Below are 119,568 nucleotides of genomic sequence, written 5' to 3' on the forward strand. Positions count from 1 at the left end.
CGCCCAACTCCATTTTTGTATGCCTGAACCATGATTACTCTCTTATAATTGTAATTTGTCATCAAATCAAATATCCAATAATATATGTTACATAATAGAATGGACAAAATGCTGTGACAGACTATGTTGCCAGTCATTCTTCCTAAATGAAAGAAATCTTCATCAAAGAAGTATTTAATACTATTGGCTCCATGCTATGGGCATTCTTGGTTTCATGGTTTAAGCTTTGTCTTTACTTGTATCAATTTTGGTAAACTGTATTTTCCTAAGAAATCACTCATTTAATCTAAGGTTTCAAAAAGAAAATTAATATCAGTAAAAAAGAAATCTTTCAGCTCATGATTCATTGCCTATCAGTGGCTATTAATATCAACACAGCATCTAAAAATACATGCTAAGGTAAGTAAGGAAAAAAAGTAAGATGATGGTCTCCATGGGAAAATGCCTGCCCAGATTTAGCTCCTATTATTTGTTCATAATTGTTGCAATTCTGCCACAGGGTGGAAGATCCATATAGTACACAACAAATCCCCAGATACTTTTACACACCTATGTTAGAAGAGGTTCTCTCTTTCCCTTCTACCAGGAGTATAGCCACATTTACTGTTACTACTACTAGTAGTAGTATTACCATCTTACCACTTACTTCAATAGTAAATGGTATGGATGATGGTGGCTAATTTCAATACTTGAGAGACACTTTGGCAACAGAGAAGTTCACCTTCAGTGTTTACAGAGCTATTCACTTTAAAAGTAATGTTTAAGAAAAAAAGAGTCTGGTCTGCATGTGTTTTCTACAAACTTATCTGATATATTGTGTCAGGCACTTAAATACATCATTTGCCTCAGATAGGTGTCTGGGGTTCTCCAAATCTCCCCTTCCTCATACACCTCAGACCAGAGGCCGTGGGTGGTAAGTGAGACCCTCCAAACATCTACCATTTGGGAGCAGTGGGGATGGGAACGGAAGCTGGGGGCACCTCTCCTGGCTATATTAGAAACATTTTCTAGAAATGCTTTGTGCTGACCACCGAAACTCTCTTGTTCTACGATCATTTCATTAAGGACAGCAGTCATTGGGTTGAATCGTTAAGGCTGTCTTTCAACTTCCTTCTCTTTATCCTTCTAGCATCTGCCACTCCCAGGGTATTTCAGTCAGTGTTCAAATGCCTCTTTCTGAGTGCCACCGCAGGGTTCCCTTGGAATCTTCTGGAACCATCTGAGCTTCTCAACAACTGTCAGTCGTATGTTGGACAGCCTCCTTTAGCATTATTCCAGTTTACGGTTCCAACCCTTCAGGTATTTTGTTCCAGTCTTGGATGGTGGGCTAAGAAGTCCTAGTAAGTACCTTTTCAAGGAATCTTGCCTTATTTTTGAGGAATGCTCTACCTGGAATTAGTTTTAATTTTTCATATTAGCCTGGAATATGATCTGGCAGGTTTAATTTTAAAAGCTCAAAACTGAAGTCAAATTAAAAATTTTTGTAACACAGATGTGTCTTTTTTCTTATTTTTCTCCCCAGCTTTATTGAGATATAGTTGACATAGAGCTTCTTTCTCTAAAAGGAAAAAGTGAAATGGACACATATGAACAGGTCATCTATCATATTCTCTTTATACTTTGGTATGTGATACAGTTCATATTGAGGTAAATGGGCAAAGTTTGGCAGTCAAGGATAATACAGCAGTATGAATCAAGATTTTCATATTTTATGAAAGATAAGAAAGAAAGAATATCTCTTATTATTTCTCTAAATAAAGTAAAACTCAATAGAATAACAAGAGGAAGAATTGTAGATTTTAATAGATTCCTATAAGAAACTGATGAATTAGTAAAGATTTAAAAGAGTTTAACAAATAAAAAGCCTGATATAAGAGAACCCTGCACCCAATGAAAAAGGAATATTTAAAGAAGACATTTTTACTGTCTTCTTTAAATATTCCTTTTTCATTTTAAAACAAATGACAAAAAGTAAATCAACTATATACTTCAATTAAAAAAAGCAAATGAATGACTCATATTTTAAAGAGAGCGTACAAAAACTATACATTCTTCTCAAATTCATATGAAACATAAGAATTCATAACAATTCTCAAATTTCATCACACAAAGTTCTCTAACAATGTAATTAAATTATAAATCAATAAAAGATGGCAAAACCAATATATCAAAAAAATACACACTCCCAAATAACCCAAGAGTTAAGAAGGCAATACTAAGAGAAAATATGAAATCTTTAGAACTGAATGACTATCAGAATACATACACATCAAGAGGTTTGGTAATCAGCTCAAATGGCACTTACGAGTAAGTTTAGAGTTTTAAATGCATATATTAAAAAGACAAGAAGATACTGTGGCACTGCCACCCCCAGAGTTGCTTAAACTTGTGCTTTCTATTTTAGATGTCTAACAAAATGGATAAGAGCATATACCAGTTCACACAGAACCTGTCCATGACAATAGCAAGTTTCTGAACTTTTAGCTATTTATTGAGAGAATTTGATAACATCACTAAGTCAACAAAATACAGTTCTTAATTTTTAAAAACTTCCCTGTCTTTACTTTTATAATAAATTGTAATAGTAAAAGTACAAGCATCATAAATAAATGTTCTAATTTTCCTTGACATAAGAGGTAGTTTAATACTTTCAAGTTTACTAGTTTGTTCACTGTTTTCTCCTCTTCTATATAACTGTGTTTTTATTATTACAATTTCTGAAAGATGCCATTAGAAATCATGGTGATTTAAGGTTCCAAGGTTTACAGAGGTTTTCTTTCCAAGGTTTTCTTCTATTGTTATGCTTTATTTCTTCATATTTCCTGTAATAAAAATAAGAAATCTGTAACATCTAGAAGTGACATATTATTAATTCATAAGGATGTAATTATTTTCATGACAACTTCTTGACAATACTCTTTCCTTATTCTGTCCTTTTGATACCACCTCCCTCTGAGGTCTCTTTACATAAAAGAGACACATAAAACTTTATGTAATAATTTTGAAGAAAATACAAACATGCTGTGTATCATTCTTTAATAAAAGTATTTAATAAAATAATTCAGTTAATGCATTTTGATGCGAAGTATTCTTCCATCACCTCCAACCAGGCTTACCAGATTTAGCAAAAACAACAAAACAAATGGGTCATACACACACACAAAGTCACTGTTTAACTGAAATTCAAAGTTAATTGGACGTCCTGTGTCCTGTCGTTTATCTGGCAACCCTCCCTCCAACACATTGAGACACTTTGCCCTATGCCCAGTGCACTGCAGTAAAAGGAAGATGACTTTTCATGTAGGATTAAGCACTAGCAAATTTAAAACACACTATTCTCTGGCTTATCAACTAACAGAAAATCTTTAAGTATTTTATTTGAGTTTTCAGAAGTTATTAATGTTTTAATTGAAATTCTTTACGTTTATTATAGATTTAGAACATGAAATGATAAAGAACATTTAAATTGAAGACATAGGTAAAATTGTAAAATTTGTAAAACTAAGCCAATTCATCACTAAGATGAATTTTTTATTTTATTAAATTATTTTTGAACTATAAGCTAGATGAATAGAGATAAGCTAAATTATTTTTCTGCTTAATAAACTATAGATAATTTATCTTATAAAAAAAGAAAGTTTTATGAGAAGTGTAAGAAATTATTTAACTGGTTAAGGGACAAATTTTACATAAAGGTATTTTAAAGGACTTAAAGGAGTGACTATTAAGGAAAACACAGCAATGAAAGTGTTGCTATGTTGGTCCTGATTAAAGAAAAGAGGGTGACATTTATCTCTCTGGGGCCACATACGTAAATCTTATTTTACTTAATAAAATTAAAAGTTGAAAAGAATTGACATAAAATATCCAAAATCTCGGTTTAAGGTGGTGGACGGCTAGACTCTACTGAAATGAGAGTAAATGAACAGAAAAGGCAGTAACTCCAAACAATATAAGAATGGAGGGGGGCTTTCAGCCTAGGAGACATTAATGACATGAGACATAGAAATCTGATGGGGGAGTGGGGACTGCCAGAGCAGAGGTGAGGAATCTGTGACCCAGACACACAGGACCAGGGCTACAATGGAGATGGACGATTTGATGGAAGACGGGAGCTGAACGGGGGCGAAACCTGGAGACTGAAGTAAGAGTGTGTGTCAGGAGCACCCACAGTGCACACTTGAGCAGCCAGGACTTATGTCCCAGGCAACGTTGGCAACGTGCACACAGAGTCTTCTTAACAAAAGCTGAATGCACCATCTGGATATAACTAGCATAGGCAGTGTGTGTACTGGTGCCCCAGAACAAAGCTCACTATATTCTGGCATATTGGTGCCCTTCTCTCCAACCACTAGGAAAACACACACACACACACACACACACACACACACACACACACACAAACCTCCAACACAAAACAATCACAATCTAGCCTTTCATATACTGTAAAACATAGTTTGCAAACCAACAAATTCTTCCCATGTACCAAAAACTCCCAGGAAGCATCATCCCTTTCAATTTTACAAAGGAATATGAAGAAAAATGCAGGGCCAGGGTGGGGGTGAGGGAGAGGAAATAAAATTTACCCATATCGCCACCAGACAACCAGGAATCACCAAATATTTGAGAAAGCATGCAGCATAATAGAAAAAGATCAAAATAAGCAGACAGATTGATCTGATCACAGAAAAAAATAGCTCATTTAGAATGCAGAAGAGAAACTTAAAAATGTGTACTGAAAAGATCTAACTAATAAACTCAGAGATTTGAGAAAAATTGTATCCTCAAAACAAGTAGGTGCTAGGAAAAAAGGAACAAAATTTTTTAAAAATTCAATAGAAAAGTTAGTCAAGGAACCTACCTAGTACATAGGAAAACAAGGGACATAAAATAGTAAGTAGAAGCTATGACATATTAAGGATGGGCTCAGTAAGTTTAATGCCTGATTATTAAGACTTTCAGAAAAGAAACTTAGAAAAAAGAGGGGCAAAACAATCAAAGTGATAATATGCCTTGGACTAAATATTTGTGTCACCCTGACTCAAATTTGTATGTTTGAAGTTTAAATCCCCAATGTATTTGGAAGTGGGGCCTTTAGGAGATAATTAGGTCATGAGGGTGGAATGCTCATGAATGGGATTAGCGCCTTTTTAAGGGGATAACGAGACAAGAGCTTTCTCTGCTCTTGGCCATGTGACAATATAACCAGAAGGTGGCTGTCTGCAAACCAGGAAGAGGGCCCTCACCATAATTTTCTATGCTGGCACCCTGATCCTGGACTTCGCAGCTTCCAAAATGGTGAGAAATAAATTGCTGTTGTTTAAGCCACTCAGTCTGTGGTATTTTTGTTATAGCAGCCCCAAAAGACTAAGACGATAAAAATGAATAAGAATCTGAGCTAAATATTCATCTATCCTGCAGGAAAAATAATAATGTGGAGAAATAAAAATTAGCACCATAGGCATATTATTTAGCGGTATAAAGGTAACTACTAGAAGAATTTAAACCAGGAATGATTAAATGTTGCCTCTGGTGAGTCAGATAGGGCTGGGGAAATGCAGGGGGTTGATGCCTTTAATTATGAGTTCTTCTTTTTCTTAACTTTTAACTATATGTGTGTGTGTATTACTTGATAAATATAAACAAAGCTAAGAATCTTATATAACTGAATTTTATTCCATTTTGAAATGCCCTGTTTGGAAAATGGAAGGGATAATCCATTCTGCAACCCTTTTATCAGTTTGGAAACATCTAATTTTAAATATTTAAAGTCTTAGCAAATGGACAGTTCATTATTTCCCTGAAGTTGTTTTTGATAGGGAAATGTGGTTTCATTAAAGGATGCTGAAAGTACTTCAAATTCCTAAGTTGGGAGGGAAAAAGGGGTAGTAGTGGTCTGCTTTTTGTCCTTGTACGAAAGAAGGGAAACATTACGAAAAGAGCTGTGGAAAGAGACACTTGACTGACAGGATAATGGATGAAGGTGCCTGGGCAATTTGATACCTGAGCTACTTTATTTCCACAGAGCAGCTGGGCATCGATCATATTTTGAGCTATAGCATGTTTGGATATCTTTGAACATTACAATCTTGAAAACTCAACACATGCTTTGCCATGTCTCCTCTTTGCTTCAAGCTTTTGCTGATCTCAGTTCCACTAAAAGAACTGAAAAACCCTTCATCATGTTGCAAGTCTAACTGAAGCTCAGAGTGCAGGGTTACCTTCATGGAAATGCACCTTTTCCATGGTGAAGTGGTATGTGTATAAATAAAGCATACTTTTGGTTGTATATTATGTGTCTTTTTTACTGTTAAAATGTGAAAAGGTAATTTTGTATGAACACAGTTCCACCCACAGATATCATTCAGAGGGCAGTATTAGGTGGAAAGTGAATGAGACTGGATTAGAAGGGAAGAAATTCACATTTCAAAACACACAGGAGCCAGCTACTAAGCAGATGGGAGTGGCTCTAAGGATGACCTAAGCTCAATGAGTGGGAACAGGCAAGGGCTTTGGGGTTGACTGCAGAGCCGCAGTTGGAATATCCATGCTTGTGCCAAGCAGCAGACATCAGAAATGACTGTTTCCCGGCAGAAGTAGTGAGTGTGGGTGCAATGTGGAGAAGAAAAGCAATACCCAAGAAGAATGTGGTCTTCCCTATGCCGAAGAAGAGCTACCATACACTGAGCAGTAGAATGCCCCATCCCTTGCCCTCTCCCTTCCTTCTTCTGCAGGAAGGCTACAAAAAACAGATTCAGCAATCACAGACTAAATAGCAGACAGTCTCAAAGACAAGTAAGAAACAAGTTTTCACTTTGGGGAGCTTGAAACACAAGAAGCAAATCAAACTGAGGTGAGTCAAGGAAACAGAAGCCACTTGAGGTAATTTGAATAAAGAAATAGATTTACTGCAGAAAGAATAAAGTAGAGGTGATCTCAACTCTCAGAAAGATCGGGGAGCAAGGGACAGGAAGCCACTTTCAGGAAATCTGGAAGTACAGGGGTCACAAAGAAGCCACGGCAGATGATCTCAGCTGTCTCAGCAGAACGGTAGGCCATTTGGGGAAGAACTCTGGAGGCCAGAGGCCACCAGTGATCTCAGCTGCCTGGCAGCTAGTGTGACCTCAATTCCTGTCCTTCTCAGCCTTCCTCTGTGTCTATGACAGTATCTCACGCTCACAGAATCTAAAGTGTAACTTTTTCGGTAAAGACATTCTATGAGCTGTACTTCCCTGTTTTTCCCCTGAGAAGCAGAGGAGAATGGAGAGGAGGATGGCAATGATGCCGAATTTACAACAGACAGTACGTATAGGAAGCAGTTCAAATAACGAATTACACTTATACTAAGGTACTAATGTTTAAGTGTAATTAATTTTATCACAGAGAGAGGATACTGTATACATGAAAAGAATCAACTAGAAGTCCTGGAAATTAAAATTTTGCTTTCCGAAGTTTAAAAACAAATAGACTGAAAAGTAAAAGTTCAAGAATGAACTAGTAGTCTGCCTAATAAGATGGTGAATGAGATGCAAGTATCTACCTTCACTGTTTCTTGAACTCACACTGAACATAACATTGAGGGCCATTTAAAAACACATGATCTTACAAACAGAATGGGAAAGAAGACAAAGGTGACAAAATGAAGGATGTCTGAGACAGCTGTATCTCAAGCTGCCAGTGAGAAACGCAGAAGCAATCTGCAGGGCAAAAACACCCCAGTATTGCTAGAAATGGAGGTGAAGGTGGGGCAAAGCTATGAGGATGGCTTGCAAGTCTGTCTTAAAGCTCTAGAGACCCTTTCTGGCCCCATGAATCCAGGTGACTATCTTTTCTCCACTCCGGAAGGATAATTCTCTGAAAAGGAAAACAGAGGGTGTCTAGACTCAAACCAGGGTAGGGATAATAATGAAAAACAGGACAAATAAGTGAATATTGACAAAGTGAACATTGAAAGCTCCATCTATCTTTGCCCACTCGGCTCCCAGATTCTCTAGCAATTTAAGCAAGACTTAAAGATACTAACATAGGGGACTCCCCAAGGGAGGAACCTAGCCACTCCTCCCCATACAGTGAAAGGGACAGATCCAGCCATGTGCTGCATCCTCTAATCAGCTTTCTCTCCATTTGAACAGACAACCTACCATCACTACATATATGAGGAAACCCTTTAACGTGAAAAACAGGGACCAATTAAAAAAAAAAAAACTTAGAGGAAAGAGAAACTATGCAGGAAGAAGAAATCTTTTTAAAAACTATTAAAATCATTAGAGGGTAAGTGGAATTATTTCAATCATAAAATAACAACCAAATGTTATAAAAAGAGGCAGTGACATTAGGAGAACAGAAAGGGTTCTTAGAAATTAAAACTAAGCAAAACAAACAAACAAAAAAACAACCAAATCAACCAGACAATGAAAACTGCCCTCCCCTGCAAAAAAAAAAAACAAAGAAGAAGCACTAATACAAAGAATGTAAGACAAAATTTAGAAAAATTCCCAGAAAGTAATGCAAATAGATAGATAATAGGAAGGAGAGAGCAAGAGAGAGAGAACATCAATCCAAGAAATCTAGCATTTGAGAAAGGGTTCCTTAAAAAGAGCATAGAAAAGGGAAAAATTCATCAACAAAGTAATTTTTGAATATTTTCCAGAATTGAAGCATGAGTTTAAAGATTAAAAAGCCCCACCAAATATCAAGCACCATAGATAAAAATAGATCCATACCATCATCATGACACTGTAGAACGCAGTCACAAGAACATTTTTAAAGGTTTAGAGATGGGAAAATTGGTCTTATACAAAGAAACAGGAATTAGAATGGCTTTAACTACTTTTCAACAGCTGCACTCTTGAATACCTTCAAAAATGGGGGGAATCATTTCCAATTCAGAGTTGTTTGCTCAGCCAATTTAACAATTAAGTGTAATAGACTGAAGTCATTTTAAGATGTTTTATTTCTCCAAGGCTTTACATCTCACACCATCTTTCTCAAGAAATTACTGGTGGGTGCACTTCACAAAAGCAAACAAGGAAATGAATGATGTAAATGATGTATTTAGATCAGGATCCAGAAAATAGGGGAATCAACTCAAGAGACAAAGGAAGCCCCAGGAGGTTCCTGAGATATCTGCCAGAACTGGTCAGAAGGCTTCAGGAGACAGATCTGTCAAGATTAGAAAGTGACATAAATGCAGAAAAGCATTTGATAATATTCAATATTTGTTCATGATTTTTTTAATGTTCGAATATATCAAGAAAAGATTTAGGTAATTCACTGAGAATCTGAGGCTGAATTAGTGATAAGTACATTGAAATAAAGCAAACTGAAAACTCGAAAGAAAAGAAGTTGTGTATAAAGGATGAGTAGAAAGATTACACTATGTAGTTTTAGTGTAAATAATATTCATAGTCTCATAATTATAAAATCATTGAATACTGAGCTAACCAATGATATAACTATATTGAGGGAGTAAAGGTTTGAGTGGAGTGAACTCTATCAAAATTAAAATTGTTCCTTGAAATTTTGTTCACTGAAAGACACTGTTAAGAAAATGAAAGGGCAAGGCATAGCTGAGACCTGTGGTCAGACTATATAGAGAATTATTACAATTCAAAAATAAAAAGGCAAACAACCCAATTTTTTAAATGGGCAAATATTTGAATAGACTTTTCATAAAAATATACATATTTCATAAAAAATATATACCCTAAAAATATATTTCATTATACATGTATATATGTATACAAATATATAAAAAACACATAAAGCACGTGAAAAGATGCTCAACATCACTGGTCATTAAAGAAATGTAAATTAAAATCATAATGAGATATCAGAATCTGCCTATTTTAGAATTTTATATAAATAAAATTGTACAGTACGTAGTCTTCTGCACCTGGCTTTTTTCATTTAGCATAGTGTTTTAGCAATTTATCCATATTGTTGCATCTATTGATAAGAAAGAGGCTTCAGGGCTTCCCTGGTGGCACAGTGGTTGAGAATCTGCCTGCCAATGCAGGGGACACGGGTTCGAGCCCTGGTCTGGGAAGATCCCACATGCCGCGGAGCAACTGGGCCCGTGAGCTACAATTACTAAGCCTGCGTGTCTGGAGCCTGTGCTCCGCAACAAGAGAGGCCGCAATAGTGAGAAGCCTGCGCACTGCGATGAAGAGTGGCCCCCGCTTGCCGCAACTAGAGAAAGCCCTCGCACAGAAACGAAGACCCAACACAGCCATAAATAATAAATAAATAAATTTAAAAAAAAAAAAAAAAAAAAAAAAGAATGAGGCTTCAAACTCAGATCTGTTGTCTCCAAATTCATTGTACATCCACAGTACATGATAAAAAGGGAAAAGGAAATTGGTCCTTCTGAAACAGTATTAGCGAATGTATCAGAAAGTTACATGCATAAAATTTTAAAAATACACAAATAAGAATATAAAATAACATAATATTAATAAATATCTGATAATTTTCTATATATTTATATCAATTTTTACACTTACCGCTTTATTATTGAAGTTTAACTTTGTTTAATATGATATAATCTCTTATCCACTCTGAAGAAAGTTGAGAAATAGTCTAATCCTTGATATGCCATTTTTTAAAAATTATTAGTATATTTGTTATGGTGGTCTGTGATCAGTGATCTTTTTTTTTTTTTAATATATTTATTTATTTATTTATTTATTTATTTATGGCTGTGTTGGGTCTTCGTTTCTGTGTGAGGGCTTTCTCTAGTTGCGGCAAGCAGGGGCCACTCTTCATCGCGGTGCGTGGGCCTCTCACTGTCGCGGCCTCTCTTGTTGTGGAGCACAGGCTCCAGACACGCAGGCTCAGTAGTTGTGGCTTACGGGCCTAGTTGCTCCGCAGCATGTGGGATCTTCCCAGACCAGGGCTCGAACCCGTGTCCCCTGCATTGGCAGGCAGATTCTCAACCACTGCGCCACCAGGGAAGCCCTTGATATGCCATTTTTTCCAAAGAATGATTCTGATCATTTTTAAAGAAGGTGTTAAAATCATGAAATTCCTAATAATAGATATCCTGTTAGAAATTTTAAAAATAATTTAATATAATCACATTTGACACATCATTAGATTGCTATTTCTTTCTGTTTTATGTTGTATGAAGAATAAAAAAAAATGCTAAGATTATAACATCAAAGTATGAGTGATTAGATGTACATTCTCCTTAATCTGTCTCAAATTTACAATGATGAGGTTAAAATATCTTATCTGGCAAAAAAATATAATGCAAAAAAAGAATCCCTAGTAGAATGGTATAGACCAATTTCTTTCTGCATCACCTGTGGCTATATTTTATGTATTTTGATGGTATTACTTTTTGCATAAAGATTCATAACAGTTAAGTTTTCATTATTCCAGACACTTCTTTGTCTTGTTCGACAACCACTTTTAATCTTGAATTCCACCTTGCCTGATAGCTAACAGCTAATGTTTACTGAGTTCACACTCTGAGGCACTGTCCCAAAGAGTGAAATACAATAAATACACAGAGATAGAGTAGAAAAGGTGGAAAGAGGGCAGGTGATACACAATGGATGAAATCATGGGAGGATGTTTATGTGCATTTCTCTCATTTCAACTGACAGAGGATTAAAGAGTCATTTGCTTTGTTGTGTGAGGAAACTAAGAAGGATAGAGAGGTCAATATCTTAAGGCTCATTTAACTTAAACTCCTCATTTTATAGATGAAGAAAGCTCTGAAGAGTGTGGTAGGGCTTGCCCAGTATCATGTACATAGGTCACCACAACTAAAAACTAGGTGTTTTGACTCTGAAGTCCTTGCTTTTTCTACCCCACCAAGATGCTAGATCAATTATAAATAACATTGTTTTCAAAAATGATGAAAAACTTAGAAATGATTAAAAACCAAATAATGCTGAATTTTTGTTCATTTGGTAAACAGCGGTCTGAAATAAGAATGTTGATACATTTAAATTCAATAATAGAGGCATTTTATTTTTGAAATATTCTTTTATAATTTTGAATATTAGACTAAAATAGTGAATTTTATTATAATTTTCAAAACTCTTTTTTTAGTCTCATTATTTGAATTGTACAGCTGGGAACAATAAGGCATAGAAGTTTACATAGGCTGGATTTTTCTAACCATGTCAGGTAACTTGGGTCTTGTAAAGATGATTGCTCTTCATAACAAATACTTCTGCATGAGATGAATTGTGTTCAAACAATTTTCTCTCATATTCTCATCACTCCTTTTCTAAATATTTTATAAGTTCATGAAACATTGTACATTACTCAACTACATTTCAAATTACTTACTTTGAAATATTGTTCTCTTCCAGGGAATGATGACTGTATACCCACATGCTGGAAAAGAGAAGGTTTATATCGAATGCGAATATGCTTATTTCGTTCTGTACATTTCTCCTGGAGGAAAAGTAAGAGAAACAACCATCTTATGTAAAAACCCAAATACTCCTTTTTATTGCATTTACTGATGGCAGAACTTTTTATTATATTAGTTTTTGCCTAATTAGTTTTTTTTGGCCTAAGTAGTTCTATATTACTATTTTAAAATTTAAACAAAACATTTAATTCTTAGCTTTTTCTTCATAAGAATTATGGAACAAAAAAGTTAAGATATAAATACATGTATTTTCATGAACTCTGTTAGTTCATTAGGAAATCAGGCTACTGTTGTACCAACTATAATTTTCCTCTCCTTTCTCTTTATTCCAATAACATAAAGTTTTTGGTATTTTCCTGTCTATCCATTTCTCTCAGACTACATTATTCTCTCCCTAATCATTGATTAATTCCTAACCCTCCTCAATTTCTTCTTAAAAAGTGTATGATTAGGGCTTCCCTGGTGGCGCAGTGGTTGAGAATCTGCCTGCTAATGCAGGGGACACGGGTTCGAGCCCTGGTCTGGGAAGATCCCACATGCCACGGAGCAGCTGGGCCCGTGAGCCACAATTGCTGAGCCTGCGCGTCTGGAGCCTGTGCCCCGCGACGGGAGGGGCCGCGATAGAGAAAGGCCCGCGCACCGCGATGAAGAGCGGTCCCCGCACCGCGATGAAGAGTGGCCCCCGCTTGCCGCAACTGGAGAAAGCCCTCGCACGAACCGAAGACCCAACACAGCCAAAAATAAATAAATAAATAAATAAATAAATAAATAAGAAAATCCTTTAAAAAAAAAAAAAAAAAAAAAAAAAAGTGTATGATTAAAACAAAGAGCCAATATTATACTGCATGGAAAAAGGCTTGGATAATCTCCTTAAAAATAAAAATAAGAAAGTGACCTGTGAAATCACTCCTGTTAAAAACAAACATTTGGGGCTTCCCTGGTGGCGCAGTGGTTGAGAATCTGCCTACTAATGCAGGGGACACGGGTTCGAGCCCTGGTCTGGGAAGATCCCACATGCCACGGAGCAACTAGGCCCGTGAGCCACAACTACTGAGCCTGCGCGTCTGGAGCCTGTGCTCCGCAACAAGAGAGGCCGCGATAGTGAGAGGCCCGCGCATCGCGATGAAGAGTGGCCCCCGCTTGCCACAACTGGAGAAAGCCCTCGCACAGAAACGAAGACCCAACACAACCAAAAATAAATAATAAATAAATAATTTAAAAAAAAAAACAAAAAAAACCACAAACATTTGAAATGATTATGATTGCTATCTGAGAATTATTTTAGGTAATGTATACATAGAAAATTCATAAAAATACATCTCAAATTTATGTACACAATAATTTTTAAATAGCAAGTTTATTTAAATTCATTTCTACTCAATATTAATGTAGGAAATATTAAAGAATTGTGTTTATAACTGTAAAGTAATTAAAGAATCTAGAGTTAATGTGAAACTAAATTAAGGTCAGATAAAATTAGTTGAGGAGTTAAAATTTAGCAAATATGGTAATATTTTCAGATCTTTTAATAGAAGTTCCAGTGGGAGGGTATTATCAAATGCTGGCTCCCCCAAAATACCCACCAAATAACCTGTTGACAAGGCAAAGCTGAGTTCATTGCTTATGGTAATAAGGGAGAAACCACCTTGATAGAGTCTGTTCAAGTCTCGTGCCTATTTTTCAATTGGGTTGTTACCCTGCTGTTGAGTTTTGAAAATTTTCTATATATTCTGGACACAAATCCTTGTTGTATATGGAATTTACAAATATCTTTTCTTAGTCTGTGGCGTCTTCTTAACAGTAACTTTTGCAACACAAAAGGTTTTAATTTTGATGAAGTCCAACTTACCAACTTTTAAAACATGGATCAAGTGTTTAGTGTCTAACAGTTCTTCACCTAGTCCTGGGTCCTGAAGATATTTTTCCTATATTTTCTTCTAAATGTTTTATAGTTTTATGTTTTATATTTAGATAGATGATCTATTTTGAAATAATGTTTGTATCAGGTGTGATGTTTAGGTTGAGATTCTTTTTTTAAATAGATTGATAGATAGACAGATATCTAACAGATCCAATACACATTTGTTGAAAAGTCTTTCTCCATTGAATTGGGTATGCTCCTTTGTCAAATATCAGTTGGCCATATTTTTGTGGACCTATTTCTGGACTATTCTGTTCCATGGGTCTATATGTTTATCCCTTTGCCTCTGAAGACTCATCATGATTACTGTAGCTTTATAGTAAGATTTAAAATCAAGTAGTGTGATGATGCCTCCAATTTCATTCTTCTTTCTCAAAATCATTTTAGCTAATCTTTGCCTTTGCTTTTTCTTAAAAAGGTTAAATGTTAAAATCAGCTTGTCTGTATCCACCAAAGAAAATCCTGCTGGGATTTTGATTGGAATTATGTTAAATCCATTGATCAATTGGGGGGGCATTCGCATATTTACTATGTTGGGTCTCCCAATCCATGATCATGATATGTCTATTTCTTTCATCAGCATTTTGAAGTTTTTAACATATAAAGTACATATTTTATTAGAATTATGTACATACAAACATATATATGGAATTTAGAAATATTTTTTCCCTAGTTTGTGGCATCTCACGCTCTTAACAGTAAATTTTGCAGCATGAAAGGTTTTAATTTTGATGAAGCCTAATTTATCAATACATTGTATATCATGATATTCTTTCATTTTAATATTGGTAATTTATGTCTTTGGGTTTTCCTTGTTGTCTTGTTAGAGATTTGTCAGTTTTATCGCTCTTTTGAAAGAACCAGCGTTTGGTTTCATTGATTTTTCTCTACCACTTTCACATTTTCGATTTGTTGCTTTCTGCTCTTATAGTTATTATTTTCTCTCTCTGTTTGATTTGGGTTTATTCTGCTCTTCTTTTTCTAGTTTCTTAAGGTGGAAGCTGAGATTATTAACGTGAGATCTTTCTTCTCTTCTAAGATAAAGATTTCATGTTACAAATTTCTCTTTAAGCGGTGCTTTAGCTGCATCCCACAAATTTTGACACCTTGTATTTTCATTTTCATTCAGTTCAAAGTATTTTCTAATTTCCCTTGAGACTCCCTCTTTCACCATGGTTTATTTAAAAATGTGTTGTTTAAAAAAAATGTGTTGTTTAATTTCCAAGTATTTGTAGATGTTTCAGTTATCTTTCTGATATTAATTTCTATCTTGATTCCACTGTTGTCAGAGAATATAATTTTCACAATTTCAATTTAAATTTGTTAAGCTTTGTTTTATGATACATGTCTATTTTGGTGACTCTTCTAAGTGTATTTTAAAAGAATGTCTTTTCTACTGTTGTTGGATGTACTGTAGTGTTTTTTCAAATATCAGTTAAATCCAGATGGTAGATGGTGTTGTTCAGTTCTTTTATCACCTTGCTGTTTTCTGCCTACTAGTTCTGTGGCTTACTGAGAGAGGAGTGCTGAAGTCTCCAACTATCATTGTAGACTCATCTATTTCTCTTTTCAGTTCTGTCATGTTTTGTTTCATGTATTGTGAGGTTCTGTTGTTACATGCATGTACTTTCAGGACTGTTATATGTTTCTTGGTGATTTGACCCTCTTATCAGTATATAGTATCTTTCTTGATCCCTCGTCAATTTTTTTTTTCTCTTAAGTCTACTATGATATTAATGTAGCTACCACAAGCAATATAATAATCAAGATACCTTTGATTAGTGTCTGCACGGTATATCTTTTTCGATATTTTACTTTTAACCTATCTATAGTATTATATTTGAACTGAGTATAGACAGCAATTAATTGCACAGTGTTTTTCAATCCATTCTGATGAACTGTCTCTTAATTGGTGTATTTTGGCCATTTATATTTGATGTAAATATTGACTTGTTTGGATTTATGTCTATCATTTTTTCTATTTGTTCACTTTTTGTCCCTTTGTTTCCACTTTTCACTGCATTTTTGACCTCTCATTACTTCATTTAGTAGGTGTGTCCGTAAAAATTTAGGATATGGGAAGTTAAAAAATTGATGCACTAAATTTGTAAACAAAATTTATGTAACTACATTAGACAGATAGTATTTTCCTAAAAATACAAAGTAAAGAAATACTCACAAGAGTTTCTCCTGGGTTACACATCTTTAACTGAAAAATGTCCCCCAAGAGCAAGTCTATGGGTTTATCTTTGTAGAACATTAAAAAGAAATGTACGAAGTCAGTTAAGTCCTCAGATTTAAATAGCTTCCCTATGGAGAAAAAGTAAACAAATCCCAATAACCCTTGAGTGTTTATACTATGTATCATAACATAACCCTTATATAGAGTTGTTCATTCCATTAACATGGGAAAAGAGCACAAATTAGTAAAAATTAAATATATCCTATTCCTTACAAATAAAGTATAAAGCATTAATGAAGTTGGAGGATAATGAAGTAAAATAATATATCTGCTTCAGTGTTAAGAACTACCACTTCTGGGGGGAAAAGTATGAAAGAAGCTTAGAATAGTGAATACTCTTAGGAAATTGATAACTCATGAGGATCAACTGTCTAAGTCACGTGTAAGATATATAAATTAAATGGAAAGTATAGGACTTGTACTCTTAATTTCACTTAATTTTTCAGAAACTGTGATTTGTAAACTGACTTATGTAGAACTTTATCAATCTACCACAGTTTTTACTTTTAATACTTAATTTTGATTAAAATACAGTATTATTTCAATATTTGAGCATTATTTTATAAGAATGTTATTTTTCTTTTGTATTTATGACTCTTAAAGATTTACTATATTTTAAAGTATGATTTCATTACATCCAATTATTTCCAATACATTGTCTCTTTAATTTTAAAATAAAGTTGAAGGTATAAGATTCAGGTAAATGTTCACTTTAAACAGTGTAAGACACATTTAGCCATTTAATAAACATGATAGTAGGATGTAGGAATGTTTCAGTTTTTCACTAAGACTTGAGTCTATATGGGTCACCTGATCAAGTATATGGTTGTATTTGAATTTTTTGGCACCTATTTATACAGTAGCCAAAACAGGTGATTTAATGATAGAAACAGTTGATTTAATATTTATGTTTTCCTTATCTGCTGTCAGCATTTTGAAAATTCTATTTAGCCAGCTCATGTTTTTGGAAAATACTAATAATGGAACTGTTATTATGGTAACAAAAAAATAAAGTCTTTGTAGATTTAAGCTTAAATAAGAATTCAGTATCACATATACAGTGCTCCTTGTTCAGTGTGCTCTTGTGATGATCAGAATGTGAATATTCTCTATCCTTCTGGTACCTGACTTTACTGAGAAAGACAAAAAAGAATTTAAAATCTCTAAGTAATAAACCAACAAAATTATTACCTCTCCAAGCTTTTCAGCAGGTATTACTGTTACCTAGAGTTTTTCTTCTTATTGTAACCAAAGCTGAGAAAAAAACCTTCAGGGCCTTAAAATTGGATTCCACACCACTTTACAGAAAGTTTGGGAAAAAAGTGGTCAAGTAAGTGTATGAAGAACAGATGGATTTTACTAGCAATCAGAGAAATGCTTTATACTCCTCCCGTTGGCAAACAAAAATTTTAATGGATAAAATCAAATGTTATCAAGCATACTGGGAAGCAGGAACACAGATGCACTGCTTATGGGAGTATAAACTGTACAGCCAACCTGCAAAGCAATCTGGCAGTACTTAAGAGACCCAGCTATGTTTGCCCTCAGTGATCCCATCCCAGGGGACATATATGTCACTCCATTTCTCTGTGGCAGCAGACAGTTGGAAGCAGCCAAGGTCCACTAATCTGGGAATGGGTAAGTCAAACGGATTATTATGTAGCACTTAGGCAGCAGTAAGAAAAATGAACTGAACATAAAGCAATATATTGACAGTTATAAAATCTAGTTTTGAGGACAAAAATGTAAGGTACAGGAATAGGCTTATCACATCACCATTTATGTAACTTTTAAACAGGTACAAACATGATAAACACCAAATATTTTACATGGTATGTGATATATATATATTCTGAATGAAATATACCGAGTGCAAAACCTATCATGCGCGTGGGAAGAAGTGGAGGTAGGGGTCGGGCATTAAACAAAAGAATAAAATAAGACAGGGATCCTGCTTGAAACAATGACGACATGTGATATGAAATGAATTAGGTAACTTGGCTTGCTGCCATGATGGTCAAATCAAAGAAAAAGGGCTAGAAGAAAGAGAGGAACGAAGGGAAGGAAGCAAAAGGGAAGTCTACAGAAGAACTGTAAAAACAATCACATCATGGCCACAATTTTAGGAACTTTTCTGTGGTGGGTATAATTCGTATGTTTTTATATTTTTTAAGCATGTCAGCTTCGGCATACTAGAAATTGAAAGGACTTCAGAGTACAATAGTTCTGTTAAAATTTCTTTCTCTACAACTTTAATTCTTTGAAGTTCAGTATTTTTCTACGTAAAATAGAGAGAAGTACACCTTAGTTACTGTGCTAACAAGTGTGCCAGACTCACAGTAGCTAGCATTAATTAAGTGGTAGCTGCCTTATGTTTTTATAAAACGTGAATACGTCGATCTGTTTCTTTATACTGTCATCTACAAAAAAATTTGGTTTAAAAATACATTTTCTGAAATTCAGATCCTTGAATCTGATTTTACTATTAAACTCATAGTATCTTTATAGAAATCATGCCATTCCTTTCCATTTAGTAACAGACTCTTTGATAAGTTCTTAAAAACTTTTCAGATTATTGTGTACTAAAAATCTTGATCCCACAAAATAGATCCATTGCTTACCTATAAATCCAAGTACGGAAAACTCAATATAAAACCAATTATTTGAAGTGATGTTATGTATAAAATCTGTGATTTTTGTAAGGTACATCTTGTTAGCTAAGATATCATCTTCTAGCTGAAAAAAAAAAAGGCATTAGTACCTTTGATGCTTCCATGGAACAAATTATATTAGCTTGAAAACTGAAAATACCTATAATAGAATACACTGAAAAAATGTTTTTATGAGGTAGTAGATTGATTTTTAGTTCAGTTCATTGAGGGTATTTCCTGTTAGTCAATTTTCATTTTCTGATTCGGAGACCAGATATTATCGGTTTCTTTCCTAAATACTAAAAGGAACATTCAATCTAAATCCTCTTTGGAAGCATCTACTTATCTGAATCCATTTTCACTCTGACAACTACTTCAGTTTCTAGGTTAAGACTAACTGGCTTTTTGTTTAGGTGATAGGTCTCATGTCCTAGCGCCAGATAATTGTGTTTGGCAAAGAGATAACAAAAGGGAGCTGGCCCTCCCATGCCCAACTAGCTGGTTAGAAGGATGGTGTCAGTAAGCCTAGAAATAGTTCTCCATAAGAGCAGGGAAGGGGTCGAGAGGAAACTAGAATTTTCTTTTTAAGTTTAATACATATTATGTGGCATCTATAGATGAAGAGAACCTCCTAAATGGTTCGGAAGATGTGCAAGTCCTCAGGCACAATACCAGGGCACAAAACAGAATCGTGTTGTTCCAAAATGGGACGAGTACATTGGCTGGATCTCATATTTCTATTATATTACCACTGACTAGGGATCGAAAGGGATTTTGGTTTTTCCAGTAAAAGAGAAGAACTGGCTTCAGGCCTTTTTCTAATTCCCTCTCTCTATTCTCCAATGACATTCTGTAAACTCCTCTCACAACTGAACACTGTCTCATATAGTGAGGTATATACTTACTGTTGGGAAATGTGGTATTATTATTTAACGATATGCAGGAACTTAGGAGGTACAAATTATATATAATTGATTTATTTCACAAACACAGTAAGGCACTGTAGAACTGTGTTACTCATAAAATGTGGCAATGTAGGGTAGCAATGATAAGCATATACACTAACATAAGTGCTCAAAATATGTTTGTTTAATCTAATGTACCTGTGGGCAGAAACACGTAAGCTGTACAATTTCTGTTTTTTTCTAATTTGAGAATTTCTTTTCAGTTTGCTTCAGGTAACTATAATTTCCTCTGTTAATAGTGACCCAGCAAGAAGACTAATATAGAACCAATTTTAAGCTTCCTTTTGGCATTTTAATATAATGGATAATTTTCTACTTTCTAAGTACAGAGTAAAGTGGAGGGATACAGTGAGGAAGGAAGGAATCGAAGGAAAGAAGAAGAATATAATACTTCCACTTTAAATTATATATTTATAACAAGGGCTTACCTGTAAGTAATACATAGCTTTGGGTTGGGCATACAGCATCAAAAAACAAAAATCTAATACTTGTTTGATTCGCCAACTAGAAATAAGTAATAAAATCTGTTAATATTTTTCAATATTGTTTAGTTTTTATTTATAAGCACATTTTAGTAATTAAAAACAAACTTTTTTTTACACTTTACTCACAGAAAGTACTATCTACATTAAGCGAAACTGAATACCTTATAAGTTATACTAAAAGGTTTCCCAATTGTATTCAGTGGACAGTGTCTGCCATTGCTAAACTAGGATAAGCATAACCTATTTATTTTATGTTTTGGCTAGTCAAATTATCATCTATATAATAAAGTTAATATTCTTCCTGATCTTAGGTCTTGTTCAAATAAAAGTATAAAGAACTGTCATTCTAATTTAATACTAAGCTAGATGCTAGGCCAGGTCCTGAAGATTCAGAGAGCAACACACAATGCAGTTCGTGTCCTTCTGGGTCTCATAATCTAGCATGAAAGATAGAAAAACCATAAAATTAGAGCAATTAGACAAGTGCTATATAAAGATATTGACAATGATGACTTATAATAAGATGGGGAGGGCAGAGCAGAAGGAAGTAGGGCATTCAGTGTAGAAGAGCAGTATTGCAAAGGCACAAACGTGGGAAGGAGCGCGTCACCTCAGAGTTAGCGCACCGAGAGCTGATGGAAAGGAAGCTGAGGACGGTAAGGTTGGCAGAAACCAGGTCATGAAGGGTCTTTGATGACTTTCAGGAAACTGTGGACTTGATCTCATATGAAAAAGGATTCTTCTGGCTACAGTATGGAGAATGAACTGGAGGAGAGGCTAGGTTAGGATTAAGGACAGCCAATAGACCTCTAATGGTCTGAACGAAGTCCAAGGCAGAGGACTGGGGATGAGAGAATGATGTAGAGAGAGATTCTAAAAATGAAATGATGATGGAGACATAAAGGGCAGAAGGAAAAATGAGGATCTAGAATGTCTCCCAGCTTTATGACTCTAAAAATTGGGTAAAATGTAGGTCATTAATTAAAAGCAAAACAAAATCCTTCAAAGATTTCTAGATTCTGACATACCATTTATTATTTTTTAAAAACCACCAGTGCCAATAAACTTATTGGGATAAGAACTTTTTCTGAAACTTGACATCTTTTGCCCTACTGAGTTTTGAGGAACCAAATTATTATACTTCTTGTAATACATACCACATTTATAACTGAACAATAGCAATCCTTTATATACGTATAGAGCTTTTAATTTTTCAGAATTCTTTCATAAATACTACCATATTTTATTTTCACAATGACTTTTCCATATATGTAATGTGGATTTTATTATACACACTACAAAGTTGAGGAAGCTAAAAAAAAAAGGCTAAATTACCTGCCTAGGGTGATCAGCAAACAGAAAAGCTGGGAGTAGAATCTAGGTGCCAGCCAACAGGAACTGGCTCCAGGACACCATTGTGCTTGAAATACTAACTACTAGATGCTGATTCCAACATTTCATCAGATGAAGTTAGTTATTTAAGGATACTATTTTCTAATATATCATACCTCTCTAATTTTTCTGAGTCGTCAGTTGATTGCTTGGCATGTGATATGTTTGGATAAAAATAAGCAGGTATTGAAATGACTTCTAAGGACCCAGACATCAGTTGCCTTTTGAATCTATAAATAGAAGTGGAAGCTTATAATTGAATATTTGACTTACCAAAATAACATAAATGCTTAAAAAGAATTTCCTTATGTATGTCCACATATTTTGATTTGAATGACTTCGTGATATACCTGATACCAACATCATAAAGCTAATACTTTTTAGCCAAAATATTTCTTTTGTTAGTGACCCTTATAAAAAATTAAAATGTACAATATAAAATTAATTTCCTCATAAAAATTATAGGTACTTTGACTTTTTCAAGTTTTCAATCAGATATGCACTCTGACAGATTGAAGTTAATGGACTAGTTAGCATAATACCGTAACTGTAAAAGAGCAAGAACATTAGAATATTTAAGTGTGACTCTTGTCCATAACTCTTTGGAGGAGTGTGTGTGTGTGTGTGTGTGTGTGTGTGTGTGTGTGTGTGTATACACCTCAAAGCTTGTGGGATCCTAGTTCCCCAACCAGGGACCGAACCCGGACCCTCTGCAGTGAAAGTACGGAGTCCCAACCACTATTCCCAAGGAGTATGTATATTTTTTAGACTCTTTATTTTAGAGTTAATATTTTAAAAGTTTTAAAAGTTAATATTTATAGACCAACAAGAACATCATTTAAATGCATAAAGTATTGCTCACAAAAGCTGTAATATAAATCTTGTACCATCAAGGTAAAGAATGAGAGACCAGGTACAGCATTTTAAGTGGTTTTCCTTTAGAGATAAATGACTTTAAACGAGATTTAAATTTAGGCTTTATATTATTTATTTATATGGAAACAAGACAGAGTTTATATGCATGATTTCAATTATGTGCATCTGTTATTCAGTTCACTGACAGGCAGCAAAACATGCAATTGTGTTGCCTCCTTGTCTGCCAGTGATAAACAGTCCCACGTGACACTGAACAAAAATAATCAAAAGAGGGAATTGGCCAATAGATGAAAGTGCAGTAGGTGATAATGCTGGAACTGACTCTGGATGTGACTCGAAGACGGCTGACCCTGGGAATGTTGCCACCTCCCTCTCCAGAGACTCTTGACGTGCGGCCACAGGCGCTTAGTGAGGGTGAACTTACCCGACATAAATGAGGAAAATGGCTGTAAGGAAAAGGATGTCCCGTAGGATGTGATGCTGGCAAAGAACTTCCCATTAAAGGAACGCTCAGAGATGTTTCATGACATTGAAAATGCAAATGATAAAATGTAGGAGCCTGATCTAAACTCAGGAAGGAGTACGACAATTTGCCAAAGCATAAAAAAAATGTTCCCTCTGAATTTTAAGTTATATGACAAGAAGAAGGCAAATACTGCTTAAACTACTCTTGATAAATTTTCTAAAAGAAAATACTTTATTCTCAATGATTTCCATGTTTTACTTATTTATTTTTTTTAATTGCAGTTGGTTTACAATATTATACTAGTTACAAGTATACAATGTAGTGATTCAATATTTTTATAGATTATACTCCATTTAAAGTTATTACAAAATAATGGCTATATTTCCCTGTGCTGTACAATATATCCTTGTTGCTTATTTATTTTATACACAGTTGTCTGCGTCTCTATCTCGCCCCTCCCCCTCTTCCCACTGTATCTGTGAGTCTGTTTCTGTTTGTTATCTGCACGTTTGTTTTTTTAGATTCCACATATAAGTGATAACATAGAGCATTTGTCTTTCTCTGACTTACTTCACTGAGCGTAATACTCTCTAATCCAGCGGTCCCCAACCTTTTTGGCACCAGGGACCGGTTTCGTGAAAGACAATTTTTCCATGGACATGGGGTGATGGTTCAGGCGGTGATGGGAGTGATGGGGAGCGATGGGGAGCCGCAGATGAAGCTTCGCTTTCTCACCACTCACCTCCTGCTGTGCGGCCCGGCTCCTAACAGGCTGCGGACCGGCACCGGTCCTCAGCCCCGGGGTTGGGAACCCCTGCTCTAATCCATCCATGTTGTTGCAAATGGCAGAATTTCATTCTTTTTTACAGCTGAGTAATATTCCATTATGTACATATATCTCACATCTTCTTCATCCATTCATCTGTTAATGGGCACTTAGGTTGCTTCCATATCTTGGCGATTGTAAATAATGAACACTGGGGTGCATGTGTCTCTTCGAATTAGTGTTTTCATTTTCTTTAGATATATACCCAGCAGTGGAATTGCTGGATCATACAGTAGTTCTATTTTTAGTTTTTTGAGGAACCTCCATACTGTTTTCCATAGTGGCTGCACCAACTTACATTCCCACCAACAGTGTACAAGGGTTCCCTTTTCTCCACACCCTCACCAACATTTATTATTTGTAGACTTTTTGATGATAGCCATTTTGACAGGTGTGAGGTGATATCTCATTGTGGTTCTGATTTGCATTATCTCTGATGATTAGCAGTTTTTAGCATTTTTTCATGTGGCTCCATGTTTTACATTACAGTGTACTAAATGAATATTAGCTTTACTATATTTTTCATTTTTCTATACATTTATAGTTGACAGAGAGTAGTAAATGTTTTGACGAATGTTTAAAGGTCATGAAACAACTGCTTGCAATTATGTAGTCATATCCACAGGAATTGTTTGTAAACCTCTGCCTTCCTTTTAACTGATTCTGTCAAGAATCCCTTATAAGGATACCAAACTAGCATAGATTGAAGTCACTTCAGGCTAATGTGTCTTCTTCAAACAGTGGGTTATTATTCAGAATAAAGCAACTGAGATGATAGCATGGAATACGAGAACACTTTAAGGATTCAAGCATAAGGCAACTTTGCTCCTGGGGAATCTTCTCTGGGGAGAACTAGACATCCATGGTGTTTTACCTAATCTTGCCCAACTCTGTCTCCTTTATACACATCAGCTATTTCAAGCCTTCAATACTGTTCTCAAGTTCATATACTGCCAATCAATCCCTCATTCTCAACAAATGATCTTTATCTCCTTCACAGAGAAACGAGAGACCTTTAAGGAGGGAATTCTTTCATCTCACCTTCCTTCCCCAAACTACTTTTTTTCTACTCTTTCACACATTCTCATCCCTTTTTTTCTTCAGTCTTAGTCCTGCCTGAATCTCCTTCCATGTGCACCTTGCATCCAGTCCCCCATAGCCCTGGCTTTATCAGCTTCCTCCCTCTTCACCTGAACACACAGAAAAACACTCAAGATGCTCCCATCTCAAAACTCCCCAAACATGTCTCTCTTCCAGCTAGTGTGTTTTAACTTTTCTCCCCATCAGTTAAGCTCATTGAGAATAGTCTAATTCCTTACATTTTTGTTATGAAATTACCCAAAATACATGAAGGTAGAAACACAATGAGTCCCAAATCTCCTGATTTCAACAACCATTAATTTTTTACTTGTTCATCTATGCAGCCCACATTTTTTGCTGAAGTAATATTTTAAAACAAATCCTGGATGTCGTATTTCACCCTTAAATTCTTCAGTGTGAAAATTTAAAAAGGACATTTATTTACATAACGACCTGACAGTATCACATCTCACAAAATTAAGAATAATTACTTAACATCACATAATACTCAGTTGATATTCACACGTCCCTAGTAGTCTAACTACAGGATCTAATGGCGGGGGCTGGGGGTAGGATGTTCAGAATGAGTATCCACTTAAGATCCTCTCGATGTAATAGGTCATCTGATTTTTTTTTTAAGCTTACTATCTAGACCAGTCACTTTAGTTTTTCTTTCTTTTTCCCTACGCAACTGTCTTTTTGAAAGAAGTGGGTCAGTTGTCCTAAAGAATGTCCCACGTCTTGGGGATTCACTCCAGATTGCTTCCTCTATTCACCGTATATACTTTAAACTGGAGTTTAGCTTTAAAGGCTTGGTTCAATTTGGTGAGATAAAATTTATATTTTAAGGCAGGACAAGGACAAATTTAAGCATAAAATTGCCTTTGTCCCAACACTCCCCCGCAGTGTACAACGTGCATTTGCATCACACATTACCCAGACCTCCTCAAAGACGGGAATGCCAGCTAGTCCGTAAAGATCAATTCTTTTCCCCTTTCTTCTGATGTAACTTCTTAAAAGATTAGCATTCTTTCCCAGCTCTTTAAGGGGCTGTAGTGACTTACTGCTCACTTTGTGTGTGCTTACCTGGACTATGTATCTTTGGTGAATTTTATGTAGAATATCAGTACGTCATTTTGATATACGAACCTTTGTCTCAAGAATGTATCTGACTGTGCCTTTGACTTCTACCAGGGGGAACAGTCCTCAGAGCTTCTGAGAGTCTGTCTCCAGGGTTATAATCCTCAATCTGGCTTGACTAAAATTCCTTTTTTTCTTAACTCGATTGTTAATTGAATTTTCGTTGACAGATTCAAGGTCGTTTTGTTTTACTTTTGGAGGGTGGTAGGCAATAACTCCCTACAGGTACTTCTTGGTGTATTTCATGCGCGTCACAACAGGAGTCAAACCCCCTGACTCTCTACGGTGCAGTGATACTGAGACTGGCCAGAGGTTCAGGTGGGGGAACTCAATCCCTTTTTGCTAATTACCCGTCTGCTCTCAGCCCACAGTCTTGCACTTCTGCTGTGCCGTGTATTACAGGACAGGGGTCTGCACGCCCCTTGCTAGCTCCTTCAGGTAGGCCCTCCTGGCAGTAAGTAACAAGAGGTTGGAAAGCAGTAGAAAAGGCGGACATTCTCCCTAAGGTCGGTTTCTGGTGAAGTCTCCCACAGCGGCACGGAGCACGGTGACAGCACTGCAGGAGCGACACGGTCCATGGGGACACCAGCTCTGATGGAGGCTGCCTGGCTAGGACCTTCTGTCCTGGCACTGACCACGGTGCAGCAGACCATGCGCCCAACCTCAGACCTCGGAGTATGATCTCATCTCCCCTTATGCTTCTCCTGTTTCCTTCTCCTTTTTCTTCTCTCAGCGCTTGTAAACTTTTTTGGCCAATTTTTTGTATTAAATTTTCTCTATTCCCTCTCAACTACCAAGAGTTTCCTGCTTGGATGCTGACTGGTACACCTTCCTTGCAAAGCTCCCCATCCACCTGTCACTTCATGATATGCCTGAATCAGTTACTTTTCAAAATGGTGATCTTCTAATTCTATTTATTCTACAGTCACTGGCTGGAATTCTTTTGACTAGAATAACTTTGCTTCATCTGCTAGAGCTATTTGGTGAGGAAAAACAAAACAAAGCAAAACACTGCTGGCTGAGGCAAACAAGCCTGTTAGCCAGATTCAGCTTGAAGGCCGTGTGTTCAACCTTAGCCTGTACTGTAGCACAAATAGCACACATCCTGGGCTTCCCTGGTGGCGCAGTGGTTAAGAATCCGCCTGCCAAAAACACAAAAAGAATCCGCCTGCCAATGCAGGAGACACGAGTTCGAGCCCTGGTCCAGGAGGATCCCACATGCCGCGGAGCAACTAAGCCCATGCGCCACAACTACTGAGCCTGTGCTCTAGAGCCCACGAGCCACAACTACTGAGCCTGTGCGCCACAACTACTGAGCCCGTGTGCCTAGAGCCCATGCTCTGCAACAAGAGAAGCCACTGCAAGGAGAAGCCCACGCACCATAACGAAGAGTAGCCCCCGCTCACCACAACTACAGAAAGCCCATGTGCAGCAACGAAGACCCAATGCAGCCAAAACTAAATAAATAAAATAAATTTATTTAAAAAAAAAAGCACATATCTTTAGCGTCATACGTAAGGCCTTTCATGATCTCATCATGACCTGCCTTATCTCCCACCAATCTTTCCTCAATTCCAAACACCTACTACATTCAGGATATACTTATATTTCCCATAAAGTAGCATGCTCCTTTCTGGCCCTTCTGCCTTCTCAAGCAATTCTATTTGCCAGGCATTCCCTCCTCCTTCTATCTGCCCGAAGCATGTCTACTTACACGTGGACTCAGTTCAGTTATTATCTTCTCAGGAAAGTCCTTGGTATCTGCAGGTAAAGTGAAATACTTCCTCCTCTATATGTTCTCACAATGCCTTCCCCATGCCACTATAACACTAGCTTCCTGGCTGTGATTTGCTTTTTACCAGTTGTATCGCCCACTTAAACATAAGGATTTGGGAGGCTGGGTCCATTCCACAGCATCTTGCTTGATAAATAACTTCATATTGATTCATCGGCATGTGCTTGCATCTCCCGGGCTGCATACAGCAGGAGGTTGTAAGCAGAAGCAGTGAAAGTAACCTCATACAGTAAGAAACGCAAGAATATTTTAAAAATAATCTAGTAGGTTTCTCTCAGAGGCCATGGATTTCATGGGGAATAGCTATTATAACAATAATAACATGACAAATATGGATTTTAATAGGTACAAAATTAGGGGGAAATTATAAGCTACACTTCATCACAGCATTGATAGAACTACAGGTTTTTTTCTGCACAGCTACACTTATTAAAAAGAATATGATCACTAATAAAATCATGTAATTGGACAGAAAAAAACAGGATAGAAAAATGAAAGAACAGTTATTTTTAAATTTATCACAAAGAACTTACTTTTTTGTAATCATGTCAACCACAGATTTTAAATAATCTTCGTTACTCTAAAAATGAGAGAAATATTTTACTGAAACTAAGCATGACCTATAGTTCTACTAATACATGCTAATCTAGTTTATTGTGAAATGTTATTATGTCTTAATAATTTCTAGCATTTTTACTTTCTATGAAAGGATTTAAAATATCCATGCGTCTAAAAGATCTGACTGGAATACTGAAAATACTTTATCTTCTCTTTGTCACAATATGAAATATCACTACACATTATTTACACTTAAAAATTAGTATATAAAACTTATGTATCTAAAACAGTTTTGTCCTAAAAATAGGATGGCTGATTTCAAAGAACTGCTCTTCTTTGAAAGTGTCTTCATTTTATGAGTATTATGTAACAGCAAGCTACTTCACAATTATACCACATTTTTCCAGGCAGTATTTCTTGGCTTGATTCCCCAATCTTCTTCCATCAACAAACTTTGTGTATCTGCTAGATTAGATGACAGACTCATTTGTAAGTAGCTTTCGGTGGCTTAATACTTTCAGGTAATGGTTTTTTTTTACATAATCTATGGCATTTACAAGATGCAGCCTCAGGGCCCACAAGAATTCCCAGTACAAAATTCTGAAAATATTTTGAATACTTATAGTTCTACTGTCAAATCTGAGTAGTCTGAAAGGTTATTTTGAATGTATATAGTTAGACTGCTTGTTTAAAAATATCAGCCATGATGCAGACAATTCTATTATAGTACTTAAGTATCTTAAGATAGCCAAAAATTGAATCACCAGCTATTTCTGAAACATATTTTAGAAGCACTAAACACTAAGCACACTGAAACATATTTTAAACATCGTACTATAATATGCAACACATGGTAATGTCATAAAACATTTTGGAGATTATGTATATGCTTCCAATATTAAGAAAATAAACTTGGAGAGAATGTTTAACCTCTTATTTCTATTTTCCTATTAATTCTTCTATTGCTTGCTTTGTTTAGAGTTTTTCTGCATTCTAAGATATGTTTTTTCTAGAAAATTCAAACAACAGAGAAAAAAATTTTATAGGACAGCAAAGATCCCTTTAACTCCCAATATCAAGAGACAACCATTATTTATATTTTGGAGACCATCATTCTAAGGTTTGCCCACTCTCTTTTTTTCTTTATATATTCTATCATCTGTCTATTTTTTCCTCTTTCTTTCCTTCCTTCCTTTTTTCTATCACATTTTCCATAGATAACATAATGTTAAACATGATACTTCACAACTTTTTTCAGTCAACAGTATGATATGGACATCGTTCTATATCAGTGAATGGGGATATTCATTCTCCTTTCAGTGGTTACAGATTATTGCAACGTAGACATAAGTACTTAGTCTCTTATTGATAGATATTTTGGTTGTTTCTAATATTACGCTATTATAAAACAATAGTGCACTGAACAGCTTTGAACTTATCACTTATTGAACACTTAGTATGTGTCGTGCATCATACTGAACACTTAGTATGTGTCACTGTAAATACTCTAACTATATCAGCTAATTTAATGGCCCAAACAACCCTATACTATAGGCAATATCATCATTATTTTACAAATAAGGAAAGTGAAGCATAGAGAAGTTAAGTAACTTGCTCAAGCTTACAAGCCAGGAAGTGGAAGAGCTGGCCTTTGAACCTTGGCAGTCTAGATCCAGAGTCTGTGTTCTCAACTACTGTACTATACTGTCATATTTTTATTATTTTTAAATTCTGACCTGATTATCTCTTTAGGATAACTCCCAAGAATTGAGATTTCTGATTCAAAGGATATACGCATTTAAAATCTGACACATTTTGCCAAATTCCCCTCTGAAAGGTCTTATGGTGTTAATATTTATACCATACTTTATAATTTTACGTGGCATTAGAGGCAAGACAGAAAACTTTGGGACCATTAGAGAGACACAGATTTGAATCTGCTCTATTAATTACTGGGTAAACTATTTACTTTCTTTAAGCTACAGGTTCTTCATCTGGATACCTACTTTACAGGGATGTAATGCAGGTTATAAATAATGTATATAAAAATTGTCCACAGTCCTTCAGATATACAAAGGAGTCCCTCAATTAATGATGGTTATTGTGACTTAATATAAATTATCTCTTGATTCATATACCAACCTTTTATTGGGCTGGGCGGGTTTTATTACTACAGCATCAATTTTCATGTCCTGTTTGTAAATATAATTTCTGTACCATAGAGTATACAGGGCTCCTGGTAACATATTTAACAATACAACCACATTTCTCCACATAGAACTATTTCATTTTCTTTTCAGATTGACATATTTAATTCCTTCTCGGTGGTATCAAACAAGTATTAAATACACTGTTATTCAAAAAAGACATCTAGGAATTGCTTTTTTAAATTTAAGAAAAAATTCAAAATGATACAGTGATTACCATGGAGGAAGGGTGTTTAGAGACTACAGGTCGGGAGTGAGGGGAGCTACTTATTTTTCATACGTACATCTGCAATAGAGACAATCACGACAGAGTCCTTCTCTTCTGAAAGAGTCATCCTGGAGATGATAGAGGTCAGCGTTTGCTTCAGGTAACTATGATTTCCTCTGTTAACAGTGGAAATACCCAGCGCAAAAGAAACTGCAGACACAGGAGTATGGCATCATCATTTCAAAGCACAGAGAAAAACATATTTTAGCATTAATATCTATGCTTCTTTCTATGTTTGGGTTGTGTGGTCATCAAAAAAGTGTTTGAAACTCTACTGCAAAAATAATCCAAACTGCTGTTAATTTTTATCACATATTTCATTTTCTGTTTGAGGAAATTCCAATTTGCCGTGGATTGTTAGTAAATGCATTAGACTCCAAGATGTTCTCATTTTGGAGAGTTTCAACGTACTGAAAAATAAAACTATCCACTTTCCATTTATTATAGCTTTCATCTAACTGGGTACAAAACATCACACATTGGCTGACTTTCTACTCTTCTTCCTAAGGAGATGCTGGAACCTAAAATAGGAAAAATACTGAGAAATATTTTCACCTGTGAAAAAACTGTGTGAAGTAATTTCCAAATGATTGATGGAATGAATCCACGCCTCTAAGTAACTTTTACTGCGTATTAATGACTGAAGCACTGGGAGAACAGACCCCAAGTTATTCCAGTAGCTATTAAGCTTCTATCAGTGAAGTCTACCCAAACTCAATCTTGGCTGTACCAGTGCTTGGCTGTTTGAGTTTGGTCAGATATACAGCCTCTCCAGTCTTAATTTCCCCATTTTAAGATGGGGATAAGTACTTCCAGAATGGCTAAGTGAGGAACTCAGAGAAATCCTCTCCCTAAAAAAGCAATAATAAAACTGGAAAAAAAACTTGTTGAAACCATTGGAGCCCTGGTATACAAAAAAATGAGAGGCATTTATTTAAGAAAAATTACTGAACTTCAGTGAGAGCAGTAAAAATCAGTATTTCCCTGATTACTATTGTGTTTGAACATACTTTCATATGTATGTTGACCTTTGGATATTCTTTTGTGAAATCCTGTTTAAGATCTCGTCCATTTCTCTATTAAGTTGTCTCTAGTTTTCTCACTGATTTACTGATGCTCTTTATAGCTTCTGAACATGAATCCTTTGTCAGTTTTATATATATATATTACAAATACCATCTCCCACCATGGGTTCGCTTTTCAATGTTTTACCTCTTAAAATTAAGAAGAGACATTCTTAATTTTAATATTGTGCAATTTATCGATCATCTCCTTTATAGTCAGTGCTTTTTGATTCCTGTTGAGAAATCTTTGCTTATCTTCAAGTCATAAGGATGCTTTCCTGATTACCTTCTAGATCATTTATTGTTTGCCTGTTATATTTAGAGCTACACTCCACCTGGAATTGATTTTTACAAATGGAGTTAAGTTTTTAAACTCCATTTTTACAAATGGAGTTAAGTTAAGCAGGAGTTAAGTTGCAAGCTTGGGGATCCACTTTCAAATGTAATTCCTGGAATTGCTTCCCATGACTTAGGATAAGGCATACATTGACAAAAGTTTGCAGGGCCCTTCCCTTAGTGACCCGGTCTGACCTACCTCTTCTGTCTCAACTACCCTCCCTCCAAACCAGTCTTCCTCCGTGTCTTTCAGCTTCTCAAACTGACCAGACAGGCCCCGCCCCTCTGCAGGAGTCTGCGCGTGCCGTTCCTTGGTGCCAAGAACACTCTTCTCCGGCTCCTTGGGCCAGTTCTCCTCACGCTCTGTAAATTAGGCTGCGAGCACCAGCTCTGTATTCTTACCTCATCTCTCATGAGACTTATCGCCCTTTTTGCTGTTACCCATTTGTCTTCCAGGTGGGAATGCAAGCTGAGTGAGGGGAGACTCTGCTTCTCTTGCTCACCATTACTGTGAACCCGGCACTAATATAATGACTGCCACATAATAATGTCCAAAACTCTGGGGTGGATAAACGAATGGCCAAACTCCTTTACTATGTGGCCTCTGCCCCGTGTTTTACCTTCGATAGGCTCCAGCCCCAATTGTGCACACAAGCCCCATCTTTTTTCCAGGCCCTCTTGCCGTTAGACCTTTCACACTTCTTTCCGCTCCCTTTCCACTATCCACCATCTGCCTTTTCCCTGCTTACCCTATTCCGATTCTTTTCGCCCTCCATGTCTCAGTTTAGATGTCACTTCCTCCAGAAAGCATTCCCTACTTCCCTGAGTACAGAGTACTCGCTCCACCCTTGCACTTCCCTTATCGGAGCACTGATTACTTTCTATTGTAATTGTTTGCCCATTTGTCTCTATGAGGATGAGGTCCGCATCTGTTCACCACTAGTTCCCCAGAGCCTAGCAAGCAGCTGGTACTGCGTAGAAGTCTGTTAAATGAGGGGACGTGGAAGACTTCACACGGAAGCTGTCAGTCAAGCTGAAAAGTCACAGTGGATCAGAGACTCATGTGGCAAGTTAGCTGTGGGTTGTGGGAGGTGGTGTGCTCCTTACAGGCAGCGGTCAGCGCACACTGACCGCTTGGCCTATTCTGGGGGGATGTTAAGTGGTTTGGGGTTGCTGGGAAAAAAAGGAAGCGGTGGAAACTGAGATTTGAAATATATAGCTTGTTGTGCATATACCATGTTAAGGAGCTAACTTCACCCTTCATGCACTGAGGATCCACTGAAGGATCTTAAGGAAGAGCTGAGCATGTATTTGAGTATGTGTCTCTGAGGAAAGTGCACAGAGTGAATTGACTTCGACAAAACTAAAGCCATGAGAAAAATTACAAGTCTATTTCAATAGACCAGACAAGAAATGAGGGCTCAATAAAAAATAGTTATAGAGGGGCTATAGAGAGTAGAAATTATCTGAGATGTATCAGAAAGTAGAACATACAAGACTGATGACAGGTTCCCCAGTAGGCCATGCTCCAGGCTTCAATATTTTTGCAAATGTTTTATGTCACCTTTAAAGTAACTAAAATCTCCCTTTAAATTACCTCTGCTGATGAAGGTTTATATGCAAGCCTGTCCTCCCAACACAGCGCTCATAACTGGGTTATTTCAACACCCCAAGCTCCCACACAAGGAATCCCATTGCTCTTCCCGATTACCCATCCCTCTCTCTCTCCTTCCTTTCACTCTGTATCATGGGCTTCTGCTTATCTTTGCTGATGCTTATCCAAGCCTGTGCTTCTCCTTGGCATCTAGCAGCTTAGAGTTTCCATGTACTGACTTTGTTGTTCCTGTGTCTTTCGACTCCACCTCTTCTGTATGCTGTAGCTTTGTCTGGCATGCACTCTCTCATACATTCACACATGTGTGTGTGCATGTATATGTACATATTTACATGACACAATCAAAATACTCCTAAGAAGGAATCTGATGCAGGTAAAAAACTTTACAAGCGTGATCTCAAAGAGTTCCATCACCTCTCCAAGCCTCATTTTCTCAGGTTTAAAATAGAGATAATCACAGGCCTACTGCATTGGGTTGTGAGAATTATTAAATGAGATAATGAAAGAAAACATCTAACTTAGTAAATGAAACACAGTGAGAATTCAGTAGATGGTAAACAGTGTCATCTGGCACCCCCATCTCAACACAACAGGCTTGTCAGAGGCATGTGACATAGACCAACACTACTTATTCCCAAGGAACTGCCTAGAGCAGAGGTCGGCACACTTTTTCGATGAAGGGCCAGATAGTAAATATTTTCAGTGCTTGGGCCATATCATCTCTGTTGCAACGACTCATCTCTCCTGATGTAGCATGAAAGCAGCCACAGAAAACAACGAGTATGGCTATGGTCCAATAAAACTATTTAAAAACAGGCAGATTTGGCCTGCAGACTCTGGTTTGCTGACCTCTGGCCTACAGTGACTCACCCATTGGAATGAACGAGGTTGGTGGCAATGGCAGATGTTTTGAGACTTAGCCTAGTATCCCTGCTTCTAATGCAAATGCTTTTCCTTTTCTCCTATACCTGGTGAACTTGAACTCATTCTTCAAGGCTTAGCTCAAACATTGTCTCTTCTGTAAAGCTTTTGTTGACTTTGGTCCCCAGAAAGATGGGGAAATAGGAAGATAACCAGACAAGAAACAGATTTATCAAAACCAAGGGAGAAAAGAGTTGCCAAGCACTTAGCAGATGCTTAATGATGTTTGGCTTATATTGACTTATTTTCAAAGCATCTGTATTAAAATTGAATTTGAATTCAAGTCTCCAAATATTTGTTGAACAATTTTTTCTGTCAGACAATACACTGATTTCCGGTAATCCAAATGAATGCCAGATAGGCTGGTGGTCTATATATCAATCTGAGTATCATATTAATGGATTGCATTTTAAAACTTAAAAGGATGTCCCCAACGAGCAAAATGTCTGTATTTGATTTTCCAATTCTAAGTTTTCTTACCGCCTGTTTTCTCTTTGCCAATGATTACATCAGGATAAATTCTGTCTACTTTCCTTAGATGGGGGAAAAAGAACCTTAAGACTTCAAATGCATTAGATACTGTTTCATTCTTATTCAATGCATTCACTTTCTTCTTAACTGAAAGAGAGAAAAGATAGGGTTTCTGAGTTCATGACTTACAGGGATTCTTCTCCTTCCAGTACAACTTTTTAAAATGAGCCTTAATAAGTTAATTCACAGATTAATTTAGTATTCAGTATATATGATACATACTATTAAATGTGAATTATCAAATCATAAGGCTATAAAATACAGCTCAAAGATTACTGATTCATGTTTATTTTAAAGGTAGTATTTAATTTAAGTCTAACACTATGAGTGACACAACTAGAGGCTAACAGAACTGACAGTTCCAAATGCAGGAAGCAGAACTAAAACATGCTCTAATTGGCCTGCTCTGCTACTTTGATTAATATCACATCATTAAAGCTTGTATCTTTATAACTTTGTTTTCTAGGCTCTCAGCATTTAATGACTCCATCCGTACCATTCATCTGAATTTGCCCCTATAATTTTGAAAAAGAAGAACAAAGTTGGAGGACTCCCACTACCCAATTTAACTCATAATACATAATATAGTAATCAAGACAGTGGGGTATTACAGAACAAACAGATACAGAAGCCAATGGAACAGAACAGAAATCCAGACATAGATCCATACAAATATGGTCAATTGATTTTTGAAAAAGGTGCAAAGGTCATTCAGTGCAGAAAGGACGACCTTTTTGACAAATGGTGCTAAAACACTTGGGCATCCACATGAAAAAGACTGAAACTTGACCTATACTTCATGCCATTTATAAAAATAAACCCAAAAGTTTCATAGACTTAAATGTAAAACCTAAGACTATAAAATTAAAAGAAAATCTTTATGACCCTGAGCTAGGTAAAGTGTTCTTAAGTACAATGTCGAAAGCATAATACATAAAAAGGAAAACTGGTAAACTGAACCTCATCAAAATTTAAAATGTCTGCTTTTTGAAGGACACCATAAGGAGAATGAGAAGAAAAGCCACAGACTTGGAGAACATATTTCCAAATCACACATCCATCTGATATGTATCCAGGATATATACAGAACTCTCAAAACTTAACAACAAGAAAAAAACCCACCCAATTAAAAAATGTGTAAAATATTTGAACAGGCATCTCACCAAAGAAGATATATGGAGGGCAAATAAGCACATTAAAAAATGTTCAACATCATTAGTCACCAGAGAAATACAACTTAAAACTAGGAGAGACCATGGCATTAGAATGGCTATAATTAAACGGAGTGACTGTAACTCTCATACATTGCTGCAAGAGGTACAGCCACTCTGGAAAACATCTTGGCAGTTTCTTATAATGTTAAACATACACCTACCATATGCTCATCAATCCTAGATATTTATCCTAAAGAAATTAAAATTCCCTTCATGTACAAAAATCTGTACACGAATGCTTATGGCAACAGGTATTTGTAATCACCAAAAAACACACAAACCTGAAAACAATCCAAATGTCTCTCAATTAGTGAAACAAACTCTCCATTGCACATCCATACAATGGAACGCTATTCGGCAACAAACAATCGGTCACATGACAACCTGGATGAATCTATACTAAGTGAGAGAAGCCAGCCTCAAAGGGTTACACACACTGTGTGCTTCCATTTGTATGGCATACTGGAAAATGGAAAGCTATAGGAACAGACAATTGATCAGTGGTTGCCAGGGGTTAAGAGTTCCGAGGAGGTATTTGAATACAGAGGGGGAAGCAGGAGGCAGGACTTTTTACCCTGGAGAAGTGGGGAGCCACTGAAGGTTGATATACAGGACAGTGTAGCCTTCACTTTGGCTAAAGTGAGAATAAATAGGTGGGGCAAGACTGGAGAGAGAGAGAAAAAAAAAGAAGTATGTTAGCAGTCCTTCAGATGAAGCATGAAGGTGGCCTGACTAGGGTAGTAGAGATGGTGATAGAAAAATGTGGACAGATTTGTGAGCTATATAGGGTTATGAATCAACAGGACTGCTTACTAACTGCCATGGAAGAAGTATGCTAGAGGGAGAGAAAGGATTCAGAGAGGATGTTCAGGTTACTGGCTGCTTCTCTCAGGTGGATCACGGATGGTGGTGCAATTCACAGAGACAGAAAACAGAGGAAGACCATTTTCGAGGTAGAGATGAGAGGAAGTCTATCAGTGATGTCTCTTACCTGATTTTTGCATGTCTCACAATAAAAGAATGAATACTGATTTAGTTATATTTATTGGGAAGAAATGCCCTAAAGTCAGAAAGCATAAAATCTAAATTTCTAAACACAAAACATTAAAAAACAAACCACCATACACAAAAACAAAAACCACCCAAACCTGAGTTTAGCGATGCATCTTCTCTCTCTGCAAGTTTATACTTCATTTGATTGAAGGCTTTAATCAGCTCTTGGCGATTTATTTCCGTTTTGTTTTTTAAACGTAGTATAGTTTCCTTAAACTCCGAAATTTGGTTTCTACAATTAGTTAATTGATTACCTACAAAGAAAACATATGTGTATATGTGTATATATATATACATGTAGCAATGGTATCATACAATTTTCTATAATATATAACAAGATATAAAGTATATGCTTCAATATAGCTATATAAAACACTACACTTATATGTATATATGTATATATAGTGCTATATACATATAATATGTATATACATAAAAGACTGAAAAAAAGAACGAAATGTTAAAAATAGTAATATTTGGAAGGTGAGATTATCAATGGTTTTTGCTTTATTATTTTGTGCTTTTCTATGTTTTCCAAATTTTCCATTTTGTGCATGTATTAGATTTGTAATTAGAGGGAAAAACCAGTTGAGCCAAAAAATTCACTTCTAAGAATTTTTCTGAAGAAAATGCCTAGAAATATGTACACAGATTTGGCTCTAAGGCTGTTCAACACAGGCAGCATTATTTATCATTGTAAGGAAGTTGAAAACAACCATAATGCCCAGGGATGGAACTATCCTAAATAAATTACAGTATATCCTTTTAAGAGTTCTGGTGGCTCTCATGTCAAATCACATAGAACTGACTCCCAGTTTTGCCGCTTAATATTTGTGTGACCTTGGGCAAGCTACTTAATTTCTGTTAGCCTCTGTTCCTTTAGGTGTAAATGGATATATAAAAAATCCCTGCTGCAGAGCTGTTGAGAAGTCGTAATGCTATTATGCACGTAAACCATGTAGCAAAGCATACACAAAAAAAATGCTTTGACAAATGTTTAATAAATATTATTTATCAATGGGCTACTTTCTTCATTTATCAATTAAATACTATGTAGCTATGAAAATCACCTTTTAGAAGAATATTTAATGTTGTAAAAACACAAAAACAAAACCATATAATTTCCTTTTTTGCAAAGAAAATACATTAATATAGGAAAAAAGAGTAAGTGTACAAGTTTATATTTTGTTAATATATAATCTTTGGTTTGTTGAATCATTTTTTATTTCCTATTTTCACAAAATTCTTTTGTTCCTAAAATCATGTTGCATTGCTTCTGTAATCAGAAAAAAATTAATAAATAAAAAATTAAACACCTTTTATTTGCCAAGTACTCTGTGTCAATGGAAATACAAAAATAAAAAAGATATGCTCAGTTCTTGCCTTCAGGAAGTTTACTGGCTAACTGGTAGAACTAAATGGATGACTGAAATCAGTGTGATATTTCTGATGTTATAGATTCCCTTCTCCTCGGGTTTTAACTAATTAAGCACACACATTGATAACACCAGCCCCAAATAGGGACTATCGACCTTATTTGGGGCTCTCTGGCAGTGGGCATATTGCAGAGTGTACTGGGATGTCCTACTTCTCTACCCAAGTTAATTTACCCCTACTCCCACCCCATTATTGAAAGAGGAGCTGGACAACAGCAGGGCCACCCACAAAGGAGGTGACTTGCCGCCTGTGCTTACTACTTAGGAGGAAAAAGTAGAGAGGGAGCCCAGCCCTTCTTTCAGAGAGTACACAAGACAGTTATTATACGAGGAAAAGCCAGAGATGGCCTAAGTTGCCTTTTTAAGGAAGCAATTCTGCCGCCTTGTTAATTTGGCCCATAGAAGTCAGGTCTGACCAATCTCACCATTCAGATGAATCCCTCGGTCTTGTGAGAAAGGTAATGAGCTACTGGGAGAAGTTCCAAGTGTTCACTTTGAAATGTCCTTTCTAGGAGGGTGAAATGAAAGATATCCCCTTGAAGGAAATATGGGCACCGCAGAACAAGGTTTCAACCCCTGGCGAGTAGTGGTAACAGTACTCACAGAGGGCAGAATTGAGACGGTTTGGGAGGGGAGGGGAGAGAAAGCTGGAGAAGGATTCTAGAGGATGTGAGGCCTGCACGGACTCTTGAAGGAGCTCGAGTTATTTGTCGAGGGAAACGAGGAAAGGCATTCTCTTGGAATGCAGTGTGGAAAGGCAAAGAGGCATTCAAAAACATGGTCTCTAAAGACCCAGAAGCTGTTCATTATTTCAGGGCAACGTGGGAAAAATTCAGTGTGAGGTTAAAAGAGGCATCTGGTTATGCTGATCTTTTTGATAAGCTACGATAAGGAGCTTGAACTTTTTCGTATAAACTAGTGTTTCTCAAACCTTTCTTATAAAAACCTCTAATGGCAGTGAATCTGAACAAAAGGGACACAGGCAGAGGCATAACTTGAAGTAGCCCACCACATTCATGAAATTTCTGTAAAGTTTCTATAAAATGTGGACAAATTTTGTAGCCTTTTCCACAGTACATATTTGTTTTAGTATAAAGATAATGGAGTCACTCTTATTTTTTGCAGGTGACTTTATACATCTTGGGACACCACTACAGACTATCATGGGAACAACTATCTCAACTGAGAAGCATAGCTGAAGACTATTAGGTAGAACACATGTTCTAGAAAGATCATTCTGGTGACCACATAGAAGATTTTTTCAGGAAGGCAAAACTAAAGCCGGAGAAAACACCAGTTAGGAATCTCCAGTGGTATTAGTTTCAAGTGAGAGATGATAAAGAATAAACCAGGGCAGAAAGGATTAGGAAGTAGGAGATGAATATGAGAAATATTTGAGACCTTTTATTGGGAAGACTTAACTGATTGAGAGAGAGAAAAGAATCCCTCTTAGGTTTCCAACATGACTCTAGATTTCTAACCTGGTATTCATTTCGGATTGGGAAACAGGAAAAGGAGCAGGGCCAGAGGTAGTCATAATGCTTATGAGGCATCCAAATGCGTGGCAAAACACACAGCCCAGAGAAAATGAGGGCGCAAAGCAGCTTCCGACCTTGGTTGCTTTGTTAAAATATGGAAACATCTGATTAGAGAAGCAATACACAAGCTAAAATTTTAGAAAAAGGCACAGGAAAGAACAAAATCCAATGCAATCTCACTGCTTAAAGAGAACCACTATTAATGTTTAGCTTTACATAGTTCTAGACCTGTGCTTACTTTTTTCCCCTCGCTTCAGTATATAAATGTCAAATACAATCATGCGGGGGAAAAATGCATTAAGTTAGATAAAGTGGTTCATTTTACACTGAAAAAGGCATACTCCATCGATGAAAACAAATTAATTCTTTATATGTTATATAGCTAAATATCAAAATATACAGAGAAAACTATTAGCTCCATGAGAATATGGAAAAATATATTTCAATTAGCAAGGAAAGCATAGAGATTTGCTGTCAATTTGGGATGGAATAAAAGATAAATTCACCACTTGGAAGACAATACATTCCAGATGGATTTTTTTTAATTAAGGTAAAATACAAAAATGTAAAAATAATGGTGATCCTTCTGGGTTGAAACATCTAATACCTTTTCACTCCTCTGCCTTCTATGATCACGAGCACACGTATGTGTAGCCTGTGGCAAAGATTGGATAATGCCATTCCCCTGCTCTAACCCTTCAGAGATTCCTCATCCCACTCAGAAAAGGGGCCAAAGCCCTCACCAGGACAGAGCCCTACCTGACCGGGCCTTGGCTCCCTCTCTGGCCTCATTCCCACCCCTCTTCCCTCATTCTGGGGAGCAGCTCCAGACACACTTGCCAACCACTCTCCCACCTTAGCCCTCTGGCTCTTGAAATTTTCTCAGCTCGTCCCCCAGACACTGATGTGGCCAGAGCTCCCTAGTTTCATTTGGTTTTCTGCTACAGCGTTATCTCCTCAGAGAAGCGTACCTTACCATCCTTTATGAAATAGCACACCCCCTCTCTCCCCGATCCCTTTTTTTTTTCAAATCCCTTATCACTACCCAACTTCCTATTACTGTTTATTATTCCTATTACTGTTGTTATTCACTGTTTTTATGTCTCTCTCCAGAGCTGTCTAGAATGTAAGCTTGCGAGTAGCAAGAACTTTGGGTTTTTTAGTATTAAATTCCCTATGCCTGAAACAGTGACTGCCATATAGCTCCTACACAAATATATGCTGAATGAATGAATAAACAAATTAATGGATAAATGGCTTCATCAGCGTAGGAACTGATTTGAGTGATTCTAAAACTGAATCATGCTTTAATCAAAAGAACTGCAACTATCCAGATAAATCTTGAGTATTCATACAGCGGGTACTATTTGAGGATGTTTAAAATTTTCACAGTGGGTGTGGTTTAACCAGTATAACCCTGTTAATGGGGTTTCCAGGGTAATATTCTCTTTGCAAAATGGATAATGTGTTTGGAGTCCATATATCATGGACGATGCAACATTTCTGGACTTCCACAATGTAAGTCAGTCCTTGAGGGATCAATTTGGTAAACATGAAAAGAATTTTCTCTAGAGGAAGTAATATTTTCAGAAACAATCATACAGAAATATTAAAGGACATAATCTCTACTCTTGGATCTGCTTCTTGTATATTTTTACCTGATAATTCAGTTCATCAATGTTCTATTTAAAATATTTATATTACTTGCCTTTTCACTCAGGTATTTTAGAGGATGAAATGTTACAAAATTATTTTGCAAAAGTTTGAATAATTTGATGTTTTGAGTCAACTGAGGTGAAATTGTGAAAACAAACACCAGTCCCTGTGTACAATGTGACTTCCACCCATAAAAAAGGGTCCCGGTAAGAGCCTAAGTAAAACTGACTTTGCTTTCTCACAGCAGAGGTCCAACGCACTGCTCCCCAGTATAAGTAAAATGCAAGTCACATTTGTAATTTAAAATTTTCTAATAGCCATATTAAAAACAAATAAAAAGAAACAAGTAAAAGTAATTGTAAACAGTATAGTGATGTAATCCAATATATCTAAAATACTTTTCAGCATGTAATCAACATGAAAATAATTAATGGAATAGTTTGCATTTTTTTGTGCTAAGTATTCTAAACCTTGTGTATATTTTATACTTTTACAGTACATCTTAACTCAGATGCTAACTTTTGATAAGTTACAGTAAAATGCAGTCTCACCAAAACAACAAAATTTTGCTTAATGGAGAAATATTTTGCACTGTTTCCATTTTTAAATTTAAATTTAAATTACTTAAAATAAAATAAAATATTCAGTTCCTCAGTTGCACTAACTACATTTCAAGTGCTTGACAGCCACCTGGCTGAGGGCTACCATATTGGACAGCATGGGTCTACAGCACCAGCTATGAGCTTATTAGAAACGCAGGATCCCAGGACTCACCCCAGACCTACTGAGTCAGAATCTGTACTTTAATAAGATTCACAGGTGATTGGTATGCATGTTAAAATATGAGAAGCACCATCATAGACCCTTTTAATTGTTTTATCTTTCTCAGCATTGACTTTACTATAGTTCAAGTCTTTATTGCCTCTAGATGCACTGTTATAATTGTCTCTTAAATAGTCCCTCACCTCCAATCTATGTTTAATCGTCTGGAAACACTGCTCAAAGACTTTAAATGATTCCCGGGATGCTCACTGAATAAAGTCTAAACACTTGCCTTAATATAGGAGATCCGATACAATATGGCCGCGACCTGACTTTTCCACCTTATTTCATTCACTAAACACCTCTGGTAATGAGAAGCAAGCTGAGATAGTCATACTTTCTTACATTTAATACTTACCATGTGTCACTCACTGTGCTGTGTGATAGGTAAACAAACACAGATAAAGCCAGATCCCTGCTCTAAATAACTGACAATCAGGATGCAAGGTATAGGGGAAAGGAGCATATATTTAAACAACTAGGGGCTTCCCTGGTGGCGCAGTGGTTAAGAATCCGCCTGCCAATGCAGGGGACATGGGTTCCAGCCCTGGTCTGGGAAGATCCCACATGCTGCGGAGCAACTAAGCCCGTGCACCACAACTATTGAGCCTGTGCTCTAGAGCCCGTGAGTCACAACTACTGAAGCCCGCATGCCACAACTACTGAGCCCACACGCCTAGAGCCCGTGCTCCACAACAGGAGAAGCCACCGCAATGGGAAGTCCGCACACCACAACAAAGAGTAGCCCCCGCTCGCCGCAACTAGAGAAAGTCCGCGTGCAGCAACGAAGACCCAACGCAGCCAAAAATAAATAAATAAAATAAATAAATTTATGTAAAAAAATCAGTTAAAAAAACAACTAATTATAAAATAATTGTTAAACTGGAATTATCCTTAAGTGCCACAGGCAAAGGGAGGCAGGAATGATTCTTTTTTTTTGAATTATTAATTCTTACAGAAGATTGAAGTGTGGGAGAGGGAAGTAGGAAAGGTTTCAGAGAAGAGGGAATATTTGAAAACTTGAAGAAGGTATAGAATTTTGCATACAGCAGAGGGCAGGGAAGGGTATTCCAGACTAAGAAAACTACAGCATAAATGCATAAGTATAAACTGGTATGGTGAAGTGAGGGGAAAGCAAGTGATTCACTCAGGGGGTAGAAAGAAGGGGAAAAAGCATTGCGTTTAAGTACTGGCCCACTTTAAACTTATTATTCACTTATTTGTATACCCAGTGTGGTTCCAAAGAAAGAATATTTGAAGCAGTTGGTAGGAGATGAAGCTAAAAAGGTAAGTACATTTCAGATTACACCCCTCCATGTATGCTTTGCAATAATCAAATTACACTACGTACCATGCACTTTAAACTCCCTATGAGAGGTTCCTCTACTCCTTAGTTTTATGGTGAAATATTTCAACATTACAAAGAGTATTGATGACCTAAAACAAATAGACTGTCAGTTATTTCTCCACAAAAAAAAAAAAAAAAAGAGTTTATTTGGTATCAGCAGAGAACTGCAATTCGGAGTCCATAACCATGGCAAGTCACTACACAGCAAAGGAAGGAGCTCTCTTTTGCAGAGGGGAATAGGAAGTTGGGAGGGCTACAGTAAACAAAGAGTCCATGGCTTTTCATTGGCTGAGTCCTTGACATTAAAGGAGTCTTTCTTTTTCCTGTTGGGCTCTGCCAGCATCTCAGGGCATAAGAGCTCCCCCTTCTGGTCACTTCTGTTTGATTGAGGTTTCTGTTTACTAATTTTTTCTTTAAGTATGTAAAAGTTTGAAAGACAATAATAAAAATGAACATCCATGAACCCGCTACTACCTTAGGCTTAGATATGCTGTTTCCTTCCAAGATCAAATTCCCCTTCCTCCCGTTTTCAATTTTGTATTAATTGTTGCTTTTCTTTAAGGTTTTACCACTTTTGCAAGTTGATGCACATTTGGTTTTTAGACATTAATAAATAAATATGTATTTTCCTGTACTTGCTTCTTTTGCTCAATTTATGTTTTGAAATTCATCCATATCAGTAAGTCAAGCTCTAGGTTCATTCATTATTATTATTGTAAAATGTCCCACTCTTTTGAATATACAACAACATTTTTACCTCTTCTACTGTTGAAAAAAATTTTTAAATGCTATCAAGAATATATTCTGGTACATGTTTCCTAGTAAACATGTTCAAAAGTTTCCCTAGGATATAGATGGTGGTAGGGATGTTATTTTACATATTTAACAAGCTCTAAGGCATGGGTATTCATCAGTGAGAAGAGAAGCTGGCCATAAGCCGTTGATAAGGCTGCACACCAGTTTCAGCCCTGACTAGTAGGAGAGTTGCTAGGATGTAGGAAAGGCATAGGTTTCATCATGAAAGTGACTGAATGTATACTTCATGTCCCCCCAAAGGGAAGTGTGTGTTAATTCCTACAGCTCCACATCCTCACCAAATGTCTGATTTCCTAATTTAAAATATCTGAATGGTATGAAACCGTATCTTGTGTTTTTAATTTGCATTTCCTTGAAGTTCTTCTATGCTTGTTCAACACTTATGCTGTACTTGGCCTTAGAGTCTACTTGGTTGATATTTATATAGCTACACCAACTTTCTTTTGGTTTGGGCTGCTGGTATATATTTTTCCATCCTTTTCCTTCCAACGTTTCTATGTCTTTAAAAAATTTTAAGTGTGTCTCTTGTAAACATCATCAATCAGGGTTTTGTTTTTATATCCAGTCAGGAAATATTTTAGTTTCTTTTTTGGAGCATTTACTATAATTAGTGATATCATTATGCATTATTTGACTATTATTTTAGTACTTAGACTAGAGATTTCAACATGAATCCTTGACTTATTACAGCTTAATACAAATTCTTACATCCTCACTTCTCAATAGTGCTACAAGTTGAGTACCACTTAACTCCATCTACCCCCTCTCCTACCTTATCTTGTAACTGGTGTCATGCATTTTGTTCTACATACTTTAAATTCCACACGACATTTCGATTATTGTCTTGAACAGCCCACACTTGGATGCTGGACTCGGCATATATGCACACATACACTCTCTCACTTGGTTGGGGATAAGGGTGCTTTCCTTCCAACAAGATTAGAAAGAGAGACCCCAAGAAGTTCACTCACAAAATGTGGGTGCTCCACAATGATCCCTCTCTCCACTAAGTCAATGGCTGGGGAGCATCTCTACCTGAAAATTGCTGAAGTGCTGGACCAACAAAAAGTCTGTAAAAGATTACACATCTTTTTTGGAAATAAATTACACATCTTTTTGTAAATAGCTTGCCAATTTTAAATTTCATATTTGGAAAGGGAATAGTTAAGTTGAAGTTAATGGAAGTATCAAAAGTACCAAATAATGTTGGCTCAGTCATTTTTTATATCATAGGTTATTATTTTGTAAGATGATACATTTAATGTAGACTTTTATGAACTTACAATTAAAATAACTTATGCAGCTAAAAAAAAATATCCTGCCAGATGAAAAGGGGCAGGAGAGAGAGAGAGAAATTGCTAAGCGAAGAGGGAACATCTGTGAAGCAGCCTGAAGGCACACAGCTAGAAGTGGCAAAGACACCTGAGCCTGCTGTGGCTGGAGTGAATACTGAAGGTCACCTGAAGAGGGTCCCCTGCAAGGCAAGAGACTCCTAGCAACTAGAGGCTGTGTCGAGGGCAGAGGCGGGGTGGGGGAGAGGCTCAGGTAGCAGGGAATGGGAAGTAGGGAGATCCCAATAGACCCTCAGAAGCAGCCATGAAAGACCCAGCCTTGGATGTCTGCCACACAGAAGCATCTTCCAGAGAAACTGAAACCATCATGCTGCCATCACACAAGGGAACCTCTGCCGCTCCAACTCCTTCTCATCCCAGTACCACAGGGGTATAGACCAAGGACCGAGGAGGGGTGCAGCAGATTTTCCAAAGATGACTTCAACAGCATCTCCCATAGCAAATGCTCTTCTACAACACGACCCTGCCAGTCACTCGTCAAGCGGGAAAGTCAATTTCTCCACTCCCTGGGTGAGCCCTGCCTCCCACTGTGACCAGTAGGCTACAGCAGAAGTAATGCAGTACCAGTTTGGGCTGGAGTCTTAAGTGGCCTGGCAGCTTCCACTTTCTGCCTTTTGAAAGGTAGTTGCCTTGTAAAAAAGCACACCTTTGCTAAGTTCAAGATGCTGTGAGAAGCCCAAACCACCTGGGGAGGCCTCAGAGGATGAGCCACCACGTGGGAGATGAGAGAGATGCCAGGGTAAGGAGGGCCTCTCGGGAGCTCCTCCAGCCCCGAGCACCCCCGCTGACACCACGCAGATCACAAACTGCCCGGCAGAGCCCTTTCTGAATTTGATTACTAAACTGAGAGTTAAACAAAGTGATTTTTTAAGCCACTAAGGTTGAGGAAGTTTTACACCAAAGAAGGGGAAAAATGTCTGAAAACAGACCATTTTCTTCTCCTGCCTTTGCATTTCCTAGAACCACAAGTCTAGTCTGTCCCTGTCCAGTAGGGAAATGATGAGAAAGCTTTTAATTAACTATGAGATTAAATTTTTTTAGAAGAACATAATAGGTATTTAAAAACAGGAATAAGACTTGTTGAATAACCAAAAGTGACCAAAAGATACTTAGAGTAAGTCTTCAATATTACTATGAACCTCTACGGTTACCAGAAAAGGGTTCCGATAGAACACGTATGGGCAATAATTGGAAAAATAAAAAGTTGTTCATATTTACATCCCAGCAAGTTGAACTGCTTCAGTAAATCAGTTACACGTGTGTATAAAAAAGTATTCGTCTTTAAAACTTTTTTGAAAAAGGAATTGATCGTTTCTATATTCTCAACTGAATTGAGTACTGTATGCTTCCTACCATTTCAGTTTTCTTACTTTTGTATTCCCACTGTACAAATTCTTTCAATTTTTAAAAATGTTATACATACAAAAGAAAACATGTAGTACATCAGTAAGCTCCGCAGCATAATGTGAAATGCATACAATGGAGAAATGGAGTTGCCACGTCCTGGAATGGTGAAGAGGAGAGGAGCAGATTAGGGAGTGGGGAATCAATGTTTCTGTTAAGAGTAATATTGACATCCCAGTGAAAGTGTTGAATAGGCGGTTGAATATATCATTCTGGGTCAGGACTAGATATATAAATTTGAGAGCTGTCAGAATTTAGTATTTAAAGTCATGTGATTGGATGGGATCATGTTGGGAGTGGGTGTAGACAGTGAAAAGTTCCAAGGAGTGAGCCCTGGGGAATTCCAATATTTCAAACTCAAGGAGAAACTAGGAAACCGAGAGAGCTAAGCTAAGAACATATTTCAAGAAGGAGAGTGTGACAGTGACAAAAAAGGCATATAGATACAGCTCTTCAGCGTAGTAATAAAAAGCCATCACACCCATAATCCTTGAAGTCATCACACAGTATTGGTGAAAGCAGCAGCCGCTTGATCTCCAGGGCTTTGATTCCAGTAGGTACTTCATCCCAGTCAACAACAGGTGATAACTGAGAGAACTTCTGCCAATGCCTATCAGCTGGAGACTTCCAGTATCCGCCCCCCCCCCACCCCGAGAAGGTATCCCACCAGCAGTGTGGTAGGTTATCACTGTGTTTAACCGCAAGTAGGGCAAATAAGCAATTCCAGATTCTCTTCCCCGAGAATGTTTCCTGGGTGATGCAGCCACCCCAGGGGCTCCTAGCCATCTGCTAGCTGCCTCCCACACCTGCCACCACTGACAATACCGGACCTGCTGCTGCTGCCTGAACACCTGACACTCCAGTGAGGGCTAGTAGTTTGGTGGAAGAACCACCGAAAGCAGAATAACTACTACCTTTTTGCACCCTCTCATCTGGCACAATTGCCTCCCACTGGCAAAACGTAATGAGAGCACAGCCGGCCAGGGCATCTGGGACAAGTAACAGACTTCTGGTTTTGATCACGACAAAGAAAATTTAGAAGGGCATATAAAGACTGTCAGCAGCGTTTTAGAAAGTCCAGGAACAAGGCAAACTAAGCAGCGTATTATAAGGGACATATATAAATTGATAAAAACTGTATTCTAATAAGCACATAATTCAGGAGAGCAGTAACATCAATGAGATGGGGTAGGAAAGGAATCCACTGTTGGAAGCAAAGGCATTGAGTAACATTCTAGTTTTTCTTTTCTTCAGATAAGTACCCAGAAGTGGAATTACTGCATCACATGGTAGTTCTATTTTCTATTTTTTGAAGACCTTCCATACTGTTTTCCATAGCGGCTGCACCAACTTACATTCCCACCAGTAGTGCACAAGGGTTGCCTTTTCTCCACACCCTCACCAACACTTGTTTAGATGGCTTCCTATCTTACAGAATAAAAGTCATAACTCTTACTATGGTGTCCATGATCTCATCCTCCTACAACTCCCTTCCTGTTCGTGTTGTCCTCCTGGTTTTTTCTCAAACATATCAAGATGATCCCACCATAGGGCCTTTGCACTTGCTTTTCTTGTTGCCTGAAAAACTCTTCCCCCAGCTATCCACATAAAATGCTTCCTCACTTCATTCAGGAATCTACTCGAATATGCCTTTCTCAGAGAATCCTTCTCTGACAACCCTATCTAAAATAGCACTTTCTCTCTCCTGCCCCTGCCAATACCTGACATCATACAGCAATTACATCACTCATGTTTGTTGTTTATTTCCCCTAACCAGAATGTAAGCCCCATGAAAGCAAAGGTTTAAAAAAATTTTATTTGCATAGTTCCTACAACATGAATAGGTACTTTTTAAATTCATTCACTCAACAAATATTTAGCATATGTATTATATGTCAGACACTTTTCAAAATTCTGAGGACACAGTAGTGAATCAAACAGGAAAAAACAGGAAAAAAATTCCTCACCTCATGAAGCTTACATATTTGTTGAACAAATTATTAATACTATTGAGCTTACAAAAAGAAATTAAAAGATTAAAAATTATTTATCTACATGTAAAAATTAATTTTAAAGTAGGAAAAGAATAAAGCACTAGGTGGTGGCTATCTTTCTAATAAACATTCCCAAATTTTCATTGATAAGAATTGTAACTAGAGATCAAATTTTTAAAACATTGGGATTATTTTGGTGTTTTATAAAAATCACTGCTTCATAAGTCAGAAAGAGAAAAACAAATATCGTAGGCTAATACATATATATGGAATCTAAAAAAAAAAAAAAGGTTCTGAAGAACATAGGGGCAGGACAGGAATAAAGACACAGACGTAGAGAATGGACTTGAGGACACGGGAAGGGGGAGGGGTAAACTGGGATGAAGTGAGAGTGGCATGGACATATATACACTACCAAATGTAAAATAGATAGCTAATGGGAAGCAGCCACATAGCACAGGGAGATCAGCTCGGTGCTTTGTGACCACCTAGAGGGGTCGGATAGGGAGGGTGGGGTGGAAATGCAAGAGGGAGGAGATATGTATACATATAGCTGATTCACTTTGTTATACAGCAGAAACTAACACACCACTGTAAAGCAATTATACTCCAATAAAGATGTTAAAGAATAAAAAAAAATCACTACTTCAGAAACTAAATGAAATCTGTGTTTTGTTGATGTAAGAACATCTCATTACAGTACTAAAATTGATTTCCTAATTATTTTAGAACTAGTTTCCACAGAAACACATACATAGAAAATGAAAAACCTGTTTTATCTGCTCTTTTAAGAGTAGTGTATTCTAAGGAACAATATCTCATTTTCTGAACTTGAACATACAAATAATGGGAATATAAACACTGGGAAGAACCAAACTTCTTTATCCTGGTCATAACTGAAAAACACATCAAAATGACCGTATGTATTGCAAAGTCTACCCTTTCATTATAAGAATACAAACTGTTAAAATGCCTTCTGAGGTTACCAATCTAAATTGCCTTCCAAAATTACTGTAAGAAGAAGTTTCCATTTTTGCTTTCTAAATACGAGTAACGGTTTATTTTTTGTTATAAGAGTGCACGTTGTTAATTGTTCTAAAATAAATAAAAACACATTTGGATAATATTCTTTATAGAAAATGAAGAAGAATAAAAGTGTATAAATGATTGAAGATTAGTAGTATAAATCAGATAAATTAATATGCATTTCTGATCTTTCAAACAAATGGGGTAAAATGTTGATATTGTGTGTACATGACAAAATTTAGTAGTAGGGGACTAAAACAATTTTAACATTAATAAGAGGGACGACATAAACATTAGAGGATTAAAGCCACTTCTAAACTTGACCGTCCACGCTACTACCAAGATTACTCTGTGTGCACCCTGAGTCATACATAAATGTGTTTAATAAGAAGAATGAAAATTTAACCGAAAGCAACCTAAGAATAATCTTGGAAGGCTGAGTTAATATATTTGCAGGGTTCCTACGTCTTAAATTAAAAATTCAACCATATGAACGCTAAAATGTTCACTACGGACTAGAGTTGAAAGAGAAAATACAGGAAACCTAGTTAACTTTGCATTTCAGAGAAACAATAATGTTTTCAGTATAAATATATCCCATGCAGTTTTTATACTTCAAACTTATGCACTGTTCATCTGAAATTCAAACTTAACTAGTCAACCTCTCTTTTTATTTGCTAAATTGTCAACTCTACAGACAGCAATAAACTAAAAACCTCGGTGCGTTTCAAAGTGGTAACGCGCACGGTCCATTGGAGAAAGTTCAGGGGCTAAACCAGCGCTCTAAATTGTTGATCACGTCTCCGTCATCTCATCCCTTTTCAGCTTCGCAAAACAAATGCTTTAGGTAGCCTTCCAGGTGTGGCTCAAAACTATAACGTAGGACGCGAAAGAGGAGAGATTTGCTGGCTGTGTAAGAGGAGTTCCTGAAGTCATTCACATTTCCCTGAAAACGATGGGGAAGAAAACGACGAAGTGTGGGGAAAGCTGGGCACAGAAGGGGCCCCTGAACCCCGCAGAGGCAAGAGAGGACCGGGCAGCCGCGCACACCAACCGTTAGCGCGCGCGCCCGGCGCGGGTCACGGCCACCCGGTGGACCAGGGACGCTCGTTACAGTTTAACCGCCGGCGGACAAGGGCGTGGTGTGTGTGTCGGGGCGGGGGGGCGCCCTACATCTGAAAGCTCCTAGTGCGTCTCTCCCCTTCTCTCCAACCCGGCCTCCCCAGTCATCCCGGAGCCCCGAAGCCCGGGAGGCGAGAAGGAAGCGAGAGAAGCCCGCCGCCGCTTACCGGTGTGAGTCATCCTGGAGATGCAGAAGCAGGAGAAACTGAAGAGCAAGACGGCGACGAGCGCGACCAGCAAGTTCACATGCCTGGTCCTCATGGAGCTGACTCGACGGGCGGCAACCGACAGCGCGACGCGAAGAGCAGAGCGGCTGCGCCCACACTGCCCGCCGAGGATGGACGCGCACGGCGCCTGCGTCCCGCTCCCGGGCGTCGCGGGGGAGGACCCCCTCCCTCCCCCCTCCCTCCCCGCCGCCCTTCCCGCCACCCTGCACACACGCCCTCTGGGAGCTCGCTTCACCGAACGGCACCCTTTGCCTCCTACCCTACGGCTCGGCACTTCCGAGTCCTGAACCGCTTGCCAGGGCTGCTGGTTATTAAAAGAGAGAAACTATGGGAAAGCTCCCCACTGCCGGGCTAGAGGTGAGTGCTCGATAACTTTATTGTCCTGTAGTAGGAAGTGACATTTGTGCCAAACTCCGGGCTAAACAGTTTGCATATATGATCTCGTTAAGTCCTCACAACATCTGTCTTTTTTTTTTTTAATTTATTTTTTATTATTATTTATTTATTTATTTATGGCTGTGTTGGGTCTTCGTTTCCGTGCGAGGGCTTTCTCTAGTTGCGGCGAGGTGCGCGGGCCTCTCACTATCACGGCCTCTCTTGTTGCGGAGCACAGGCTCCAGACGCGCAGGCTCAGCAATTGTGGCTCACGGGCCTAGTTGCTCCGCGGCATGTGGGATCTTCCCAGACCAGGGCTCAAACCCGTGGCCCCTGCATTGGCAGGCGGATTCTCAACCACTGCGCCACCAGGGAAGCCCTCAGTCTTTTTTTAAAGGTATAAAATGAAGATACCGATAACATCTACCTAATACGCCACGATTATCTTCATTTTATACTTTAAAAAAAATGGAGCCGCAGTAACATTGAGCAACTCGCTGCAGGTTGCACAGCTGGACGTGTTTCCTGTACAAACCTTGTACATGGATAAGAAGTTCCGACCGAAAATATGTGTCTTTACTTGGAGTTTACTAGCCTTAAATAGTAGCTATCAAGTGCCCAAATGACTTAGGAGGCTTAGATGCTTGTGTGGGGAGTGACCAAGCCCAGACCTTCAGCTTAATCTCCTTACCTTTATTTTCTAATTTTTGTACCCCCTCCCTCAAGAAAGAAGCAAGGAGTGAACTTTTGTGAAAGAAAAAACTTGTAAATATAGAGAGCAGCAGCTCAAGGGAGATTGGCTGGGCTCTGCCAAGTTCAAGGTGTCAATTTCTCAGACCTTTACCCGCGACTGGGAAACACTAGGAGAACGTCAGTAGGGCGATACTCTCTGGGCAGCTTGAACATGGTTTGCTATTTGGGTTCTCCGCTCTGATCACTCTTCTTTTTTTTTTAAACATCTTTATTGGAGTATAATTGCTTTACAATGGTGTGTTAGTTTCTGCTGTATAACAAAGTGAATCAGCTATACATATACATATATCCCCATATCTCCTCCCTCTTGCTTCTCCCTCCCACCCTCCCTATCCCACCCCTCTAGGTGGTCACAAAGCACCGAGCTGATCTCCCTGTGCTATGCGGCTGCTTCCCACTAGCTATCTATTTTACATTTGGTAGTATATATATGTCCATGTCACTCTCTCACCCTGTCACATCTCACCCCTCCCCCTCCCCATATCCTCAAGTCCATCCCACTACTGGGCATATACCCTGAGAAAACCATAATTCAAAAAGAGTCATGTACCAAAATGTTCATTGCAGCTCTATTTACAATAGCCAGGACATGGAAGCAACCTAAGTGTCCATCATCGGATGAATGGATAAAGAAGATGTGGCACATATAGACAATGGAATATTACTCAGCCATAAAAAGAAATGATCACTCTTCTTATTTGGGATTCCCTGGCAGTGTCTGGTAGCCAGCATTCTACTTCACAGCAGCACTGCGCCACTGGCTGGGCTAGTTTCTGGCCCCATGAGAGCAGAAAGATTTGACACATGCCAGCCTGAGGATGCAGTTATAATAAGCTGTGTTTTCTCATGAGTGAATGGCTAAGAGTTGTGGCCTTCAGTTAAGCAGTGATTCAGCCAGATCCCAAGGGAGGAAGACACTTTATCCTCCTCCATCCCTTCAGCCTCTTGCCAGTGCTTCCCATTGGCTAAGCTCTACCGGAAGCCAGAAGAAAAGGAATTTCAGCTTGATGTACTAAATGCTAAATTATACCAACCTTCCTCCTGGCCATTTGAAGCAGGGTGGAGAAAGATGTAGAGTAGATTGAAGTGAGAGAAGGAAGATATCCAGCACAAAGGTATCTCCAAATCAGGATTTCATTGTTCTCTTACTTGAACTCCAGTTTCTCATTTTCAGCTGCCTTCTCAGCACTTCTTGGATGTCCCACAAGAAGATGTTCAAACTTCCTCACCAAGCTAGCTATCTTCCCAGAGTCCTTCGGCTTTTATCAACGGTGCCGTAGTTCTTCTGAGCAATTTACTGTTTTTCATTATATCCCATCATTGATAAATCTTTAGAACCCTCCTCTGAAATGTCTCATTTTCCAGACTTGCGTTTCTATTGCTATCTACTACCCCAATACCCATAGTCTTACAATGATACTCAAACTGGCCGCACTGTCTATAGTATCTGCCCTCTGCAGTCCACTCTTTACTCCAGTAGGTTACCGGGTAATCTTCCCAGTTCACTAGTGTCAGCTGTTGCTCTTGTTTAAGTAGCTCCACTCTTCCTTGGTGGTAAAGTTCAGTCCCTCAGGCTGCTCTCTGGTTTCTCAAGATTATTTCCCAATATTCCCTTACATGCCTCAAGGACCTGCCAGGCTCTTCTTTATTCTACCCTGAACATGTCACGTTCACTCTTCTCTTTCTGTGCCTTTTCTCTTTTCTTTTTTTTTTTTTTTTCTTTTTTTTTTAAAGACTAACTTGGTGCTATTTTTTTTTCCACTGCATTTTTTTTTTAATTGTATAGCTACTTTATTTATTTATTTATTTATTTTTGGCTGTGTTGGGTCTTCGGTTCGTGCGAGGGCTTTCTCTAGTTGCGGCAAGTGGGGGCCACTCTTCATCGCGGTGCGGGGACCGCTCTTCATCGCGGTGCGCGGGCCTTTCACTATCGCGGCCCCTCCCGTTGCGGGGCACAGGCTCCAGACGCGCAGGCTCAGCAGTTGTGGCTCACGGGCCCAGCCGCTCCGTGGCATGTGGGATCTTCCCAGACCAGGGCTCGAACCCGTGTCCCCTGCATTAGCAGGCAGATTCTCAACCACTGCGCCACCAGGGAAGCCTGTGCCTTTTCTCTTGATGTTTACCCTCTGCCCAGGATGCCCAGCCTCCTCCCTGACCATTCAATTCTTTTCTGCCTCTCAAGGTCTCACTCAAGTTTTATCTGTTTCATGAATCAAAACCTGACAACAGCAGACCACTTCTCTGAATTCCTTTAGTATGTCAGGCATCTACCTTTCATTTGGCTCTATATCCTTATGTGCTTAGGGGTAGATGTCCCCAAGATGAGCCTAAGTTACATCCACAGTTGAGAGAGAAATATGTTCAAAGCAGATAGAGTAATTGGTGATTGTCCTAAGAAATGTTAATTCCAGAATTTGTGTCAATGGTTAAGGAGGTTAACGGTCTAGAGAAGAGATTTGTGCATGGATGCCTGGGGAAAAAAAGTCTCCCTACTTCCCCATGCCATGTAGACAAGCTCTGGGGAAAAAACAGCTGGCTGTGGGCAGAAGCTGGAGGCCTGTTTCCACAGGGATCATGGGAAACAGAGGAGGAAAAACTGCTTAAGAGCCTGACTACCCACCCCCCCAAATAAACAATAAATTTATTGAAATAAGTCTGTATACATAAACCTTGTGCGTAAGGGTCAGGGCAATGAGAGCCAAACAAAATTTTGGTAGGCTTCGTTACGTTGATAATTTACAAGGCCAACTCTGTATATATAAAGAAAAACCTCAGTGTAAACAGGTCTAATTGAACAAATATATTTGCCCAGAAGAAAGTCCTGGGATGATTTTCCATACTGCTAAAGTGAAGAAAAGTAATTTAATGACCAAGAGTTTCCAATTGTTAAATCTTTCTAAATTTGTCTCTACCTGCTTCTGAATATCACTAGATTTTCATTGGTATCAGAAGGAGAAAACCAGGAGGTCTAATGGAAGAACAGCTAGTGCTTTAGTTTATCCACATAGTTGATCTCTGTTGGAAAACCCAAGGAGGCCATGATGCTAAGCACAGAAGAATGATTAATTTATTCAAAACACCCAGGCTTTGTGTGACAAACTCTTTGGTCGTAGAAACACTTTGTAATTGCATCAAGAGTCTTAGATCCAAATGGTGAAAAGGCAAGCTTACTGCTTTTCTTATTTCTGTACATTTTACTATAAACCGTATGCCATTATAAGTCAAATCTTTATATAATCCAAGTCACAAATCCAAAGAAACACATTTTCTTCATATTCACTATTTATTTACTTCATAGTGATGATTTAAACATATTAACAAATGATTAATTAAAATACGACCAGCTCCAGGAACAAATGAACTCCTAACCCCCAGGGCTTAATACAATAGAGATTTTGTTCTTGCTCAAGTCACGTCCGCTTGACCAACAACTTTCCACGTGATCCCTCAGAGTCCCAGGCCTTTCCATTGTGTGGCTCCCCTCTCCTCCTGGGTTTTGGAACCCTTTCCATTCCACTGGGGGGTCGAGGGAAAGTACATGGAGAAGAAACTCAGACCATAATTCACCCCCCTTTTTTCTTTTTAATTGAAGTACAGTTGATGTACAGTATTATATAACTTACAGTTGTACAATATAGTGAGTCACAATTTTTTTTTTTTTTAAAGGATTTTCTTATTTATTTATTTATTTATTTATTTATTTATTTTTGGCTGTGCTGGGTCTTCGGTTCGTGCGAGGGCTTTCTCCAGTTGCGGCAAGCGGGGGCCACTCTTCATCGCGGTGCGGGGACCGCTCTTCATCGCGGTGCGCGGGCCTTTCTCTATCGCGGCCCCTCCCGTCGCGGGGCACAGGCTCCAGACGCGCAGGCTCAGCAATTGTGGCTCACGGGCCCAGCTGCTCCGTGGCATGTGGGATCTTCCCAGACCAGGGCTCGAACCCGTGTCCCCTGCATTAGCAGGCAGATTCTCAACCACTGCGCCACCAGGGAAGCCCCGTGAGTCACAATTTTTAAAGGTTATACTCTATTTATAGTTATTATAAAATATTGACTATATTCCCCATGTTGTACAATATTATCTTTCTAGCTTATTTTATACCTAATAGTTTGTACCTCTTAATCTCCTACGCCTATTTTGCCCCTCTCCCCACTGGTAACCACTTGTTTGGTCTCTATATCTCAGAGTCTGCTTCTTTTTTGTTATATTCACTAGTTTGCTGTATTTTTAAAATTTTGCTCAAATTTTATTGGTGAGAACTAGATGCAAAAGAACTGGGTAAGGTAGTCGCTGGCTGGGCAGCTGCTTCCCATCAACACTTCTGCCTGCAAAGAGATTACAAGTCTTCAGTGGCCCGCTATCCATCTCTGCCACATCAAGTTCCCCAAAATCAAAATTGAATGTTTCTCAAAACATTGAAACCCCCCCAAATAAGTCAAGTACTAGTTTCTGGGTTCAAGAAATCAGTATAACTAAGAAGGAGTATGGTATTATTAGAAAGGAAAATAGACTATCCATGTTAAATATGGAACTTTTTACAGTGTTGGAAAGTAAACAACGTCCATTCACCAGCAATATCATGTTGGGAAAGTTTTTTAATCCTCTCTAAGCTTGTGTTCCTCTATAGGAAGATGGGATGAATAGTATCTGTACAAAGTTGCTGAGTTAAATAGAATAGCATTCAAAAACGGTTTGCATATTTCCTGTCATAATGTAAGTGCTTACTGCATTTCAGTTCTCTATTGGCATTCACCAGAAGCAGTGCTAATTTTCTCACTGACTCCAATTATTACTTTTTCCACAGCAGACTATGCTCAAGAATCCTTCAGCAACTCCCTGTTAAAAGTCAAGAGTGTTAGCCTGGAATCCAGGGCCTTATGCAGTCTGGGTCCATCTACCTATTCCAGCTACGTGTATGCCTCTGATATCGTACTCAAAAGGTCACTCCACTCAAATTCACCAAATACCATGTTTTCAAGATTCAAAAAAGCACTTTGCTCTCCCATCTTAATGTTTTTGAAATCAGCATGTGCTTTCCAGTCGATCTTTACATCTTGTACAGTTATTTCTTCTTTTGTCCTTTTCCAAAGAAAAGAAAAAATGAAAACCTACTAGTCACTCGATGGTTTGTCAGTGAGTCAGAACATGGGATATTTGTTGGGCACCTACTCTGTGCCAGTCACTGATCCAGGTGCTGGAGATACAAGTAGTCACCAGAAGGTTCTTGGCTCCACCTTCTTCGTGAGCAAACATGGGCTACACTCCCCATACACATTCATACTCCTACCCATCAAAAGTATTCAAGACTCAGCTGAAATGCCACTTCCTCCATGAAGCCTTCATTGATTACCTGTATAAAGGAATCTCTATCGTCTTTGAACTCTTGCAGCACTTGAGTCTTCTCTCAGGACCCAGTCTGCATTCTGTTTAATTGTTATGCACATACAGTTGATCCCTGAACAACATGGGGGTTAGGGGCATCAACCGTTTGGGCAGTTGGAGATAACTTCACAGTTGGCCCTGTGTAGCCTCCATTCCTCTGTAGCCTCAGTCCCACATTTGTGGGTTCAACAAATCTTGGATGATGTACTACTGTAGTACATATTTATTGAAAAATATCCACATGTAAGTGGATCTGTGCAGTTCAAACCCATGTTGTTTGAGGGTCAGCTGCATTTTATTTTAAATGTTACTGCTACTTACTTTTTATTAAAAACTTTTTCTTGAAGTACAGTTGATTTACAATGTTGTGTTAGTTTCTGGTGTACAGCAAAGTGATTCAGTTATATGTATACGTATTTTTTTCATATTCTTTTTCACTATAGGTTATTATAAGATATTGAATATAGTTCCCTATGCTATAGAGTAGGTCCTTGTTGTTTATCTATTTTATATATAGTAGTTTGTATCTGCTAATCCCAAATTCCTAATTTATCCCTCCCCCCTCCCCCATCCTCTTTGGTAACCATAAGTTTGTTTTCTATGTCTGTGAGTCTGTTTCTTTTTTGTAAATAAGTTCATTTGTATCATGTTTTAGATTCTACATTATAAGTGATATCATATGATATTTATCTTTCTCTCTTTGACTTCACTTAGTATGATAATCTCTATGTCCATCCATGTTGCTGCAAATGGCATTACTTCATTCTTCTTTATGGCTGAGTAATATTCCATTTCATATATATATATATATATATATATATATATATATATACCACATCTGCTTTATCTATTCATCTGTTGATGGACATTTAGGTTGCTTCCATGTCTTGGCTGTTGAAAATAGTGCTGCTGTGAACATTGGGGTGCAGGTACCTTTTCGAATTAGAGTTTTCTCTGGATATATGCCCAGGAGTGGGATTGCTGGATCATACGGTAGCTCAATTTTTAGTTTTTTGAGGAACCTCCATGCTGTTTTCCATAGCAGCTACACCAATTTACATTCCCACCAAAAGTGTAGGAGGGTTCCCTTTTCTCCACACCCTCTCTAACATTTCTTGTTTGTGGACTTTAATGATCATGTCTTACACATTTTCATATCATTTTCCCCACTGTGCATTTCAGGGTGGTTTACAGATCAAAGGTATTGATTGAAACACAGCCCTGTGGTACAACTGAGCTATAATCACAACTAACCACTACCTGCTACCATTTAAGCCAACAATACACACCACTCCAGGAAATCCAGTAGATAAAGAATGCAGGAGCATTCAAACTTCCCTTTTATGGTTTGTTTTCTAAAATTAGTGTCACACTCAGGCCATGGGAAGTAGAGAATTGCCAGGCTAAAGAGGAATATGTGCTACAATAATAGGAGTGGGAAGAGTATCCTCTGGGGGTACTACCAGCATTACAGCCATCAAGGCCTCTTTAGTTAACCTCAGTCTAAACGGTGGTCTCACGACTGCTATTAGCACAGAAAAGTAAACTTAGTAGGGACAGATGTTTCTAGTCTCATATCTGTGTAAGATCCTGAAGGTGGAAACAATCTGACAGATAATGGCTGTTGGTAAAATGCCGGTTGTCCTGGCCCCTATTTTCTGTTTCAGGTTACTTAGGAATAAGTCATATGAACCCAGGGTGAGTGTCATCTGTTCAGCACAATTCTGGAAAATGACAGTACTGTAAGGCAGGGGTCCCCAACCCCCGGGCCGCGGACCATTACTGGTCTGTGGCCTGTTAGGAACCAGGCCGCACAGCAGGAGGTGAGCGGCAGGCAAGCGAGCGAAGCTTCATCTGCCGCCCCCCACCGCTCCCCATCGCTCCCCACCGCTCACGTTACCACCTGAACCATCCCCGCCCCGACCCCGACCCCGTCTGTGGAAAAACTGTCTTCCATGAAACAGGTCCCTGGTGCCCAAAAGGTTGGGGACCGCTGCAGTAAGGGACTTTTATGGATCATCTATGACAGACGTTCTTCTCAAAGAGTAGCATGCACAAGAATCACCTGGAAACCCTGTAAATACAGATTGCTGGGCCCACTTTCAGAGTTTCTGATTCCGTAGGTTAAGGCTAGGATCCCAAAATTTGCGTTTCTAACAAGTCCCAGATGATACTCCCGCTGCTGCTGCAAGGACCTATACTTTGGGAATCACTATGTGATAGCATTCCACAGAATCATGGGTTAGACTTAGAAAAACATATAGATGACCTAGTTTATCCTCTTTGCCTAAACCATCCCAAGACCCCTATTTAATAAAGACACCACATCCTCTGCCACCAGTGAGGGGGATTCCATTATGTCCGTTGGCCATTATATTCTAGAAGTTAACAGTATTTACAAAAGTTTGTCTCTTATATCCCTGAATATACCAAGACTAGCCTGATTAGGGGAAAAAGAGCTATCAAGCTGCTAGGATTGTTCCCTAAATTGAGAGGCCCAGCTGCAGGCAAATGGGGTTTGTCACTTCCAGCAAGCAAAGCTCGTGATCCAACAAGATGAACACAATCAGGTATATGGTACAGAGAAGTAGTAAGCATCAGATGGCCCAACACGGGCCAACAAGGACTGAGGTGGTCTTTTTTTAAAAAACTGCCCCTCCCATGGTAACAGTGCTTTGATTTTCCTTAGGGGAATATTCATCTATGCTTGCAGCTCCTCTCACGCAGAGTGGAGCTTCTGGGCCCACCTTGTAACTCCTTCTCATCAATAGAAATTAGCACAAGGGATGTTCTGGGGCACGTGAGCCAGGCTTTATGAGGACTGGTGACTTTTGTCTTCTCCCTCTTGGAGCCCAACTGCCATGCTGTAAGGAAGCCCAAGCCAGATTACTGAATGCTTAGAGGCTCTGTGGAGAGGAGCTAGAGGATGAGAGGGCTGGCCACGCTCCAACAGAATGCATCTGGTTGGGGGACTCCACAGGAAACCAGCAGAACTTACCAGCTGAAGGAAGCCAACACCCAGAATCATAAGATATAAAAAATTATTGTTTTAAGCCACAAAATTAGGAATGGCTTGTGTTCCAGCCATTGACAACATGTGCCCCAATCATCATATTTTGTGACTCTGCACACAGAGTTTAGTTCAGCACTTGGCTCAAGATGGTCAATGAGACTCAATTATGAGACTTTCTAATATAGGTCTAGAGCTTCTAGGGCCATCTTGCCATTAGGAAGGCAACTGCCTGAGAATAAAGCCAATGCAAATGAGAGCAGAGCTAAGAGGATTTCATCTGATTTTCTGTCTGATCCAGTCATGCCTAGATCTATGTTTATCTCTGGTCATTTTAGTTGCATGAGCCAATTCATTTCTTTCATTAAGTTAGTTTGCACTGGGGTTCCTGTCACTTGTAACTGAAAGAGTTTTGACTAATACAGGGATGCTAGCAGACGAGTAGAGAATGGTAATAGGGGGTCTAGAAATAGACAACCTGAAGGTTCAGACAGGTGCAGTCAGCTCCAGAAAATAACTACCAGCAAGGCTGGTATTCTGAAATCAGATTCCAGGCCCCAGGATTGCTGAGTATGGGCATGCCGGCTGTGTCCTATAAGAGAGGCCCTGCCGAGGTGAGGGCTGAAATCAGCACTTGCCCCAGGTGCACTCTGGTGCAGGACTGTGTCTGTTCAGAGCGAGGAAGCCATCCTATACTAAATCAGACAAAAGCATCATGTTGGCTGGCTGAGCCTCACCAGCCCTGGAAGCAGTGGGACCAGGACAAGTCCCATTGAAAACTAGGAAGCAACGTAGGTGACCACAGAGGGTACCTAGAAAAGAAGCAGAAAAATTAACCTAGGTACCTGGAGTTAGCGTCGGATCCTTTCCGCACCCTCTAATCTGGCACAGCTGCCTCCCACTGGCAAAATGTAATGAGAACACAGCTGGCCAGGGTGTCTGGGACAAGTAACAGACTTCTGGCTTTGATCACACCAAAGAGAGTTCAGAAGGGCGTATAAAGACTGAGTGTCAGCAGATAGGAATTTTAGAAAGTCCAGGAACAAGGCAAACTAAACAGCATATTAAAAGGGACACATATAAATTGATAAAAAACTGTATTCTAAAAAGCAAAGGAACAATAAGCACATAATTCAGGGGAGTAGTAAAATCAGCAAGATGGGGTGGGAAAGGAATCCACTTTTGGAAGCAAAGGAATTGGGTATGTTCCAATTATTGACAGGTTGTCAGAGGACCCAACCATGTGATTAGAGGGTTGGAACTTCCAGTCCCACCCCTCAACCTCCAGGGACAGGAGAGGGGCTGAAGATTGAGTTCAGTCACCAATGGACAATTACTTAATCAACTGTGCCCATGCAATGAAACCTCCATAAAACCCAAAAACGACAGGGTAGGCAGAGCTTCCAGGCTGGTGAACAGGTAGAGATTCTAGGAGAGTGGTGTGCCCAGGGAGGGGCGTGGAAACTCTCAGCCCTTTCCCCATGCCTTGACCTATGCATCTCTCCCATCTGGCTGTTCCTGAGTCATATCCTTTTATTACAAACTGGTAATCTAGAAAGTAAAATTTTTCTCTGAATTCTGTGAGCCGCTCTAGCAAATTAATCAAACCCAGGGAGGGGGTTGTTAGAACCTCCCATCTATGCTGGTGGGTAAGAAGCACAGGCGACAACCTGGACTTGTGATTGGGACTTGTGAAGTGTGTGTGTGGTGGGAGGGTGTCAGTCTTTTAGGATCTGACGCTACCTCCAGGTGGACAGTGTCAGAACTGAGTTGAATTAGAGGTCATCCAGCTGTGTCTGAGAATTGCTTGGTGGAATTGATGGCCAGAACCATACACATCTCCAGCACCCAAAACCCTTTTTAACTGTTTCCCCTTTACACTTCCTCCTATTTGGACAAAGCAACCATTCACCTAACTGATCCAGCCAGCCCTCCACATCTTTACACTGTATTTTCAGTAATGTTTCAATTACCAGTTCTGGTGTCAATTTAACAACTACTTTATAGATGGTGAGGAATATGATATATCCGTATTATGTTAGGATGTGAGGGGCCATTTTTGCACACTGGAATGTAGAATGCATTCTTTGGTCCAAAAAGATATATGATAGGGAACCAAATAGCCTTTGACAGTGTTTGGGCTTTAGCCCAAGAGAGAATAAATGTCAAACTCAATCCTCTAGGGGCTGTGAATAGTAATCCTACACAGTTAACTGGCTTATATGCTTGGATCCCTGTTCCCAGGAGATTTTCCCGAATGCCATCTTTTTTTAAAATTTAATTTTATTTATTTTTTTATACAGCAGGTTCTTATTAGTTATCTATTTTATACACATCAGTGTATACATGTCAATCCCAATCTCCCAATTCAGCACACCCCCACCCCCCCGCCACTTTCCCCCCTTGGTGTCCATACGTTTGTTCTCTGCATCTGTGTCTCTATTTCTGCTCTGCAAACAGATTCATCTGTACCATTTTTCTAGGTTCCACATATATGCGTTAATATATGATGGTTGTTTCTCTCTTTCTGACTTACTTCACTCTGTATGACAGTCTCTAGGTCCATCCACGTCTCTACAAATGACCCAATTTCTTTCCTTTTTATGGCTGAGTAATATTCCATTGTATATATATGTACCACATCTTCTTTATCCATTTGTCTGTCGATGGGCATTTAGGTTGCTTCCATGTCCTGGCTATTGTAAATAGTGCTGCAATGAACACTGGGGTGCATGTGTCTTTTTGAATTATGGCTTTCTCTGGGTATATGCCCAGTAGTGGGATTGCTGGGTCATATGGTAGTTCTATTTTTACTTTTTTAAGGAACCTCCATAGTGTTCTCCATAGTGGCTGTATCAATTTATGTTCCCACCAACAGTGCAAGAGGATTCCCTTTTCTCCACACCCTCTCCAGCATTTGTTGTTTGTAGATTTTCTGATGATGCCCATTCTAACTGGTATGAGGTGATACATCATTGTAGTTTTCATTTGCATTTCTCTAATAATTAGTGATGTTGAGCAGCTTTTCATGTGCTTCTTGGCCATCTTATGTCTTCTTTGGAGAAATGTCTATTTAGGTCTTCTGCCCATTTTTGGATTGGCTTGTTTGTTTTTTTAATATTGAGCTGCATGAGCTGTTTATATATTTTGGAGATTAATCCTTTGTCCATTGATTCGTCTGCAAATATTTTCTCCCATTCGGAGGGTTGTCTTTTCATCTTGTTTGTAGTTTCCTTTGCTGTGCAAAAGCTTTGAAGTTTCATTAGGTCCCATTTGTTTATTTTTGTTTTTATTTCCATTACTCTAGGAGGTGGATCAAAAAAGATCTTGCTGTGATTTATGTCAAAGAGTGTTCTTCCTATGTTTTCCTCTAAGAGTTTTATAGTGTCCAGTCTTACATTTAGGTCTCGAATCCATTTTGAGTTTATTTTTGTGTATGGTGTTAAGGAGTGTTCTAATTTCATTCTTTTACATGTAGCTGTCCAGTTTTCCCAGCACCACTTATTGAAGAGACTGTCTTTTCTCCTTTGTATATCCTTGCCTCCTTTGTCATAGATTAGCTGACCATAGGTGCCTGGGTTTATCTCTGGACTTTCTATCCCGTTCCACTGATCTATATTTCTGTTTTTGTGCCAGTACCATATTGTCTTGATTACTGTAGCTTTGTAGTATAGTCTGAAGTCAGGGAGTCTGATTCCTCCAGCTCCATTTTTTTCCTTCAAGACTGCTTTGTCTATTTGGGGTCTTTTGTGTCTCCATACAAATTTTAAGATTTTTTTGTTCTAGTTCTGTAAAAAATGCCATTGTTAATTTGATAGGGATTGCATTGAATCTGTAGATTGCTTTGGGTAGTATAGTCATTTCACAGTATTGATTCTTCCAATCCAAGAACATGGTATATCTCTCCATCTGTTGATATCATCTTTAATTTCTTTCATCAGTGTCTATAAGGTTTCCTGCATACAGGTCTTTTGTCTCCCTAGGTAGGTTTATTCCTAGGTATTTTATTCTTTTGTTGCAATGGTAAATGGGAGTGTTTCCTTAATTTCTCTTTCAGATTTTTCATCATTAGTGTATAGGAATGCAAGAGATTTCTGTGCATTAATTTTGTATCCCGCAACTTTACCAAATTCATTGATTAGCTCTAGTAGTTTTCTGGTGGCATCTTTAGGATTCTCTATGTATAGTATAATGTCATCTGCAAACAGTGACAGTTTTACTTCTTCTTTTCCAATTTGTATTCCTTTTATTTCTTTTTCTTCTCTGATTGCCATGGCTAGGACTTCCAAAACTATGTTGAATAATAGTGGTGAGAGTGGACATCCTTGTCTTGTTCCTGATCTTAGAGGAAATGCTTTCAGTTTTTCACCATTGAGAATGATGTTTGCTGTGGGTTTGTCGTATATGGCCTTTATTATTGTGTCATATATGGCCCAGTTTCTGGAGAGTTTTTATCATAAATGGGTGTTGAATTTTGTCAAAAGCTTTTTCTGCATCTATTGAGATGATCATATGGTTTTTATTCTTCAATTTGTTAATATGGTGTATCACATTGATTGATTTGCGTATATTGAAGAATCCTTGCATCCCTGGAGTAAATCCAACTTGATCATAGTGTATGATCCATTTAATGTGTTGTTGGATTCTGTTTGCTAGTATTTTTTTGAGGATTTTTGCATCTATATTCATCAGTGATATTGGTCTGTAATTTTCTTTTTTTGTAGTATCTTTGTCTGGTTTTGGTATCAGGGTGATGGTGGCCTCATAGAATGAGTTTGGGAGTGTTCCTTCCTCTGCAATTTTTTGGAAGCGTTTGAGAAGGATGGGTGTTAGCTCTTCTCTAAATGTTTGATAGAATTCCTCTGTGAAGCCATCTGGTCCTGGACTTCTGTTTGCTGGACGATTTTTAATCACAGTTTCCATTACAGTGCTTGTGATTGGTCTGTTCATATTTTCTATTTCTTCCTGGTTCAGTCTGGGAAGGTTGTGCATTTCTAAGAATTTGTCCATTTCTTCGAGGTTGTCCATTTTATTGGCATAGAGTTGCTTGTAGTAGTCTCTTAGGATGCTTTGTATTTCTGCAGTGTCTGTTGTAACTTCTCCTTTTTCATTTCTAATTTTATTGATTTGACTCCTCTCCCTCTTGATGAGTCTGGCTAATGGTTTATCAATTTTGTTTATCTTCTCAAAGAACCAGCTTTTAGTTTTATTGATCTTTGCTATTGTTTTCTTTGTTTCTGTTTATTTCTGCTCTGATCTTTATGATTTCTTTCCTTCTACTAACTTTAGGTTTTGTTTATTCTTCTTTCTCTAGTTCCTTTAGGTGTAAGGTTAGATTGTTTATTTGACATGTTTGTTGTTTCTTGAGGTAGGCTTGTATAGCTATAAACTTCCCTCTTAGAAATGCTTTTGCTGCATCCCATAGGTTTTGGATAGTCATGTTTTCATTGTCATTTGTCTCTAGGTATTTTTTTTTTTTTTTTTTTTTTAAAGATTTTTTTTTTATTGATTAATTGATTGATTGATTGATTGCTATGTTGGGTCTTCGTTTCTGTGCTAGGGCCTTCTCTAGTTGTGGCAAGCGGGGGCCACTCCTCATCACGGTGCGCGGGCCTCTCACCATCGCGGCCCCTCCTGTTGCGGAGCACAGCTCCAGACGCGCAGGCTCAGCAATTGTGGCTCACGGGCCCAGCCGCTCTGCGGCATGTGGGATCTTCCCAGACCAGGGCTCGAACCCGCGTCCCCTGCATTAGCAGGCAGACTCCCAACCACTGCGCCACCAGGGAAGCCCACTAGGTATTTTTTTTTTTATTTCCTCTTTGATTTCCTTAGTGATCTCTTGGTTATTTAGTAACGTATTGTCTAGCCTCCATGTGTTTGTGTTTTTTATGTTTTTTTTTCCCTGTAATTGATTTCTAATCTCATAGCACTGTGGTCAGAAAAGATGCTTGATATGATTTCAATTTTCTTAAATTTACTGAGGCTTGATTTGTGACCCAAGATGTGATCTATCCTGGAGAATGTTCTGTGTGCACTTGAGAAGAAAGTGTAATCTGCTGGTTTTGGATGGAATGTCCTATAAATATCAATTAAATCTATCTGGTCTATTGTGTCATTTAAAGCTTGTGTTTCCTTAGTAATTTTCTGTTTGGATGATCTGTCCATTGGTGTAAGTGAGGTGTTAAAGTCCCCCACTATGACTGTGTTACTGTTGATTTCCTCTTTTATAGCTGTTAGCAGTTGCCTTGTGTATTGAGGTGCTCCTATGTTGGATGCATATGTTTATAATTGTTACATCTTCTTCTTGGATTGATCCGTTGATCATTATGTAGTGTCCTTCCTTGTCTCTTGTAACATTCTTTATTTTAAAGTCTATTTTATCTGAGTATTGCTACTCCAGCTTTCTTTTGATTTCCATTTGCATGGAATATCTTTTTCCATCCCCTCACTTTCAGTCTGTATGTGTCCCTAGGCCTGAAGTGGGTCTCTTGTAGACAGCATATATATGGGTCTTGTTTCTTTGTCTATTCAGCCAGTCTGTGTGTTTTGGTTGGGGCATTTAATCCATTTACATTCAAGGTTATTATTGATATGTATGTTCCTATTACCATTTTCTTAATTGTTTTGGGTTTGTTTTGTGGGTCTTTTTCTTCTCTTGTGTTTCCCACTTAGAGAAGTTTCTTTAGCATTTGTTGTAAAGCTGGTTTGGTGGTGCTGAATTCTCTTAGCTTTTGCTTGTCTGAAAAGCTTTTGACTTCCCATTGAATGAGATCCTTGCTGGGTAGAGTAATCTTGGTTGTAGGTTTATCTCTTTCATCACTTTAAGTATATCCTGCCACTCCCTTCTGGCCTGCAGAGTTTCCGCTACAAAATCAGCTGATAACCTTATGGGTTATCCTTTGTATGTTATTTTTTTTGTTTTTCCCTTCCTGATTTTAATATTTTTTCTTTGAATTTAATTTTTGTTAGTTTGATTAATATGTGTCTTGCTGTGTTTTTCCTAGGGTTTATCCTGTATGGGACTCTCTGTGCTTCCTGGACTTGGGTGACTATTTCCGTTCCCATTTTAGGGAAGTTTTCAACTATAATCTCTTCAAATATTTTCTCAGACCCTTTCTTTTTGTCTTCTTCTTCTGGGACCCCTATAATTCGAATGTTGGTGCATTTAGTGTTGTCCCAGTGGTCTCTGAGATTGTCTTCAATTCTTTTCACTTTATTCTGCTCCTCCACAGTTATTTCCACCATTTCGTCTTCCAGCTCACTTATTTGTTCTTCTGCCTCAGTTATTCTGCTATTGATTCCTTCTAGTGTATTTTTTATTTCATTTATTGTGTTGTTCATCTGTTTCTTCTTTTGTTCTTCTAGATCTTTGTTAAACATTTCTTGTATTTTCTCAATCCATGCCTCCACTTTATTTCCGAGATTCTGGATCATCTTTACTACTGTTACTCTGAATTCTTTTTCAGGTAGATTGCCTATTTCCTCTTCATTTATTTGGTCTTGTAGGTTTTTACCTTTCTCTTTCATCTGTGACATATTTTTTTGCCATCTCATTTTTTTTTTTCTTTTAATGAGTGGGATTGTGTTCCTGTCTTACCAGTTGTTTGGCCTGAGGCTTCCAACACTGGGGTTTGTAGGCTATTGGGTACAGCTGGGTTTTGGTGCTGAGATGAGGAACTCTGTGAGACCTCACTCCAATGAATATTCCCTGGGGTCTGAGGTTCTCTGTTAATCCAGTGGTTTGGACTCAGAGCTCCCACCGCAGGAGCTTCGGCCCGACCCTGGGTTCGTGAACCAAGGTCCCGCAAGCCGCCGGTTCACTTTGGGGTTCCTCCCCTCTCCTTGGGCTTCAGAGTCTCCCACCAGCGGCCATCAGGCACCCTAATTGTGGGGAGATGCTAACTCTGTGTCTTTCCACACAGCCATCTTGACTCCGCCTCTCATCAGGAACTTTTTGAGTCCCAAAATCCCAGTGGTCGCCACGAGGTGGCAGTGTTATATTTCATTCAAAGCCTCCAATTTGCATGTATTGTGGTGTCAGAAACTTGTAAAATTATGTATGAATGTGTGAGAATCGTAGGGTCTCAGCAGCGTCCTTGGGCCACTACCCATTACATATTTTTCATAGCTTGACAAATATTCCTGTAAGGTGTTGTGTCTCCTTTTTATTGACAGAGTCCTGGAGGGAGAGTAATTTATTGTTTACCATTTATAAAACACCTCTGGTGGCCCATAGTTATTTTTAGAAATTTCACTGATTTCACTAAGCTCTAAATCTTTTTTATTTACTCTACCATCTTCTTTATTTTCCAAGCATTGTTTTGCTTACCAATGTGTGTATGTCCTATTTTTTTATTAATTTTTATTGGAGTATAATTGCTTTACAATGTTGTGTTAGTTCGTGCTGTACAGCATAGTGAATCAGTTATACATATACAGATATCCCTTCATATATACACTACTATGTATAAAATAGGTAACTAATGGGAACCTACTCTATAGCACAGGGAACTCTACTCAATGCTCTGTGGTGACCTAAATGGGAAGGAGGTCTAAAAAATAAGCTTTAAATCTTAACTAGATTGATTCAGCTAGTCATACGTTCCATGACAGCTGTCACATCTCCTGAGTTTCTCCTTCCAAGGTGGGGAATGATCATAATGTAATCAGTATAATGAATTAATTTTGATGGTGATCATGTCTAAGTCCACTCTCACCAAATTGTAGCAGTGAGCTGGAGAGGTCAGACGTCCTTGGAGAAGGACCATAAATATATTACACATTCCTTCTCATGCACAAGCAAACCGATCTCACTCTGAGAGTGAGATCAAGAAGATAGCATAGCTGAAAAGGGAACCCTCCCACACTGTTGGTGGAAATGTTAATTGGTGCAGCCACTATGCAAAACAGTCTGGAAGTACCTTAAAAAACTAAAAATAGTACCATATGATCCAGCAATTCCACTCCTGGACATATATCCAGAAAAGTCAGGAAAAAAAAGTTACATGCCCCCCAATGTTCATAGCAGCACTATTTACAATTATCAAGACATGGAAGTAACCTAAAGGTCCAACGACAGAGGAATGGATAAAGAAGATGTGGCACATATAGACAATGGAATATTACTCAGCCATAAAAAAGAATGAACTAATGCCATCTGCAGCAACATGGATGGACCTAGAGATGATCACACTAAGTGAAGTAAATCAGACAGAGAAAGACAAATATCATATGATATCACTTATATGTGGAATCTAAAAAAAAAAATACAAATCAACTTAGTTGCAAAACAGAAACAGACTCATAGACATAGAAGACAAATTTATGTTTACCAAAGGGAAAAGGGGAGGGGGAATAAATAAGGAGTCTGGGATTAATAGATACATACCACTATATATAAAATAGATAAACAACAAGGATTTACTGTATAGCCCATGGAACCATACTGAATAATAACCTATAATGGAAAAGACTCTGAAGCTGTACACCTGAAACTAACACCATATTGTAAATCAACTGTAGTTAAGTAAATTTAAAAAAAAGAAGAAGGTAGCATAGGTGAATCTATCACAAAAGCAGCTTGTTTAGCTTGTTGAACGTTAGCTTGTTGAACGTCTTAGGCAGTTTCTACAGTGCTTGGCAGAAGAGACACTAATTTAAGTCATGGTAACTACCTTGTTCAAATCATGATGGCTAACAGTTATTCCCATGGGTCTTTTCTCCTGGGCCACAGAGGATTAATAGAAAGCATTAGTGGAGATTCTGCTCCCATTGTTTCCTAATGCGAGGTGAGATTTCCTGTGTCCTTCCCCAATCTGACACTGCCTGATATTTACTCCAAAGGAAGGTCTGAGCAATTTTCAGGGCTCCCATTTTGCGTGTCTAATTAAAAATCCATAAAGGGCAGACTTCTCTGTCTCTTAAAAGACATTTGGCTTTAAGCTGGTAGTGACAAGGAACTTCATCACATCCACTGTAATTACAGATTCAGATAAAAGGAGGCACTGGGTAATTCCTACTTTCTTATTTCTCCAGCTTCAGCTTCTTCATGATTCTGGTGCTGCCTACCATAACATTTTCATTTGCTCCAAACTTCAATTTTCATACCTTAATATTGCCCTTCCATTCCCCTGATGATATTATGGTACATTTTGCATCATCGTTAGATAATCCCCCAGAGGTTTTCCACTGTCCTCTGCCGCTCAACATAAACTATATCATACAATCTTGGACCTCCTAACGGGTCAATTGACGATTTCTTGACCCTCAAGTTAGTTGTCCTTTTCTACCACAACCCTAATGATGAATTTAAATAACTCCCCTGTGCTAAATCCACCTTATTTCCCTATTTCAGCATCCTTAGCCCTAAACTCATCCAGGCTGGGACAATTGGAACAGATCTGATAGATTAACTTAGGTGAGGCCGACACAGGAGCCTGAATAGTTTTCCCTGCTCCCAACTATTGTTTATGTGCCACCAAACCCTCTGTAGGGAATCTGTCAAAATTCTTGCTTCTTTACTCCCCCTCACCCTTTGTTTTTTAAAAACAATCATATAAATAGTTCTACCTGATTCAATGGTTATTTCCTTTGTTCTGGTTAATATCTTCCCACCAGCCCATTAGCTTAATTTTGCATAGCTTAAATTTTCTTTTCATTGGTAAACCCCGTTACTAGTAGCTGTGAGAACAAATTTGCCTTGGCATTCTGTGTATTTCCTTGTCCTTCCATTAAAAAAAATTATATGGGGAATCCATACACGAGGGGTTCCCCCTAAGCACAGTGTCTAACTTAGTTTCAGGAAAGTGCAACACAAATCATCATAAAACCAGTCAGGGTTGCCACTGCCCATAACATTTTTAATGCTTCAGCAGAAGTAATCCATTTCACTGTTAGTGAAAGGAGTACACAGTTTTCCTTCTCAGTATAAACTCGCTGCATTCCAGACTTCACACACTCCAAAAGAGGGCTTGATATTTTACTTGGGTCCTCCATGGATCAAACCCCAAACACTGTAACAAATTGTTGATTAACAGTTATACCAAACAACTCTTTCCATTAAGCAGTTTCTAAAATCAACAGAGCCTTTGTTGTTTAGTCTGAGAATCCAAGAAAAGCAGAGATTCCTCAGTACTACATAAAAATATAACCAAACTCCATTACACCATAGCCTCTTTCTTCCATGTAGGTGTAACTGATAAGGCCTGGTAGAAGCACACAATTTAGTTCAGAGGCCTAAGTAGGTCCCACTTTCTCCTTGAAGCCAGAATTCTAATCTTAGGATCTAACCACCATTTAGCCAGCCACGAAGAAGAAAGCCAATAAAATGAGAAAGATAGAAGGCCAATCTTCCCTGAGGCACAGGACTGGTTTATTGTATCTGCTAGTTATATGCAAATGAATTCGTGGAAGAGAGGAGAGGAAATCATATGCACATGGCATTTTAATAGACAGTGATCCTGCTTCCAGTAAATGCAGTTCAACCAACTTCTCAGGTTCTGACCAAACAGGTGAGCATTCTCCTCTCTTGGAGAAAAACATGGATAGAAGTGGGCCAACAGGCAGCATGGAGACCAGCAGAAGGGTTCCTCTCTGCACCACCACCCCCAGCTGTCAGTGTAGCACATTGAAAAGGTAAAAGGATTTTATAATTGTACTACAGAATTATCTCACTTTCTATTCTATGAAGGTTTTGTGTAATAACAGACACCTGAAATATAGGTTTGTTTCTAGTTCTTAATTTGCCAATTTGGCTGTGTAATTTGCCTTTCTGAATCTTTTTATGTACAACAAAAAATATTCATTGAGATGATCTTTAAGTTCCTTTCAAGATCCGAGTCTGTTTTATTATTATAGTATATGTCTAGATTTCATTACCAAGTTAGTTGCTTCTATGGGGCAGGGATGATGGCTTATGCACCCTTCACATGTCTAGCGTTTTACAATTAGCACCTTTTAAAAAAATGTTGATTGAGGTGTGGAAAAGTGTGTACTGCTTCTTCAGTTTGTGCTAACAAGGGGATGGAGGGGGTATATATATATATTTGCATAGAATGTCCCTGAAGGTACAAACAAGCAACTAATACTAGTTGCTTTCGAGAAACGGGGCTGAGGGACCAGGAGTTGTGCATGGGTGGGTGGAAGTTATTTTTTAGTGTAAATTGTCCTTTGTACTTGTATTTTACTCTCCCCTTGTTCTTTCTCCTCCAGGCATACTGCCCTTCTTGCTATTCCTCCATCTTATGAAGTATGTCTTTGCACTTGCCTTTCTAGTGTCTGGAATACTCTTCCTCCAGATACTCTCACTCCCTTACTTCATTCCGAACACTGGTCAAATGTCACCTTAACACGGAGACTCCCCTGTCTACACTGTATGTAGAAACTCTCCCTCCCTTCCTTAATACCCCTTTAGTACCACTTGACATACTAAATATTTGCATTTATTTAATGTATGACTCCCTCTTAGATCACTGCCTGGTGCATCAACGGCCAATCAACAGATACTTGAATTAATGAATGTACTGTTTGAGGTTGGATTTTTAAAAAAAATCATGTGCATAAGTTACTTTTTCAAGAAAAAACCAGCTAAGGAATAAATGTTCCATGTACTATTAGATGTTTATCATTACAGGACAAAGTCTAAACTTCTTTACTCAACGTACAGGGCTCACCGTATCTGCCACGTAGTAGCCATGGGCAAGTCATTCAACGTAAATTCTGTTTCCTCATCCATAAAGTGGGACTGTTACTAATTACTTCACAGAATTAAGATTAAATGCAGGTGAAAGCGCTTTTGTAACCTTGGCGGTATGATAGTTACACAAAGCACATCGCTTCTCCCGTGCTTGGAATCTAGGACTAGTACACCGTTTCAGCTTGCGCAAAAGACCTGAAATTTAAGGCGAGAAAAATCTACGGAGCCGCTCCGCCAAAGACCGATCTTTGGCGCGGGGCGTGCCTCAAGGTAGTGGTTGCCAGGGAAACCGTCGGGCGTCCCTAGAATCCGAGCACGCGCGGCGGGGCAGCCCAGCTTGACATCCTTTCAGAGATAGCGATTGGTGGAGCTCGGGCCAATCGGAGAAGGCGGCGGGGCGGAGCCGGGCAGTGTGCCGGGGAAGGCGTTCCCGCCGCTTCGCTCCCTGACTTCCGGGTCGCGGTGTTTGCAGGGAGCGTACTGCGAGTAGCGTCGTTTCCGTTGGCGGCAGTTTGCAGTCGGGGAAACCGAGGCAGCTCCAGCTCCTCCTAGTTCTTCCCGTTCCCGTGAGGTGGCTGCTGTTTCTTTTCCTCTCGCCTGGTGCAGCTTGGGTGCGGCTGCGCTGAAGGCGCGCGAGCCCCGCGGTGTCCTACGGAAAGTCCCGCGGGGCTGCCGGGCCGGCGGGGCTTTGTGCGAGCGGTTCCCTCCCACTCGCGGGCAGGGCGCGAGCTGGGCTCAGCCAGGCTCCGGGAGGGGGGGTTCGGCGGCGCAGCGGCTCCCCGAGGGCTGGGGAGCTCAGGCGCCGTGAGGCTGGCGGTCCCTCTGCTTGGCAGTTCGGCTTCTTTTGTCTTGATGAGCGCGGACCAGATGGATTCATTTTAAAATCACAGTTCAGCCCATCTCTGTGCACTGATTCTGCACTGACCTGCGGGGATCTCGAATTTGACAGTCCCTCGGGAGATGATCTATCTGTGGGAATGTTTAAGGCAGGAAAGAGATGAGCATTTTTGTTTTTAAGTTACTCCTCCTGACTTTCATTTCCCCGACCCCGCTTCATTTAGGAGCCGAAGATTTTTCTTATGGCATAAAGATTCAGTTTTATCGAGGGTGTAGTCTATTACTCTTCTTAGTATTTCTGCCCTTCACCTGTTGAATGGAAAATCAACAATTAGCCAGGGTGTGATCTACTCCGTGTTCAGTCTGTGTACTTCATTTGTAAGCCACATGTAGTGTTTTTATTTGCTGCCATCACCTGACTGGGGGACAGCTGTAACTGAGATTATCCACAGGGGTTAAGAAGACATTCCTTATACAAACAATTCTGATATATGGTATATTTGATTTAATTGTTGCTTTAGGTGGGGTCCTTTTGTTCTTGAACTGTTGAGCCCTGTTCTCAAAGAATAAGAAATTAAATAGTGAACTGAGAGCTTGAATCTAAGTAAGTAGTTTGATTTTTACAGTTAATTGTTTAAAATGATAAATTAACCATTTGGCCAGCATCATTTAGTTAATCTAAGTGGTATATACTACACCTGGCATTGTTTTCTTAGATGCCTAAACACTACTACAAAATAGACACAATGGAACAACATTATATCTATTAATATAATTTGGGATTTGATGAGTTGGATAAACTAATTTTTTCTCTTTTTCTAAATCCAATTTAAGGCCGTTAAACCTGTCATATATTTCCTTCTCCAGGAAAAAAATGTTTATTTCTTTGTGGGAGTTCTTCTATGGGCACTTCTTTCGATTTTGGATGAAATGGCTCTTACGACAGATGACTGGAAAATGTGAATTGCAGCGAATTTTTGATACCTATGTAGGTGCACAAAGGACACACAGGATAGGTAATGTTTTTCGAAAAAGGATAATTAAAAACGAATAAAAATTTAACTCTGAATGAATATTTTTCTCAGTACCGATAGTGACAATAGCGCTTGCGTATCACGATCAAGTCACTTAATCTCAGTTTCATGATCTTTGAAATCTCACTTTGAATCCTTCCAGCGCTAAAACTGATTCTATAGAAAAAGAAACTATTATTTAATTCTGCATCTGTGCAAAGAATTACCTTCTCTGGCTCCTGAAATTCATCAGTTTTATCTTAGATTATGGTTGCAGCCTACTTTCTAGAGAAAAATCTCTATTCTATAAGCCCTTTGAAATTTTCACTTAAGTGAAGGAGATCCATTTTTATATTCAGCAACCTTCAATCTTTTAATCTCTTATGCAGTTCATGAAAGAATAATAACAGGTATCTAGTGATCCCTAGGAAAGATTATTAGATTAAAAATCTGCACTGTCCCATACTGTAGCCAATAGCCACATGTGGCTATTGAACACTTGAAATATGATTAGTCTGAATTGAATGTGCAGAACTAGAAAATATACTCTGGATTTCAAAGGCTTTATATGAATGTAAAGGTATCTCATTAATAATTGTTTATATTCATTGTATGTTGAAATGATAATATTTTGGATCTATTGGGTTAAAATATATTAACATTACTTTTATCTGTTTCTTTTACTCTAATATGGCTACTAGAAAATGTTAAGGTACATATGTGGTTCGCATTTGGGCTTGCATTATATTTCTATTGAACAGTGCTGCTCTAGTACCTTCTAAAATTGATCAGCTTTCAATACTTACTTGAAAATATGGCTTTAAATTAGAACACAGATGAGTGAGAAATACGATCGAGGTCATTTCTCTTTGGCCAGAGTGAGGCAGACCAGGGATGGGCTGCAGTTCATGTTCACTGTGTCAGATGGAAAATCATGACTTAACCACAACGTCTTTTGTGTTGAACAAGTGTGCTTCAACTAAGAAATCCACCCCTGTAAGATTTGAGGAGTGGGTGTTGGTAGCCAAGACAACAGGGGAAGAATGGCAGAGTAAGGAGAGAGTGAGCCTCAGGGCAGCTAGATGATTGAAGTTTAATTACTTCCCTAAATTTTTCACAACTTTGTAGCTGACTTAAATTATTGCCTTCTCTTTTGATTTGCTCTTTTGACTGCTCTGAGAAGAGCAAAGTACCTCTTGATAAGAACTCTTAGTAGTATTGATTGGTTTTTTATATTATGGGGGAAGAACATTTTAAGACTTTATTTTGCAACAAGAACATTTTTCTTGAAGTTTTCAAATTGCTGAGAAAAGGAGACTGTTTACTATTTGCCAGAAAAATTTGTAAATAGACCAGTAAAAAACGTTCTTGTGATTCTTGAAGCAGAAAGCAAGAACGAAAAAGCTGTTTTGCTTTTCGTCTGGTTAGAGAATGGTTGTCCAGATAATCTAAAGTCTTCCTTTTTGCCCCTTTGTTGTATGTTTTGTTTGCTAGCTCTTCAAATCTAAACCCTTACTTCATAAGGCTAACACGTGAAAAGGTAGTTTAGAGCACTCGCACTGTATTCTTAAGATGAGTCTCACTGTATTCTTAAGATGAGTTTCTGGAACCCAAGCTATTCTGAGGCAGCCGTGGATGAATTTGCAGCAGTTAGTAGACACTTGGGGGTCCGCACAGAAACAGATGATTCTGGGGAAATTAGGTTGGTCTTAACCTCTTTGGCTCTGGTATGTGTATTGGGTTGAGAATTTTGGAATCATACTGTAAGGATAAAATTTTTAAATGTTTGCTATGTTATTCATGTAGAAATTATATCTTCTGGAACTATTAGAGTAATTTCTTACTGGCTTGATATTTATACTATTTGTGTGCGGAGTAATTCACAAACAGCATTTAAGTAATAATATTCTTTTTTTTTTTTTTCATTTTAGAAAATTCCTTGACATACTCCAAGAATAAGGTAGGATCATATCAAGGTGATAATTCTAGACAACTTAACTTGGAGATACTTTTTCTTTAAAAGAATGCCTCAATTTTAGAGTGAATTATTTTTAATGTCCTACTAGAAGAGTCTTTGCTGTAAAGAGTATTGAGTGAAATTTTCCCACCTTAGAAGAAATATTCTATTTTTTAAAACCTTTTTTCTCTGTGTGTGTGTATGTTTGTGTGCACTACTCGTGCACAAAGAAGGTATTTGAATAATTTTTTCTGTTCTGAGGTTTTGCTTGTTTATTTTACCTCAAAACTTGAGAGCTTTTGGGAAAGCAGGGTCTTAGGGGGAAAACTTTCTCATAGACTGTGCCCTTAGGATAGGTTTGGATAGTTATAGAAAATCTGGGTCATGTATATTTTGATCCAAAATAAGTCATACCTCATACTGTTTATTAGTCAGCTGCTGCTGTGTAACAAACTCATAAAATCTCAGGGCATAGGTTTATTATATAAATGCATTATAAATAAATGCATTATTTATTTCTTGCTCATGTGTCTGTGGGCCAACTGGAAAGGCTCTTCTTCAAGCTGGTGCCAAGTTCAGGTCTGTTGCAGTTGTCTCACTGTGGGACCTAGGTTGAAAAGGTACCTGGGAAATATTCTTCTCACAGTTGATCATTGAACGTCCAGTCACAGAGGCGTATTTTAAGTTTTCTTGTGTCATGTCCGTTAATATCCTTAAAGTAAGTTACATGGCCAAGCCCAAGTCAAGGGGTGGAAAAATACATTATGCCCACCATGAGGCCATGTTAGGCATGTGGGTATATAATTCAATTACACAGGAGTGAAAAACAGGGACCAATAATATAGTCTACCACATGCTTCCCTATAGTGTTTCGCAATTTTTTTTCTCTCTATATAGATTATTTGGTGTGGCAAAGTTAGAGTATGGAACATGTAGACCATTGTTTGAAATCCCGTGGTAGATCACAGCCAGCATTAAACAACAACAACAACAAAAGGAATGGAATAGAAAATAATTAGAAAACAGTGGTCGTAGTAAGGTTAAATATGGTTTCATGAAAATTTACCTTTAGTTATCTGTGTGTGCATCTATATCTGTTTTAGATATCCGTATATATGTTTGTATTTGGTCATGATGTACAATGTGGATCGAGAATATAGGGTCAAAAATTGTTGATTTGCTACTGTCTAGTGATATTGATATGAGTTACTGATTCATGCTGGAAAGAAAATGGGCACTGCTGAATATTGCAAGCATATCTGTTAAGTTTTGGAGAGTGACCTATAAAATAGGTGCTTTACTGATTTAGTTAGTCTTTTATTTATGAGTGGTCAATATGGGAATAACTCATATACGTGAATGAATACCGGGGAGGGGAGAAGAGTCTAGAGTCCTACCCCTTTGTTTAGAATCCTATAAAGTGATTACTTTTCTTTTTTTTTAAATGAGACTGTAGGGATCTAGAAAGTTAACAAGTTGCTTGTTCTAAAAATTTGTTTATACCTATCCACCCGTATAGTTCCATTAATTGAAACTTAGGATGCAATTTCACAAAGTAGCAATATCATAAATTGTAGATGAACCTCTGGAGGGGTTCTGGAACTGGGAACTCACTTTCACATCTATCTGTGTAACCATCATTACCAAAATGGATTGTAATGACATTTTTGGTCGTAAAATTTACTAATGGGATTTTATATGTGGTAAAATTACCCCAAACTTAAGTGGGACTGCACACAAGATGATACTTTTTAAGAACTCTAGTGTCTTGGTCAAATCCTTGAGCGAAGATTTGAATGATTGCCATATGTTCAACATTCCACCAGGGTCTTTGGGATATAAAAAAAAAAAAAAAGACTGAAATCTAATGTAATTAAAAACAGGCATTTAGAGACGGAAGAGGTAAATGTGGGCTGAAGTGTTTGGAGGCTTTAAGGTAGTGGTTACAAGTTAAAGAAAATAAAATGTTCATTCTTTTATCTCATTTACTGGCAAAGTTCACTTGAAAAGTAAACATTAAAATTGTATTCTTATAATTTTATTATTTAACAATATAAATTGCTAATTGTGTTTTGGAGGGCATACTAAAAAGGAATAGTCAACAAATGGGTAGTTAAATACTTACTGAATTAAATCACAGGAGCTTTGCTTTCTTGCGGTTTTAAATCTAAGGTAAACTTGTCAATAAGCTAATGGAGGAAGTCTCATCAGTTTAAATATACAACTTATGGTGTGTATTGTGTCTCATTTGTATATTTCATTTACTTTGTAGAGTAAAATTGAATTCTGATTTTGTGATATTTTTATTAACCCACTCTACTTTTATATTCCTATGAAAAAAATCTGAGTTCAGATTCTGATTGTCTCACTTTCTAGTTGTTTGTGCAAGTTACTCATTTTCTCATTGTAAAAGGAGGTATTAATATCCACATGGTTGTTTCAGAATTAGAAATATTATTATTATGAAAGCAGCCTAAGAGAATACCCCGTACCTGATAGGTATCACTGATATTATGTTAGTGATGATGGGATTAAACCAACATACACTACAAAATTTTTAGAAGTTTAAAATATGCATGAAAACCTCTTAGTTATTTAAATACTTAACATTACCAATGATTGCTGTGAATAAAAGTGATTTTAATCTATTAAGGCCAGTTCCCTAAAGCAGTGATAATGTGGTCCTATTGGGTTGTGAACTGTTCTGTAGTGGAAATTCTTTCTTTCCTCGTTAAAAATTGAGTCTCATTTGCTTGTATTTTAGATTAGGACCAACCACTTATCAATTATATATTAAGGATTACTAAAACTTCGGGATTTATAAATGAAAATGAAAACCTTTTTCGAACTTGAGTCTAGTTCAGTATTCTGCTAAGAGGTCTGGCTGCTATTCAATGCATGGTAATGTTGCAGAGCTCCACTGTACTTATGCATATATGGGTATTTGAAAAATTTGAAATTTAGGGAAAGAACACTTTGTCAGTCTAATCGTGTTTTTGATTGGCTGTTGTTTGGTTAGAGCTGCTGTCTTAGCTCTTAAATAGTAATGATAACATTCTAGCTATTGAATGATAAATTAGTTTTATAGCATCAGTTTACTTGTCTGTGCATTGATGGTATAGTAATGCACATTTGCATATTTTTTGGTCTCTAATTTTCCAAAATTAGACTTTAAGTACCTAACCTTTAAGTATATAACCACATAGGCATTGTGGTTCAAAAATGAAACATTCACACTCTGTGGTTACACTAACACAAATGTATATATAATTTCCCCAGATTTGCTTGCATGGTGAAACTCACTGTTGATGTTTGTTGGCTATAAATATAATTTGGCTAGTCATATAATTTGTAACTTACCATCAAGGTAGGTGTAATAAAAAAGACTAGATTACTTTTATGTTTATTGAATGTTATTTTGTAATAAAATCATATGCATAAGCATATATTATTTTCTTACAAAATATATGATAAGTGATTTGTATATGTTGCTTTCTTGTTGTTTATTATCACCGCTACTTTTTCTTTAGCTCTAAAGTAAACATCATTGGGAAAAGGGTCTTTGGATATACGTAGTTTTAGGTTGAAAGAGAAAGTTTTAGAGTTGCTGACTTAAGAAATTCTTTAAGTCCTGTATATTCCAGTATTGAATATACCTTCATGAGCTCCATGAGAACTTAGACAATGTTGGGATACATGAGAACTTAGAAAATGTAATGGGTTATATTTCTCCTCCATCCAGCTGTTATTTTGTTTTTGATTAGGAACCGAAGACCTACCAAAAGGTTAGAGAAATAAGCCAGAGATTGACAGATGGATAAAAAAGCAAGACCCAACAAACTGAATGTTATTTCAAGAAGCATACTCTAAACATAAAGTCACAAACAAATAGAAAGTAAAAGCATATACCTTGCAAACAATAAGCATAAAAAAGCTTTTGTGGCTTTCTTTTAGAAAATATAAACCTGGAGTGTTACTGGAGACTAAATCTTTTTTTTTTGGTAATTATAAAAGGGCTGATTTATCAAGAAAACATAACAGTATTAAACGTGTATACACTTACTAACAAAGCTGCCAAATACTTGAAGCCAAAATAGACACAGCTAGATGGAGAAATATATGAACCCACAATTGTAGCTGGAAACTTTACTGCATTCTCTCAATAAATGATAGTACAACAAGAAAAAAAAACCAGAAGGCTCTATACAATTTGAACAATACGATTAACCATCTTGACCTAATTGACATTTATAGAGTGCTACACCCAACAAATGCAAAATACATATTCCCAAGTACACATGGAACAGTCATATAGATATATCATATACTGGGTCTTTTAAGTCTCAGTAAGTTTCAGAGGACTGAATGCATACAGAGTATGTTTTCTGTCTCCAACAGCATTAAGTTAGAAATAAGGGGACTTCCCTGGTGGTGCAGTGGTTAAGAATCCGCCCACCAATGCAGGCGACACAGGTTCGGTCACTGGTCCGGGAAGATCTCACATGCCACGGAGCAGCTAAGCCCGTGTGCCACAACTACTGAGCCTGCGCTCTAGAGCCCACGAGCCACAACTACTGAGCCCACGTGCCACGACCACTGGAGCCCACATGCCACAACTACTGAATCCCATGCACCTAGAGTCTGTGCTCCGCAACAAGAGAAGCCACTGCAACGAGAAGCCCATGCACCACAACGAAGAGTAGCCCCTGCTCGCTGCAACTAGAGAAAGCCCATGAGCAGCAACGAAGACCCAACACAGCCAAAAAAATAAATAAATTAAATAAATTAATTTAAATAAAAGAAATAAGAAAAATATAACATCTAGAAAATCCCCAAATATCTGGAAATTAAGAATCTGAGTAACCCATGGATCACAGAAGTACTCACAAGGGAGATTTAAAAAGAGAATTGAAGTGAATGGTAATGAAAACACGACGTATCAGAATTTGTGGAGTACACCCAAAGCAGTGTTTAAAGGCCTGAAATCAGTGAGCTATGCTTATACCTTAAGAAACTAGAAGAGAGAAAATTAAACCCAAAGTAAATAAAAGAAAGGATATAATGAAAATAAGAAAAAATTAACAAAATAGTAAACAGATAAAAATAGGAAATATCACCAAGCTCAAAAGTTGATTCTTTGAAAAAATTAGTAATATTAATAGCCCTCTAGCAACACTGATCAAGAAAGAGAGAAAACCCGAATTGCCCATATCAGGAATGATAGAGGGGGCATCACCACAGCCTGTAGTCACTTAAGTATAAGGAGGTGCTATGGACAACTTGATGCCAATGAAGTCTATAGCTTAGATGAAAGAGACAAAGTGCTTGAAAAACAGTTTAGCAAAACTAACACAAATAAGTAAATAAATTGAAATAGCCATATACCTAATAAATGGAATCTGTAATTTAAACATTTTGCACAAAAAAATCTTCCAATATTAACTTCACTAGTGAACTCTTATCAAACATTTAAGAAGAAAAAATAATACTGCTATTATATAAGCTCCTAGAAAATCGAGTAGAAAGAAACACATTTTATGAGGCCAGTATAATCCTGATATTAAAACCAGACAACGACACTGTAATAAATGAAAATTACAAATCAATATCCTTCCTGAATATACATACAAAAATTCTTCATTAGCAAATTGATCCCAGTAATATATAAAAAAAATAATATGTCATGACTACATTTTCAAAATCAATGAATGTAACTTACCACATTAACAAAGTAAATTAGAAAAATAAGATCGTTTGAGTAGATACTGAAAAACTGTTTTGGCAGAACTCAATACCCATGGTCAAAAACACTCAACTAACTAGGAGTAAAAGGAACTTCCTCCTATTAAAGGCCATCTATGAAAACCCTGCAGCTAGCATGATAGGTATACAACCCTGAAATATTGAACGCTCTCCACACTCAGTTGGGAACAAGGCAAGGATGTTTACTCTCCTTTTATTCGGCATTGTGCTAGAGGTCCTAGGCAGTGTAGTAAGGGAAGGAAAAGAAATCTAAGACATAATGATTGAAAAGAAAGAAATAAACTGTCTTTGTTAACAGATGACATAGTTTGTGAGTATAGAAAATCCTAAGAAATCTATAAAAATTACTTGCATTATTGATAAATGAATTTAGCAATGTTGTAGGACACAGTATGTCCCCGTATGTTAAGAGCAAACTTTTGGAAAACAAAAAAAGAACAGTTCCACTTACAGTAGCATCCAGAAAAGTAAAATACTCAGGGATAAATGTAATGAAAGCTATGCGAGACGTCTGCTTTACAACTCCTTTTCCTGAGAAAACTTAAAATGGAAAGATACGCTGTGTTCATCACTTGGGAGAGTCAGTATTCTTAAGATGCTGATCCCCACAGCGACCTATGGATTCAATGCAATTCCAGTCAAAATCCCAGCAAGCTATTTTTGAAGGGAGTGGCAAGCTCATTTAAAGTTTATACAGAATTTTAAGGAAACTAGTATAGCCCAAATAATCTTCTAAAAGAACAAAGTTAGAAGATTTATACTGACTTCAAGACTTTCTAGGCAAATAGATAAATATAACAGATGAGAGAACAGAAATAGACCATATATAATTTTTAACAAGGATGCTAAAGCAATTCAGTGAGGACAGGCAAGTATTGGAAAACCAATAAATAGTGCTGGAACAACTGGATATCCAAATTGGGGGAGGGGAGGCTCCTATCTCCCTCTACACGTGAAAATTAATTTGATATGGACTTTAGACCTATGTTTAAACCAAAACTTTAAGGCTTCTCAAAGATAGCATAGGAGAATATACATCTACCATGGGTTAAGCAAAAATGTCTTTTAGAGAAGACACAGCGTTACCATTTAAATACAAAATAGAAAAATTAGACTGCATCAAAATAAAAACTACTTATCAGAGACACCTTTAAGAAATGAATTGGCAAGACAAAATATTTGCAGCACATATATCTGATTAGGGACTTATATCTTGCAAAGAACTTTTAGAGCTCAGTAATAAAAAGACAACACAGTCTTTAAAAGGACAAGAGCCTCGAATAGTCACTTCACAAAGACAAAAAATATTCATAGTAGTCTAAAATTGGAAGCAATGCAAATACCCATCACCGGGAGAATGAGTAAGCAAATTGAGGTGTATTCATACAATGGAATACTACTCAACAATTGGAAGGAACAAATTACTGATGAAAGCAAGAATGTGGATGAATTCTAGAAACGTTATGTTGAGCAAAAGAAGGCAGACACAGAAGAGTACATACTTTATGATTCCATTTATATGCACACCACAAAGTTACGGTGATAGAAAGCAGAACAGTGGGTGCTTGTTGGGGGAGGGATTGATTGGGAAGGGGCATGAGGGAACTTTCTGCAGTGATGGAAATGTTCTATATTTTGATAAGGATGTGGATTATTTGGGTATGTGCATTTGTCAAAACTGGTCAAACTGAATATGTAACATCCATTCCTTTCATTGTATTTAAATTAACCTCAATTTAAAGAAAAGTAATGGAATAGCTGTACATGACTTTTACTGAAACAGTTGCCTTTCTTAAGGTTTTCATCTGTCAGATATCTCCGTTCGATAATTATATGTCTGTTATCTCTTCTATACAGGATATGAAAAAATGAGTTAGATACAGTCTCTGTCCTCAGAGAATTTTCCACTTAATATATAAAAATAACTATACTATAGAAAATGATAAGAGTCACAGAAAGGTTACAGGTACATTATTATGCAGATTCCAAGAGAGGAGAGGTTACTTCCACTTGAATAGAATCAGGGAAAGCTTCCTGGATCTGGTATGTGAGCTAGCTTAGCAATGGGAAGAATTGATATGTCTAGAGATTGGGAAAAGGATCATTCCGGAAGAAAGGCCCAGGATATGCAGAAGCATAAGTCCAAGTATGATTAGATTATTTTGTCTGGAGTATAGGGAATATCAGATGGAATTTTGATAGTAGCTTAAAGAGAGATAAGAGTTAAAGAAACCTTTTAAGGGTAAAGAAGGCCTGAACTTGCTTATTTCTTGAGAGGAAGGATCCAGTGGACATTTATAAGACATATTATTTAAGAAATCTGTTTTATATGCATAGAAAAAAAGACTGGAAGGATATCTGCTCATCTGTTACCAGTGGCTATCTCTGGTGGTAGGATTGACAAGATTATTTGACTTTTCTTCTTTTTGCTCTTCTGCATTTAAAATTAAAATTTTTTTCCTTCTGCATTAAAATTTTTGTACATATATTTTTATTATGTAATTTTAGAATTTTATAAAAAGTATTTGCTTCATAAGCATACTATGGTGGGAGCTTATTTGCTAAGAACTCATTGGCTTAGAACCTCTTGATTCTCAGTTAAGGAAGACTTCATCTAATACATCATGCTGCTTCTCTTCTATTTTATGTATGTATGATTTTAGCCCTACTGAAAATTTGAAACAAATTTGGTTTCATTTGGTTTTGCATTTTAATACACGCATTATGAAGTTGACTAAATACCTCAAAACATACTGTTCTTTTTCAACAATAGGGGATTTTTCTCATTCAGCTTTGTTTCACACAAATAGGTCTTACAGAAAGCGACACTTGTTGTTCAGAGTGAAGTGGACAGATGTGTAGTAGATATAATGAAGGAAAAGAATATTAACCCTGAGAAGGATGCCAGGTATGTGTTCTTACGGTGTTCTCATTTATCGTATGCTTACATCCTGTGAGGCTGGAGATCTCACACAGTTGTGAAACGTTAGAGCTGAAGGGTTTGTGGAGATCATCTAATTCAGCCCTTTCACTTCACTAGATGAGGAAGTGAGGTCCAGAGAGGTGAGTGATGGAAGCAGGACTAAAACCTATATCTCTGGGTTCCCAGTCCAGTACTATTGCCAGTTTATCATCTGCCTTCTCGAAGGTAACTTACCATTACTTTCCCAAGCTTAAATAATGACTCCTGTGTCCTTCTTGTCCTTCAAAATTCAGTTCCTCTGTCCTCCAGGAAGGTCCTGTATCATACATTTAACCCATTGTACTGTAGTCATTGATTCGCTCTTGTTCTTCCCCAAATAAATTCTGAGTTCCATAAGAGGACTTGACTTATTACATTTCTGTGTTCCCAGCACAAGTATATTGAGATAGTAAATATTCAGCAATCTTTTCTGCATTTGGTATTTTCTTTGTAAATATCGAGGAAGGAGTAATTTATTTGGGCTGAAACAGGGGAGGGTACAGGAGAGAAGTGTGACGATAATTCCACAAAAGAGGTGACGTTTGAGCTGGACCTTGTTGAATGGGTAGGGGAGGACATTCCGTGCAGAGGAAGGTGCCAACAAGACACAGAGTCCTTGAGTATCTGGGAATGACAGGGAGTCCTTTGTAGCTGGAGCGTTGAATAGGCAGAGAGCAGAGGTTGGAGAAGTGAGTGGAGTGCAAGATCAGAGATATATTGCAAGGAGGCTCGCATGCCACACTGAGAGGTTTAGATGTTGTCCTCTGATTCTTTTTTTTTTTTTAAGCAAACAAGCTACATTATCAGGTATGTATTTTAGGAAGATGAAGGGTAAATTTGAAGAAGTGGGAGGCTGGTAGAAGGAATAAAGACAGAACAGTCAGCAAACTGAGTCATTCAGGCAAGAGATGATGAAGCCATAAATACACCAGGGTAAATGGATATATATGATGAGGGCTTTGAGGGACATTTCAGAGCTAGAAAGGATAAGGGCTCAGGGACCTTTTGATGTATTGTTGATGGAGAGGAAGGTCAGAACTCGGAGCGTTCTAGCTTGGGGAACTAGTGCTTAGTGATTCCATTAATGGATTTAGAGTTGAGAAAGAGCATGCTTCTTCAGGGAAGATAAGCTGTTGTGTTTGGAAGAACTGTGAGAACCTGTCATGGCATTGTGTGTTGCTATATCCTTGGAAAATTAGGTCTGCTGGTAGTGTCTCACAATAAAGATTTGGGAACACATGAGATTGCCCAGAGAAAACATGAAAAGAAGTGAACGAATCAAGGATTTATAAAGTTTGCAGTTTTGGAAGTTTGCCTTTCCTACGTGTCTTGCCCTCTGTGTAGGCCCTGTTCTATCACATCTTGCATGATACTTTGTATAATGTTTTGTGTTTACAGAGGCTCTTGATGCTTATTGTATTAAACCAAAAGCTAGGGAATGCTTTCTAAATAGACATATGAACCACAAGCTATGGAAGGCATTACTTTATTGTGATAAGAAGGTACGATTTTTTTAAAACAATAACTTTTATCATTTTCAGTTTTAAAATCTGTATGAAGGCATGCTTACTACAGATATCTGGTTATAAACAGCTCTATTTGGATGTAGAAAGTGTGAGAAAAAAACCATATGATTCTGATAACCTGCAACATGAAAAGCTGCTTCTCAAGGTAAGTTTTGGTGTTCTGTATTTGGAGTTCACTGGAAAGTAAATCAGGCTTGAGCTAGTAAGGCCTGTGTGGAGAATCTGGAGGCTTACACAGCTATCTGATTTCTTTGCCTCTCAGAGAATTTTATTATATTGGTGAAAGATTTTTAGTTAACTATTTTTATAATTTCCTGATAAGCATCAATGAGATAGATTCAAATTTTATTTTAATGCTTTTAATTCTGAAATAAATTATAAACTTATAAAGGGAGATGTTTTCAACTGACAAGTATGAGTCCACAAGCTTCAGATTTTTTCCCCCTACTTTTTATATAAATCCTCACATAAATTAGACCTTTTTTCAGCTTACTCTTGAATTATGAACATAGATGTCCCTTTTCAGATTATTATGTCAGATCTTTTGGGATTTATGAAATGTGCCAAATATTGCCACAATAGATTTAAAAATTAAGAGAGTAAAGAAATTTACTTAGAACCTTCCTATTTCTTATTTCTGAAGTAAAAATGCATGAGGCCAGGGAGATGCTGAAATTTGAGAATATCAGGCCCGGAGTAAGCTTTCCAGATCATCCGATCTAGTACCTTTATTGTAGGGATGAGGTTAGTTCTAAGGCGTAGAGGAGATGAAGTCATTTGCTTTAGAAAGGTCAGTTCTGAAATAGAGCTGAATCAGCTTGCCCATCCACTTCACCTATTCTAATTATATTTTTAAATGGTTATAGTTAGGGAAAATAGCACATGGCACATGGTGTTAGGAGTTTGTTATCAACTAAAAGTGCTGTGGAAAGAAACAAACATTGAGAGTATTCAAGTAACAGTAAGAGACAAGTTTAAAAACAACAGAACTTGTTTTCAGGAGGAGATAAATATACACTTCACCTAATTTTAAAATTAAAAATAAAACTTGATTTTGTCAGTGAGGATAATAAAACTACTCAAAGGACTGTTGCTGCGGATTGAATTTTTATGTTTCAAGCGTTAGCATAGTGCCTGGCACTCACTAAGGCTTGACCTCTTTATAGCCTCCTCGTCATCATTATTCCCTTAACTTCAGACGCTCTCTACACAATACCTTCCCTTTAGAGAAGGGGTAAGACCCAAGTCCTAGCATTTGAGTCAAGGGAATTTTCATCTCGGTGATTCATCATGAAACTCATTCAGAGGTGGAGAGCCAGTTGCTGGCAGTGAATCGCCCAGCCTCACACATGCTCAGCAGGGTAAGGGGCTAAGGAGAGCTGTGTTTCTTTAAGTACAGTCCAAGAGCCACCTTCACTAAAGTTAACCAGTGTTTAATATTTAGAATCCAAGGTTCCACCTTTGCCTATGAAATCAGAATCTTCAGGGCTGGAACCCCGAAATTTGACATTTACGCACGCTGAATTTTGAGTTTTAGTGGTCTTATCTTGTCTCTCACCACATCACTGAGGCCTCATCCTTGGCATAATCAAACCCTTGCTGAACTCATGGAGAGACGCTAAGGTGAGCAGGTGCATGTGTGAGTAATGAGAGAAGGGACCAGATAAAACCCAGTGTGATGATTGGATTAGCTTCAGGGCCAGAGTGCTGACCCTGTCTTACAGTAAGGTCCCAAAGTCTTCACATTTCATTTGAGGTGACAGGATACTCCTTTCATTAGGAGTCCTTTACTCAGCAGTGCCTGAAATGATAGTGAAATGGGGGAAAAAAAAAATGCAAGTATTTCTGTTTTGCAAATTTTCACAAACTTTCTTATCAACTTTTGTAAGTCTCTTTTGTCTGATGACTTGTGGTGTTGAATTTAGAAAATGACTGATTACATTTTTTAAACTTTATTTTGCACTGATTGGTTTGTTGCTATCCAATATTTGATAGCTGTTCTTAAATCCTCAATCTTAAGGAATATATTTACTTACAACCAAGTCATATTCTTTTTCTTTTAAAACTATGAAAATTTGTAAAATAATGATCATACAGGTTTTAATACTATCAGTGTTATTTCTCCGTGATCCCCTCCCTATCTCAGACTTATTTTCCTTCTGATTAAGGATAATCACCCGCCATTAGAATAGAGCCTACTTAAGTATATAGTGTTTGAGGCAAAGGCCAAGTGCCTGGCACTGTGTTCTTCTCAAGGAAGCAGTTTACTAATTCTGGTATATATGTATTACTTAGTAAGTAAAGACATCTCATTGTTTTCGATTTCTGTGTATTTCTTACCTTTTCAAAGTCTACTGTTCTTTGTATTAGTCTTTTAAATTGGAATAAGTATGCTACATTTTTTAGGCTAATTGAAAAGTTCTCTAAATATAGTCTTTGTCGAGCCTATGATTTGTCTACAAAAGTTGTTTAATTAAAAGCATTCGACTTACCAGTATATCAGCTATGAGAAGGAAAATGTCTTGGTAAATTAAGAGCATCACTATTATTTGTAATATGGAAGCATGTTTGTACAGCTTTGGAATCTTCTAATGCCCACGAAAAAACTGAAGGCTAGAATCTCCAAGCAGTGGGCTGACATTGGTTTCCAGGGTGATGATCCCAAAACAGACTTCAGAGGCATGGGAATACTTGGATTAATCAATCTTGTGTAAGTGAAAATAAACTTTCTTTAATTCTCTAAATGAAATTACATGTAATCTCTAATCTTGTTAAATTTTAGTAAGAATCAATCTAGTTTTATACTATCTCTGAATTTTAATAACTGCTATGCTAAAGGTATTTACCTAATGTGCTGGCAACAATACGAATACATAAGCCATATACTGTGTGTGTGTGCGCGCACGCGTGCGTGTGTGTGATTTCTTTACTTACCAATACTTGCCTCTTTCTTTCTCTTCCTGACTGCCTTTCTGCTACCTTTTAAGGAATTGTGTGTACTCTTTTCTTACTCTCTTTATCCTCTTGCCTCTTCTCTCTTGGCTCTCTGACTTCATTTTAGGAGGTATAACCAGATAAGATAATAATAAAGCCTCTTCACACTTCTTTGCCATCTGTGACAAGTAATTTAAATCCCTGACTTTTCAGAGCCTATATGAACTGTCTCTTGTTTTCTTCTTTAATATTTATGCTTGGGCACATGTATGAAATCTCAAAATATGTAACTAAAATCAGAATTGATAGCCAAAACTATTTTAGAAAGTAAACTGGAAGATTAATATGGATATGAATATGCAAATGAAGATAGTCTAGTGTTTGGGTCTGTCCTTGAATTGTGATTTATAGACTATAAAATGCCTAGAATGGGAACGCTAACCATTAACAAAGTTGGATAATTGTTACTGTGAAAAATTAGTCCTGAAACTGAGCTAATTTATGTTAATATTCAGAAAAGATATCTAGGTCAATATGGATAAGGCCGTTTGGGGGGAAAATAGAAGATAACAGTAGGGCTTCAATATCTACAATTTTTTCCAGTTACAAAAGTATTTCATTTTCTGTAATACCTAAATTGTATGAGCATGAAAGTTTTCCATGCATCTACTTTTCAAAGATAAAACACAGTTGTCTGAATTATAATAATAATTACAGAAAATGAGATTGTCAGTTTTCCACTTTGATAAACAGAAACTTCCATTTGGGGAATTTAATTAGAATAAATGCAGTTTGTTTTCACTTGGAAAAATTATGAAATATTTTAAAATTCATTATTGTTCAGAACGCATGGATCTTTTGTTTTTAGCGTTTAAAGACCATCTTTTTTCTTGGTACTTGTAAACTACACAGATAATTGAAACTCAGTTAGACACACACACGTTCTTCTGATGTTTCCTTTCTTAACTTTTGCTGAGTAACCTTTCTTTTGGTTCATTTCCTCAGAAATCAAGATTTTTCAGCATTTGCCAGAAGATAATTTAATTTAGCTTAAAATTTAAATAATTTAATAGAATTTGATTCAAGACTGTGGTAAGGAGTTCTGATAGACCTTTAAATGATTTGCAGATATTTTTACTCTATTTAGAGCTAGTATCTACTAATTTGAAAAATGACCAAGATTCAGATATATTAATTATTTGATTGCCATTGATGTACTAGAGATGCTTGAAAACATAAAATTAGCTCTAATTTCTCTATAATTATATTTGTTGTCCTGTGTATGGAGCTATAACTCTTCAGGATCAAAATAAAGATACAGTCAAGAAGCAGGCAAGCTGTTCAAATACCTTTATGTAATGAATTTTAAAAATTTCTTGGCCTTTGTCATCAAATCTCTTGAAATATTTTGTTGCTTTGAAGGACAGCTGGTAGTTTGATAACGATGTTTTAGGTAAATGAATGCTCAGGCAGGTATAAAATAAAAAGGATATTTTACAGAAAATGAATTGAAGAGAGACTGAAAAAATCTGAATAAATGAGGAAATAGAAGCAGAAAGGTAAAATATACAAGCTAAGGCCAAAAATGTATGTAGGAAGGAAGAGGAGTCAGGAAGGAAGAAAGGAGAAGGAAGGAAGGAAAGAAGGGAAGTTAGTGCAGATTATTGTAAGGAATAGGTCTCCTTATTACATAGATGCTTATTTTCCTTAGATACTGTTTACATAGGGGTTTCCTAGGTAAGTTCAGCAAGGAAATTTAAAGTTTCTCTGTGTTACAGATTGAATATTTTAAAAGTAGCTTGATTATTGAAATACTAATATAATACTGAACTGTATTGAGTATCATGCAAAAAAAAAATGAAATATAAATAGTCTACTAAGGGCATTTTAGAGCCAGCCTCCAGATAAAGTAGAAAATTAGAACATGTAAAGAAAGCATTGCACTAAAACAGGACTTTTTTCTGTTTGGGGATTTACAGATCCCTTTGAGAATCAAATGAAAGTTTTGTATATTCTCTCCCCAGAAAATGTACACACAGAAAATGTATGAATAATTTAAAGTGATTCATGGATCCCCCTTCATTCATGAATGATCATTCATTCATGAACTTCTAAGTTAACAATCCCTGTTTAAATGGGTTGAAAATTAGAGCCAATGAAGAAAAATGGAAGTCTGTAGTATTAATTTACAGAAGGAAAAATAGAGGGACATTTAGTTAGAAATTTCTATGCTGTATGAAAATGTCAATGACTGTGCCTTCTAAAATATAAATAAACCATGGAAATCCATTTTTTCTTCTACTTCTTATCCTTACATAAACATCCAGCCAGTCATCATATGTGTATGAGTATCAGTGCATTATGGGGTGATCCAAAGTTTGAATAGATTTGGTCCCTATCTTGAAGAACTCGAAGAGGTTGCATTAGTATAAGCCAACAGTATGTATGAACCTTTATATATTTCTCTGTTGTACCTGCTAATACTTCTGTTTTGTGGCCAGTATTTTAGTTACACCACTGATCAAGGAGTGGTTTTTTTTTAGTGCAAAAGGAAGGCTATTGACTTTCTTCTGATTGCATTGACTCAAGTTGCAACAGAAGGAATGAGCTCAGGTGAAAGGAAGTGTCCTAACAGGTACACAACAACTACTTTATAGAAAATTTAGAACAAACAAATAAACAGAACTCTAGATTTTCTTTTAAAATAGATAAAAGTCTCTTGTTAAATCATTTATTTGTCAAAATACTTCAAAGTCTAGTGAAGGGCCCATGTCCTGTACTAGATAGGCCTGATAGCCCAGAATTAAGTTTTGATTCAGAAGCATCTCGGAGTCACTGAAGTGACTTGAGATGGAGATTGGGATGCTTTTGGCAGTAAGACTGTCACTTTGACAGTAGCTTTTAAAATTGCTTCTGGATATCTTCAATTTGAATGACATGTTAATTTCATTATTTTTCTTAAACTTTTTCAGGTATTTCAGTGAACATTATACCAGTGAAGCTCATCAGATTCTTTCCCGTTCAAATCATCCAAAGTTAGGGTAAGCTGGATATGTTAAAGAAACCATAAGCTCTTGAATTGAAAGTATTTCCGGGTATTTTTAAAAATTAGATTATTCTAGTTAATAAGAACTTCATAAAGAATATTGCATGATATATTATTTTATGGCTAAATGAGATCATAAACCAATTTTGTATGTAATTCAATATATTTTTATCACAAGGTATAGTTTATCTATAAAATGGAGATAAGGACCTTATAAAAATTTTCTGAGAGATAGATTTGAAAATAGGAATAGGAAATGGCTTTGAAATGGGAATAAGAAAATGAGAAATAGCTTTGAAACTTGTGAAGTGAAATGCAAATTGACATCATATTATTAGCTTTATCATTATTTTTATATTCCAATGATACCTATCTTTGAAAAAGCATTATAACACTATTACATCATAAAAATAAATACCCTGATAATGGAGGAGAAAATATCAGATTACTCAGTATATTTTAGAAATCAATGAGGGTGTATGTAGTACTCTTTCTAATTTTTTTTAAATGATTTTGGTTTTAGATATTCATGTGGCCAGAGCTTTGTTTTCATATCTTAGATAATATCCAGAAAATCAACAGCCTCTAAAGAACAAAAATTAATATGTAGAAATTTTTGTAAAATCAATACAGTGTTAGAAATGGATCAAAGTTACTTTTTACTAATTCCTTGCATAATTTAAAATTTACTTTATGAGCTATTTTGGCTAGCTGGGATAACTGGTAATGTTTCTGACATAGGTATTCTTATGCAATAGTTGGAATCAATCTTACAGAGATGGCTTATAGCTTGCTGAAGAGTGAAGCTTTGAAGTTTCACCTCTACCACTTTGTTCCTGGTATACCAACAATGGAACACTTTCACCAGTTTTATTGTGAGTACTGAAATGAGTTAAAAGTAGAAATTTCTAAGAGAATTTTTTAATCCTTAGGAAAGTATTATATGTAATACCTTTATCAAATATATAACTTATACTTGTCAGTTTACTATTTAGGATCTTTCAAAAACAGGAAGATAATGGAAGATGGGTATCCGAGAGTATCTTGTACTTCAGTTTATATATTTGCTGATTTAAAAAATTCAGTGAGGCAATTTTTGACATGTATGCAAATGTAGGATTTATACAGTTTTTCTGTAGACATTTGTTTTCCAGTCAACTATAAAATGAATTTTTCTTCTTGTATGCTGGTTAATGAATGCTGTTGAGTCAAGGACAGATCATTTGGTTGCTCTTGTAAGGAAATTTAAAGGAACCTTTCACACACACCCCTTTTATTTCAAGGCCAGGTTTTCTTGTGTTAGGTTGGGGGTATTTAGTAACTGTTCCTAAAGCAGTCATATCACCGCTGTTCCATTAACTTTTATTGTGATGGTAGTTGAACCCTGAAGGTTTAATTGAATGAACCCATCTTCTGAAGATATTGCTCAGAAGCAAAGAATTCAACTCTAGCTTGGCTTCATACTCTATTTTTTCTTGATCTTTTTGTGTCTTTAGATAGGACATAGGAAACTAGCATATAGGAAACTACTTAGATAATAAGTGTCCAAATCATAACTTCTTCAACTCCATTCTTGAAGGAGTCATCCAGGTCTCTCTTTCCCACAACCTCCCCTGTGTTTACTTAATCCCTAATTCCAGGTTTGTCTACTTCTTAAATTTCTCTTGCACTTGTCTACTTTTTCCTATCCCATTGTAACTGCATGACATCAGTCCTTTGTTACTACGTTACTGTAATAGCCTTTTCCCTAGTTTTTCAGTGGTGACCCTCTTCCAAATCTCCACATTGAAGGTATAGTTATTTAAAATGAAAATCTAGTCATTTTCTTTCATCTTGTTGCCGGAGAACTGTTTTTTCCCCCCACCAATCTTATTTGATTTCCTCTCCTAAATCTCTCATTGACTTTGAGCATAGTGCCTAAACTCCTGGGACTTTGCTAACTGCCTCCAGATATTTGTTTTCTGTATGAAATAGATGCTTGTATAGTGCTGCCTGTTGAACATAAAACAAATATAAAAAGAAACAACCAAAAAACTCCCTCCCCCCCAATCAAGCATTTTACCATATTTAAATAAAAACAGGAGAGTGACAGGTAGGAAAGCAGTACGAAATGACCTCTGTGCAGTACTGTTTTCCCCTGCAGAGGGGTAACTGGAGCATCTTTGGATACTGTTGCTTCCAGTGCCCTCAACACCAGCATCTTGATTGGCTCCTGACCAGGAAGAGCATCACAGTAATATGTGAGGTGGAAAAGTCGTTATAGGACCTTCTTAGTTGCCTTGTTTCTATCAGTCATATCCATAAGAGCTGTGGATTATCAGGAAAACAATGAAGCTTATGTTTTTCAAATTTCTTGAAACATTTAAAGCAAACACACACACACACACACATACGTACATCCATCTTTTACGTAGAAGTTTCCCCCTCAAAATTGATTTTCATACCCTTTACCAATAAAGTTTCATGTCTTAATTAAGGTTTTGCTTTTCTAGAAAGGGGCGTATTCTGACTAGAAAATAATGTGAAACCTTATCTTTGTTTTAAAACATACCTACCTTTTTTGGTTGGGGGACTGAGCCCAATTCATTCGTACGAGTCAGTTCCTAGGTAGTAGTTTCTATCTGAAAGAAAGAACTATATAAAGAGGTTAGGTTTCACATTTTTTATTTCCCTGTGATCTGTGTCCATCTCCCCTTTCCCCCTTGTCTCTCCTGCTGTTCTGTTGTTGTTGTTCTCCGTGGGCAAGGCTGGAAGCAGTGAGTGGTAATTGAGCTCCTTAGCTCTGTTGTCACCTTTTGTACGTCTAACGTGTAAGCACATAGTCGCTGTCATCCTGGGAAGTCACTGACCACTGGTTTGGTGGTTCCAGAAAAATAAGTCCTCAAATTTACAACCAAAAAGTTATGACTAGTAACAGCTTCATTGAGGTATAATTTATATACCATAAAATTCACCTATTTTAAGTGTACAATGCAATGAGTTTTAGTAAATTTACTGAGTTGTACAACCATCACCATAATCCAGTTGCAGAACATTTTTGTCACCCCAGTAAGATCCCTCATACCAGTTTACAGTCAATCCCTGTTCCTGTGGTTCTCCTGTTTTTAATCCCTGTGGGAAAACCTCAAGCGTCCCTGCAGCTTTGGTTAGGGGCGGTAGAAGCATACAGGGAATTGTAAGTTTAGAAATTTTTTATGGTGTTTCTCTTGAGTCTGGTGTTTTAAACTCCTAGAGTCAAAAGGGCAATAGGGGTGCTTTATGGAGACAACTCTTTTCCATCACTTCATGGCAAGCTTTAGGAGTCTTATGCCATGTATGGCCCTGCCAGCATCCTAGAATTTTGGTATCTTGCAGTTTCCTCATGTCTCATTAAATCAACTTAGCCATTACAGTCTCAGTTTTTTGAGTCAGTCTTTTTCTGACACCAGTTTACATTATAACAACCTCACTCTGAAGCGAGAAATTTCTAGTATTTTACTCTTGAGCAGTTTGTTCTAGACTATATAGTCATTTGAATAGGTAATGAAAGCAATTTAAAGGAATGGTAAACAGCTAAAACCTGATAGCCAGAAATACTAAAACAAGTTGTAGTCTATAAAATTTAGATGGATGTCTGACTTTTCTTACCACCTAGAACATTAATCTCCAAAGTTTTTGATTGCACACCCCTATCAGGATACTGGGGGTAGGGTGCTGGAGAACACAGACTCAGTTTATATATGGATGAGTAATTTCTGTAGATGTACTATTGTGCTAATGTATATATAAAATAAATTTTGAATGAAAGAAAGACTTAAAATATTCGTTAAAAATAGTTACAAGATTACCATTCTCAGCTTGTCTTTTGGGAACAGGAAGCAGATGGTGTCTGTCTGCTCAGAGAGGCCTTATTCTTTGATTTTGTCACATATCCTGGTTGACAAAAATCTGTTTTATCATATATGAAGGGATTAATCTGAAATCTTTCTTCAGTGGACCTTCTTATGAAGTGCTGTATCAATGTTGAAATATCATGGTTCTTACGTGTTAATGTTTGCTTTATGACTAATGTTTTTTTGTTTTTTGTTTTAATTAATTAATTAATTTATTTATGGCTGTGTTGGGTCTTCGTTTCTGTGCGAGGGCTCTCTCTAGTTGTGGCAAGTGGGGGCCACTCTTCATCGCGGTGCGCGGGCCTCTCACCATCACGGCCTCTCTTGTTGCGGAGCACAGGCTCCAGACGCGCAGGCTCAGTAATTGTGGCTCACGGGCCAAGTTGCTCCGCGGTATGTGGGATCTTCCCAGACCAGGGCTCGAACCCTCGTCCCCTGCATTGGCAGGCAGACTCTCAACCACCGGGCCACCAGGGAAGCCCTGACTAATGTTTTAAAATTGAATTTACGTTTATTTCACACTAGGCAATTATGATAGCCTAGCCACCCTTTTATGTAAAGTCACTGACTTTATCCCCCCCCATTTATCTGATATAAGTCACTTCTATCCCTTCTTGAATAGCTTGTCAGAAGGGGAAATGAGATTCTGGTGGAAACAAAGTCTAATTTACAACATAATAGAGACCACCTGCAAACTATGTGATTTGGGCAAGTCATTTAACTTCTCTGCACTTCTATTTCCTCTACAGAAAAATGGGAATAACAGTACTGCATCATAGGATTGCTATGAGAGTGAATGAGCACATGTCGAGGGCTATAGAAGCATTTGTTAAATAATTAAATAGATACATTTGGTTGAATCCAAATAGGGTTTAGGAGTGGTTTTAAATTCGCACTTTTTTGTTGTTGTAAATATGTCTGTTTACACATTTATCTGAAATACTTTTAGCATTTTGAGTGTTAATTTGGCTACTGTAATAAGGATATTGAAAAACAAAAATATTAAGCCTATTTCGAGTTCATGTATTCTTTTCTAAAAGGGAAGGTGCTGATATGATAGTTCATTGAAAAAAGCAGAAATAACTTAGATTTATAAACCAAGTAGAAAACAGCTTTTCTATACTTTATCCATTTTCTTGTACTTTCATTTTTCTGTTTCAGGGGTCTCTGGGGATAACCGTTTTTTCCTATTCTCAAGGTATCTTTTGACAGTCTCTCTTAAATTTGAGGCATTTTGTTGATTTTTTTTGAGACAAAGAGTATATGTACTCTAAATAATCTTATTGAAATTGATATTTATTTTGAACATACAAAAATATTTCTTATAAAGTTCCTCAGGTTTCTAGTAGTTTAAGATGGTTTCTGATCATTGAATCCTAATATGGATTAGGATATACTTTTAAAATGAGACGGTTGGATGTGATTTCACTATTGAGCACTGTATTTATGGTTTCTTTTTAACTGCAGGTTATCTTGTGTATGAATTTGACAAGTTTTGGTTTGAAGAAAAGCCAGAAAGTATTATGTATTTCAACGTGTACAGAGAGAAGTTTCATGAAAAGATTAAAGGACTCTTACTGGATTGTAATGTATCGCTTACTTTAAAAATATGAATCATCTGTAGTATCTTCTATTTCTACCACATTTTGCACACACAACAGAATTTATAAGTTGTAATAGAAATTATCTGATCAATTACATTCCTTATATATAATTTCCTACAAAAATGTTTCAGAAATTCTATTTAAGAAAGCTAGTAGACAATCAGTGTATGTTTACACTTGTTTATACACTGTCCTCCAAAGGTACCTTATCCTTCCAAAGATCCCCTCTGTAGAGTCACGTGAACTACAGTTTGGAACTTGGGACTTAACCCATTTAGTGTAAAAGTACAAATCAGGTATTTTTATTAAATTGATTGATTAAAATGTGTAAAAATCAGTTTTCATGTTTATGTATTGTAGCTATCAAGTTGGTATCTTTTCAGAGCTCCTAAGATTTTTTGTGTTTTAGTCTGGAAATGATTGTTTTTTAATTTTCTTTGCCTTATTTTATTTGTAGGTTAATTAACAGAGAGGTTAGTTCTTCATGGTTTTCTTTGTTTGCATTTCAATCACACGTCATACCGTTGCCTCATAGGAGCAAAAGGAGCATATAGATAAGTCAGAGAAGACAAAGAATTATGGCCTTCTTTTCGGTTTCTCTGATTATGTCATGTAATAGGTAATGAGGGAATGACAGTATTAGTGATTAGCTTTTTGGTTTTTAAATACCACACTGAAATATCACAGTGGAATTTTAAATCTTAAAGACATTTTCTCATCTTCAGTATTTGCTTTTTATCAGTTAGAGAGAAGAACTTTTAGTTAGTGCTTGGTATGAGGGCCTTTCATGAAGCTTCTCTATGGATGTATGTTTATGAAAAGAGATGCATTTGCTAAGAAAATCTTGATTATACTCAAAGAGCAGGTGCTATTTCAATAAAGCTGTCTTTGAGTTTTAACAAGAGGAAAACAAAGCTTTTAAACATCTCAGTTAAACATCGTTGGTTTATTTTACTTGCTGTTAAGTCTTGCTTGTCTTTGCTTTGACTCCACTGTGTTTCTAGATAACGATGTATGGACTTCGTGTGTGTTCTTTGAGTTAACAGTCTGTGGGCTTCTAAAGTAGCCTAAGCATGATGACTGTGCTTTTTGTATAGCTTTATTCTCCGAAAATCTCAGGAGAGCAGCAAGTGCTGTCAAGGATTATATAGTGATGAGATTCTAACAGGAACGATTTCTTCTTTGTCTGTTTTAGACATTTGTACTCATGGCAAAACTAAAAGTTTAAAGATAGGTTCATCTGATTACCAAATTCTCCCTAAATCCTACGGAAAGCAGCCTATTAAACACGTAATTTAATCTAAAACATGAGGATAGTTAGCATACCTTGAAAATGGTATATATCAAAGTGTTTAAGGACTGGCTTTTATGTGATATAGCAAGACCTGAAACTTTCGAGTATTTGTTTATGCCTATTGACAAACCTCTCTCTTTAAACTTGCCAAAGAGAAGAGCGGTTAAAAAAAATATCCAATTGGAAAATAACAGATGCAGTGTTGTCTAGCACATACATTAAAAGTGCATGCATTAAAATTCTTTTCTCAACAAGATGAAACTTAAAAATTGGGCTCATTTTATTATAATAGTGGCGAAACGCTTTTCAGTATCATAGGAATTTTAAAACTGGTGTCTTATAGGAGACTTCTCAACCTTGGGACCATCTTAACTTCTTTAAATGTTTTCTATGCTTTATGATCCAGCCAGAGTTCTATGAGATAAGGATCAGGTATTAACCATTAAAGTTCATTTTATCAAGGTGTTTACCATTACATGGAAAGCAATTGTTAGTCTTTTAGTTTTAGAAAATGTTTACCTTTCTATTTTAATCTTTTAACAGATGAGGTCTTGAACTGATTGAAACCTTTGTCTGTATGCTTAATAGAAGAATGATTCAAGTATGGAAGAGGAAACTTTTCAAGTAATTAAGTTTTTCCCCTTCTAGGGAGTAAAAAAAACTTTTTAATAATGTTTTTAAAATGTTATTAGAAATTTTGTTCAATAATATATTATTTAAGTCCACCTCTGTTTGTATAATGTATTGTTCTGTTTTTGCTTAAAATAATCTGTAACCATTTCAGATAATTCTATAGCAAATTGGTCTAAAAGCCACCAACAGATTCTGAGGTTTGATAGTTTGAAAGCCAAGCTAAGTGTCACCAGTTGTAAATTAGAATGTAACATGAGCCTTCTGACTTTCATGTGATAATGACATACATGAAAAGAAAAATATGATAATTGTTTCTGCCTTCCTACTTTTCCTTGCTTTCAACATATGTATGTTAGAATTTTTGGTAGTCTGAAAATCCATATTTAGAATCTTACCTGTTTCTATAATAATAAAATACCAAAGTAGTGATAGAATTGAAGTAGCAGGAAAATTGTTTGTTTTAGCGTCAAAAAAGTGAATCAGTGCTGAAATGAATTTTTGTATGTGCCAGATTGAAGAGTGAACCAGTGATAAGAATAGTCTAAAAATATAATTACAATGGTTGCAGTTTAAATATGTTCTGAAAGACAATCTTTAAAGAATTGAGAGAAAGAAATCAGGGGATATCAGTGACCCTAGACCAACCCCTTTTTATATATAAATATGGTGATATAGTTAGATATAAAAATCAGTGTCTTACTGGCACCATTTACAATTTAGACAGTAGAATCTTTTTCTTAAAAATGCCCGTCCTGATTTTTTTCTATTTTAAGAGCAACTTGGATTTGTATGTATTTTTCTATGCGAAATACATGTACTCTTCATTTTTATTCCAGTGTTCATAATTGTTTATGTGCTGTTTCTCCCCTTTGCATTCAGTGAAATAGAACTTGGTCAAAGATTTGCTAAGGAGAGAAGCATTAGATGAGTGTGAAAGTGGAGTGCTCATTGCCAGAGCAGAAGAGATTACATGTTATCTTGGCACAGAAGGGAAGAAATTTGGCTTGGAGGGCAATAATGTTTATTATCCTTCTTGAATTAATGATTGGGGACCAGCAGCTATTTTCTCAGGATAAATGGTCCACCCAACTTCTGGGGAGGCTTAATTTCCATTTCATATTTATGAACCTCTCCACAGAGTAATTTTTTTTTAATGAAGATTAAGGGAATTGGTAAAAATCTGAGAAAAATCATGAGAGTTGTTTTTGGTTTTTTTTTCCTGGCTTCAGCTTTCGTTAAGAAAAATGTTAAATGTAGTGCAGGTAAGACCCAACTACTGCATTACTGTTATAGGGCGAGTCTATGTTTTTGTTAAACAAAGTATTCAAAAAATATTTAAGCAGTAGCTTTTCCTGGGGGAAAGAGTGCTGGTTGGCAACTTAAAGAAATAGATTTTTGTCTACTTTGGATAAAGCAATTAACTTCTTATGTAAAAGCAATAGTTGAAATGTGATGTCATTTTGTTTGGAATGTTGTGAGCAAATAAAAACGTGTTGAAATTGTTATAAGCCTTTCTGTTAATACTTCTGCTCGCTTCCCATCTTCCTCATCCCTTATTTAAGTCATTTATGTTCATGAAATAATACTTTTCTTATTTAATCCTTTAATCATGTTCCTATAGAGTAAATCAGAATATACAGAAAATTTTTTTTATTTTTGTGACTTTAACTCATCCACTAATTACCTATTTAAGGTGTTATTGGCTAAGAACAATTGGTTATGAGGCCAGAAAAGAAGCTACCATCCCCACCCCACCCCCGTTCTTAGAAAGGATAGGAATAATTCATACTGTACTGTAATATGTTTTTCTTAACTTCACAATGTATCATAGATCTATTTTTATATTAATACATAGCTTCCGTATTTTTTTTACAGCTGCAAATCATTCCTCTGTGTGTATTTGTGTGTGTGTGTGTGTGTGTGTGTGTGTGTGTGTGCGTGCTCATTAAAGTTAGTACTAATTATAGCTTTAAATGTATATATTAGAAAAGAAGTGCTTAAAAATTAAAGACAAAACAATCATCTCAAGGAGTTTGATGAAGAAGTACAAAACAAACCTAAAGAAAATAGAGAAGGAAATATTAAAGACAAGAGCTTAGATGCATAGAAAAGAAAACATGCATACAATAGGATCAACAAAAATAAAATGTTTGAAAAGAACAATATTGATAAACCTTGGTGAGGCAAATAAACAATAAAAAAGAAAGCAAATAATAAATGCTGTCAAGAATGAAATATGAAACATCACCACAGATCCTACAGATACTGAAAAGAAAATATATTGAGTAACCTTGTCAAAATTATGAAAATTAGATGAAATATAACAATTTCTAGAAATATACAACTTACCAAAACAAAACTATCCAAGAAGAAATAGGGAAGCAAAAATCCTAGAGCTATTAAATGGATTCAGCAGCTAAAAACCTTTCCACTAAAAAACCTGCAGTTTTATATGGCTTTCACCAGTGAGTTAACACATTAAAAATAAAATAATGTTAGTTTTCACAAACTCATCCAGATAATTTAAAGTGTACACTCTGCAATTCATCAGACTATCATGTGATGATCTTAATAGATGTAGAAAAAGCATTTGATAAAAATTCAACATCCATTCATGTTAAAAACTTTTACCAAATGAGAAATAGAAAGGGATTACCTTAATTTTATAAAATGCATCTTTATAAAATAAACTATAGCAAATATACTTAATTGTAAAACATTGGGATCAGAATTAAGAAGGGATGTCCTCTGTCACCACTTGTGTCGGTTAGTTATTGCCACAATAACAACGTACAACAACTAGCCACAAAAAAAATCTCAGTGGCATACAAAAAAACATTTCCTCCTCACACATGGGTAGACTAGCCAGGCAGTTTTGCTAATCTCAGCTGGATTCAGCTGGCCTTAAATTGGGGCCATGGTTTCAGTTCCGGTCAGCTCCATGTGACTAATTCATCTGAGGTCAGTGGGCTACCTGAGGCATGCTCTTTTCATGGTGTGGCAGAAACACAAGAATAAACCCAATTGCTCAAACACATTCAAGCCTTTGCTCACATCATGTATACTAGCATTCCCTTAGTTGTGGCAGGTCACATGGTCAAGTCCAACATCAATAGAGTGGGGAAATGTACTCTATTAAGGGATAAGGAGCAAATCATTCAAGTTGTTACAGCAAATAAATTCAAAACTGTGCTAGAGGTCCCACCTACTGCAGGAAAACAAGTGGATGGAAAGAAAAGTTATTGCCTATAAATGATGTGAGTGTACATAGAACATCTAAAAGAATTGGTGGTTGGGTATTAAGGGCAGGGATGAGGAATTTGGTGTCAATAGTGGTCACATGTTGAGGGTGAGGGATTCTGGCTAAACCAATTTAGCAGGATTCTGGCTAAAACTGGGCTCTTGAGGAAATGCCCAAGGACAGGACCTAGTAGAAAAAACTCAGAGGAGCCTGACTAAAGTTTGGTAGCGACTTGTCACTACTGCCCATTGCCCGACCAGTATCCCAGCAAGTGAAGTTTTATGTTTCTTGAAAGAAACATGCTACTCTAAGGTCGTGCTTTGACTTAGTTTGGATTCTCCCAGAGTCAGGCCTTGAGACAAAGATTTGTAATTCATTCAGGAAGTGATCCCAGGAAATACGGGTAAGAGAGTGGGGAACAGAGAGAGGGACTTGAAGTCATCCCATAAATGGTTTTAGAGGTAAGCAAAATAGCTCTGTGTGTAACTGGATTTTGACCGCTCAGAGGTATTCCACCTGACGATGAGGGGCCTGAGATATTCACCGCCAACTCCCATCAGTTATTGGTCCAGGGCTGCTCTCGGGGGTGTGTTATTTTCCCTGTTCTAGTGTGCCATGCACAGGTGGGCAGATATGTCTCCGGTGGCCAGAAGAAGACCCTAAGAAGTACAGGTGCTGACATGACGATAGGAAGTCAGGCCAGCATCACTAAAGTGGTCAGAGCCGAGTGAGCCGTGCTGGAGATTAGGGCATCTGCTACAAGACACTTTACAGTTAACAACTGGGGGGAAATAAGCAGGAGGGAAACCTCAGAAGTCAACGGGGGGAGAAACACAACAGTAAATGTAACGTGGAGCTGATTTTGATGCCTGTGGGCTTGTTGGCCCTTTTGCGGCCACTCCTTGTTTTTGGCTTAAGACAAGGCTGAGCCTCGTCTTAACACTTCTTTTAAGTCCTTGTTTATTCTTTCCCTATTCTGCACTCAGTTTGTAGACATGACAAAAGTTACTACGGATGGGAATGATGAATCTGGCTTTGCTAGGAAGATGCTGTGAAGATTAATTTTCATCTCAGTTTGTTCCTCTGTCTTATCAGAGGTACCTTCTAGCTCTAAAATTCTGTGATTCTAGAATAGATACTACGATTCTAACAATGCCCAAATGAATATTGTATCTTAGAAGTTGTTATAGATGCCATAAAATATGGACTCTAAAAATTAAAAATCTCTACTAATACTATTTAAAGTGAGTTTATTGATTCTAAAGACCTCCCCTTGCTATTTGGGCAATGTTGTAATCTTAGGCGAACTTCAACTCTTACATTAGATATAGATCCAAAAAGGCAAACTTTAAAAGGTATTAGCAATTCTTTACTGAATGTATTAACTGACAACTGGGTTAATAAATAAAAAGGAAACAGTAGTATTTTCTTTGATAACTTCATTTTTAAGTATTTATAAAGTGCATTTCACTCAGTTTTCCTTTTCCATCAGTTTGAATTAATAATTAAAACCTGTTAAAGATCTTCATACTCAATCATAAACAACTCCCTCTCCCATTAAATGGTCAATCAAATGTAGTAACTTATCTGGACATTACATTTGCCAGGGTGTATACTGAATGTTTTGCTTTCCCTTCCTTAAAACACTGAGAATAAAAGTCACAAGAACTAGGTATTAGTTTTCCTTTGAAAAAAATAGTCCGGAGTTTCTTATCTTTTTAGTGTGAAATAAAGTGAATAGGTTTGTTTACTTTTTGAAAATTATCCAGTTAGCAAAGATTCCCACTGGTCTGTTCCATCCTTTCCCTGAAGACGATTAGGTAGCACAGTCCATGGTCTGCCTCGACTTCATCAATTCTCGCTGCAGCTGTTCAGAGCACACACACGATGATGTTCCAGGATCCCAGTCACAAGAAGGAAGGTACAAATCTAGAAGAATGCATGTCACCATTCTATTAGTTTGCTCGAAATTCTTAAAGCTATTATAGCACAGGCAAGTTTATGCTTCTCATGGTGCCACTCTCCTCAAATGCAGATGCTTGAAAGTACCTAGTCTTCATCTTTCCCTCCTCTGCCTAAAGTTTCATCCAGGTGCCCTATCCTTCTTCAAAACAACAAAACCCAAATGATCACACCTATACAAATATGATCCCACCAAACCAAACCGAAGCTTGTCTCCTCCTTATCATCTTTTCTTTTTTTGAAGGGAGAGGAACTTTTGTTTTGCTTTGCTTTCTGAATGGGAAGTAGGAAACTAATAGTTAAAACTAATAGTTTAAAAGAGGAAGTAAGTGGAGAAAGCAAAGTGATGAGTAATTAGACCATTTTCCAGGGTCAAGAAATGAGTGCTGTCTAGATCTCGGCAATTCTTGTCCTAAGAGGGCTTGTCAAGGATCTAATTGCATGTTGTTGTTGCTGTTGCTCTTGTTATTTTTAAGAATTCTGCCAAACTGTGCAGACCAAATAACTGATTTTTGATTGCCTATCTGCAGCAATGAAATGTTCCCAGAGAAAAAGATGTCATAGTTAAATCTGCCTTGGATAGATATTTTAGAGATCTGGCCTATAAAAGTCACCCTCAAATATTTTGTGGGGTCTCTTAACATATTTCTCCTGACTCCTGGATATGTGTGTGTTGTGTGTTTTTATTGTGGTAAAATATACATCAATTTATCATTTTAGCCATATATATATATATGTTTATATATTTGTTTAAATAGTATAATTCAGTAGCATTAAATATGTTCTCATTGTGAGCAATCATCACCACCCTCCATCTCCAGAAGCTTTGGTCATCCCAAACTGAATCTCTGTACCTATTAAAAAATAGCTCCCCACTCCTCCCCTCCCCTCAGCCCTTGGTAACCACCATTACACTTTCTGTTTCTATGATTCTGACTACTATAGGTACCTCATATAAGTAGAGTCATACAATATTTGTCCTTCTGTAGCTGGCTCATTTTATTTAGCATAATGTTTTCAGGGTTCATCCTTGTTGTAGCATGTATCCCCCCAAAAGGTTTTAAATTTGAAAAAAGTAAAATTGTTAATTATTTACTGGTTGATAACATATATCTATGTTAAGTTAATTTTACAATATATTCCATTTGTATTAATATGTCATAAATACAGATTATGGTGAATTAGAACCTTTTGTATAACGTGTATGGTGCATTTATGCTTATTTCATAAGGTTTGAGGCATTGCTTTACAACTTTTAAAGGTTGTGGAATCTTGTTATTTTACCACTAGTATAATCCTTATTGAGTATATCCATAAATTAGTTCATACTATATTTTCTCAAGAAGGTAATTTATAATACAATATAATATAATATATAAAAGATAGCTTTATGGGAAAATATGATTCACTAGAAACAATACTAGTTTCTAGGTGAGTGTAATCATTAAACTACATCATTTTCTATATCACTTTTCTCGATCAATGAGAATGATTTTTCTCTAGTTTTGCTTTAATACAATCTAAAAAACGGAGTCCACTAAATTAAAATAGTAAAAATCAAATCTTGCTTTCTCATAGCCCTGTATTATGCTTTCCCTCCATTTTATAGTTCTTCTGCCCAGAGAAGGCAAAATACTGTCTACATTTCCAATAGATTGAGACCAAGGGAGAGGTTGCTGGTTTTGAATGAGCCTCTGATCAAGCTTGAGAAAATTTTACTATCACAGATTTAAATTTTCCGGCACAGTGGAATTGGTGGATTGGAGAAATTTATGGCAAAGAAAAGTAGACACTAAGTATACTGCACATTCTAAGGCTGGTCAGCTAACTGTCAATTGTTTAGATGAGATAGCGTTCCATAGCACACAGATACCCTGAACACAACATTACAGGTACAGAAGACCACATCCTACCCTTTGAAAAAAGCCGATGGTCCTTCCTTAGTGAGCATCAACATTGCGCAGTCGGACACACTTGTGTACCGTCCCGGTAGACAGTTAACAGACCTGGTTTTCACCACATCCACTGGAGAGGACAGAACCGTTGTGCAAAATCCAGCGATAACAGCGGACACAAAGTGACAGGGTACATCATCTGAAATGGGTCAGTGAGACAGGTCAACCCCAGACTTTTAGTTATCTATCAGATCCTTGTAAACCTGTTGATAGCAGGAGGTCAGTGTGGATTTCTTATAAAGAAATAAAAAACAGTGGACTTCTCTGGTGGGGCAGTGCTTAAGAATCCGCCTGCCAAGGCAGGGGACATGGGTTCAAGCCCTGGTCCAGGAAGATCCCACATGCCACGGAGCAACTAAGCCCACGAGCCACAACTACTGAGCCCACATGCCACGACTACTGAAGCCTGCGCGCCTAGAGCCCATGCTCCGCAACAAGAGAAGCCACCGCGGTGAGAAGCCCGCACATTGCAATGAAGAATAGCCCCCGCTCGCCGTAACTAGAGAAAGCCTGCGCGCAGCAACGAAGACCCAACGCAGACAAAAATAAATAAATAAATAAATTATTTTTTAAAAAAGAGGGCATTAAAAACAAATAAATAAATAAATAAAATACAGTAAGGAAGGTTATACTCACATTAGAAAAAGTTGGCAAATAGTACATGGCATAGTGGATTGTAAGTGCTTTAGGAAAATAACCTGCCACCTTTCTCTGCGTCCTTAAGGTATGGCATAATGCCTGATATATAGGCATCTAGTACTTTTTTATTGAATTAAAGTCATCGTCCAAGGAGGATTTCAATGTCTCCAGAACCTGTTAGAATAAAATTTTTAGGAACCTATCCAATGGTTCTACTTTTTGGATGAAACCACCAAGAAGCTCCTTATTTAACTAGCTCATCTGGATATAGTGGAGAATGACTCACTTCCTGAATTCTGCTTTATAAGAATAAGATGCTAACAGAAGTCCATATATTAGTATTAAATGAGAATAATGCTGATGTAAGAATACAGTTGCATCTTAGTTTTGTTGCAAAAAAAAAAATGTTGCAACAAAACTTCTAAAACTTAGGGTTTTGGTTATAGTATATCTATTGTTCAAAAGTGCTTATTTTTTTTAAAGAGAAAATTATTACAATTAAGGGATTCAGTATAATACGGCTGGAAAAACTCCACGATGAAATTATAAATGTGCAGACCTGCCATGTAAAAAAGAAAGTTACCTGTTAATTGTTTTTCACAAGGGCCTCCTTCATTAGGTCATACGTTACTAGCTCTGTATAGCTGATGATGACAATTCTTGTCAGATTCGGAGTAGAACCTGGAGGAAAAGAAAGTATTGAATAGCTCCATTATATGATAAGGTGCTAATTGAATATATATGTTTTAATGATGACTAAATCCATCTTGAAGTGAGTTACCTTTCCAAAGCCCCATCAAGCCTTCTGTTGTTGCTATAATTCTGTAAGCATTGTAAGTCCCAGTGTAGCGAGGTTTGGGACCATGTAGACTGCTTGGCGCTTGAAGTCTGACCTTCACTACCTCTGTGGGTTGCCCAATGAACACGGCCACGCCGCCATTCGTTAGGCCCGCTGAGACCCTGCTTCCTAAACTAGCCGTTGTTATCCAGAGAAAAAAAAAGATGTATCAAGAAAGAAAGAAAAAAAATCAAGACCCAGAATGCATCTATATGTCTTTTTAATTTTTAATGGTTAATACTATTGTGTCATTATATCTTTTGTACTTCCCTAATGCTTGTGCATGTGTTGATCATGTACTAAGTATGTACTAAATCATAGTAGGGCTAGAGGACTTCAAAGTTGACTGAAATTTTTTTAAAATTTCAAGGAAAAAGAACACAATGCCTATTTAAACAGTAGCTTAGTTCCTTCCTGTATTTTGCTTAGTTCTTTCCTATATTTAGCTCTATTTTTCAGTATTTCCCAACTGGATGGGGGGACCAGTCACCAGTGATGCTTAGTCTTCCTTCCATCAATGAGAATGTTAATTATTGGACTTAGGGATCTTAGTAAAAGCCCAGTGGACAAACTGCCCCAGTTTGGGACATCAAGTGGTGTCAGACTACAACAGACTACAAAAGGGACAAAGATAAGAAGAAAGAAGCTGATAAAGTGATTTTTAATTGGAAATTTTGAAAAATTAGGTTACTCAAGACAGATATCATTTAATAAAACTACAAATAGTCTTAGAGCCTCATGCCTATTCCTATAATTAAATATAAAGTATGCATCAATCACATTTATTCATCAAGGACTTTCTCAGTCTCTAATTCTGTTTCCTAATCTGTATAGAGGTAATAGTATCTACCTCAAAGAGTCATTGTGTGAGTTAAAATAATATCAATACAGCACTTAACCCAGTGTCTTGCATATGGAAAATATAGCAATTCTTTTCATTACTGTATGGTTGTACTCCTTTTTCATTATGCTTGGCTAGGAGATGAGCATTTACTAATAACCATCTTTTAAGTGGCAAGATCATATGATTACAATTCCCTTCACTTTTGGCCCACATTTATAATCTTATTTTAATGCACTCATCCTATGCTCCTAACCCCTTTTCATTTCCCCATCAAGGCTCCTTGGGAGCGAGGCCATATTCTTTGTCTTCGCTTACGGCCCATCTTCTCAGTCCTCTGCAATCTAGCTACCACCTCCACTACTCTGCTCATGATGGTTTTGCCAAGGAAAACCATGAGCTTCTATTGTCAGGTACGTTGATTACTCCTTCCCACACTAGATCTCTCTGCTCTGTTTGCCCCTACTGATACTTTCTCCCGTGACTCTGTGAAATGTAACCCAGGTGTTTCTCCTAAGCTCTTGTGCAGACTGGCCATTACCTGTTGACACATCCTAACCTGAATTTCTTACCTTCCCCCTTAAGGCGGTTTCTATATTCCCTCCTTCAATGAATGGTATCTTTAGCTGGCAACTTGGAAGTCATCTTACATTCCCTCCTTTCCTTTGCACCTTACTTCCAGTTTTCCACCAAGTTGTCAATTACACTTCCAAACTCTTTCTGATTGACCTCTCTTCTGATTGACTGTTGCTTTATCATACCCCTATTATTTCTTACTTTCTAATTTACCCCTTTCTTCCCCTTTTTCTATATATCTTTTATACTGCTGCCAAAGTGATCTTTTGAAAATATAAATTGTTTGTGTTACTCCCTTGCTTATCATTTTTCAATGACTTCCCATCACTTTAAAGATAAAATCCAAGCTCCTTAGCATGGCCTGCAAGGTCTCTTGTGATCTGGCCCTTTCCTGCCTTTCTGGCTTCACCTCTTCCTCCTCACCAACATGTCTTCCCTCTCTGCCCCGTGTGTTCACACCTTGATGTTTGCTTGCCAATGTGTTATGAAGACCACCACCCTGTGTGTAACCTTTTTTTGGCCAGAGCTGGGCCCAGGACATGTCTCTCTGACTTCTTCCCTTCCCGGGAACGCTCCCTACTTACTTTCTTTCCCTGTGGTGAAGAACTCCTGGATGCTTTCATAGAGGCTGATCCTAAGAGAGGCAAAGCTTATTTGTCTCTGGAGGCCAGCAGGCAGCCCGTTGTAGAGTTTCATTGGCCCTCTTGTTTTTGCCAGAGTGGTGATTGTTCCCAGGACACTTTTATACCTAACAGCACTGGAGGTCTGGCATTCGCATTGGACCTGGAAATGAGAAAGGTACAGGTCAGAGGGAAGTAAAAATTGAGTAGGGGAGTCCTACCTAGTGAGGAAAAAACAAAGATTGGCATCAGGCTATGGAGAAACCTTAAGCCAAGATTTTTTTTGCATCGTGTTCTATTTTCAATTCCTTTTCCCTTCTCAGCAACATCCCTCCTTATCTATCTATGTACAGAAAGGGGGAGGGGAGAGAATCTGGCTGCTATGCCTACTTTGAACATTTCTCTGCATCCCCACCCCACCGTCCCACCCTCATGAACTCTTCAGAACCCCTACGGCAGTAGGACGGGAAGAGGCGCCTGTCTAAGCAGAGGAGCAAGGAGAAAGAGCCCGGCTTGGAAACTCGGGAGAAGCTGATATTCTTAGCTCTTAGAACACCGAGTGCTCCCTAACTACGGCAGGGTTTGGCAATAGTCCTGGTCAATCCAGCCTCCATGACCCCCCTGCTTCTCTGGTTAATCCCGGAAAAGTTCCAGTTTCCTACCCTAAAGCATCCGTCCTGTGACAGGTCAAACTTTTCTAACGTGGCCACCTGCTCTACCTAAAGTGAGAAAGAATGGTGAAACCAAAGCCGGAATCAAAGGGGCGCACCCAATAGGGGTCCCTTCTCTGCCCCAGACACCTCCCCTTCCCCATCGCGCTCCCTACCTGTAGCCGGACTATGGCCGTGTCCAGCGGGAAGGTGATCACATCCGCCACGCCGGCCGCCACTCCAGCCGAGAAGATCGTGACCGCCACGGTCGGGGGCGCGTCTGAGGCTGTGAGTCCCAGCATCCTGACCCAGCGCGGAGCCAGGCGCCGGTGCAAGGGGAGCAGGGCCCCGGCCCCGAAGCTGGAAGCTCTCCCTGGCTCCTCGCTCCTGCGCCGCCCGGGCAGCAAACCCGCCCTCTCCGACGTCCGGGCGATGGGGGCAGTGGGCTGCCGCGGGCGGGGGGGCGGAATCCAATCGGCGGCGTCTGCCTGCCCTCCCCCCGCGCCTGGGCCGGCCACGCGGTGCCCTCTGCCCTCCGCGGGTGACTTGACGTCGCCGGCGATCGGGGGCTGAGCCGCTCCAGGTCTCCTGGCACTGGCAGGGGTGTGCCCTGCGGAGCCAGGTCCCTCCCACCGCCCCATCCTGGCTCGGCCCCTGGGGAGCCGCCCTCCGCCCCAAAAGTCCTGGCCGCGCACCTGGCCGTCTGAGCCCTGCCCTCGACGCGTAGGGAAGGGCGCACAACCGCGCCCCACCCGCGCTCAGCTGGCGCGCATCTCCCCAGGCCTCTGGCGTCTTCAGGTGCGCGCCTTGGGCGGGCTTGGGGGGCGGGGGGCGGGTCCCGAAACAAGTGCCATCTCAGTGATCCTGGTAGAAAGTCCCGCCCAGCCGGAGCTCTCCAAGGCAAGAGTGAGGCTCCCCTTATTCCTCTGACTCCCCAGGAGCCTTGCAGGTACCTTCTTTGCTTGGCTTCCCTTTCCTCTCTTTTTAACTTCTCATCCTCTCGACTCCTTTCCAACCACCAAATGCAGCCTCGAAAAAATCCCAGGCAGAAACCAAGAAGACTCTGAACTTTTAAAGTGTTTCATTTGAACACTTTTTGAAGGAGGATGTCAAATGAGATAATAGACATACTAGGAAGCAAATCGGTAGTAAATTGCTAAAGCGCTATATAAAGTGAGATATCACTGGCTCCTTTTACCTTCATGCTTAGTGGAGCACAGTGGAAAGGGCAATGGCAGGTCGCTTGGCTCGAGGTGCAGCTCTTACCTTCTCTGTGACCCTGGTCAAGTCATCTGAACGTGAATGCATGTTATCACCTCATGCCTGTGTACTATTTTACAGATTGTAGCGTGTCCTCACGTAAATGTCACATGTCATCTGGTAGACAATACAGCTTCATGAATGACTGGGTATGAAGTCACAGGTTTTTTGGAGATGATTAAGAACATGGGTAGTAGGCTCAGTGATGGTACCAGCTGATGGTCATGAGGCAGTTGGTAAGGGGAGGTGAATTTAGGGGAAAGGAAACAAGATCAGCTTTTAAAAGTCGTGGAATTATTTGAAGAGAAGGGTGTTTCTCATGGTTGAGAGCTACGGCAGGAAACTGTATACAACATACAAAGAGAGTGAGAGATCAGAGCTGGGAGGTATTTGAGAGTCAGCAATATGAGTGTGATAAAGGAGTGTCCACACTTTACATGGGAGTAAGTATAATGGGACTAGGGAAAGGGGTCAAGGGCCAAGTCATGGGGGTCCCCAGAGTTACGGCCGAGGAAGAGGCCTTGTCAAAGGTAAAGTTAGGAAAGAAATAGTGAACCCAGTCACAGAACTCTGGCATTTGAGAATATAATTAACAAAGTGTTGGGTCTTGACTAGTGTAATGTTTAGAAAAAAATGTCAAAAGAGAATAAAAACAAAGAAAAGATTATTGGATTTGGCTCTAACATAACTGGTCATCTTAGGGGGTGCAACTGCGATGGAGTTATTAGGTTGAGAGACTGATGGCTAAGCAGATGGAGAATGTTCGGTATAATGTGACTAAATGTATAAGAGGGGGCATTACTCCTTAATAACTCTAGTGAACTGCTATCAACTGGTCAATCCCCAACCCACAACCCAACTCTACCAACCCTACCCACTGTCCTTAGCAGTGGTTCCGTCGGTAGTGGTCTTAAAGCATAATTACAAATTCCTCCCATCAAAAGGCGATAGATAGTCCATGTCCCTTCCCCTTGCATCTGGGCAGGCTTGTTCGTGCTTTACCAGTAGAATAAGACATAACTGGTGCTCTGTGGTTTCTGAGGCTGGATTGTAAAGTCTTTTCAGCTCCTGTCTTATTCACTGGCACATTTGGAGTCCTGGGTCATTATGTAAGAAATTCAACTTCTTTGAGGCTGTTATTGCTGGAGAGGTCCCAGGCAGGCGCTTCTCGCCCTCCCCACCAGGCACCAGACATGAGAATGCAGCCGTCTTGGACTCTTCAGATAAACCCACCTGTCAGCTAAATACACCAGGTGATCTCCATCAATGGAGTAGGACAGAAGAATCATCCAGCTGAGCCCTGCCCAAATTCCCGACCCATGAAATTGTGAGATACAATGCAGTGGTTGTGATTTTAAGCTGGAACCGCCTTTTCTTTTTTGAGAAATTGGGAGTGACATAGACTCTTTGCCCTTTCCTCCAACACTACCTTCATGATGAGGAGTTGGATGCAGTGGGTGGGTGTAGAATTTTTGGATTTGGACTATAAAAAGAAGTCACAGTAACTTTTTGAAGGAGAAGCAGGGTAAACTAAAAGATGTTTTGTTTCCTTTAGGCACATGTTTTATTTTATTTTTTTGTCCCATAACTGATGATGTTCTTTTTTTTTTTTTTTTTTGGCCGCACCTCGAGGCATGCAGAATTTCCCTGACCAGGGATCCAACCTGTGCCCCCCTGCAGTGGAAGCACGGAGTCTTAACCACTGGACCAAGGGAAGTCCCAGGCACATGTTTTAAAAGGGCAGAGTATGACAGCTAGAGGAGAGGGTGAAATGAAAGCTATTAGAAGGGAAGGGAATGTGAGAAAAGGATCTGTTAGAAAACAGGAAATGTTGTAGTCCCAATGAGGTAAGGACAGGTAGCGAGAGGGGGCTTGTGACAGGATAAAGAGGCTGATTGATCTGAGACTGTGAGCTGAATGACAGCATGAGCTCTGGGATATTAACATCTGGCTGGGTAGGTGTGGTCAGTTAAGAGTCTTCTCCAGGAGGTAGTATGGTTTATTCAGTCGCGGCTGAGCATCTGAGGTGTGCTAGGCACAATGCCAGTACTAAGGGTGCAGAAGAAGCAGGGGACCCTTGAACAGGTCACGGGAGTTCAAGATTCAGAAAATGGTTCTGGATTCCAAGGACCAGCTACCTCACCCCTTCTGGGAGGCTCTGGGAAGTAGGAGAGAGTTTGCCTCAGGTTGGAGAGAACAGTAGGGGAGAGGGTGGTGTCCCCAAAGGGTCAGACGTCTGCTCTTCCGGAACAAAGAAGTAAAGAGGTAAAGTATAGGTCAGTGTGAGTAAGGGCAGCAGACCTTTTATGATGTAGCTAAGGGGTGGCAGCAGGTTCCTACTGTACTAAATTCTTATTTCCCTCTTTTAAAATTTAGAACAACAAACTGTGGTCAACCAGGAATCTCTGAACAAAACGTCTTTGTGTTAAAAAAAAATAAGGATAACAATGCTGTGCATTTGAAAAATATTCTACAGTTTCTGTAATTTTCTCATTAACTACCAGTAGGAAATATCGTGTTGTAGTTATATAGATAAACGTGCAAATGACAGAAGAGACAATTTATAAAAGAAGAAATACAACCTTTAAAATGGGCGATATATTTACTATCACTAATAAAAAATGTACTTCTTTCACCTAGTAAATTAATACCTCGTCTCTACCAAAATTATTATTATTTTAACATTTACATGTACATTTTTGATTTACTTTTATAAATATAAATTATGAATGTATAAATTATGAATATTTAAAATATGGTAATTATAATATCACATGATATAAATGATGGCATTATAAATTTGCATGATTCTTTTGGAAAACAACTTGACAGTATGCATTGAGCCAAGAAAATGTCCATATCCTTTGCTCCAATAATTCTACTTCTGGGTATCTACCCTAAAATCATTAGACAAAATATGAAAAAGTCATACGTAGGATGATTATTTCAGTCTAATATTTATCACAGCAAATTAGTGGCAGTACCAGCCTCAGTTGGGATCCAGGTCTGCATGTCTGGCTTTGTCTGAAGGGCCGTGTATGTTAGTGTCTGTAAGTGTCTACTGGTGTGCACTGATATGTGAGTGGGGAAAGAATCTGCCCTTAGGAACAGGGAGACAGTAGGGAGAGGATAGGAAAGGAAACAAGTAAAGCATCTCCTTTACATACATGATATATGATTATCTCTAGCTGCATCCATGCTGGAAGCATTCTTTGTGATGTCTGAGGCCGTTGCTTCAAACACAGTTTGCCAGTTTCCAGCATGGCAGTGGCTCGGGAATCAGACACGGGCCAGGAAGCCCCTCAGCCTTGCGCTGCCTGTGAACAGAGCCACTGCAGGCCTGTGTGACGAGCTGTGACGAGTTGCTGATCCCGAGTATCTGGGAAAGACACTAAGAAAAAGGTGGATTTTATTTCATCCACAGCATGATGCAGAAGGGCAAAATAAAGTACTGCCTCTAAGTATTCTCACCTTGTTGTGTAAGTGTGGAACGTAAAATGCTAAGGGGGCAGGCAATGAGGAACCTCCCCAGGGGAATTCAGTATCTCTTTCCTCTGAAGGTGCTGTGTCTGAAGGGAAAAGACAGGGTACATGCACTGTTTATAACGTGCACATATATTTGTGCGCTCAAAATTCCATAAAAGCACTCTCTTTTGCATTTTATCTGTGTGGTTAAAATGATTATTTGGAAACACATATGTGACTAATTTTAAGATGCCCAAATCTCACAGACGAGAGACTAAAGCTTCCTTTCCATTGTTTTCCAGTGGTTTCTAGAATGACCTTTTGATGGCTTTCCAGGGGAGCTTTCTTTGCCCTGCTTGATTTCATAATGAAATAGCTCACGTGGAGGTTAGTTTACTCAGAAGCTGTCCTTTATATGCTCTACTCCATGTTTCTGGTTCTTTGCCCTTTTGAGATGTGCCTTCTTTGTTTAAATCCTTTGCTAAACTCTCTTGTTCAGCATTTCTTTTTTTCGCTTTTAACTGAAGTAGAGTTGATATACAATGTTTCAGGTGTACAGCAAAGTGACTCAGTTATATATATACAAAATCTTTTTCAGATTCCTTTCCATTATAGGTTATTACAAGATATTGAATATAGTTCCCTGCACTATATAGTAAGTCTTTGTTTAACCATTTTATATGTAGTAGTGTGTATCCATTCATCCCAAACTCCTAATTTATCCTTCCCTCCCCCCTCTACCTTTCGCCTTTGGTAACCATAGGTTAGTTTTCTATGTCTGTGAGTCTACTTCTGTTTTGTAAATAAGTTCATTTTTATCATTTTTTTTAGATTCAACATATAAGTGATATCATATGATATTTATCCTTCTCTGTCTGAATTACCTTACCCACTTGCTGCTTGGGAATCAGAAGAAGCCTTGAAGGGAAAGGAGCACCCAGGGTTGAGTTTACTTCTCTTTGCTGATACCCTCTCCAGGATCTGGGCTCCTCAAGGCCTTGCTGCCTTGTCATTCCTGCACTCCAATTTTTGCCTCTCCAGCCTGAGAGGTTACTAAAAGCTCTGCTCAGCACTTTGCCTCTTTACCACCAGTTTTTGCTCAGCTTCTCACCCTCTTGACCCTGCACT

The 119,568-nt window shown here is 37.9% G+C and overlaps 3 protein-coding genes across 11 annotated transcripts; 1 reads left to right on the forward strand and 2 right to left on the reverse strand.

The window, feature by feature from the left end:
• Positions 1–2,021: 2,021 nt before the first annotated feature.
• Positions 2,022–52,863, reverse strand: MGAT4D (MGAT4 family member D). Of its 3 annotated transcripts, XM_007189335.2 has the most exons (11): positions 52,682–52,863; positions 38,096–38,254; positions 35,683–35,820; positions 31,283–31,416; positions 28,767–28,813; positions 22,167–22,280; positions 20,602–20,677; positions 19,179–19,293; positions 16,495–16,625; positions 12,307–12,414; positions 2,022–2,822 (listed from the first exon to the last, which is right to left on the reverse strand). In XM_007189335.2, exons 1-11 carry the CDS (start codon positions 52,773–52,775, stop codon positions 2,814–2,816), a joined length of 1,125 nt encoding a protein of 374 aa, XP_007189397.2. In that variant the 5' UTR covers positions 52,776–52,863; the 3' UTR covers positions 2,022–2,813. The 3 variants fall into 3 exon arrangements, with proteins under 3 accessions (XP_007189397.2, XP_057402363.1, XP_057402364.1); XM_057546380.1 differs by lacking the exon at positions 22,167–22,280; XM_057546381.1 differs by lacking the exons at positions 22,167–22,280; positions 28,767–28,813 and having other exon boundaries at positions 19,179–19,289.
• A 79-nt stretch (positions 52,864–52,942) lies between these two features.
• Positions 52,943–103,983, forward strand: ELMOD2 (ELMO domain containing 2). 4 transcript variants are annotated; one of them, XM_057547342.1, is made up of 10 exons: positions 52,943–53,098; positions 76,311–76,393; positions 76,657–76,805; positions 78,734–78,762; positions 87,333–87,430; positions 89,026–89,155; positions 91,587–91,720; positions 94,917–94,985; positions 95,732–95,865; positions 100,330–103,983. In XM_057547342.1, exons 3-10 carry the CDS (start codon positions 76,664–76,666, stop codon positions 100,473–100,475), a joined length of 882 nt encoding a protein of 293 aa, XP_057403325.1. In that variant the 5' UTR covers positions 52,943–53,098; positions 76,311–76,393; positions 76,657–76,663; the 3' UTR covers positions 100,476–103,983. The 4 variants fall into 4 exon arrangements, with proteins under 4 accessions (XP_057403325.1, XP_057403326.1, XP_007189398.1 ...); XM_007189337.2 differs by lacking the exon at positions 52,943–53,098 and adding an exon at positions 75,446–75,523 and having other exon boundaries at positions 100,330–103,982; XM_057547343.1 differs by lacking the exon at positions 76,311–76,393.
• Positions 103,984–107,110: 3,127 nt separating this feature from the next.
• On the reverse strand, positions 107,111–114,017 carry UCP1 (uncoupling protein 1). 4 transcript variants are annotated; one of them, XM_007189338.3, is made up of 6 exons: positions 113,892–114,017; positions 113,026–113,228; positions 110,972–111,162; positions 110,778–110,871; positions 109,510–109,698; positions 107,111–107,563 (listed from the first exon to the last, which is right to left on the reverse strand). In XM_007189338.3, the coding sequence occupies exons 1-6, from the start codon at positions 114,015–114,017 to the stop codon at positions 107,542–107,544; spliced, it is 825 nt and encodes a 274-aa protein (XP_007189400.3). In that variant the 3' UTR covers positions 107,111–107,541. The 4 variants fall into 4 exon arrangements, with proteins under 4 accessions (XP_007189400.3, XP_057403141.1, XP_057403140.1 ...); XM_057547158.1 differs by lacking the exon at positions 110,972–111,162 and having other exon boundaries at positions 113,030–113,228; XM_057547157.1 differs by lacking the exon at positions 110,778–110,871 and having other exon boundaries at positions 109,510–109,690.
• Positions 114,018–119,568: the final 5,551 nt, after the last annotated feature.

The sequence above is a fragment of the Balaenoptera acutorostrata genome, chromosome 5 (assembly GCF_949987535.1).
Source record: "Balaenoptera acutorostrata chromosome 5, mBalAcu1.1, whole genome shotgun sequence".
Taxonomy (NCBI): Eukaryota; Metazoa; Chordata; class Mammalia; order Artiodactyla; family Balaenopteridae; genus Balaenoptera; species Balaenoptera acutorostrata.

Bases quoted from the DNA above. Each gene is read 5' to 3' on its own strand.
- UCP1 (XM_007189338.3), bottom strand. From the start codon at position 114,017: ATGCTGGGACTCACAGCCTCAGACGCGCCCCCGACCGTGGCGGTCACG. The intron at 113,229-113,891 runs GTAGGGAGCGCG...TCTCATTTCCAG, and splicing joins CGGCCATAGTCCGGCTACAG to GTCCAATGCGAATGCCAGAC. The intron at 109,699-110,777 runs ACAGGTAACTTT...GTCTCACTGACC, and splicing joins GCCCTTGTGAAAAACAATTA to CATTTCAGATGATGTACCCT.
- ELMOD2 (XM_057547342.1), top strand. From the start codon at position 76,664: ATGTTTATTTCTTTGTGGGAGTTCTTCTATGGGCACTTCTTTCGATTT. The intron at 78,763-87,332 runs GTAGGATCATAT...TCACACAAATAG, and splicing joins TGACATACTCCAAGAATAAG to GTCTTACAGAAAGCGACACT. The intron at 87,431-89,025 runs GTATGTGTTCTT...TATCATTTTCAG, and splicing joins AACCCTGAGAAGGATGCCAG to TTTTAAAATCTGTATGAAGG.
- MGAT4D (XM_007189335.2), bottom strand. From the start codon at position 52,775: ATGAGGACCAGGCATGTGAACTTGCTGGTCGCGCTCGTCGCCGTCTTG. The intron at 20,678-22,166 runs GTATGATATATT...ACTTATTTCTAG, and splicing joins GACTCAGAAAAATTAGAGAG to TTGGCGAATCAAACAAGTAT. The intron at 16,626-19,178 runs GTAAGCAATGGA...TTTTCTCCATAG, and splicing joins TTCCGTACTTGGATTTATAG to GGAAGCTATTTAAATCTGAG.